The 144,179-nt window shown below is 43.6% G+C and overlaps 2 protein-coding genes across 2 annotated transcripts in view; both read right to left on the reverse strand.

The window, feature by feature from the left end:
* The window catches only part of mtnr1aa (melatonin receptor 1A a), a 61,945-nt gene extending 51,952 nt beyond the window's left edge, over positions 1-9,993 (reverse strand). The window contains exon 1 of the mRNA XM_054780160.1: positions 9,504-9,993. Within this exon, the coding sequence (XP_054636135.1) occupies positions 9,504-9,705 (202 nt within the window). The 5' untranslated portion in view covers positions 9,706-9,993. The remainder of the gene's footprint in view (positions 1-9,503) is intronic.
* Positions 9,994-17,481: 7,488 nt separating this feature from the next.
* fat1a (FAT atypical cadherin 1a) lies at positions 17,482-112,057 on the reverse strand. The gene is given in 32 exon segments (XM_054780127.1): positions 17,482-18,728; positions 20,170-20,205; positions 20,460-20,486; positions 20,489-20,518; positions 22,943-23,077; positions 23,877-24,523; positions 24,688-24,798; positions 26,802-26,955; positions 27,182-27,650; positions 28,294-28,451; positions 29,805-29,939; positions 30,226-30,448; positions 31,413-31,997; positions 32,612-32,809; positions 34,208-34,351; positions 34,426-34,563; positions 35,261-35,475; positions 37,161-37,547; positions 42,251-42,484; positions 45,195-45,348; positions 45,418-45,614; positions 47,683-51,756; positions 53,345-53,555; positions 54,417-54,692; positions 66,018-66,157; positions 68,834-68,902; positions 69,159-69,375; positions 72,076-72,405; positions 77,341-77,402; positions 93,865-94,179; positions 107,381-110,665; positions 111,887-112,057. Coding segments are annotated over 31 exon segments (13,950 nt in total). The 5' UTR covers positions 110,637-110,665; positions 111,887-112,057; the 3' UTR covers positions 17,482-18,105.
* Between the last annotated feature and the right edge of the window lie 32,122 nt (positions 112,058-144,179).

Consider the following 144,179-nt stretch of genomic DNA (forward strand, 5'->3'; position numbering starts at 1 on the left):
AGGAGACAGGAGCGAAGGGTACGTGGTATAAAGCCTTTAGCAAGCAACAACTGCTAACGACAATCACAAGACCCGGAAACGAAAGTGAAACTCGGTAACGCAAGCAAATGAATAGAAACTCAGCAAATACACAATCCAACAATTCAGGAGATACATGAAGTGCATAAAACCCTTACGCACCTATTGGGGAATGTCGGAGAATAAAAGACTTGTGGTCTAAAATAACGAGAGGCATTCTCACATACTGTATGGAAGTTCCAGCGACACCACAAAACTGTATTCTTGGAGATCTGCATCAATTTCACAATGTGTCATCAAAGAAAAAGAATGCATTTTTGTCAATGTGCATTATAACAAAAAACATCAAATTGAAAACATGAATAGAAGCTGATCCAACTCACAACTGGTATCCACATGCGATGGAGGTGATATCATTAGAAAGGTGATATCATTAGAAAGAACTGCATTTAGATGAGATAATAGTGAGTATTTACAGCTATAGGATACATTATATTCATTTATTTTAACTATTAAATGGACGTAAAATGTAAGGGTTTTTTTCTCCAGATGTAAATGGAATCGTATGATTTTAAAGTATAAATTAACAAATGCTGGCTGCAGTGTGGTGCTTGTGAGATGCAAGGCAAGTATAAGCATGGTGGTTGTCGTCATTACTGATGGTGTGCTAATGTCTGTGGGAGGGGGTAGTAATGATGAGGATGGTACGATTGTTGTCATTTATTCTGATGTACTTTTGTTCTCCAATCTTTCTTTTTTGGGCTTATTATGGTTGGTTTGATGCTTTTGAAAAAAAAGCTAATGTTATTGTTATTCTAGTTTATTATTAATTATTATTTGTATTGTTGTTGCGATGTTTGTCATTATCATTATTATTATCACTGTTGTTGTTTTGGTGGTGTGTTTGTGCGTCTTCTGTTTTCCATTGTTTTGTGTGTATTTTTGTCTCTTCGGGTGTTGTGGGGGTTTACTGTGGTGGCGTTTTATGTCACCATAACTCTGCTGAATAACAAACGTCTCTGGGATAATAAATGAATGAATTGATCCTATGTTAATCATGAATTAACAAATGCAAACAAAGTTGCCCGTTCACAGAAATACTGTTGAAAAGCCAGCATTTCAAAAAATGCTGCAAATGTTAGACAGTACAAATTGCATGGGACAAAATACACGTCACAACCTTCCAACAGTGAAAATGACATATTAAAGAAACAATTGCATTATTATGATATATTAGTATTATTTATCGACTTTATACTTCTACATTTTCTTTACTTCATTTCCATAATATTTTGACTTTACTGTTGTAACATTCAAACTTTTTTGGCAACCTAATTTTCCAAAAATGACAACTTTATTCGTTGTTCATAATATAAAACTAAAAAAAAATAAAAAATCATTAATATTTCAGCTTATGCTACTAAAATAGCGCTATTTTTCTACTTAATATTTCGATGTTATTCTTGTAAAATTATGACTTTTTCTACACATTTTTTTTTACTTTATTCCTGTAAAATTACTGCTAATTTTTCAATTTTTGCTGCTGTTGTTTTGTCTTGTTAAATTCTATTTTTACAATGTGCTGCGGGCCACTATAAAATGAGCGAGGACCCTCGAGCCACAGTTTGGACACCCCTGGTGACTAACCGATGACTTGACTAATCGAAAAACAATCTTTAGATTAATCAATGAAGAAAATAATCGTTGGCTGCAGCCCGAATCAGGAGCATGCAGATCTCCAAAGAGGACAAATCCAAATTTAGATTTTGCAGCAAAAATGCACACTTTTATACCCACTTCTGGTTAGAATTCACTGATTATTCACTAAAATGTCACTCAACTTGCAGAGTAAAACAAAAAACCCAAGTGTTCTCTCTTGGCCCATGCCTCACCCCTCGACAATGTTCCGTGAAAATGAGCTAAGTACAGTAGTTTTTGTATCATCCAAACACACAAAAACAAAACCATGACATGACCTCTTTGGTGGGGGTATTCAGGCAGCTACCCGCCCCAAGTCTTTTTAATTAAACACTAGCGTCGCTCCCCCAGCAAAGGCGCCGCTGGTTCTGCAGTTCGAAATCACACGCGTGCAAAATGGATTCATGTGCGAGACGCAGATAGAATCAGGTGTAATGGATGACTGTTCCTCACAAAAGCCGCCTTTTAAATGGCTTTCCTCGCGCGGCAAATCAAGCAGGAACCCCCCACGTTCGCCGTGGAACATCAGCAGGGGGATTTGTTTTCTTTTCACTCATCCATTTATGGGGCTTGATGCCGCTGATCCCATTTCCATCGAGAGTCTTCCCAAACAAAGCCAGTGGATGTTTAGAAAGGTTCGTTTTAATAGGGACGTCAGCAAATACCACTTGATTCTGCATTAATGCTTTTGAAATATTCATTACGCAGAGAGCAATACTAATGTCAAAGGTTTTAATGAACGGGGGGGCCGGAAATCACATTCCATCGGCACGCTGCCAAGTCACGCAATGGCTGAACCCCAAACAGGAGACAACCCTGCAAAGACAACATTGATCAACTCCAGCTAAGCCTGCCACGATAATCAATTAACCACAGCACAAATAAAAACAAAGTGGATCATTTTGCCAGCCTCCATATATTGACGTGCACATGCATGTTTGTTTTCCTCCTCTCCCTCCACCAGACAGGCTGGATTTCACTCTGTGCATTGGTTCTATAGCGGAATGAACGGAGTGAGTGAACCCCCCTGTCAGTCATTCAGTCTCTTTGTCCCAGCGGGTGGAGGCGGGGCCGCTTGCGAGTGCTGCAAGTGAGGAGTAAAGGGACGTCTACACTTGCACGCATTTCGCCTCCGCATTGTCATGAAATTTGCAGTGCGTGTCACAAAAAGCGTGAAGACTAGTTTGCGTGCCGTTTGCGTTATGTTTACGCATAAATTATGCACTAGGCACGCAATTCGTGACCGAAAATGGTGCGCATTGGACACGCTCCAGCGCGACTTACTTTCTCATGTCTAGCGCACGTCAATAGTACAGTATGTGCGACGCGCATTGTTCCCGCGTGTGTATGTATTGCCACCATCACTTCCAGCATTCGTGAAGCGGTCCTGGCATGATGTGGCCCTGCTGTGCCCCACGTGACACCACGCAACAGCAGGCATCACCCCATAGCTTCATTAACTCACGTTCCTGTTAAGAAAAAAATACCCAATGTTCATTATTTATTGATGTGCAATTTTGTTTTTCAGAGGTTTGATGCTCCATTTGATTTATTTATTGTTTTTATTGCTGTGTGTGGTTCTTCGCAGAGGTCTCTTTTTTCTTGTTTTTGGTTGTGATACGGTAATAACTTACGGTAATTCCTGTTCGTACAGTACTTCCTGCGGTGGCTATTGTCTCATCAATGTAACATTACTGACACCTAGTGACCGCTGTAGAATACTACATATCATCACAACCTCTCTGAATGCTGTACATTTGACCTGTATTATCACATATTTATAGTAGGGGGTTGATTTTGGGACTGGGTCATTTTTAAAAGAAGCTCGCAGGCTGAAAAAGTGTGAGTTTCCCCCTTTTCTCTTAGATGTGTGACAGATTACGATCTGATGCATTTTGGAACTTCTGACAGTTGTTTTATAGACGCTACCAAGGTCTGCCAAGGAAAATAAAGGTGTCATTTACGATCATGCACATTCATATCCTGTCAATCAAAACTTAATAGTAGCGCAAATCATAGCTGGGAAGAGAGGCTGTTATTTCCTAAATGTGAAAACTCATTATATGTAACTTTCTTTTTTTGCATGAATCATGATGTGGAGTGCATGAGAACATGGAAATTAAAATGTAGCTCTCTTTGACAACATGGTCACTTATGAACAAGTACCGTGTTGCACAACGCAGGAGCAACACAACCAATGCCGTGATAGCAGAAAGGCGCAAACTGCCGAGTCAGCATTCACAGCGCTGATGATTTGGCTGTAAACAGTACGACAAGTGCAACATGCATGACTTTCACACCAACCGCTGCGTAGCGCATAACAAAACTTTCAAGCGCATGCAGAGGCTGCATGATACTTCAAATTCAGTCTGAGGGTCGTCTGCAGCGGTGAATGCCAGTGCTTTTTGACGTGGTGCTGATTAGAAACCGATTAGGCTATTATTTGCTTTCGTAGACTCTGCGACACGGCGGTTAATTGAATGAATGAATTGTGTTTTTTCCTGGTATCATTTTGAAACCGCTTGTGCACAGGACTGTATAGCACGATGCCGTGTTCCTAATGAAGTGGCCAGCGAGGGCCTGAGGCTGACAGTTATTGGGTTTTCTTTGACATTTGAGATGCAAACAGTGAAATCACAGAGGAAAAGCTTTCACAAAAACAGCAGCAGAGCTCCACACTATCAGATATCCTTTCTGTGCAGTCGCCAGGCACAGATAGCATCTAAATGACAGATACCAGAGTTAATGTCACACCCCGGGCACAACATTACCAGAAATTGGCAGGTGTGACGACTCAATGTTGGCTTCTTTTGGAGGTTTTTTTTTCTCTCCACACACACACACACACACACACACACACAAACACACACGCTCCCTTTTACGCTTGAATGGGAGGAATCCTTATCTGCAGCATAACAGGTACATTGAAGTTGATTTTCTGCTGTGGAAAAGGCAGCTGAAGGCTCCGAGACGACGGCGCTGCACCGAGTGAGCACAATGCAAACGCTGTCACGTCCTGCTAATTTGCTGTTCAACCCAAATATTCTGGGACATCACACCTCCAGTGTTGCACAACAACCCAGAATTGAAACTTCCACCAAGCATGACATGGCGCAAAGCGCACTGGATCAGCTCCAGTGGGCTTTGCTTTTTCTTTGGCTTTTATCTGATGCCGTCTCAAAAGGGTGCCAGCGCTGGCAAAGAGGGGGAAAAAGTGACGAACCGGATAGAACTGGAAATGGAAGTTATTTTGAGGCAGCATATGCGGTACAGGAGCAAATCTGAGAGTAATACATAAAACTGATCAGGAGTGATATTTAAAAATCCTCCAAAGCCTCCTGCTTGCTTGACCTTTACGCTCTGTTCTGGTTTCTGATCAACATTCGCAATAAAAGTCAGCGTCGGAATTATTCGATTTGATTCAGCTCCAGAACCCTAACACTAATCAACGATTACGTAAGACGAGCCATCCACACATGGAATGGGAACGCTGATGTACAACTTATTTAAACGTCTCACAGCAACTATTTGCGTTCAAGGACCACCAAACCAAGTGGGAAATCTCCACACTCCATATGGCAGACAAAAAAACATTATCAGTGAAGCATAAAGATATAAACATGTAGAAATCGTGTGTTTTTTTGTAGACAGTGGTACATGTATGCTGTACATCCGAGGTTCCCAAAGTGGGGTACGCAAATTGCCATGGGGGTACGTGAATAAAAATTGTAAACAGTTAGCGCCTAAAACTCTCAATTCCAAGTGTGCCTGAACGCCTCACGGCGCAATGAGAACGGAGCAGCAAGGAGACGGAGCGTGAAGCTGTCCATTGCTCTTTGTGCATCACGTTTGATGATTATTTTGTGTATAAAGAGTGTTTCGCTATATTCGGTTTTCCCAAAAAATAATGAATAAACGATGGCTGTTTCGTGCTTGACGATGGCCTGTTATTATTCCAGAAATAGTGAAGTATTGTGGTGACTAGGCATCAGTCATGTTATGAGACTTTCACACTGCATGGAGACTGGCTACCGAGCCAGCTTAACCGAGCCAACGTGCCATGGCGGAGACGTACACGTCTCATTCCGTGTGGAAGTGGTACGTTTTTGGCTCGTTTGTCCTCCCTCACCACTCCGTTTGAAATACTTTCTTAAGTTTAGAATAAGTAAATTGGAGAGGCTAACTAGCTAGCTCGCTAGCATGCTATGCTAGCGGCGGCTGTCTGTTATGTGCCTGTCAGTGTGACGTAAACAAAGAATAATAGGAATGTAACAGTGACTATAGGGGTGTTATTTCATGTCTACAGGGCACTAATAATCTTAAAAAAAACGCATTTAGAAAGTCATAAACAGGTTTTCTGTGGTCTAACTGTAAAAATATTCCATTTACTTATTGCAGAAATTCACTTATCGCGGTCAGGTCTGGCACCAATTAACCGCCATAAACAGGGACGACTGCACGGCCAAAAAGCTCCCCTGTCATCACTGCTTTTTAGATTTGACGTGGCAGCTTTACAGATGCCACTTGTGCATTCGGGGGGGTTTATTCATACTTTCCTATTATTTAGGTTTTTCCACCAAAAAAATAAATACGGTCTGTAAGCGCTGTATTTAGCAGAAATGGAATCATTCGTTGGAAGGCCATACAGCACATTAGAGATACTTAATAGACGTAAAGACCAGCACAGGCAGGCCGTCATCACCAAACAGTGATGCAAGTTCTTCCACGTCAATGAAGCGGTCTGCCAATTAGCATACAATCTGACATTTCCAAACACACAAATGTGCTAGCTGCCAGTTAGGCACGCACACGTTCCCGTCCTGAATTGTAAAGCGGCACCTCGGAGACACGGAGTCCAGGGACCACGACCCCACTAAACACATTTACACAATTATTTCATCACACACCCTTAAAATGGTCAGAACTTTTCCTCTTGGGCTATTTCATGATTGGACATGCAAGTTAACCACATGCTCCAATGAATGCTGGCTGCTGCTGCGGCATTATGACCCCCTTGCATGTAATTAGCCCTAATTAATGGCACGACTTCAAAGTTGCCTAAATGCACCTCCTGTCCCTCCTGTCGCATCACACTTTGTTCTAACGACACGCCGCGCACTTCCACGCCTATGTTCTAGTTCTGGACTGCTCGGAAAGGGGATCTGTGCCCATGATGAAGATCTCTCAGGATGCCAGCAACGCTGCAGAAATGGATAGAGTCAGCAAAAATGACCGGAGCGGCGGCCTCTAAATGAGGTCAGCCATGATATTGCATCACTGCCGGGCCCGCGTGACAATCACAACCAAACAAACCCAGACCCAAGTGAACCCATATTATGATTTAAGGCACACTCGCACTGCTCTACAGCACGTTTGATTACTCAACGTTGTACTGCTACTGCAATTTTCCTGACTTTGAGCCCTTCTGTTCAATTTCTAACATGCGAGACCATCGCTTGTATGTTCGGTTCTGCATGTGCCCGTTTGTGGCTTTGATGCTGTGGACCGTTTCAAGCAAAGTGGCACCTCAGTTTTCATCATGAATTCATTCCAGAAGGTCAAGCAAAAACCGAAACGTACAAAAACCAAAGCGACTTTTCCCTTTGGAAATAATGTGAATCCGAGTTGCCTGATCCAGACACCCAAAAATATTAACAAAAAAATAAATATTTGACCTAATTTTTACCTTTATAGAACACTTCTTGGCAAAGATGGCGAGTAGCACAGCGGGAGGAGAAGAGGGGACGACGTTTTCATACTTTGCGATGATGTAATTGCTGGCACTCGCAACTTTCTTGACGGGTTGTTTAGCGGTCGCACTAAATAAACAAAATGAACAGCGAGACAGAAACGCATTGGTCGCTTTGTTCGGGAACGCCATTCCGTGGAATGATACAGCTCGGGGCAAATAATCTGTGTTAAGCGCAAAATACGAAAACCAGGGAAAAAATATTGGCAAACCGAATCATGCGAAAACTGACTGCGCTTCTGCTTATTTCTGTTATGCCAGGTGGCTGTTATCACTAATAACCTGTGGGAGGACCCGGTTGAGTCAATCAGCCATTAGATTAGACCCCCACCGAGCTCCGAGTAGCATTGATAGTGTGGCGAGGGGGAAGGGGGCGGGAAAGGCAGCATTAATGCCGGCGTGCGGCAGCAGTGGTGGTGGGCTTCCCCCCTTCGGCTTCCAACTGTCACGACTGTCAATAATTGCTTCAGTTGTTGCTCTTTGCCCGCCTCTCCTCCAAGCACGCTCACTTGCTTTGGGTCACTGAAATTACATCCGCTTGAAAAAGTAGGCTGCGGCCAGTCCGTGTGAGCCTCACTGCCACAAATATAATTCTCTTATCCACAAAATGTGACGGTGGTAGCAAAGTAAAGAGTCACTGCATCGCATGCACATTGGAGCTACGTGACAAGGCAAACACTGTGCAGCTGGCTTGGGTTACTTGCTAAAGCCATGCATTCACCAACAAAAACTTGTTTGGACGCCAACCTGACAAAAGTCACCCGAAATCACAGCAAGGTCCAGTAAGGAGTTAACGAAAAGGTTTCTACATAATTACATAAAACAATGACATCGCCAAATGAGAGCTAGAAAATGCTCATTTTATGGGACTCGCTTCGATTCCGTGCCAAATCTGCACATTTGCAGTAAAAGCATGACAACTACCACACAAACTTGACCGAATTCAACCCACAAATCCTTTAGGCAAAGCATCAACCGGGGGTGGGGGGGTCTTGATGATAAAATAACAAATAAACCAATAACATAGCCAAATGGGAACTTGAAAACACTAATATTACACAGCCAGCTTCAATGTTTTGCATTTATCGGCAAAAACGTGACAATTATAACACAAATTTGACCTAGTCCAACCTGAAGTTTAAAAAAACCCAACACACACACACAAAAACAGTCAAAAACAGGTGCTTTTGTTTCTGTTTGGCAAAGCTAACATTGTGTGACTAGCATCCATTACTTGCACTTATCAGCAAAAACATACCAATTTGAAGACTGCCTTGACCCAATTCAACGAATCAGCACTTGTTCGGTTTAGAAAGAACCCAAATACTCTATAGTGAAGCTTTGCCCCGATTCCTTGCATTTATCAGCAAAAACATGAGAATTTGTCGATCAATTTGACCTAATTTTACCCAAATCACAACAATATTGAGTAAAGCACACAGACGCCTACATACAGTAAATAACAAATATAGATCCGATATAACAATGTTACCCTTTTTCTTGTTTTTACATTGTTCCACGAACAGTAGTTAACTTCTTTTTACACTTGTGTGGGACCAAGCAGCATTATTTTATTATTATATTTGCATCATTTCTTATTGGCGAAATTGGTCAAACTGCAATAAAATTTAAAAGTATGACCAGCAAAAAGCTTGCCTCGATTACGATTACAAAAACATGACAAATTGTAGAAAAATGTGACCTAATTTTACCCAAATAACAACACTATTGTGTAAAGCACACAAAGAAATGACTACATACATTTTAACAAATAAAACAACACGTTGTTCATTTCCGCCATTTTGTTTCCCTTTAACAAGTTAGCTTCTCTAACTTGCTCCAGTTGCCGTCCAAAATCATCCAGTGAAGACTCTGAATTGACATAATTTAACCCTACATCGCAAAAACGCAGACAAAAAAAATAGTTCCCGATAAAAAGGAAAAATGTGTTATTTCTCTTGGTTCACCGTCGTAATAAAAGTTAGTAATTTAGCTGACTAATTGCACGCGCAACTCCTCTTCCGGATTTGGCACCCACCTGCGTTGCGGAGCTTCTTGTTGCGGTAGACGGAGAAGATGACCAGCAGGTTGCCCAGGATATCAACCACGATGGTGAAGATGAGGAAGCAGCCCAAAGTTGTGGTGACCCACGCTGGGCGGCTCAGAGCGGCGGCGGCGGCGGTGTCAGTGTCGTCGGGGTCCGGCGCGGTGCTGTTCAGCTCAGACCCATTTGTGACCATTGTACAGGAATGGCACCGCGCGCCCGCCGAACTTTTCTCTCAAAGTGTGGCCGGGCAGGGTGCGCTAGAGGCGGGATCCCGCGAGCGCCGGGGGTTGGTAGCCTGGCGCGGCTCCCCTCCTCATCCTCCAGCTTTTTTGGCTGCGTGGACTTTTTCTTCTGGGCGCCACCATCACCTCCCCCTCTCCTCCTCCGTCACTCTCTCTTCCCCACGCTGCGTGTCTCTCTTCCACGGCGTCCACGCATGTTGTTGTGTGACAACTTCCAAGCGGTGGCAACGGGCGGTGGCGCGCTTTCAAGCCGGGAGCACGCTGCGCTCTTTGAGGAGCGACGAGCACTGACACCTGGAGGCCGGGTGGAGTAATTGCAAGCCCCCCCCACACACACACATACACGCGCACGCACACACATTCGTTGTACTTTTTTCATTCATTCATTCATATGTGTTCATTCATGCGGCTTTATGTCAGGCAGCCATTCATCCTTACATAGCGCCGTCATTCATGTTTTTGTCTCTTTCATGAAAATGCTGGCAGCCATTAAACAGCAAGCGCGTCTCTCTGTGTCCTACATGAATACAACCTCTTCATGTTCTCGTTCTCTTTAACACTTGTTTGTTTAACCCGCAGGAAGCACTGCGGAACATCAAGTCTGATTGATAAACAGTTTTCTCATTTGGAAATTCTGGAAATAATCTGTTGCAGGGTCAAGCTGAGGCCATCATTAAAAATAATTTTAAAAACAGCGACCACAGACCAAAGTGCTTAACAGGAGTAAAATAAGTAAACAATAAAAGATGGAAAACAGACATAAAAATAACGAAAGGAAGAGCAAGGGATTCAAAATAAATAATTCATCCATCCATTTTCTTGGGGTTCCGGGTCATGGGGGCAGCAGTCTCAGGCTAGACTTCCCTGTATCCTGTGAACCCTGCTGAAGGGGGGCCCCTCTTCAGCAGGGAACACAGAAGTGAACACAGGAGCATTCCCGGGCCAGCTGTGAAACATCTCTCCAGCGTGTCCTAGGTCTACCCCTGGGGTCTGCTACCGGCGGGGAGGAGGAGCCAGGAGGCATCTGGGCATGATATTCGAGCCACCTGATCTGGTTCCTTCTGATGCGAATGGCCAGTGGCTGTACTCTGAGCTCTTCCTGGATGACCAAGCTCCTCACCCTATCTCTGTGGGTGAGTCCAGCCACACTACGGAGGAAACACATTTTGGCTGCTTGTATCTGCGATCTTGTTCTTTTGATCATGACCGTAAATGAAGTCAGGAAAGTAGATCGACCAGTAAATTGATAGCTTTGCCTTCCGGCTCAGCTCTCTCTTCACCACGACGGCCCAGTACAGACACAGCTGTACTCCTGTCGACCTCACGACCTCACGACACTCCAGCCTTCCCTCACTCGTGAACAAGACCCTGAGATACTTGAACTCCTTTGCCGGGCTCTGCCTCACTCCCAACCCAAACGGTGCAATCCACCTTTTTCCTGCTGAGAACCATGGACTCAGATTTGGAGGTACTGAGCCTCATCCCAGAAGTTTCACACTCAGCTGTGAATATCTGCAAATAGCAGATATGAAATCCTGAGGCCCCAAACTGGAATGCTTTGCCTGCGCCTAGAAATTTTGTCCTGAAAAAATACAAACAGCAACAAAGGGCAGCCTTGGCAGAGGTCTACGTTCAATGGGAACAGGCTTGACTTACTGCTGGCAATGCGAACCGGGCTCCTCGTTTCCCAGACTTTCCCAGAAAGGCTGAGGAGTGTCATCCGGTCACCCTTCTTGAAAAGGGGAACAACCACCGTGGTCTGGAAATCGGGTCGCTATCCGGAGGTACTGTTCCCGACTTCCACGCAATGTTGAAGAGACAGTCCCCCAGCATCTGGAGCCTTGAGGAATTCAGGCAAAACTTGTTCACCCTGGAAGCCTTCCCACTGAGGAGTTTTTGACTGCCTCAGACACCTGAGCCACGGTTAATGGCATGTCCTCGTTTGTGTCCTCAGACTCTGCTTCCTCTACAGAAGATATGTCAGTGGGATTGAGGAGGGCCTCGAAGTATTCCTTCTACCGCCTGTCCTCAGTTGAGGTGAGCAGGCCTACGTCCCCACGGTAAACAGTGTGGGCTGGGCACTGCTTGGCACTGCTTCCCCTTTCTGAGGTGACTGATGATTCGCCAGAACCACTTCGAAGTTGACTGAAAATTGTGCTCCATGGCCTCACTGAAATCCCACACCTGAGTTTTTTCCAAGGCCACCTCCGAACCCTCGTGCCGCTTGGCCTGCCGGTACCAGCCAGCTGCTTCAGGAGTTCCACAAGCCATCCATGCTCGGTAAGATAAGAAGCCCCCCCTTTCTCGCCTGCGGCAACTCCAGAGTAGAACAAGGTCCTCCTCTCTCAAATGTTTTGCTCCAGAACCTGAGCTGTGGGTTGAGGTGGGTCCGACGATGTCTGGGGGTGGGATACCGTGTGACTTTTTCGGGCTTATAGTAAAAAACATAAATAAATAAAAAGTACAACCGGTACAGGCAATGTTTTTAAGTCCAGCAAGTGTAAAAAGAGGAAAGGGATGAACCGTTGTCAAGAGACTTCCTGGATGTTTGCACCAGGCTGTGATGGCGTCAATAACCCCTGATCGCCTCAAAGTCCCTTTGCAATAATCAATATCTTTTCACCAGTGGTCTCTTTAACAAATAAGGTCGTCAATATGTTGGCTTTTGTTCAATGACTAATCAAAGGCAGCGCTTCATTGGGCTGGTCATGAATGAGTACATGACATCACACATGACACTTGCTAGATGACAGGGGTGGCCCAAGTGTGCCCCAAGTGTGCCCCAAGTGTGCCCCAAGTGTGCCCCAAGTGTGGCCCAAGTGTTCCCCAAGTGTGGCCCAAGTGTGGCCCAAGTGTGGCCCAAGTGTGCCCCAAGTGTGCCCCAAGTGTTCCCCAAGTGTGGCCCAAGTGTGGCCCGGGGGGCATTTTTGGCCAACAGATTTTTTATTTTTTTTTTTTTACTGGCCCTCGACATATTGTAAAAATAAATAAAAAAAAATCTGAAACTGCCAAAAAACAATGCAGGAAAATGTATTTCATTATTAATTTTATAATAAGCCAGATCTTTTTTTTTCATCCCCCGCCTTTTAACATTTTTTACATTGAAAATAACTAATTTGATGTGAATTTTACGAAATAAAAGAGTAATATCTTTTTATCAAGTGGGCTTTTAAAGGGATTAAATACGAGGACTGAAGTTGACTGAAAGATCTGAGCAAAAAGAGTAGAACAAATATTCGTCTGTTATGTTTTCATAGCAGTTTTTGGGACTTGTTTTTCCCCGAACACCCTCAACGGTTAGAAAGGCACCCCTGAGTAAAATGTGCAGTGTTCCCTCGTTTATCGCGGGGGATAGGTTCCCAAAATAGGCTGCAATCAGTGAAATCCGTGAAGTAGTCAACTTGATGATTATATGTTTTAAGCTGTAAAAGCCCTCACCGTACACTTTATGCACTTTCTCACACATTTTCTCTTTGTTTGAATTTGAATGATCAACCTTAATGATCAACGCAAGAAATTATTACGTCACTCGTGCATATTTCACTCCTGTGACCGTGCCTTTTCGTTCACTGTAGCCTTTTTGTATCCTTGTTGAAACACGTTGCTGCAGACGAACAGGAGATTCATTGACAAGCTAGCAAGCAAGCAAGCTAGCGATGACTCAGGAGACACGGCAGGATGGCACGAAGGAGGTTGATTGACAGTGGTCTACAGCCAATTAGGACGCAGAAAACAATGGGCAGTGCAGACAGACGAGAGAGGGAAGAGATAGACACTCAACTTCCCACAATGCAGTTCTTCTTAAAGAGCCAGGCTCGGGCTGTAACAGCGTTCATAAAAAAAAGAAGCACTAACAAAATCAGCGAAACAGCAAATCAGTGAAAGGTGAACCGTGATAGCGCAAGGGAACAAATAAACAAATATATAAATAAATAATACATTTGACACCAAATATTATACAAGATAATAACAATAATAATCATAATAAATACAATTTCTTCACGAGAGTTAGCTTCTGCCAGCATCCCCGCTTTTGGCTGCTGCCCAACTCACTCTGCAACTAACCCTTTGGCCCCTCCCTTGAGTGGTGAGTGCCCCCCCTCCAATGAGAATGGGCCCATTGGGCCTTTTGTTGTCCGGTAAAGGGAGGAGTGCCATCTCTGGGTTGGGGATGAGCGCTTTTTTTTTTTTTATTTTGCCCATCATCAACAATCTTTACACGAGACATGTAAGAAAACACACGTCTTCCTCTTTTCTGTGCGTTGTAAACATATAAAAACAGCTAAACAGAGGCAGCTACTTCATGCGTGTAATGGGACACACCTATTCCGCCCAGAAGGGCCGCTAGTAAAACACCTCCAACAAGGTTTTCTGGTTTGCTATCCATGCTGAGTCTGCAGGAACGGTACGTTCATGACAACATGGAATACGTACAGAAGCAGAAGCAGTGAAGCTCTCTGCTTCCGTCCGTTGTGGTGAAGAGGGAGCTGGTTGGTCTACGCTGCTACCCCACCTTTGGTCATGAGCTTTGGGTAGTGACCCGCATGGGGGGTATCATCATTCTCAAATCATTCTTCTTCTTTCTGAGCAGTACATTGTTCCTCATGTGTGCGCATGTGCGTTCAAATGTGTCCTCGGAGTATTCCATAATAAATGTATGAAGACTTCTTATGCTGGTAAGGAGAAGAAGCGGCGTAAAAGGACATTGTGCTGGTGTTCAATCATTGCTATTTTTAGGAAAAGACAAAAAGAGGCTTTAGCAGCATCAGCGGGACGTGCTGAGTGACGCCACTGGAAGCTAAATGGACTTTGGTGAAGATTGAACTCCAAGCAGACGCACGATGGCCTCGCATTAGGAAGATGGTGACGTCGTTATCAAAATAAAAGCACTTTTGAAGGGGCAGTAAGTTGTCTGCGTTTCACATTCCAATAAGTCAGGGTAGTCCGCATCGCCACTTTACGCCGTCGTTAAATCACTTCTACGCTTTCTAAAAGCATTCATTTGCACAGGAAGTGTGTGTGTGTGTTTAAGGGTGAAAGGTCAGTGTGACGAGTGTAGGAGGCAGGCGTGCGTGGAGGAGGCCACAAGGACGGTCCTCCATCCTCGCTCGCTCACTTGTCTCCTCCTAACTCCGCCCCCTCAGCTCAGAATCAGTCACCATGACAACAGCAGAGCTCCGCCCCAGCAATGAGATGGCGAGCCAGGATTATTGAGGTCACTGATCATTGTGTGTGTGTGTGTGTGTGTGTGTGTGTGTGTGTGATGCATTGCTACACACCAACATGGGTGAGGACACCTTTTGCCTTTTTTTTTTTTTTTTTTTTTTTTTTACAATCATTGGAATTATGGAAAGATTTTTTTTTTTTTTTTTTTTTTTTTTTACAAAATTCCAACATAGTTGTTTGTTTTAGATTGACTTTATTGACTTATTTTTGCAGGTTTTTTTTTTTTACATAACTCACATAAAACCAAGCAATTAGATAAGTTCAATTATGATATAATAACAAATATTGAAATTAAACATCAGTATAATCATTCCAATTTTATATTAGCATTATAATTATATACAATATCAGTCATTATTTTTAGATTGTATTATTATATATATATACAATATATATAAAATCTAATTTTGTCTGAATATGAATCAAATTTCAGATTTGCAGTTTTTCTTGGGGACAACAGTCATAATTGTTGATATTATTTATGATGATTTCTAATTAGTAGCAGCATTGTTATGTTCATGTATATACAGTATATTTTTATTTCCATTATTTTGTCAAATTGATGTCAATTTCAGCTCATTTGATTAAATACTAATATCGGTTGTATTGTCGCAAGTCTTTGTTGCTTTCACAGCATTTTATTTTGGAGAACTGCTGTGAGTATTAACAACACGTACCCCCATTATTGTACGCCAACATTACCATGTTCGTTGGCTTGTCTTGTACTGCCATCTAATGGCTAAACGCCCCTACTACACCTTAGCCGCCACTTGATTGGCTTCCTCAAGCGTGATTGATTCGTTTGCTAAAGTGGCGAACATAATAAAGTTCATGAATTCATTACCTTAAAAGCCTAATTGTGTACAACTACAATGTATTCACTCACACGATAAATGAGCGGGAATATAGCGTTGGTGACCTACCTGAGGGCTTTGCTCCAGCACAACTTGCTCCCAATGATTAACTTTTAAACAAATGCACAGCTTCATTACCGCCTTTATAAATAATTCATCTAAGCCTCATGTAAGCGGAAGAAGCCATTAGTGAAGATGTACGCACGCCACCAAATACAGTCTAGTTGTACCTGTATGTGCTGTACACAGTGTTCCCTTATCGAGGTGGACGAAGCAGATTGATTGACAATGGACTGTTGTGGCTAGATTTAGCCGGCTGTTGTCTACTGGGCGTTCCTAATGTGCTCGTGCATGCACGTAAACACACGTCTTCAACATGAGTATACAACACCCTCTACTGGTAGCAGTAGAGAATACAATAACATGAGAAAACAACACCCTCTACTGGTAGCAGTAGAGAATACAATAACATGAGAAAACAACACCCTCTACTGGTAGCAGTAGAGAATACAATAACATGAGAAAACAACACCCTCTACTGGTAGAGGTAGAGAATACAATAACATGAGAAAACAACACCCTCTACTGGTAGCAGTAGAGAATACAATAACATGAGTATACAACACCCTCTACTGGTAGCAGTAGAGAATACAATAACAGACACACACCAGAGCACTGACGCATCAGGGACGCAGAACAAAATGTGCCTTCAAACGCAGTTAAAAAAAAAAAAAAAAAAAAAAAAAAAAAACTTAAAATAATCAGTGAAAGGTGAACCGCGATGAAGCGAGGGAACACTGTACATATTAAATTAAGAAAAAACGTGAAAATGACCACAAAAAAACAAAAATATATAATAGAACTGGAGAAATTGACTCAACCCCTCTCAAAAAGGACTAATAAAAAGAAAAACAAAAGAAATTCCCGTTTGTTTCGCAAAATATGATTAAAACAAAAAAGCCCTAAAGAAAGTGTGTCTGCACTGTTATCACCAAAGAAATGTCAACTATAGTGGCTAAGCAACGGGTGGCACTACCAGCTGTAACTGAATGTCTGTTTTAGTCATTTCGGGAAAAATGGCCGTCCAATGGCACTTGAAAATGACAACAAAATAGTAAGAAAAAAAAACTCCTATTAGTGCATTCATGAAAACATATTTGAACTGTACAAATATCGCAATTTCATTCACAATCTATTAATCTTTGTAATAAATATAAATTAAAATATTCTTGTAATATGAAAAATAGTAAAAACAAATTGGAAAAAAAACCTATAATTATGTTATATATATTTAAGAAATAACGTTTACGTAAAAAGCACAAAAAACATATTCAAGAAAATCATTCAAATGTTGAGTGAGAAGGAATTCAGACTTACTTTCAGAAACGATCATTTGTGTCGTTCAAAATTCAAATACTTTGAAATCATAATTGTTTTTATTTTATTGATAGAAAATGCGGAAAACGTCTTTGGGTCGGATTCAGGAAGACAAGCGATGCATCGAAGTGAAGTGACTTCCACAAATAATTAGGATAGTAATTAGTTGTGATATTTCATAAAAGTATAAATGATATATATATATATATATATATATATATATATATATATATCATCCATGAATAAATCCAAATCCCAAAAGAAAGACGTACACAGAGAATCTGTCATTTTTTTAGGAATAATTTATTGCCAGTAGGAAAGCGTGAGCTTGCGGCAGTATTCAATAAAAACCTCAACAAGACACAAACGAACAAACACGGACACATGAGAACATCTCCGTATCCATGACGACTATAAATATCATCATCATCATCATCATCATCATCATCATCATCATCGGGTCCCATTTTCTTGGTGGAAAAACAAAGAAGCCAAAATGTACAAACAATTGAAAGAAAACAAGAATGCAGTCGTTCACTGAAGACCCTTTTTTTTGTTAAATGCGCAAGAGACCAAAGAGTCTTTTATTGATTTTTTTCAACATTTTCTCTGTTTTTTTGTGTTTTTCATGTATTTGCACAGTAAGGCGGGTGATGTCACACAAAATAAAAGAATATCTACAAAAGCTAACTTCCAAATCAAAACTGTACATTGACATTTACACTGAAAATGTAGAAAAAGGTGTCGTCCACTTCCTGTGTGGTGACCGCCGGCTCCTTCCCCTCCCAGTCGGCGTTGGACTCCCGTGCGTGTGTGTGGGATGGTGTGGGCGGGGCTAAGACGAAAGGAGGATGCGTTCAGGCGGCTTCAGGCACTTTGCGTTTGGATCCAGTGTCAGACTTCAGTGTGCTGCTGGGAGCCCAGCGCCGGGATGGACAGCCGCTCAAAATGGCCGTCGTCGCCGCTCTCGTAGTCGCTGATGATGGCCTCCGACTCCTCGCAGCACGCCGACATGTCCGAGCAGGAGGCGGTGGACGCGTACAGCGACACCGACAGCTCGTCCAGGGCGCAGGACTCAAAGTCCCGGCCGCAACCCAACGGGAAGCCTCCCCGGTAGCCGGCGGTGGCCATGGTGGACGAGGCGGGGCCGGAGGCGGCGCTCTGAGCCTCGGCGTTGGCTGCGTCGCTCGGGTACGAGTGCTGCGGCAGGTACTGGTTGAGGGTGTACAGCTGAGGCAGGGCGGGGCGCGGGCGGACCCCTTCGGCGGACGGCCGCAGCGTGTCGCCGTACTCGGGCGGAGGGGGCGGCGGCAGGTCGTCGCCGGAAGGGAAGTCCTCCGGTGGCGGCGGGAAGTCGCTCTCGATGTCGTAGCCGCCCGGGTAGTAGTCGGTGTCGATGGCGCTGGGGTCGCTGTACAAAGTGGCGGGCGGCGACTCCACCACCTCGTACTGCGGGAACTCCTTGATGCCGGGCAGCTGGACACTTGGCATCCAATCAGACGTGTCCCAGTGGTAGCCTGGTCCCGAAAGGGGAGGAGCATAAGTGTTAGCCTCTTCAAGCCACCGCAAAGTGTCTTTGACGTTAACGTTAACAAGCATGCAACACAACTTCTTTGTGAATAAACGACAAAAAACACTCGATGTCTGGCGACGTCTACTAAATAACAAACAACAAAAAAAACACGTTTCCACCTAGCGTTACCTTTTTTTTTGCGTTTCTAATCGCCAAAAGTTTCAAAATATAACCGAAATAATCGGATACGCACCGACACGGCCTTTAGTTTACCCACCGGCGGGATCTTAAGGATAAATTTGTCGTTTACGTTATGAGACACTGCGATGTTGCTAGCTAGGTAGCTAGAAATAACAATAACAATAAATATTCTTCGGAAAGATGACAATTCTGTTTGTTGGGGTTTTTTCCATCAACTCTTGCAAAAATAGGCGGCACCCTGACAGTTACGCAGGCGACACATAACTATAAACTAGGTGGGAAGGATTCCTTTTTTCCCCCGATTTCATCAGCAAAAGTTTAAAAACATAACCTACATAATTGATTCACACTCTTCCGCTAACAGGTGCAACTTCAAATGTGTTGTTTATGCATGCAAGTATCGCTATAAATGATAATATAAAAGATATTCTTCCGCTAATCCCGAGCTCAAACCCTAAACCTCGAACCCGAACCCCAAACCCAACCCTGACCCTAACTCCTAACCCTAACGCCTACCCCCCAAGCCCCAACCCAAACTAAATAACCCATATGTCGCAACTAAGGACACTTTGGTTAAGTCATGGTAGCTAATGAGTGGCCTTTTCGATATTAAAGATAACATTGCGTTCTTCTACTTTCTTTGTCATTACTTTCTCTGTCGTTAGAAATAATCGTGATAAATCTTGGATAAGATGATTTCAATCAGTTGGCGGGTTTTGTTTTTTTTCCGTTTTTTACGCTTTGTCAAAACACGCAACGCTTAAGAGAAAACCAACATCGTTGTAGTCGTACTGACGCCTTTCTCGTCGGCGTAAAAGCTGCAGTGTTCTGATGGCTAAAGGGCGCCGCTAGCCACATTGCTATACGTTCATTCGTCTGGACAGAACTGAAAGCGGATTACAACACCGATTTTTTTCTTTGCTTACAAATTATGTGTTCTAATTCCTGGACGAATAATTTGCCAGCTAATGCGGCCAGAGGGGGTATGGGGGGGTCAACCGTTCCAGCATACGAACCGTAGCGCTCGGTGGAAACATGGCGGAACAACAGAACAACCTCCAGTTAGTCAGCCAACAAAGTACAACATCAAACCATGCGTGGGGGATGTAGCCAATCATCTTCACCGCACGTTGGCGGGGAGTTCTCAGCTGGGTCAGCGTTAGCTTGGAGCTTTGGGGTTAGTTAGCGGCTAAGGGGGAGGGTGGGGCGGCACACCAGGCAAAGGAAGACCAGAGAAAAGTCACCTCTTGGGTTCTTGAGATCATGAGCCAAAAAAGACTCTTGAAATGAGGCGGGCGAGGAGCAAGACAAGGAGAAAGAGAGAAAACACGTTAAAAACCCAGAGAGGAGAGAATGATGCTAACAAGGTAAGAACGGGCCGGAAGGCGACGCAAACAAAAACATGGAAAAGCGTTCTACAGGTTTGGTGCCATTTTCTTACACACGGTCCGCTTGTTTGCTAGCGAGCTAACAGTGTAAGACAATGGCACCTCGACGAGACGCACAACAACAGCAACAACAACAACAAAAGTACCTTCTCCTTCCACCGTGCCAACTATGGGTTGGCAAAGTGGACGACAGTCACTATGGAGGCTTGCCAGGGATGAGAGTGGATGGAAAAGACGCAGCATTAGCATAAACGCTTCCAAAACGGGTGAAAAGAACAGACGCTGACGACAACACGCTAATGCTAACAAAGAATACTCGAGCTGCTGAAGACAAATGCTACAAGACGACAGGGCATGAAGACTTCAGGGGGGCATAAAAATGGATAGTTGGTGTTTTTTGGTGAATTCTGCCAATGGTGATCGTGTGGATGGCAGTGGCGGAGCGCAGTACACGGCAGCAACCAACAGAGGGCGTGCTGATTTGCTTGCAAGCAGCTTGCTGGCTAAAGAAGTGTAGTTCTGCAACGTGTTTGCATTGGAATTCATCATCTTTAAAATAATAGTAACAAAGAACGAATGAATAATAATTAGACGATATTACATTCAAAATGTACGTTTTGGGGTTTTGGTCAACAGAGCGTGGAGACGATATGCCATATTTGAAAATAATGCCTAATTCATCTATTATTTTATACGCTTCAATAAAAGAATAACTTTACCGAGGACAGTAAAACAATTTGACTCATTTGAATGAAAAAAGATGCATTGATTAAACCATCATTTGCTGACACATTTTGCAGAGTTAGACTTTTATTTTTTAAAATCAGATTTTGTTGAAATTGTGTGTTCATATTTGCTTGAACGTTTGTTTCAATCATTACGTATTATTTTCATGATTATTTCTGTCACGTCTGTTATCTGCAGCTCCTTTCACCGCTGATAACGCTGATGACGCTGATAATAATAAACTAATAAGGGTAGTTCATGTCCCCTGCAGTCCAAAGCCCGTCCATCACGAGCCCAATAAGGCACACCAGGAGACACCAGGACAGGACAGGTGTGGGAATACATCAGCATCCAGGACGTTCCCTGGAACCAGGCGGGGTGAGGGAGGGAAGGAGGCGTGGCCACTGATAACGAATGATGCGATGGATGACGTGGAAGTGCACAGCTTGATGACATCAATACAAGAGCTGGATCAAAACCACGCAGCTTTTAATGGAGGGGGCAGTGCTCGCTCGGAGAGTTTGTTGGCTTCTTCATGGCAAAATAAACATCAAAACATCAGAACGGTCGCCCTGGTATCAGCCCTGGTATCAGCCCTGGTATCAGCATGCAACCAACCAACGCTGGTCCCCTGATAGCTAAAAAGTGAGTTTTGTCGTCTTTCTAAAAAGGCTGACTTTGAAATGGAGCTCTTGTATTGGCTGTCATTAGCTTGCGCGTGGTCGTCCCGTGACACGGCTGGGAGGACAGAACCAGAACATGTGCTGGTACCATTGTGACACCTTCCTCGGGGTTGGCTTTCAAAGAAAGACAAAGGGCATGCTTCAATAAGACAACCCCCCCGCATGCAAGAACAAACACGGCCAAAGTCCAGCAAAAACTGGATGGGGTGGGGGTGGGGGTGGGGGGTTGTCATCATCATCATCATCATCATGCTTTTGTTTTGTCTTCCAAACATCCCAGGACGATTCCGTCTGAAGCCACGCGGGACTTACACGGCTGGAGCCCATTTGTGTTTAAAAGCGAGTTCTGGACCTGTGGACCGATTTGATCCATATGGGAGCTGAGCCCCGCCCCCGCAGCCACATTGGGGGGTTGGGGGGAAAGGGAGAAAACAGAGAAAAAGAGCATGTGACCCAGAGAGACGCCACTGTCGGGCTGTGGCCGTCGTGAGCGTGCAGAGGCAGCAGGTTAGCAACACAAAGTAACACGAAAGACAAGCTGGGCTGTCATTTATCTTCTTAGCTGGGGGGGCACTTTTCCACTAAGGGACGCATACTGACATCAGAAGATGTGGGAGCCGTGTTCCTTTTTTAATTTTTTTTTTTAAAACCAACCCAAACAAAATATTTCATATAATATTTACACATAGAAAATCTCATATATAAAATATATAAAATATAAATATATAAAATATATATATATATATATATAAATATATATAAAATATAAATATATAAAATATATAGTATATAAAATATGAATATATAAAATATATAAATATATAAAATATTATATATATATATATATATATATATATATATATATATATATATATAAAATATATAAAATATAAATATATAAAATATATAGTATATAAAATATGAATATATAAAATATATAAATATATAAAATATAAATATATAATATATAAATATATAAAATGTATAAATATATAAAATATATTTATTCTTCCTATCAGTGACAAAGTGTATGATTATTATTACGATTATGATTATTATTACGATTATTATTTGTTATTTATAGTTTGATCATTTTGTCTTCAAATGTACTGTTAGCACTTTAGCTCACATAGCTATGCTAGCGTTGCTAACATTTGCGTCCCACCATGTGACTGTATCGGACCTTCAGTAGAAGTACTGCTAAGGTAGTACTGATGTACCGTTGTCGTCGCAGGACTCGGACTGGAAGGAGCTGAGCGACTGGACCTCGGACATGCTGCCCCGGGTGTTGTACGGGTGACTCGCCATCTCCTCCACCGGCTTCTTCGTCACGCAGTCCAGGTCCACCACCTTAGCTGTGACAGCAACGCAACACATCGTTGTGCTTGACAGAAATACCACACGCATTTCAACAAAAGTCATCCGTTCCATCGTCGCGGCTGCTTATGAAGTAACTACGATCACAAAGTGACTTGTTTGAGGCTTTGCTTCGCGTCCTGAACTCCACTACAGAATGCGTTGTTTTCAACCATCACTTCATGATGAATTGGAACGCTGAAAGCTTTTGAACGTGTTGCCTTGACTGTGGCTGCATTGTATGTTGCCCGATACAGCAGACATAATCACAGAATGTAAGACATATAAGACACAAGTCAGACTCATGCTCATGGAAGTGACGTCAGGGATTCAGAGATCAGTTTTAGCTGCAGTCCGTCTTTCTATGATGATGATGACTGATATTATGATGCTGTTAGTGTGCCTGCTGTGAGATGAATACTAATCAAAGCCTGTTGATCGTCTGGCGTGTGTTACTAGCGACACCTAGTGGCCAGCGTAAACTACAGTTCATCAATGTCTTGCACTGCATTAAACTCTAGTTGTGTTTTAGTTCATTCAGAACATGTTGATGCTTGGAAATGCATTTTCTTCATGTATTAATGAATTCATTGTTGAAAAACCACGATGGCGCAAGGGACGACTAAGTGACATTAAATGAAGTGAGGATTCCAGCGGGTTTTGCAGAGCGCAGTGAGCTTTCACGTCATTCCCACGTACGGGGTTGAAAAACAGCGCCACCGTGTGGTGTGTTTGTCGGACAAATCTAAGACAGAATCAGAGCTAAAAAGTGACATAATCAGCGTAATCCCGCCTCACCGTCATAGTCGTAATCCCAGTTGGGTTTCTGGATGGAATCGCTGTCGGACACGGAGTTGGACGGCGGCGGAGGCGGCAGGTTGGGCGCCACGCTGCACACCGCCACGGTCTTGCGGTGTCCGTGCACCGAGTCCGGGTTGAAGGTGGTGAACTCCGGGTGCTCCGGTATGGCCGAGCCCTCGAAGGAGTTCCGGTCCAAGTTGTTGCGGGAGTCGCTGGGAATGCTGGGCGTGTACGAGATGGGCCGCACGGGCACCTGAGGCGGGATGTCCGAGTAGACGTTCTTGTTGAACTTGGCGTCAAAGTACGGTCTCTGCAGGAAGGAGTGAGGCAAGTTGGAGCTCCCGGGCCGCTTGTCGTCGTCGTCGTCCGCCTTGGACTTGCCCCGGCACGCCCTCTTGCGGATGATGATGAAGAAGAGCACCAGGATGAAGATGCTGGACACGAAGATGACGATGCCGACCACCTCCTCCAGGCCGATGTTCCAGGAAGTGGAGACCAACTCGTTGCGGATCTCGGCGCGCAGCTCGCACGCTGGGCCGCTGAAGCCCAGCGAGCAGTTGCACTTGAACGAGCCGTACGTGTTCTGGCAACGGCCTCCGTTGGCGCACGGGTTCTTCACGCACTCGTCCACATCGCTCAGGCACCTGGGAAACATCCAACACACGACCCACGAAAGGTTTGGGCTGGTACCACAAAAGATGCTACGTCCTTGCTCGGACTCTTCCTTCGTATGCGGGCATGCGTGCCTTTCACCGCCAAACAGGACGTATTCAACAGTTAATATCACAAGAACCTCAAGGTGACTTACCTGTCTCCTTGGAAACCAGCTTCACATTCGCACACCGGACCATCCAGACTGTCGATACACTTGCCGCTGTTTTTGCACGGGTTGTCTGTGCAATACGGCCCCAGCTGGCACCTGCAGTCCCAATGCAACACTTACGGTTACAGATGCTCGATATCGACTTTTTTACCAGTAGCTCATACACCAATATCCGACAGCACTTCATTACCGATACCGATATCAACCAACAACAATTTTGGACAGCGCTTCATTACAGATACCGATATCAACCAACAACAATACCCAACAGCACTTCATTACCGATACCGATATCAACCAACAACAATTTTGGACAGCGCTTCATTACAGATACCGATATCAACCAACAACAATACCCAACAGCACTTCATTACCGATACCGATATCAACCAACAACAATTTCGGACAGCACTTCATTACTGATACCAATATGAGTCAACAACAATATCAGACCGCTTCAGGACAGATACCGATATCAACCTACAACAATACCCAACAGCACTTCATTACCGATACCGATATCAACCAACAACAATATCCGACAGCACTTCATTACTGATACCGATATCAACCAACAACAATACCGGACAGCGCTTCATTACAGATACCAATATCAGCCAACAACAATTTCGGACAGCGCAAATATCACCCAACATCGATATTAACTGATACTGATAGACCATTATTGTACAGCACTTCAGTACCAATACCAATATCAACCAATACCAATTTAGATATCAAACAGGACTTTATTACTGATAGGGAAATCAGCTGATACCAATATAGTGACATTACAGAGCACTTCATTACCGATGCCGTTATCAACCAATAGATATCAACAACATCGTCCAGCACATTATTACTGACGCCGTTACAGACATAGCGATATCCTCCAGCACTTCATTACCGATACATATATCAACAAATACTAATATGCAGATATCGACCAGCACATCATTACCCATATTGCTCACCAATACAGACATGCAGATATCATCAAGCACTTCACTGCCTATACAAAAAGAGCACATCCATACCAATATCAACCGATACTGATATCAACTCATACCAATTTCCAGTACCAATATTGTACAACACTTCAATACCAATACCAATATTAAAAGATACTGATAAAAACTTATTTACAGATAACGATACAATACGAACAATACCAATTTCGTAGAGCGCTTCACCACCAATACCGATAGTGAAGTGCTGTATGATATCGGTATTGATAACCAATACTGGCATACTAATACTAATATCGGACAGGACTTTATTACCAATATCGATATCAACCAACATTGATATCAACTGATACTGATATACCAATATTGTATAACTGTTCATTAGCTATACCAATATCAAACGATGCAGATTTAGGTATCGAACAGGACTTCATTACTGATATTGACAACAACTGATACTGAACAGCACTTCAATACCGATATCAACTGATACCACTTGAGTGACGTTGCTAAGCACTTCAATACCAATACCAATATCAATATCAACATTATCATCCAGAACTTTGTTATTGATGCAGTTAACAATATCAACCGATACGATATACAGATATCAAATAGGACTTCATCACCGATACCAACCGATCTTGAAAAGCACTGCATTACTGATACCAATATCAACTGATAGCAATACATCAATATTGCATAGCTTGATTACCGATGCAGATATCAAATGATACTGACAAAACATTATCGTTCAGCACGTCATTACCAATCCCTTTAACAACTGATGCCGATGTCGCGATATCCTCCAGCACGTCTTCAACGATACCAATATCAACAGGCACCAACTATCAACCAATGCTGATATGCGGGTATCATCCAGCACCTCACTGCCGATACCAATATTGCACAGCACTTCATTAAGAATAACGATATCAACCAATACTGATATACCAATATCATCTAGCGTTTCATTACTGATACTAGTATTAACCAATACAGCTATACCGATATCATCCAGCACTTCATGACTGATGCCGATACCAACCAATATAGTGATATCTTCCAGCACTTCACTACCAATATCGATGCAAACTTGTTGCCCAGCGCCGTGTGACGGCCCTGCGTTACCTTTGTCCCGAGTACTGTCCTCTGCACTGGCAGTAGAAGTCGTCGCCCCGAGGGACGCAGGTTCCGCCGTACAGGCAAGGGTTGGAGGTGCAGGGACTGATGGCCACCTCGCAGTGGGCGCCCATGAAGGAGGCGGGACATTTGCAGAAGTAGCCTGTGGAGTAGAAAGTACTTATGTACACTCAGCAAGTTTGTTTTTCTAATGTGCTGACCTCCCTCGGCTGAGCTCGCTTGGTCAGTTTTTTTCATGAAAGCCCATCGACACTCCTGCTGACGTGGCGCTTTTGTGTCATTACACTGACGTGCCAATACATTAGGCTCTGCCAGTCAGGATTACGAGCCGTTAAATGTGATGGAGATTGGCAAAGGATGTCGGGTACCTCCATTAGGTCTGCGGGTGCACAACCCCCCATTGGTGCACGGGCTGCTGGAGCAGCTCTCAGCAGGGGCCAGCGCGCATCCCGGCGCCACATCCTCGATGTCCTCCATCACGGCGTGGGCCCGCCGTGCCTTGGTGTTGAGGGGCAGCTCCTGGCCGTTGAGGGCGATGGCCTCCATGCAGCCGCGGAAACCGTTGGTGACGGGCAGGTTGCGTCCGTGGCGGGCGGCAGCGTGCTGGCGGATGTGGCCCCCGAAGTAGACACTGTTGTCCAGGTTGAGCGTGCGCAGGGTACCCGGCGCCGTGCCCGAGGCTGCGTGCACGCGGTCCAGCACCAGCTTGGCGTAGTTACCGTCCACCTCCAGGGAGACCGTGTGCCACTCGCCGTCGTTCACCTGAGCGCTGTGGACCGACACCAGGCCGGGCCCGCTGCCGCAGTCAAACTTGTACTGCAGGCGGCCATTGACGATCTGGTTTAGAGACGGAGAGGACGGTAAATGGCATGTGTGGCACCCCCTATTGGTTGTGCTCAAAATGCTCTGTTAGACGTGCTAGCATACATGTAATACACACATCCTCAAAATTGTATCATCATTACACAAATGCTCAACAACGTCTGGACAACTGTACAGCAAGACACCCACGAAATACCGTTGGGAAGACTGGGGAGCCAGCGGGCCCTCACTCAGGTCTACAGTAGTTCGAGTGACCTCAGACCTCTAAAATGAACAACTTCCCCCATAGAGGGTGCAACTCCTGTTGGTGCAATGCCCAGACGTCCCAATAATTTTGCCTAAACAGTGTGAATAAACCACCTGTCACGACTATTGACTTGATTGGCAGCATGCGTGTTTCATTTACGATATCCTCGCAAGGTTTCCCTAAACTGGACACTTTTCCTATGGAGATTTGCATGTGGGAGCTGATGGACTGGAGTGGAATGTGTGGAAAGCTGCTCTGACTTTCCCTCCCAGCCTGAAAATAACTCATGACTGCTTTTATTTTCAGCTCACCATGTGAACACACTGTGTTTTTCTTAAACGCCATTATGAACCCTGCTAGCACACGCTCCATGTTGTGCTGTGAATCCATGCAAAGGCAGCGTGAACGCACCTCCAGGATGCTGTAGTCGGTGCCCTTGGCGAACATGACGGTGGCGTGGCTGGAGAAGGTGCGCAGCCTCAGCGACAGCTTCATCAGCTCCTTGTTGTCGTTCTCCATCAGGTGGTACTTCACGTAGCCGCTGCCGCTGAACGTCAGCGAGTGGCCATCTGGGACAAAGCACGGCGCACATTCAGAGGCAGTATGATTCGGAATTCAAACTACATTGCCCAAAAAATACAGCAGATCCCCGCTTTGCACGGGCCACCACCAGCAAAGGGCGAAAAAGCAAAGACAACTGATACACCCCTAGCTTGATATTGGCGTCGTCCTCCGATTTCAGATCAACATTTGCAATAAATGGGAGGGTTGCAATCATTAGGTTAGATTGAGCTCCAGAACCCTCCCCCCTTCTCTCCTCAATTGCCATCGCAACACAATCCACGTTTGGGCTCTAAATACGCTTCACACACTTCTTTAACACATTTCAAGTATAAAATGTGCAACTATTCACCGCTAATCCATGATAATGGAAGACACGCACAACTACGGTGCGTTCAAGAACCACCAAACAAAGTGCAAAATCTCATTTTCAATTATTAACGACTTAGCGTGAATGAAATGTGTTTTTTGCAAAAAACACCAGCCCATTTGCGGGGAAAAAAAATGATACAGACGCTTTATCCTGTTATTGTATGAGAATGTGCCTCCATACATTTGACTGGTAGTGAATATATATCATACAAATATAGAAATACAAATATAGAAATATATTTATATATTCAAAACCAAATTAAATGTTGATATATATGCATGGGTTTTTTTTTAATTAAAATATATATATATATATATATATATATATATACATTTTCACCAAAAATCTGCTACTTTGCTGTGCTGTGAATGTTAAATCGCAAATGTGTGGGGATCCATCCAATGTCCGAGCCTCGGTTCCGCGTGATGTTAGCATAAGCAGCGTTTATACTTTTGCGTTTTGCTTACGCATTGTCCCGCAATTTGCCGTGGCAATACGTGATATTTATTTATGGCACGCCTGAAAAGCGTGAAGACTAGTTTGCACGTTGTTTGCGTTCTCTTTACGTATAAATTACACACTCGTCAATAATTGGTGTGCAATAGCATGAAACGACCACTCTCCCCCACGACTTATTTACACCTTGTCAAGTACTGTTTACGTCTAGTGCTACCTACAAGATGTTGAACTCCAGAGAAGAAGTTCAAGCGCTAAAGAAAGGTAAGTCTATATTTTCCTGCAGCTGCAGGTAGAGAATGTGCAAAGAGCAGGAAGGAGGCAATAAGCTAGAAAAAAAAAAAAGAGACACGGGCAAGTGTGGGAGAGGGAATTGCTGACTAGAAGGCTTCGCTTTGGGCATTATGATTAGTTATTAAGAGAAATCACAAAGAAGATCCAAGAGGCTACAAAAATCCCCCCCGACTTGCTCCAAGGGTTGGGTGGAAAAGTTAACCCATTCATGTGAATGAGACAAAAAGGAAGAAATTACCAGAACATTTGGTCTTTTTGCCATCAGGACACACACACGTGTGGACGGCGTCTCTGTGAGGGCCCACCAGACAGTCCATCCCCTCTGGACAGGGGTTGTTGTCACACACGTTGTTCAGGACAGGACACCTGCCACCTGTCGGGAGTCAAGACAGACGGTTTTAGGGACAAGTGTGAAGACTGGAGGATGTTTTGAGACGTCTCGACAGGACAAGGAACAGCAGCGTTGTATTTGTGTGTTTGTCAGCCCGTTTGCTAGTGAGCAGGCTACTTCCTGGTTCATGCAGGCTGCGTAAGACATCTGGATCGTACCATTTTTGATTCATTCCAACAAAAGTTTCCTTTTCCCGCATTTTTATTTGGATTTGCACTGAAATGTCCAAACTGTAAGATGATGTGTGCGTGATGTGGCAGTGCGTGACCTTCACACTGGCAGCTGGCGTCCCTGTGGTGCCGCGGCGTGACGAAGCTGAGGCGAGCCGTGCTGTAGGTGGACATCAACGTCTTGTCCAGCGAGACCACCTCGTCGCAGAAGCGCAGCGGGCAGTCCAAGCCGGCGCACAGCTTCTGGACCACACGCACTATGCGGACCCCCGTCATCTCCTCGATGACAGCCGCCGAGGAGTTCAGCTTACGGAAGACCACCTGAAGACGGACGGACAGATGGAAGACCTTTTAGTTATGTGGAATTTTCATTTTTGGAGAGTTGTAGTTGTATCGCCACTATATTTCACACTGGCAGTATTTTAAAATACATAAACAGCAACATCAAAATATATCTAAATATCTGAAAATGAATCAATTATAGGAATATACTGTATAAAAAAAACATTGAAATATTACTATATCCTATATAAAATATGAAAACAACAATATATACATAAACTTCTTACATACAAACATAAAAATGTACTGAAGAAAAAAAAAGTGTAAAAAACAAATATTTCCCAGTTTAAAATGAGAACATAAAGATTCAAACCGTAATCCAACATGAAAATTATTCAGTTATTTAATGTCATATGTTAATGTCAAACCACAATGTTATCATCGCTATGACTGCTGGTAAAAATAACAACAATAAACACATCAAATACTGTAAATACATAATCCCAACCACATACTAAAGGTACAACTCAAAATAATAATAATGATACAAATGCTGAGAAATAATAAATAATAGAACATATTTATGTATTTATATGTTTCATTATTTATTTTCTATTATTTATTCACAATTTTCAGGTGTGCAAATGTTTCCATTGAACAAAAAGCATCAAAGGTCTAAAAATGGTTTGCTATTGCTTGTTACTTACTGTATTGTTACTCATTTATATCATATACGACCATTACTACAAAAAATTGCAATGTTTTCGAATGCAACCTTTTCCTTTTGCTACTGTTTCTGGGATACAAATAAACAAAGAAATAAATAAAGACAGTCCAAAAACCTGTTGAATTTTGTCCTCTTGGCTTTAAAAAAGGGATTTCTGTGACCTGAGTGAAGTGGAGTTCATCAACAATGCAGCGGGCCTCCACGTGTCAAGAAGGTTACGACAGCGTTTTGTCACGGAAACAGCAAAGTATAAGCACTGATGTTGAAGATTCTCACCTCCTGAGACTGATAAGGACTTCCGGATCTTTCCAGAGCCAGCAGGACGTCCAGATCTCCTTGCTCGGACGGTTGAAGGCTCACCAACTGGACCTCGCTCCTCCTCACCCCGGCGATGTTCCTCAGCGCCCTCTGGAAGTTGCGCCAGTAGTCGCCGATGAACTCCTCGGGGGCGATGCTGGCGAAACGCACGGCGATGGAGTTGTCCAGCGCCTGGCGGACCACCTGGCGGACGTGCACGTTGACGTCGGCGGCGGCGGTGAAGCGGCTATCGGTCACCGTCACGTTGAGCGGGTAGTGGCCCACGTCCAGGGGCCGCAGGGCGATGATTTTGCCGTCGGAGGCGGAAATGGAGAACAAAGCCTCGCCGGAGGAGGACGTGGGAGCCAGGCTGTAGGTCAGCGTGTCGTACACGTCCTGGTCGGTGGCGTGGATCTTACCCAGCACGCCGCCTGCGTACTCGTCTCCCGCTGTGGAGACGAAGACATCCAGGGGGAGGATAGCGGGAGGGTAGACGCTCTCCTCGATGATGCGGACGCTGATGAAAGCGGTGGAAAAGAGTGGAGGCTTGCCGCTGTCTGACACCTGCAAGGAGCAAAGATAAACACTCAGTCTGCACTAACGCACTTGCACACTAGAGGGCACTGCTGCTATTCTACCAGCACAGCAGCAGGAGAAAACCACTGAACCGCTCACACAGATGGTCAGCAGCTCTACTGGGGGGGGGGGAAATGCTGACTCTAACAAGGAGACATCACACCTACGGTATGTCCCGCGTCCAATCTGTCCACTCATTCCGTCCTCCATGATACCACCCACTCAACATTGGAACACAATCACTGGACAACATGTCAACACATCCCAGAAGAAAACAACACATCATTTTAGGCTTTTTAAGGGACCAACTTTCACCCCCAGACAATATTTCAACAGTTAACAAAGCATATTCAGCCGATGCTTGTTATAAATAGAAAAAGACACGAAAATGTAACACAAAAAAGGGGAAAAAAAGTCAGCTTTTGAGAAAAAATGTTTTGGTCCTTTTAGAAATCATGTGACTTCTCAGGTCTCACTGCGGAAGAGAAGCTCGAAATGATGAATAAAAGAGAGTCAAAGCGAGCCATGACGGATTGAGGCTGAGACAAAGAAGACAAACAGGCGAGACACTGACAGTGGGATCAATCGAAGGTGGAACTCACCAGCGCTCTCAGCAGGTAGTGTTCTTTCACTTTCTTACTCAGCGCCCCCACCGACAGCAGAGCCCCCTGCTGGTCGATGCGGAAAGCCTCGCCCGCGTTGCCATCCGCAATGGAGAAGGTGAACGGCGGCCCGTTGTGGGATGCGTCCCGGTCGGAGACGAGGAGCCGGAGGACGCTGGTGCCTTTGGCCTGGTTCTCCTACGGGACGACGACAGACGATTGGAAACAGTCAACAGGCATGATGATGCTTTTGAGGACACTGGGAACCAGGACACACTCTCTCTACTTTAGCATGCTGATGCAACCTTGCCAATGCACACTTCCAGTACATCATGATGCATCACACACAAACTGTCTTACTTCCTGCAATACCGTGAACTACTTACAATTTTCACATACGGAACTAAACTGTGTGTGCATGTGTGTGCATGCGTTACAATTTTCCTACAATGCGTAACCTTCTGCACACTGCACTCCTTCACGCTCTCTCACTTCCTCCTTGCTGTGGAGTGTGTTTTTACATGCAAATGATCCATGCAGAGCTCTTATCAAATGCACGTCTGCCACCTTGTGGCCGTTTTTATGGCTTACAACTGCTCTAAAAGTGACATGTTAGTGCAGTCAGGTCTTCTCTTCATGTCTTTCTCTTTTTGGCTGACGCAAAAAAGGCAGTAAAATGGGGTTACTTTTTGTTCGAATAAAAAAAATAATAAAAAAGGTCATACTTTTTCGAGAAAAAAAGTCATCAAAAAAGCCGAACTTGATATATTTTTTAAAAATGACTTTAGTTGACTTTATTCTTGTAAGATTACAATATTTCACTTGACAAAATAACATTTTATTCCTGTAAGATTAAGAAAAAAAATCTGAAAAAACAACTTCATTCCCATAAGACTTTTTTTTTTTTTACATGACAAAAACACATTAATCATTTTTCTAGAAAAATATTACTTTATTTTTCATAGACTCAATCTTTTTTCTAAAAAAAACAAAGCCACATACAAAAAAAATGTATTCTCATAGGATTAGGACCACCTTTTTCCTTCAAGAAAAAAGATTATTAGGTAAGATTACATTTTTTTTCCTGATTAAAAAAACTACTCACAGAATAGTTAATTAATTGTCGGATGTTTATGACCTTTTTTCTAAAAAATTATTTCAAATACTGTTAAAATTGCAACAATTGTAAGAGTGGTTGGCTTCTTTTTACACGTGAGCCATGAACAAAGAACATGAAGGTTTTAGGATGGCCACAGTTTGACCCTGGAACAGACGATTTCTATTCGCAATATTTAGTTTGTGTGATGGCTGCCTTGGGGCCTTGAATGTCAACCATTGATTTGTTCTACTTAAGATTCAGTCTTTGTCTTCCCGTTACCCCTCCCCCACTTTCTCCCCTTTCCTTCCTTCCTTCCTTGCCCCTACGTTCCCACTCGCTGTCTTGTTGGCATTCCACTCACATGTTCTAGTGTTCTGCCGCTAATCCCTCCTTTCCCGATCCACTGCAACAACCCCCGCCCCCAACTCTTATTTCCTTTCCTGGCCACTTTTAATCAGTGGCTAGCCCCCCCCACCCCGGACACCCATCTGTCTCACCTGGATGATGATGCTGTAGTTGGCCTGGGAGAAGAGGGGCGGGTTGTCGTTGACGTCAGAGATGTCGACGTTGACGATGGCGCTGCTGGAGAGAGGCGGCGTCCCGTTGTCGGAGGCCAGCACCGTCAGCGTGTACCCCGAGGTCTGAGGATGAAAGAGGCGGGATCGTTACGCCGAACTATGGACCCGACAGCGCCCAGCCGGGCCAGGGTCCTCACCTGCTCTCTGTCCAACTGCCGGCCCACTTTCAACTCGCCCCGCAGCGGGTCCATGATGAAGGTGCTGCCGCTGTTGCCGTCCACGATGGTGTAGCGCACGTGGGCGTACGACGGCCCGTCAGCGTCCTCCGCCAACACCTTCAGTCACAATCAATCACATCAGTAAGGACAGATTACAAAACTTTTTTTTTTTTTTTTTTTTACAAATAATAAGAATTACTTCATCTTCATCATATACTTTTCTAAAAATGTAAGTAACACTTCTATTTAAATATAATGAATGAACTTAAATACAACTAAAGAATATTGATACTGTATATGATTATATCATTCAAATATTAGACGGCTATATCGCCATCATAATAAATGATAATAAATAATAATGACTTACGATTTATTTTGAAAAACATCAAAAAACAAGTTGTAATGTACTTTTCTTCGGTTAAAACAAATACTTATTCGCAGTTGACTGACACTTCTAATACATTCTTTAAATACTTCTCAAAATTATTAGCTTCAAATCGACAGTATTCGAATTAGATTATCTGACATACTTTAATTGTTCTTTCTTGTCAGACTGACTAACATTTGTGCACGCCTTGGCGCTGCTGGTGCATGACGACGGGCTTTCACGAGTCAAGCGCCATCTTTAACCAAGCCGTGTGAGGATGAGTGTCAGACAACAAAAGGTGCAGCGAGCGTGAAAAAGCTTTGCTTCTCAATGAGCTTCACCAGCATGAGGATGAGGATTAGCTGCAGGTGCTGCTATGCGATAGCTAACAAAAAGACACAGAGGACGTAAACAACGTCACGCGTCAGACCCCGCACGCCTCACCGTCAACACAGTCCTGCCCGGCTCGGCGTCCTCGCCGACGACGGCCGTGTAGACGTCCTGGCTAAAGACGGGTCTGTTGTCGTTGACGTCCGTCAGGTTGACGTTGACGGTGGCCATGTCGCTGAGAGGCGGGGAGCCGCCGTCCGTGGCCTCGATGGTGATGTAGTACTCGTGGGAGACCTCGTAGTCCAGCCGCTCGATCACGAAGACGTCGCCTGAGGACAACCGATCCAGCGTTGTGTTTTTGTTATCAACAAAGGCCATTTTGCATCTTTTACAGTCAAATATACCGCATGGGTTTCAGTAAAGATGGAAAAAGTTCAATTTTGTAAAAAACTCAAGACTATTTAGATCAGGGGTGTCCAATGTGCGGCCCATGGATGTGTTTTTATTGACCCGCGGCACAAGAACCCCGTTTGACAAGGAAAAAAAAACACCTGCAAAAAGAACCAGCACAAAATCAGCAGTAATTGTAGAAGAATAAAGGCAAAATATCTATTTTCAAAAAAAGTTGTAATCTAATGAGAACAAGTTGTAATTTTACTAAAATAATGCCAAAATATCATGACGAAAAATATCGTAATTTTAGTAGCATAAAGGTGAAATATTAAAGAAAAATGACATGTTTTTAACGTCATAACGTTATGACAAACAAACAAAACAACGAATAAAGTGGTCATTTTTGGAAAATTTGGTTGTGGACAAAGTAATAATGTTCCAAGAATAAAATCTAAATATTATGACAATAAAGTCAAAATCACCAGAAGAAAATTTACAAGAAGAAAGTTGAAAAACAAACAAACAGTCGAAACGGTAAAAACAGCTGTAATTTTATGAGAATAAAGTCAAACTATTATCGGAAAAGAAAATTTACAAATACTTTTTTAAGAAGAAAGTTGAAATATTTCGACTTTTTTTTATGGAAAAATGGGGACAATTCAGTCTTCAATCATCGTAATGGACGAATTTTCGGAATTTCCGTAAACTTGTCTTTAGATACAACACGTATGAGTTTTCGTACAAACGAACGCACGTGTATATTAACCTAACATAAATTTCAAACATACTTTTTTCGCAAACATGAAACGCAATTTAGTGTCAACGAACCCGACCACTTGTTTTCGCCAACACCAAAGACAACTCAAACTTCTTTTTTGCCAACATCTTGAATTCTCAACCAAGACAAGCCACATATTCTTGGAAACGAGAACATGCTGACAGAAAAGCCTAACCAACATGCTTTTGTAAACAATGAACAAAGATTAGCCTTTTTAAACCCGACCTGCGTGTTTTCGTCTAAACTATGACAAGTTAAGTCTTTCATGAAACTACTCTGCATTTTTCTTGTAAGCGTCAAGCAATTCTACCAGCAAATGTCAGATTTCCACAAACTCTTCGTATTAGACAAAACTAGCGTATACAATCCAAGACAAATTGGAGTCTTCGGTAAATCAAACATTCCTTGTTTTTGTAATGTTGGACACAATTCAGTCGTTTTTGTAAAAAAAAGGAAAAAAAAAAAGAAGAAAAACCTCAACAATTGTGAGTCTTTGACAAATCCAATATCCAAAAAACTCAACAATTTTAGGTCTTCAGTGAAACTGTTGCACATTTTTTCCTAAACACCGACGATGATTAAGTCCTCAACACATCTAATGGAGGTTTTTGTAAAAAACAAAGACAATTTCGAGTCTTTGAAGAATCCAACGTCCAAAAAACCCAACAGTTTTATGTCTTCAGTCAAACTACAGTACTGCACATTTTTCCAGAAGTATTTTCGCAAACACCAAAGATGCTTCAGCGTCTTCAATGAACGTTGCATAAATGATTCTAAAGCGACCACTTTTCCACCCACTTCCCGTTACTAACGGATGAGGGGCAACTGGACGGGTAAGCTTACCCGTTCGCGGATCCACACTGAACATGCCGTGCTCGTTGCCGCTGATGATGCTGTAGGTGATCTCCCCGTTAGCCTCGATGTCACGGCTGGCCGCCTGCACCCTGAGGACTTGGGCGCCCACAGCCACGTCCTCGGACACGGTGGCCGTGTACTCCCGATGTTCGAAGACGGGCGGGTTGTCGTTGATGTCCAGGACGGAGATGACCACGTGGCACAGCGAGGAGAGGCGGGGCGAGCCCTGGTCGCTGGCGCGGGCCTTCAGCTGGTACACGGACTGCACCTCGCGGTCCAGAGGGCGCTCCAGGCTTATGATCCCCGTCAGCTCGTCCATGGAGAAGAAGCCATCGGCGGAATCGACCAATGAGTAGACAATGTCGCTGTTGACGCCTGAAAGGGGGAAAAAAAGGACATGACGCTGAAGACTGACCACAGAACGTGCTCATGCACATCGATCGGTTGATTCCTGAACGATTCCGCCTCCACGCTTACACCGAAACATCAATCATGAACAAATCATCAATCTTCTAAACAGCAGCTGTGATGCCCAACAATGATATCGCCATCCGTCACGTCCTCCCACTGGCAACGAGGCAGAGACGGATGGCGACAATAATCATAATGCATCTCTGCAGGTGCATTTGGGATACACCATTACGCCGTCCTTTATTAGCCTCGCGCCGCATCCTGCGACCTCATCATCACAGACACGTGATGTGCGTTCTGTCCTACTGATGCATTCAAGAACACTTGGGACGGAGCAGCTATCCCGCCTTTTTAATCAATCCTAGCATGTCTGTATCGCTTCAAAAGCCTAATGAAAAGCTAACATGCTAAAAGTGGTTCTGTTAGCAGTAACGCGTTTGGATACGTCACAACGTTCGCCTCCATACATCTAACGTACATTTTTGGAAAAAACGGAGACAATTTTGTGGCTTTGACGAATCCGAACATACATTTTAGGGAGATTGTGGTTATCTGATGAAAATGTATCACCAAATGTTTTTTCCCTCTTCGCCAAAAACCGATGAATAAAATCCAATCCATGACATGTTACGAAAAAAATTACTGGAATAAAAATGTGTTAATGAAATAAATGTAAAAAATAAAAACAATTTATTTTTTTAAAAATCATTAAAAACAATTTATTTAAACTATTTTTAAAAATACTTAGCAAAACTTATTACTAAAAATAATTAAATTGTGCCGAATAAATAATAATCTGATAAAATAAAAAATATGCATTAATACACAAAATACTGAAATTATTAACACTAACAATATTTAAATATTAATAACTAATAACATAAATGCTCAAATATTTTGTTCCTAATAATTAATCTGATAGAACAAATATAAAAAATATAAAATACAATTACTCAAATTATTCAAAGTGCCTAATAAATAAAAAATGTATACATAAAACGTTTTTAAAGTTTTTAAAATAATGAATAATAATACCATCCATCCATCGTCTATGCTGCTTATTCTAATTGGGGTCGTGGGAATGCTGGAGCCTATCCCAGCTGACTTGGGGCAAGAGGCGGGGTGCAACCTGGACCGGTCGCCAGCCAATGGCAGGGCACGTATAGATCTTCCCGATCTCCTGACTGTGTGGCCAGCATGCTAACCACTCGGCCACCTAATAACAACACAAATATTCTAATTTAGAATAAAAAGCATTGAAATCCTGACTGGCTTTAGAGCCTCATAAGTACAATTCCAAAATAAAATAATACAGAAAGTTCTCCAGCACTGCCAGACTACAAAGTGATATTTAGAGAAATATTTGCATGTTTTGCTGGTCCCCAGATGCACTGCACATATTTCTAAGGCGAGATGGTAGACACAGCAATGTGATATCAGCAGCAGAAGTGCCAGACGATGCCGAGGGCGAGCTCAGATCCTTGGATACAAGCGAGGAGCGATAAAGGACGAACCCAGAGACGTGGAATGTGGACTGGCTGAACTTTATCGGAGATCAAGGCCAACCATGCCGTCTGTCTGTCTGTCTTGTTGACGGGCCGACCTCAGAGGCGCTAACAGCACCCGCGAAGCTAACACGCTAGCAGCCCGAGCCAAGGAGTCGCCGCCCACGCTGAGACGACGTGTCAAACACTGAAGGAGGATCAAGAAGCAAGCGCTGGGAAAACTGACAAGAACTAAGAAAGCAGCGAACATGGAGGCACAATAGAGTGCACTACCGGGCGGCAGCCAGCGGGGGCGCAGCCGATTCAGCCTCAATGTGGAGAACTTAATGTCAGCAATGTCGTAACTCTGCATTATTCTGTGATACCAAGCTGGCATGGAAACACCTACGCTAGCATCCATTTTTACCAGGGGTGCCCAATTATTAGTGGAGCGATATGAGGGAATTATGACATCATACTGATGAATCCGATGGCTCAGATAACCGATAATTTCACAAAACGCTCCAATGAGGCAAGATTACCCCTATTGTGCGCTCCTTTTTTCTCCTGCCTGTGACGTTAAAGGCCTGTCATAATTTTCCCTGCGCTCACTTGTAAACAAACACTCAGAGGAAGACATGTGGCATGCTAGGTGCTAAATGCTAAATGCTCCGCTATGAGGGAAAAACAAAACCATCGAGCACACAAAAAACCTTATCAGCCACCTGAAACGCCAGCGCCGTTTGAAAAGTGCAAAAGGTTTGCCAGAGACCGCTGTGGTGTCACACCGGCTGCTCGGAGCGTGTGCCCGAACACAGTGCACCTTGCTGGGCCACGCCAGGTGGCTCCTCCCCCTCTATACTCTGGTTCTCCTGATAGTAGTGATGTGCTGGTAGGAATGTCATTATATTTGATTAGGACTAATCAACACGTACTGTTGGTCAAATCCTAATTTGTTCCAGTCCTTCTTACCTCCAGGTGTGCACAAGGTCCAGTTAAATCTAAATCTAAAATGTATTGGTTATCGGTGCCATATTGGTCTTGAGAAGTTTGAAAAAAATAAAAAATTATCTCTGGTTTTTACCGTTACTAAGCAAAAAAACGAAGTCAAACTACAGTCGTACAATTCGGAATTCTAACAAAAATAACAAGAAAAATATAAGCCTTATGTGTCAGCCAAGGTTTTACGCAACACGTAACGAGAGAAGAGAAGGAACATACGCAGGAAGTATAAAACTCCAGCATCACTGTCTACGTGTTAGCAAAGTTAACGTGGTCGCTTTTGTTGTTTTACAGCGATGAACTTCTTTTTTTATCAAGAATGCGACAAAAACGAGACGACGGACGTTTATGCCTTCATTTTTCTCGTCCTAGCTAAAGCTAGCTAGCAAAGGTAGCCCACTTTTTCTGTGTTTGTATGTTTCATGCAAGTTGAAAAGTTACGGGAAAAACTTCTGTGGAGGGGGAAAAAAATTTAAAAAAGTCGCCATAAATGTTTTTTTTAAGCCATACAAGTTTTTCACTTCCGATCCGATTCCGATATTGCAGCCTTGAATGTCAGCCGATACCGATATGGCTCCAATATCAGCACAGTGGTGTGGAATGATAGAAAAGGCTCGGTCAAGTGATGCAGTCGTCCCTCGTTTATAGTGGTTAATTGGCTCCACACCCGACTGTGATAAATGAATTTCCGCGATATAAGATTCAATGTTAATAAATTGAATATTTCCGTAGTTTGAGCACAGAAAAAGTTTTGACTTTCTAAATAGGGTTTTTAACATTATTAGAGTCCTGTGGACATGAAATAACACCCCTATAGTCACTTTTACACTCCTTTTATTCTTTGTTTACAACACACTGCGCAACACTTATGCTGCAGGGACTCGAGACGGCCGCTAGCTAGCAAGCTAGTCAACTACCAAGCTAGCCAGTTGGCCTCCAATTTATTTTTTCTGAACTTAAGAAGCCAAAAACGTACCACTTCCACACAGAATGAGAGGAGAACTTTTGTTTCCACTCTGTCGGACATGCCATGGCTGACTTCATGCAGTGTTAAGGTAATGTAATGTTATGTAAGCTAATGTCTCAATGTGACCAGAATACTACATCACTTGTGTTTCAATGTGTTTGGACTCATAATAGACCAAACAGCCATCATTCATTCATTCACCACTGTATCAGATATTTGACATACACTCAGAAATAACCCAATTTTTTTTTTGGGCTGATATTGGGCCGATCGGGACACCCTTATTTTTTCCCCATCAAAAAAAGCAGAAATGTATTTGTTAAAATTGATTTCATAAGACTCAAACATTTTTTCTGGGAAAAAGTGGTTAAGTTCTTTTGACACTGAAACATTGCTTGTGCAGTTCATAAAACCATAAAAAAAAAAAATAAATAAAAATGTTATTATTTTATTATTTTCCATCCATCCATCCATCCGTTTTCTATGCCGCTTGTCCTCATTCGGGTTGCGGGGGTATGCTGGAGCCTATCCCAGCTGACTGGGCATGACTTATGGTTTATTTGATCGATTGCAGGAGCTGGCAGTGAAGATGAGAGATAAATAAACGACGATGGTCATGCTCCAGACACACTAATTAAAAGCTGTTTTTCTAATTCAGCGTGAAGAGGGGGAAGAATTCCATTAGTGTGTAATGAGCGTTTTCATTTTGGCGGGGGGTCGCTCATTCATGAAATTCCTCCTGCTGCTTATTGCCATGGTGACGCATACTGGAAAGATAAGGACCTTTGCAGTGATAGAGTGTGCAGATTCTCCTGTTTGCATGTGGAATTGTGGCTTTTTCTTCATCCCACATTGAAATGTCAGAAGGGCTGTCTTCCCAAATTAAAGTGATCCATTTTTAAACTTTGAGTGAGTCCAAAAGTTATTAAAAACAAAGTTCTGAGATGCAATTAAACATTCACAGTAGAAGCCCCGACACAGACTCCTCATGCAGTCATTAAAAGAGAACCACTAAAAGGGAATGTATGCAAGGAGATAAAACATTTAAAAAATGTAGTTTTGGCCTTCCTACAAACATCTGGACACAACAGACGGTCATAAAAACAGTCATAAAAAAAGAGCCGACATTTTTTACAGGCATATTTCATCAAATGTAAAATGAAGGCGTTTCTCCGCCCTCTGCTGCTCCCTTCCTGTAACAACACGATCCTTACCGCTGTCTGCGTCGCTGGCCTGCAGTCTGGCCACCAGCGTCCCCGGCTCCGTGTTCTCAAAGACGCTGAAGGCGTGCGGGTCGGTCGAGAACTCCGGAGCGTTGTCGTTGACGTCCCGCACGGCGATGTGGACGTCGGCCTCGCAGTAGCGCCCGCCGCCGTCCACCGCCCGCACTTTGAACCTGTGCTCCTCCTGCTCCTCGCGGTCCAGCGGCTTCAAGGTCTTCAACTCGCCTGCGATGGGAGACATCGGAAAAACGTTCATCACACACATTTACACAGGTGTCACGTGTCCTTTCAGCTCAGTCCTTCACCAAAAGGGACAATGTCCTCTACACACCCTCCCGATTATTAATAAACACACGAACAATTCATATAAAGTCAAACAATTTATGCTCTAAAGTCAAACATAAAGACAAAAAAGGTAACTTATAAGGACAAGTGGTTTAGAAAATGAATGAATGAATAATAACGTAAGTATAAAATAATTTAAAATAATAAAAATAATTTAAAACGAACAGGTGAGAATGTGAATGGCAATATATTGAGGCCGCCAAAATGATCAAGTTAATTTTCATGTATTGTGTGATTAATTACCTAATTCACTATCGTCCCAGGCCTAGTATCCACGAGACATTTTCTTTCTGAACGAGAAATCTTGTCACGTTTTCATCTCGCAAGATCTTGCGACACCCTCGGTGCAAAGTATAATGAGAGTATATTTGGACCATATTTCCATTCAAATTTGACGTCAAATCCACGTAGTATGTTCATGATGCTTGCTGTAAGCGTAATACAAGACGTATTCTATGCAGTGTGGAGGAGAATGAGAGCCTCCTTTAATGGTAAGAAGAAATTTTATCCAAGAGGAGACTGAGGGCACGCTGCAGCAAAGCGGAGACTGTGGCGTACAATACGATGAGACGCAACAGGGAAAAACAGGAAAGACATCAGCCAATGGGTCCCAACATATGGCTTGTGCTTAAATCTGCATTTATTTTTTTTTTTTAAACAAAACCCAAACAGGTGGAAGGAGATGAGCTGCTATTGTTTTTCTTTCACCCCCCCCCCCTTTCTTTCCAAGTAGCCAGATGGAACGTGCGATTTAGGGACTCTCCCAGAAGGCATTATTTGCAGGCAACAAGTACTAACGTGGTCATAAATTCAACCTAAGTGTGCAACTCTGTATTTTAGTGCCGCCTTGGTCCCTTTTTTTTTTTCTTCCTTAGTGGCCCTGCAGGGAAATAGTCTTGCTCGATGCAGAAAAGAAATAAATAAATCAAAAGAATGTACTAGTAAATAAACAACTGGGCACCAGGGTGCTGTGCTTGGCTCCACGGCAGCTGATGCTAATTTGGCCTCATGTGGAAGATCTCGAAGACAAACAAAGAAAAAGAAAAAAAAAAAAGAAAAAAAGGTCGACAGTGCTCACAGAAAAGGGAAGGCGGGGCTAGTGTTGGAGGTTTTTAAAAGAAACAAGACTACGTCTAGCTCACGGCTGTCCACATTTGCGGCCCGGATGGCCCAGCATGAAGCTGTTTTTTTATTGGTCCCTGGCACATTCTAATTTAACAAGAAAACAAAAAAAAAATAAATAAATATAAATAAAAATATTTTAAAAAATCATAGTATTCTACAAGAATAAAGTTAAATATATATATATATATATATATATATATATATATATATATATATATATATATATATATATATATATATATACACACTGTATATATATATATATATATATATAAAGTAATAAGGATACATTGGTAATATTCTGAAAAAAAATTGTCATTTAGGAGCGTAAGATTGAAATATTATCGAAAAAGGTCGTAATACTACGAGAAACAAAACAAAATAAAGTTGAATTTTTCAGTAAGTTAGGTTGGGAAAAAAGTTACAATATTATGGAAATAAAGTCCTAATTACAAGAAGAATATTTACAAGGCGAAAGTTTCAATTGTTGGAAAATAGCTGTAATTTGATGACAATAAAGTGCAAATATTAACTGTTAGTTGTAACTAATATGAGAAGAATAATATGAAGAAAAATAATGTCATTTTAGTAGCTTAGAGTCAAAATATTAAAGAAAATATTAGGTTGGAGAAAAAGTTACACGATTACGGGAATAAAGTCATAATTACAAGCAGAACATTTACAAGAAGAAAGTGGAAATAGCTGGAAAATGTTTAAAAAAAGCTGAAATTTGACAAGAATAACCTTAAAATATTACAAGAAAAAAGTTGTGCTATAAAGAGAAAAACATTGCAATGTTACGAGAATAAACTGATCTGAGGAGAATGATAAAAGAGCAAAGAGTGAAGTTGAGATGCAGTCTTTGGAAACACCAGATTTTTCAATTACCAGTCGAAAAACATGACGACGACTATTTCAAGATAAGCACACCGAGTCTTTTTTAGCGGAACCGGAGGTACGCGGTCTGACCCATGCTCCCATCGACCGAAGGTGGCACTAGCTAAAATCACCATTATGACAACACGTGTTTTCGACTGAGGAGAACGAGGGTCCCCTTTTTTTTGTAGTAGTTAACGTCTGTCCCGGTTAGTACGTTTTTAGTTAACATAAAAAAATGTTGCTAAAGTTTTGCCCTGGCATGCGTTCGCCCCTTATTTAACATCCAAAATACCGTCCGGTTTGTTTACACCCCCACCTTGGATCACGCAATACTTGCATGTAAAACTATAATTATTGTCTACAAAATTTGTTTTTTGGGCGTCTGGAACGGATTACATTATTAACGGATTTACATTATTTTCTAGGTGAAATTTGCTTTGGTTAGAGTCCGTTTTGGTTTGAGTCGGACCTTGTGGAACGGATTAATGACGTTAACCAAGGCAACACTGTATGTATGTATGTATGTATATTTTCCTCACAGCTGATGTAGGAAATGTGGTCCATCCGTATATTTACAAATCCTAACCTGTGTCGGAGTCGATGAAGAAGAGTTCGGATCCCGCTCCCTGCAGCTCGTAGAATATTTGAGCGTTTGAGCGGATGTCGGCGTCTGTGGCCGAGACTTGCAAGATGAGTCGGCTGGCTGGGGAGTCCTCGGGGACGCTCTCGCTGTACAGGGGCTTGGGGTGGAGAGACGGTGGAATGAGAAAGAGAACACGACGGGATTTGGTGCTAAAGCCGCCTTTTACCTTGTCGCACACGGGACTGTTGTCGTTGGCGTCCAGCACCTTCACCTCCACCACCGCCTTGGCAGTGAAGATGCCGTCGCTGGCGGTGATGTTCAGGAGGTAATTGTCCTTGGTCTCCCGGTCCAAGGGCTTTCTGACAGACACCTTCCATTCATTCTGGACGTGCTCGATGGCAAACTGTCCAAGCGGGTCCCCTGCTGTTTAGATGAGATGAAAAGAAATGTCAAACTTAAGGAGGATGGAGAGACATGGAGAGCCATCTTTTGCTTTTAAGCAGCAAAAAAATCTAAAATCTAAAAGAAGGTAGCGGGGAGCTGAGGGGAGATGTCATCAGCTAATTTGCATCATTGGCCATGACGACATTATCGGGCTCACGTGTGCAAAAACTGACAAATGTGCAGTCATTTTACAAGAATGAAGTCAAAATGTTAACAGAAAAAAGTTGGACTCCAACGAGAAAAAGTCGTAATTTTACGAGAATAACGTAGTAAGATTATGAGAAAAATAATAGTAATTTTAGAAGCATAGAGTTGAACTATTAAAGCCATAATATTATGAACAAACAAACAACAAATTAAGATGTAAGCTTCGGAAAATTAAGTTGCAGAAAACAAGAATAAAGTCAAAAATATTATGTGATTAATTACAAGAAGAAAATGTACAAGAACAGCTGTAATTTTACAAGATTAAAGTCAAAATATTAAAACAAAAAAGTCGCATTCTAATAAGAAAAAAAGAATAAACTCATAATAGTGTGAGGAAAAATAATGTCAATTTAGTAGCATAGAGTTGAGATATTAAAGAACAAAATATGTTATTTTTCAAAGTTATGATAAAAAAAAATATTTTTAGAAAATGAGGTTGGGGAAAAAGTGCTGATATTATGGGCATAAAGTAGGGCTGGGCGATATGACCTCAAACCAATATCACGATAAATTGTTGTTACCCCGACACCACTATATATCTTTGCCGTCTGAAAATAATTGCAGGAAATGCAAATTAACTGCTTTTTGTTGATTTATTGACCAACTGGCACACATTACTTTCAATGAAATATAATGCACGTAATGGGCCGCACCTATTCCGCCTATAAAGTCTTCTGAAAAAACCTGCAAAAAGCGCCAACAACCCTCCATTTCCATAATGTGCTTTGGGTGGTTACGACAGCTTTCATACTGACTTTGCATTTGGTGTTCTTTTGCTCAACATCATCTTTGTGGAACCCAAAATAAATCTCCCTGGGACTGCGGTCCACAAATATGAATGTATGGTACACACCCTGGCATACTACATCCTGCACACACGTGTACTAAGCTACACGTGCAGCCGCATAACATGACTGGCGATTACATTACTACTGGCCAGGTTGATATCAACCCAACCTACCACAACAATGTCAGGTAATATATTCCAATAATAACGATACCATTTGTAAATATAGTGACTTTGTCATTTTTCTAACAATTCAAACTATTCAATTCCAGACATTCCAATGTCATGTTATTTGCCTATACTGTGTGTGTTTGCCATGCTGGCTTTAGAAGCTGGATAGACAGACAAACATCATCAAAATGATCACAATGAAAACAGGAATTCCACATGTTCTTGTAGCCATGTGACCATCTATTAGTGACATCAAATAAAGGATGGAATCCTTAAAAACCGCCACAAACAGCAAACTAATCATAGTTTCCTGTAGATGCACTTTTATAATGTTTTTATTATCTTGTTCTTTATTTGTGAATTGTCAATTTTGCATAATTGGTCATTATGTACATGTTTTTTTTTTTTTTAAAGGCTTTAAAAATCCATATATTTCAAGTCAAGTATTTGTGTATCATTTGGAGCGGCGTTACAATGAATACAAACAGGAAAAGCAGGGAAAGGGAAAGCAGTATAGTACGTCACAGAGAGCAGTCATCTTTCCCGCAGTGCTCCAGTATCCAACTGATAACATAGCTAGCTAGCTACGTCAGCAAGTGCAGCTTGTATGGCTGAGATGTCATGGCGCGTCAACGCGAGTTGCTGACGTGAGCCAAGAAAACACAACACTGCGGCCCCAACATTGCACAACACGCTTTCACGCGAACACCGACGCGCCTCTGTTCCAACTATAACACTAATTCCGGTAACAAAAAGTTCCCAGGTCAACTTTGCCCGCCATTCCGTGTTGGTGCTTTTCACACAGAATAGCAACATAACAAAGAGTCGGTCTTTTCAGGGCTGTGTGAAGGGAGCATTAGCGTGTAACTAATAAAAACTCACCTGTAATGAAGTAGCTGACTTGTTTGTTGATGTCCTCGGAGTCATCATCAGTGGTGCTGAGGATCGCGATCACCCCGCTGGGAGGAGGGTCGTCCTCGCTGACCGTGCCCTTGTAGACCTCCGCAGTGAAACGAGGCGGGTTGTCGTTGACGTCGTCAACCGTTACTTCCACTCTGGTGTCGGTCACATGCTGGACTTTATCGCCTTGGTCTGTGGCGAGGACGACTACGGTGTACTTGCTGAGCGTTTCACGGTCCAGCTCTTTCAAGGTGGTCAACCAGCCGGTTTCGCTGTTGACGGCAAAAAGCTCAGAGATGTCCTGGGAGTCCTGGTTGGGGTCTAGGCTGTAGAGCACGTGGCCGTTGGTGCCGGAGTCCAGGTCGGTGGCTTTGACTTGGATAACCTGCGCCCCACCCGGGAGGTTTTCCACCACGACTGCCTCATAAGGGTCGGACTCAAAGACAGGCTTGTTGTCGTTAAGATCTTTCACTTGGATGTTTACGTTGACAGATGCGGCAATTTCGTAGCTCTCGTGTTTGGTTTGCGCTCGCAAGGTGAGCTGGTACCATTTAGTCGTCTCATGGTCGAGGCTTTTCTGAAGCTTCAAGGCCCCGGTGTCTCGATCAACAACAAACACCTCATTCTCGTTGCTCTCTGGTGTGTTGCCGTTCACGAGGCTGTACAAAAGCAGCTGCTCGCTCTCCGCCTGCAGCACATCAATCTCTGTGCCGATGGGAAGGTCTTCAGCGATGGTGTAGCGGTAATGAGGTTCGGCAAACTTGGGAATTGGCGTCTCGGGCGTTATAATACGTATGTAAACCTGGACAACTGAATGCTTGGGTGGATTCCCTGTGTCCTTGGCCCTGACAAAGAATGCATAGAGCTCACCTTCAAGTCCAATGAGACTCTCTTTTGTCACTATCACCCCTGAGGTTTGATGGATTTCAAAGTTTTCCGCCACGTTTTCCACATCTGCTTCAATGGAGTACTCTATGTCAGCGTTGCTTCCCTCGTCCATGTCCGAGGCAGCGATCTGAACCACCGATGTTCCCCTTGGGACATCTGACGCGATGGTGACTTTGTACTCTGCGGCCCTAAACTGCGGGGTGTTGTCATTAACGTCCGTCAGAACGACATTGACAGTGCAAAAGCCCAGTTTTCCGCCGCCGTCTTTAGCCATGAGAGATATGGGAATGACTTTCTCTATGGAGTTCTCACGGTCGAGGCTCTCCAAGGTGAACACCTCTCCGTTTTCACTAACAGAAAACTTGTCCTTGGCTACGTCATTGACAATGTGATACGTTATTTGCCCGTAAATGCCTTCGTCGTCATCTGTCGCTTTAGCCTCCGCCACCAAGGTGCCCGCAGGTGAGTTTTCCACAAGCTCCACTGCATATTCCACCTGAGAGAAGGTGGGGTTGTGGAAGTTGGCACCAGTGACGGTGACCACAACAAGGGCAGAGCTTCTAAAAACGCCATCCGACACAGACACGTTGAGATTGTACAGCGGCTGCATGTGCGGCCTGCGGTGGTTGGAAATGATGATGGCGCCCGTCTGCTTCTCAATGACAAAATTCTGATCGTCGTTCCCGGAGATGATGGCGAACTCCAGCTTATTAGCGTCAGAGCTGTCAGCATCTGAGGCCTGGACTTGGGTAATGAAGTGTCCACGTGAGGCTAACTCGCTGATGGTGGCCTTGTACGTGGGCTCTGTGAACATCGGCGCGTTGTCGTTTAGGTCTGTGACATCGACTGTTACGATAACATCACTAGAGAGGGCGGGAACTCCTCCGTCTGTGGCACGGACCCTAAAACGGTGTTGTTGGAACTCCTCGTGATCGAGTACTAGGGCTGTGGAGATGACTCCAGTTTGACGGTCAATAGTGAAATAATCCGAGCTCTTTCCGTTTTCTTCTACCAACTGAAAGAATATTTCTCGATTATTTCCAGTGTCTATGTCTTTGGCATCCACTCGCAGGACTGATGTACCGATGACAGAAGCCTCGGAAATGTTTGCGTAATAGGACTTTGACAAAAACACTGGGGCGTTATCGTTTATGTCCTCCAGTATGACGTCTACAAAAACCTCTGCGTGTGCCCCGGTCAGCGAGTCAGTGGCTCTAACATTTAATTTGTAGGCGGGATGCGTCTCAAAGTCCAACGGTTGGCCAATGTGGAGAACGCCTGTGTTGAAATCAATAGAGAACTGTTTGAAGGGATCTCCCTCGGAGATTGTGTAAACGATGCGAGGTCCTTCAGAATCACTGGCCTGCACATGGAGGACAGGAGTGTGCACCTGAATGTTTTCGGGGATTTCAATGTTGTAAAAAGGTTTCTCAAATACAGGCATGGCTTTGTTCACCACTCTTATCGGGATTTCCACTTCTGCAGACAGCGCCGGATCGCCGCTGTCCCTCGCCACGACGATGACGACAAAGTCTGTGTCAAGTGATTCTTTCTCAAACGTCCTTTTGATGGAGATTTCCCCAGAGGGATTGATGTGGAAGTGTTCCTCTTGACCCTTTAGCTCATAGTGGATTTCCGCATTGCGACCCTGATCCTTGTCCACTGCTGTAACCTGCCGGATGACCTGGCCTTCCTCTGCATCCATCTGGACCAGACCGTGGTAGGGAAGGTTGACAAAAACAGGCTTGTTGTCATTGACATCGTCCACTGTCACAGTTAGCAGAACGTGGGCAGCCTCTTCAGACACATCCTCTTTTGTGACCTCAACAACAATGTCAAACATGTCCTGCGTTTCACGATCAAACGCTATCCCAGTGGTTGAAACGACGCCGGATGTTCGGCCAATTTCAAATCGCCTGTCGGGATTCAAAATTTTGTAGAACAAGGGCTCGTTCACCTGGTTCCCGACGGCAGCGATGACTTCCAGGGTTTTCTTGTCTGATGAGTTCTCCAGGACTGAGGCTTTGTAGGACTCTCTGGTGAACTTCAGTTTGCTCTCCTTGTTCTCCTTTAAGGTGATCTTGACTGTGGCGACGCTGGCAAATCTACCATCTGAAACCCTTACTTTGAGTTCGTATCTGCTCCTCAGCTGGGTGACGTTCTGAATGGAGATTACGCCCGTGTTTGCATCAATTTTGAACTTTTCGCCAATGTTACCCTCGGAGATGGAGAACAGAAGTTTGGAGTTGGGTCCGGAGTCCAAGTCTGTGGCGTTCACTTTGATAACTTCCACGCCTTTGTACGTCGGCACCACGATGCTTGCCTCGTACAGGTCTTGGCTGAACACCGGCGGACAGTCGTTAACGTCGACGACTTCAATCGTCACGTTAGCCGCCGTCTCCGCGAACAGGCGTGGCATCCCCAGATCGTGGACCTGGACGGTGAAGCGGTAAACACTCCTTTGCTCGTAATCCAAAGCGGTTGTGATTCTGACTGCACCGGTACTCGAGTCGATGGCGAAATAGTTGAGAGCGAAAGGCTCGACGATTTGATAGATGAGCATGGCGTTGTGGTCGTGATCAGCATCAGAGGCACGGATGACAAAAGGGGTGTTTTCTTGCGTCAGGACGACGCTGTTGACGGGGGCGGACTCGCTGATGACTCCTTTGAACTCCTTTTGGAGGAAAGCTGGAGCGTTGTCATTTTCATCCTTCAGGTGAACGACAAGCGTGGCGTTGCTGGCAAGCCCGGCCATGTTGGTGCCTTGAACGATGAGCTTGTATTGAGCCATGGTCTCATAGTCCAGCTCCTTCTGGGTCACGACCACACCAGAGTTTGGGTTTATGTCGAACACGTTGTTGAGGTTGCCGCTTTTGATCTGGTAGAAAACGGATGACTGGCTCACAGCTGTGACCAAGCTGACAAAACTTCCCGGAATAGCCGACTCGCTGATGTCAGCGGAGAAGTCCTTTTCGGTGAACCTGGGGGCTGCGTTGTCGGAAACGGTCACCAGGATGTGAACGGTGGCGGTGGTCGACAGCGGGGACGCTCCTTTATCTGTCGCCTTGATGGCGAGTTCAAACTGGGTCTTGCTACCACGGTTGAGCTCCTTGGCAACGGAGATGGTCCCGAGGACGGGGTCGATGGCGAAGGAGTTTGCGGTATTTCCTGCAAGAAGAACAGAGTTTCAGTGGCAGCTCTAGGGGAAAAAAATGTGCTTTCAACTCTTATCTGCCTGACTAGCAACAACACAGCTGAGATTGACAATGAAAAATATCATGTTCACTCAAGGTTTTGCAGCAAGGCTTAAGCTATATAGGTCATGCTGTCTTCAGGGCATCATCACATGTCAATTACATGAGTCCATTGACAGCACAGTAATACCTCATTTATTTGAAGTTCTACGCCCGACCGTTACAATTGAATTTCCGCAAAGTAGGATTCCTTATTTATGATTGGAATATTTTCATAGTTAGAGCATAGAAAACCTGTTTAAGACCTTCGAAATATGCTTTTGAACATTATCAGAGCCCTCTATACATGAAATAACACCCCTAAAGTCACCTTTACCCTCCTCAATATCATAGACATAATAAGAATAAGACATAACTAAGACATAATAGAGAATCTCATGTTAGCATTGGGAGAGTTCCTTGTCGTTGCTCTTTTTTTTTTTTACTGGACAATACTTCTTGCCGTGGCTATCGTCTCATCAATGTAACATCACTGACACCTAGTGACCAGTGTGGAATACTACATATCCTCACAACATCTTTGAATGCATCTTCTGAATGCCTGATATTTGCATTTTACTTCATTTAGACAATTTTAATTTAGGCAAAATTTGCTTCGATATGCATATTTCTTGACTAATCGGTTGCATTCGACCACAAAACGGATGATTTATTAGTGAAGTGAAGCCGCAAAATTCGAAGTGCGAGGTGACAAGGGATTATTGTTACTGACGAAAGTGAGTACACCCGTCACATTTCAGCAAGTATTTTTTAAAATATCATCTCAAGGGACAATGCTATAGAAGTAGAGACGTTCGATACTGGCTTTCTTATCGATCTTGTCCAGCACTTCCTTACCGATACCCGTATCGACTGATCACAATATTGGCCACAGCGCTTCCCTCAGACTAATGTCAGACCATCTTGTGTGGAAAATAAGACAAATAAAATGCAAGGCAAGTTAGAGGAAAATCATTATACCCTCCGTAGAAGATAATCTTGAGAGTAGTCAGTGTACAGCTTGTAAAGCAGGATAGATTTGCTATCCAAAACATGACATGGAATCCAGGAAGTGAACTACATGTACTGTACTAGATGTAGAATGGATGGGGGGTAGGATTAAATAAGCTTTGCTTCTTCCTACTCCTTTTGGACATGTGGAACTGTCAAAAAATGATTCACGAGATGTATTCCATTGTAACCTTCATGTTCAAATAAACTAAACCAAACCAAACCAAACCAAACCAATAAATACGAGTCATACAGCCATTACATCCAAACAATGGATGCATGTGTTTCATTGTTAAAAGGTTACTCGAGGAGAACCACTGAGGGTGGATCAAATGGTTGACATATTTGGAAAGTCCAGACAAAGCCCTGCTTGGACTCAACTATTCCATTCATGAAAAAGATCCAGTAGGCTGCAGAAGTCAACGTGACTCATACATTTTAGCAAGCTGACTTCATGAGCGGTCCTCCACAGTGAAAGCCGATCAGTAAAGGCAACATCGGGACTCAAATACCTGACTCGATGCTGTAGCGGACCTCAGCATTCTGACCCTTGTCTTTGTCCAGGGCGCTGACCTGCAGCACAGCTGAGCCCACGGCCGCAGATTCGAATACACGGCCCGAGTAGGGCGTGCCAATGAACCAGGGCGCGTTGTCGTTGGCGTCCTCCACGGTGACAATGACGCGGACCAGGTTCCGCTTCACGGGGATGTCCTGGTCTCGTACCTGGAAATTAGAGAAGACGTTGTAAACCCACTTTAGGATGAAGATGGTGACAACCAATGAAAAAATGCGTTATCAGGGTGTGATTTTAACGAGTATCCCCATTGGCTGTCCCCCTTATGTAATACAGTGGAACCCATTTATGTTGGCGCCCCTCCGACTGACATAAACGCTCGTCAACATTACCGAAATTGAAACGAGCCACTGCTCTTTTTCTCCAGAGACATTAGAAATATGGGTGATAATAAAGGATTTTTCAACAAACATGTTGATATGGTTGACGGTCTACTGCGTTCATCTACTGCTGTGATGTGTTACATCAAGGTTGCCAGGTATATTCGTGTCTTTATTAATGTTTGAACGACGCTGGTGCCAGCAACTCATACAGTGGTTTGTGCACGTAAATGCATTAATTACAGGTTCTCAATAGTGCAGTAATCCCTCGTTTATCACGAGTAACTGGTTCCAAACCCGACCGTGTTAAGTGAAAAATTTGTCCCATAGTGGGGGGCACAGCAGAAAACTATTGAGAAGCACTCATCTTCTGTAATTACAAAGGGTATGAATGATAATGGAACGGTTGTCAAACGCAAAAATACATGCCGTAAAATAGCATTTTTGACACTTTCATGTGTCATTTCAAGCTAAAAAAAAAAAAATGCGTAGAAATGAATTACTCAAAAATTAGCCAGGGTTTGAATGATTTTGAACTTTTCAAGCACTGAAGCTGCCTTATAAAAGTAATTTACGGTGTGTCTTTATGACAGTTTTTTTTTTATTGCTCTGAAAAAAAATGGCAATGATATACTGGAGAAGGTTCATGCTACGATAACAAAATGTGATTGGACGCGGGTCCTTCCTTACCATGACAGTGAGGATATGGCGATGCATGGTCTCGTGGTCCAGTCGCTCGGCGGTGTACAGCGTCCCAGTCCCTGGGTCTAATTTAAACTTCTTCAGGCTGAAGGGATCGGTGCTGCTCAGTAGCGTGAAGGTCAGCTTGTTCTTCTCGTCTTGGTCGGCGGCGTCAATGTGGAGCACCTCGGTGCCCACGGGGGTGTCCTCGGGGACGCTGACGTCGTACCGGTCCCGAGAGAACTGCGGCCGGTGGTTGTTGGTGTCGATGACACGGATGAGCACCTGTGGGGACAACGAGGTGGGACATGTTCATAGACATCGCTTCACTCAGGTTCGGCATTAATCTCTGACCTCATTCATTATGTGCCACATCTTCAGTGCGGAAGTGGATGGTACCATCATTGAAATATGATTTCACATGAACAATTGTAATAATTTCAGCCCTCACATCTCAGGAGCTATTTAGTTATTATATGAGCTATATTAGTATACTCTCTCAAGGGACAATACTATATAATTGAAACTTGGATATGCTGTAGAGTAGTCAGTGTACAGCTTGTATAGCAGTACTATCAACACACACAGCCGACATTGTGGAACTCTCTGACAACACAAGTGAGTAGCAAGGTAACTGTGTCTTGCCCACAGTCAAGCATGGTGGTGGTAGACTGCTGACAAAAGGAAGCTGTGGTTCAGTGAGGGGAAAGATGGATACCAACATGTACGGTGACATTGTGAATTAGAAACTGGGTTGCCCGCAAGACACTTTCCCCCTCTGCGCCCATTTCCTCAGGATGAACATGCATCGTGAGCCCCATAAACTCAATATGTCGATTGACGAAACAACCAAGTTGGACTGATAGAGGGTCACAGGGATACAAACAAAGGACATTTTCATTTGTTTTGGGGGTTTAGGGACCCCCAAAAGCAGGAAATTATATTGTAGAATGAATCATTTTGTGAACTCCACTTGCACTTAAGAAGAAGTCAGCTTGACCTGGACAGTTGCTCTTTCATAACATGTGTCGCTAAATTGAAGTGTGAAGTGCACCCCATTGTTGGCATCACTCGTGCACGCTACCACCACCATGCTTGACTCTAGGCAAGACACAGTTATCATGCTACTCATCATTACATATCATTGCCTTGCCAGATATTTAGACAATAACGGCTGTGTGTTGACTCTGTACAAGCTGTACACTGACTAATCCAAGGTAGAATAAAATGCTGGCTGGTCTGTGATGGCTGTGCACACTGTTGAACGGATGAATAATTACTTGGACAAAGTCAAACCTGTGTTCCAAATGTCTTTCCACTCACTTTGATCAGCAGAAAATTGCAGCTGACCCCCAGCAACCCCCCCAGCCCACTTCCCCTTCAACCACAAACACTCCAACATCATCACCAAGCGGGAGAATGTTTTATCAACACCAGCCACTCGTCTACTGGACTTCCGTCAGAGGATTATGGAGAGCTGCTGGAATGCCATCTCTCGCTTCCCAGAGCAGGGAGGGTTGGAGGGTTTCGAGCGTCGCCAAATACGGGGAACAAAGGGATCAGGCCCGATTAGACACCTGCATACCAGACACCAGGGGGTGATATCCCTTCTGGGGCGGAAAAAAGATGACAAACACTCCAGAGCTGACCAAATTTGGGTGTAATGTTTGCCGACGACACACACACCTGACAAGAGTGATAACGCACCGCTGAATCACCAGGCGTGTAGTTGTGGAGTGCTAATCGGGCAGCAAAATACGTTTCCGTCGAGACATTTAGCCCCAGAAGAAGCAAGCAGCATTGGGCCTCTGTTGCCGGGTTGCTTCCCCCGAGCAGACTGACAGCATATGCCATTCCAGGCATGTCTTCTCATGTCTTGCCAGACATCAGAAAGCATCCCTCATGCCTCAATGCAACACACACACACACACACACACACACACACACACACACACACACACACACACACACACACACACACACACACACACACACACGTGAACAACCACTCACTCCACTTATCAAGATACATGCTTCCACTGACCCACTTGCCATTTTTGCTTCATTCCATACCAAAGTAAACATTCTATCATTTTGGTTATGCTCTAATTATAGCGGGGGCTGCTTATTTAGCTAAAGCACAAAGCGAGAGGGACGATAATTGGAAGCATGCAATTAGAGGTGCCTGATAATTATTGGAGGTCTGATATGAGGGAATTATGACATCACACCGATAAATCCGATAACATTAAAAACAGCGCCGATAGCCAATAATTTTAAGAAAACCTCCAATGAGGTGAAATTACCAGTAATTTGCAGGTGAGCAAATCACAGGCTGGCTTGTTTGTCCTGCCTGTAGTAGCTTTCCCTGAGCTCACTCGTAAACAAACATTCACCTTCAGAGGAAGGCATTTCGCGTGATAGTTGTACCAAATGCTCTATGATGAGGGGGGAAAAAAACACCATCAAGCACACAAACGGTCTAATCAGCCACCTGAAACGCTAGCACCGCCGCGTTTGAAAAGCGCAAAAGGTTTGCCAGAGACCACCGTGGCGTCACACCAGCTGCTCAGAGTGTGTGCCTGAATACAGTGCACCTTGCTGGGTCGCGCCAGATGGCTCCTCCCCCTCTATACTCTGCTTCTCCTGACCTCCGGCTGCTTGGAGCATGTGTCCGAATATAGTGCACTTTGCTGTGCCACAGCAGGTGGCGCCCTTCACTCTATACTCCTGATAGTATTGTCCTGATAGTAGTGATGTGGTAGCAGTCATGTCATGATGTTTGATTAGGACAAATCAACAGGCACACTCGGCCAAATCCTAATTTGTTTGAGCCCTGCTTACTTCTAGGTGTGCACAACTTACGGTTAAATCTAAATTTAAAAAGTAGGTACAAAATAAGTTATCAGTTGTCAGTTATTGGAGCCATATGGATCTTGAGAAGCAGAGAGTTATCAGTATCGGTTTGAGAAAAAAAGAGAGGCTGTTACTTCCGATGTGGCAAATCCTTATATGCAGTAATCCCTCAGTTATGGCGTCTTATTGGTTCCAGACCCGACCGTGATAACTGAATTTCCGTTAAGTAAGATTCCTTATTAACAAATGGATTATTTTTGGGAGCATAGAATACCTGATTACCACCTTCTAAATAGAGTCCTCTAGACATGAAATAACACCCCTATAGTCACCTCTACACTCCGAATACCCAATATGCAGTCATCCCTCACCACCTGCCATTCAAACATTACGCCCTCACTCTACCGCGTTTAAAAAAAAATATTAATAAGTGGTCACTGGTTCATGGCTGACTAAGGCCATTAATACTCAAAAATGTATATTTGAACAAATTTGACATATTCTTGGTTTAAATAAGCATTTTCAAGCATTAAAATGGTTAAATATACTAATATAAAATAGAGCTTATGGCAATAAAAGGTGTTGATGAACTGTAGCCTACACTGGCCACTAGGTGTCAGCAGTAACACGCACCAGACATGATTGCCATAACAGGCTTTAATTGCATGTTTGAATTATCTCATGACAGGCATATAATAACATACTACTACAACTACTACTACTACTACTACTACTAGTACCACTAACAACAACAATAGTAAAATAATCATCAAAATCATCATCAACTTAATAATAACACAGGCTACTGCTGTGGCTGCACTCCAACTAAAACGCAACAAAATTCCACAAGCACAAGTCTCCTTTATGTCTTTAATGGTTTATTTTCTCTGATGATACTGTGTCCACTACACTGGGTAATCGGAGTGTAAAGGTGACAATAGGGGTGTTATAGAAGGCTCTAATAATGTTAAAAAGTGTATTTAGTAGATTGGAAACCGGTCTTTTATGCTCCAACTATATAAAGCAAAAATATTAGCTTATATATATATATATATATATATATATATATATATATATATATATATATATATATATATGTAATCCTACTTCGCGGAAATTCACTTCACGCTGTCGGGTCTGGAACCAATTAGCTGCCATAAACAAGGGGTTACTGTAGTTAAAACAGGAATGAGAGGAATAAAGCCAGTTAGGACATAAATAAGACTTGGGCTCGTGTGTGCTGCTGTGAATGTGTTCCAGTGTTAGGGGAGATGATTGGTGGGGCGGACAGGAAGTGATTACGGCGTGGATTACGGTCGCAACGGAAGCCCTGTTATTGTGCCTGTCGGGAGATCATTCAAAGCTGCAATACAAGTTTTCCCGGCCATCAAGTCTGGTTCTTATGTGTCTCTCCCAACATTACATTAACATTACTGACACCTAGTGACCAGCGTACAATACTACATACCATCACGTCTTTGAATGTGTCTTCTGAATGCCTTACATTTGTATTTTACTCCATTTTTAATGCTTGAAAATATTTCATTTAGGCAAAAAATTTGTAAAAATTAGGTGAACTATGCATATTCTTAAAAATAATAATAATCTGTATTCAACCACAAAACAGAGCTGATTTATTAAGAAAGTTTTTTTTTTTAATGCAAGAGTGACGCTACAAAATGCCAGCATCCGCTGCCATTATGGAGCCTCAAGAGCCGATGCTTTCCATTTTTCACCATTCTTAACGGCTGCACAAGTATAAAAAGTCACACAAATGTTGGCAAATGTTTGGAGTCTTGCAGTGTTGTTCTCAGTGTTGATTGCAACTTTCACATCAACATGTGTCGTCTTATTTTGACGCTTCTTTTACCCACCCTGCATGTCTGTCGTACGCTCACGGCTTTTTTTCCCTTTTCTTCAGTTGCTCCATCTGCCATGCAGTCACCATTCTTTCTCACCAGCATTACTCGCTTCCTACATTGCTTCTCAGCACTATTACAGCATTGGTTCTGTTCATGTACTTGTTAATACATGTGGTGAAGGAGAGCTACGTTTTCCTTTCCACTTTCTCATGATTCAGCTTTTTAAAAACTTAACTTGTTACAGAGCCTACATTCCCAAAGTGGGGTACACGTACCCTCAGTGGTACGCCAATTGTCACAGGGGATAAAAATGAAAACCAATCAGCGCCTAACACTCACAATTACGAGTGCACCAGAACGCCTCACGGTGCAAGGAGAACAGAGCAGAAGGGAGACAGAGCATGAAGTTGTTCTTTGCTGTGTGCGCATCATATGAACAAATACGTTTATTATTGATTTGTTTTTCATTATTACCATTTATTATTTTAGCTTGAAGATATTTCATTTCTGTTGGTGTTCCAATCACCGCACGGCGCAGCGGTAAAAACCTGCAGCTGTATCGTTGGTGGTATGTATTTTTGTACGTTGGATACTGCTTAATCACCTTTGTTAAACTCTCCCCTTTAATTTGGTATTAAATTAAAATGCAGACTTAAACCAGAGCCTTGGTGAGTGGACAAAAAAAGTGAAGCTCAAATTCAACCCACTCAAACGGACGGATGCCTGTTGTGTGGAAGAGCTGTCAGCTGCGCTGTGGCTATGCTAGAAACAAGATGTTGCAGCCCACTCGGAAATAAAGCTACCCAGTAAGTTTCTCTCTTTTTAGTCCATATATGAAGATATCACAGCTAGCATCTGCTACTCCTACACGGGTGAAACCACAAGGATGACGTCACAGACCCACCATGGCATCGTCGCCATCGTGTGACCAGAAGTGAGCTTTGGTGACAAGCCAACATGATATCGGAATATTTTGACGGACGTGACTCACCTCAGTCGACAATCTCCAGATATTTTGTTGTCTTATACTCCGTAACGAAGTCATTCCAGAAGTGTTTTCGTAAGCGGAAGACAATGGACTTACGCACATCCATTCTTTCTTCTTCTATGGTTTGGAGTGTCACGTGGTTCCGTCTGCGCCTGTTCACAGCGCCACATGTAGGCATAGAAAGACGGAACACAAATGCCCTCAAAAGGAAAATCGCAGTCTGCCGATTACAAGCTGCAAGTAGTGAAATATGCAGCCGAAAACAGTAATCGAGCAGCAGAAAGAAAGTTTGGATTGGATGAGAAATTTGTAAGGGACTGGCGAAAAGCGGAGGATACTCCAACTGCAGTGAAGACAACCAAAAAAGCTAAACATGGGCTAAAAGCTAGACGGCCACAGCTGGAGGAACAACGTCCTGCCAGGTGAGGCTTGTCGCCAGTGCAGTTACGTCTCCACGTCCAGGCAGGTGCTAGCCTTGCGTCAGCTGCGGCAGCAGTGGATGACGGACGGAGAACACATCTTCACGGCAACCGGGAGGATGCGCCATGCAGCTTTCCTGGAAGTCATTGGCTGGATGGACAAGGCATGGGCTTCAGTGACTACCTAAACCAAAATGTTGGCATTCAGAAAGGCTTGTTGTTCCGGGGGAGTTGTTCCGAAGTGACACAGACGATGAAGACTACAATGGATTTGGTTGTGATCTGGGATCTGGGATGAGTGAAGCAAACTAGTTACAGTGTGTTATGTTGTTTGGGTTATGTGAATAACTGTTAATATGTTACGTTAGCATACCACCTACTCACGTTACCTTTAGCCTGTTGTTCTCCAGTTTATTGTTTTTACTATACCTCGCCTTTCAAGAGGAAATGTCTGTTCTTGGTTCTCTGATTTCATCAAATACATTTAAAAAATGTGACGTATGTACGTTTTTTTGGTTGGTGCGACTTATAAACAATTACTTATGTTCAATTTTTCAAGTTAATGAAGACAAAAAAAGTTTTTTTTTTTAAGTGTGCAGACGTAGGGGGTCCGAAGGGGCACGCTACGCTACAAAAGTTTGGGAACCGCTGTTAGACAGTATATAATGACTTTCCACATTTGACGCCTCATCCTTTGTTAGCTGTACAATAAATGCTCCTGCTAAAATGAGAGCTTTCATGGCCTTTCCTTCGGTACCATAGAAAACAAGCAGGCAAAAGCAAAGCAAAATACCGCCTGATAGCTGAGCTCCACTGAGTGCCATTCAGTCTAACAGCAATTTCATTACACGGTAAAAAAGAAAAACGGAATGGATGCTTTGGGAGGTGGAAATACCACAAAAGAAAACAACTGTGGCGCCTTCGGCGTGATGAGGTAGTTTTCACAGAGAAGAAGGACATGTGGGAGCGTTCTTCGTCTTCCCCCTGGTGCCGTGCTTTGGAGAGGAAGCCCCCCTATCGGGGAGCAGCTTGTGGCCCGATGGCGGCGAGCATGCACACGTGTCCCCAAAACAGGATTAGCACGGCCCCCACCACAAACACAGGTTCCCCCGTCGGAAGAAATCATCTCTGCAAACACTGAGATATTTTGTCTTTAAAAGCCAACGGGGAGAGAATGTCAAACATTCCAAAAGAGAGAGAGAGAGCGAAAATAGGCCATCTCGTCTGGCGGCACAGCTTCCACATGGCTGTGATTTGAGGAAAGTTTCACGAGGTGCGCCGCGTGTTCTTGTGCGAGATGGACCGGCTCTCGTTTGAAGGTAAACGCCAACACCGTGCCCCCCTCCCAGAAACAACAACAACACGCTGACAACTGATGATTTTGCGGTCGGCTTCAACGCTCCTCCTCGTCTCTGGATTAGCAAACTTCTTCCCATCGCCTCTGAGGAACGTGCTTCCCTCCAGTCATTTCAGGAAAAGAGCAGATTGGAACGTCTAAACGGGTTTAACAGTCAACTTGGCACTCGGGACTGATTTTACCCGTTGATGAAAGATGAACTCTTGCATTTGTAGAAGAATTTTGGCATTTTTTTATACTAATTTTCAGGTTATTCAGTCAGAATAACGATAAGAAATAAGGCTGCCCTTGTTTGGTGTAGATTTTGCTGTGCAGCAGGTTTGTATTGCATGCCCAGATTACCACTACTATTACTATTACTACCATTACTACTACTACTACCACTACTATTACCATTACTACCATTACCACTACTATTACCATTACTACTACTACTACCACTACTATTACCATTACTACCATTACCACTACTATTACCATTACTACTACTACTACTACTATTACCATTACCACCATTACTACTACTACTACTACTACTACTATTACCATTACTACTACTACCAATACTATTACCATTACCACCATTACTACTACTACTACTACTACTACTACTACTATTACCATTACTATCATTACCACTACTATTACCATTACTACCATTACTACTACTACCAATACTATTACCATTACTACCATTACTACTACTACTACTACTACTATTACCATTACTACCATTACCACTACTATTACCATTACCACCATTACTACTACTATTACCATTACTACAATTACTACCATTACTACTACTACCACTACTATTACCATTACTACCATTACTACTACTACCACTGCACTTACCATTACTACCATTACTACTACCACTACTATTACCATTACTACTACTACTACCACTACTATTACCATTACTACCATTACTACTACTACGACCACTACTATTACCATTACTACTACTACTACTACTACTACTACCACTACTATTACCATTACTACTACTATTACCATTACTACCATTACTACTACTACTACCACTACTATTACCATTACTACCATTACTACTACTACTACTACTACTACCACTACTATTACCATTACTACTACTACGACCACTACTATTACATTACTACTACTACTACCACTACTATTACCACTACTATTACTACTACTACCACCATTACTACTACCACCATTACTACTACTACTACTACCACCACTACTACTACTACTACTACTACTACCACCATTACTACTACTACATTACTACTACTACTACATTACTACTACTACTACTACTACCACCACTACTACTACTACCACTACTACTACTACTACTACTACCATTACTACTACTACTACTACCACCACTACTACTACTACCACTACTACTACTACTACTACTACCACCATTACTACTACTGCTACTGCTACTAAATTACGGTTTTTGCTCAAAAGTTGGGTGTCCAAAGTGTGGCCAGTGCTGTTTTTTATTGGCCTGCAGCACATTCTGAAAATATAATTTAAAAATAAAACTTAAAAAAAACAGAAAAAACAGCAAAAATGGAAAAATCAGCAGTAATTTTACAAGAATGAATTCAAAATAATATTAAAGAGAAAAAAAGTTGTCATATAACGAGAAAAATTCTGAATTTAGCGAAAATGTAGTACGAGGGAAAATGTCATTTTAAGAGTGTAAAGTTGAAAGATTAAAGCAAAAGGGTGGGATTTTTTTAAAGTGGTAATGTTATGAAAAACAAACAATACAAGAAAGTTGTTATTTTTTGAAAATGAAGTTGCCGAAAAAGTTATGTTATGAGAATAAAGTCTAAATTAGAGGAGAAAATTTGCAAAAAGAAAGTGTGTGTGTGTGTGTGTGGGGGGGGGGGGGGGGGGGGGACGATAAAATACATTATTATATATATTTATCCTTATTCCATTTCCTTCTATTTCTTATCTCTCCTATCTTGCCTAGTTTGCTTTGTTTTTACGGGATTATGTTTAATACGACTTTGCAGAGCTGCTGGAGATGTGAGTTTCTCCTGGAGATTAAGTACGAGATTATGAGATGAAGTATCTCTCTCGATATCTCTAATTTGCAAAAATAAAGTCAAAACATTACGAGAAAAAAGTTGTGTTCTAACGAGAAAAAAGTCCCAATTTTAGGAGAGCATCCTCACAGCATCTATGAGGGAAAAGCGAAAGCAAAAATGGGGGGAAAAAACGCTTGGACACCCCCTGTTTACGGTTCCAGTTCACTGCTACTTTATTGTTGGTCGTTTCCGTTCACACCGGTCAAAAGTTTGGAGACATGCTTCCATCCTGCTGAATGAGAAGGTGTTTTTAAACTTTTGACTGGTACTGTACGTAGCGGGCAAAGTCGGATGAACTAAAAAGGGCGTAAGCCTCACGTAAGATAGTTTATTTATTTATTTGAGTTGATTTATATCTTCAATACCAATGATGCATTGCAGACATAGCAGACAATCGGATCACTGGGTCAGTCAGCTTTAAAGTGCGGAACATTAAGGTTCTGCTTTATAATAGCAGGTTTTTTGCTGCCGGCTCAGGGGAGCTCCAGTTCCTTCGTCAAAAGTCAAACCAAACGCCACAGAAAAACTGCAGCATGCCTGGAAATGACTCAGAAAGCGAAGTGCAGAAGCCACGTGAGCGTAAGTGTCGCGTGAAAGTTCGGACTTCAAAAGATAGGAGCATATAAGTTCACGCCGCACGCTGCCAGGGTGAAAAAAACCATCATGGCTGTGAAAATAGCTTAAAAGTCGAAATGAAAGGACACGCTGTTGCTACTGCTGCCGCTTCTTCTTCTTCTTCTTCTTCTTCCGCGGCTCGGGCGGCTCTCCGCGCTTCATCTGAGGCGGCTGGAGCGGCGCATACAAGCCGCATGATGAAAGGCTGCATTCATAGCCGGCGACAACAAATGGGATTCTTTTGCAGCCTCACTCCGACGAAGCTGCCTCCTCCTCCGCCGCCCCTTTGAGGACAAAAGGACGGCAGACCTTTGGAGCTGCAGCAGCGTCGTATAGACCCGAACGACGCCGCCATGGAGAAACACGCCAAAATCTCATGGACAAGGCGTGACCGCGGGAACGGAAACAAAAGCTAAATTCAACGCTTAATTCCATCTTCACCACAAGTAGAGTGGTAGAGAAACGTTTACATACTAATACCATGTACACTACACAATGTACCGTGTACACCATGTACACTACACCATGTACATTACACCATGTACCATGTACACTACACCGTGTACCATGTACACCATGTACCATGTACACTACACCGTGTACCATGTACACTACACCATGTACATTACACCATGTACACTACACCATGTACATTACACCATGTACCATGTACACTACACCGTGTACCATGTACACCATGTACATTACACCATGTACCATGTACACTACACCGTGTACACTACACCGTGTACCATGTACACCATGTACATTACACCATGTACCATGTACACCATGTACATTACACCATGTACCATGTACACTACACCATGTACACTACACCGTGTACCATGTACACCATGTACATTACACCATGTACCATGTACACTACACCGTGTACCATGTACACTACCACTACCATGTTTAGGATTAAACCAGCTTTGCTTCTTCCTACTGCTTTTGGACACGTGGAGCTGTGACTCGTATCACGTGATGCAGTCCATTGCAACCTGTATGCATGTTCAAATCAAATGAAAGCATTAGCATTAGCATTACCGATACAGCACGGAAGTTGGATGATGGCGAGCAAATAGGTCAGACATCCTCCTGCACTGTGATGTTTTCTTGGTGCTAATCAGAGCAGGTGAAAAGTGTCAGCGAGTCTCATTTCATCAAATTGATTCGAGCCATAATCAACGAAGCGCTGATTGACTGCTGTCATCTGTACGCCAGACGAAGCAAATGACCTGAGATGACGCCACTAAATACGCTCCTCCTCATCAGCACGCCGACTGACGGCGTGTTGCTCAAAAGGCGGCATCACTCATTGCTCGCCCATTTCCCCTCCCGCCGCCGCAACACAACAACAGTCGTAATCAGCCTCCCGTGGCGTCGTTAGCGTGTCAATTACCTGAGTGCTGACAGTCCGCGTCCCATCCGTGGCTTCCACCGTCAGGTTGTAATTTGATTTCTGCTCGGCGTCCAGAGGCCGCGCCACGATCAGGGTCCCGCTGGCCTTGCCCACGTCAAAGCGGCTGTCGTAATTTCCACCTGCAGGTTTTTTTTTTTTGAAGCAAATAGCAAAGGATGAGTGACGGAGTCGTGGCTCAGTGGAGCAGTTGAAACACGCACACAAACAAACACGTTACGGCTCTTCTTGATGGAACTATCATGAAAGATGCGTGCTTTACAGTCAACAGGGGTGTCCAAACACTGGCCTGGGGGCCATTCGCAGCCCGCAGCTTGTTTTTTGATTGGCTTGCTGCACATTGTAAATGAGAAAAAACATCCTAATAATAGAATGCTAATTACAAGAACGTACGTTGTCAAAACAAAGCTAGATGGTTTTAACACAGAAACCATCCAATGGGAAAACGCTGCAAATTCAAAAGTCAACGATCACAAACATGCGCAAAAGAAAAATTCCGCAAATGCCAAAAATACACGCAAACCCTAAAGACAAGCGCATTAAATGCTGCAAGTTGATGGAACAAAACGAAAGTGAGCCAGGCTATCAGGTTGTTAGCCAAGCTACCAGATTTTTAGGCGGGTTATCAAAATGTTAGCTATGCTACCAGACAGGTGACCAAGATACAAGACTAACAGGTAGTCTTGTACCCAAGCTACCAGGAAGTTAGGCAGGTTATCGAAATGTTAGCCAGACTACCAGGCAGGTGACCAAGATACAAGACTAACAGTTAGTTAGCCAAGCTTCCAGGCTACCAGGTGGTTAGCCAGGCTACCAGGTAGTTAGGCAAGATACCAGTTAGTTACAAAAGCCACCAGGTGGTGAGCTAGGCTACCAGTTAGTTAAACAAGCTACCAGGTGGTTAGCCAGGCTACCATTTAATTACCCAAGCTACCAGGTGGTTAGCCAAGCTACCAAGTGTTTTGCTTTTTTTTGTATTTGGCTTTGATCTTGCAGGATTTCTGTTTTTTTAATTTGCTGCCTTGTCCCGTTGCATGTGTTTCGCTGTATTTGTGTGTTTTTGGTTTTGAGTCATTTCTGCGTTTGGAGCGTATGGACGTTACCGTACTGGCGTGTTTGTACCAGTCGCCTACCAGAGGTTTGGTTCTCAAAATACGCGTAACTGCTTAGCATGTCTCCACATGCACCCGGTTGGAGTTAGAGCATTTGACAAAAAGGTGAAAAATATGCAAATAAAAAGTTGGGCCACCCCTGCTTTCCACACAACAACAACAACAACAACAACAACAACAACAAACACGATAAAGCAGCGGGAAGCTTAAACGACGTTTTCCACTGACAACAGCTTGAAAAAAAAGTTGTTTTGCACGTTTCTTTACATGACAATCACGCTCCGGAGCCAAAAAACATTTAAAGATGACAATGCGACTCTTTCCGTCTTAACACAAAAAAAACACCCAGTTGCCCGCAAAAATGTTCTGTCTGTTTTGGTTTGGAAACGGAAGTGGTGGCCGAGTGGTTAGCATGTTGGCCACACAGTCATGAGATCGGGAAGGTGTGGGTTTGAATCCCTGTTGGGCATCTCTCCCCGCGCTTGGGTGGGTTTTCTACGGGATGTTTGTTTCCACTTTATGCTACTAAAATGACATTATTTTCCTCACAATATTCCAAGTTTATGATCGTAAAATTGTGGCTTTTTTCTCATTACGACACAATTTCAGATTTTTTAAAAACGATCTTGATATTTTGACTTTCTTCTTGTAATGTTCCAGGGTTTTCAACTTTCTTCTTGGGAATGTTCTTCTTCTAATTGTGATTTCATTCCCATCATATTTAGACTTTGTTCTTCTCACACAACCTTTTGGCAAACTGATTTTGCAAAAGTGGCAAGTGAATTTGTTGTTTTGTTTCTCATAATACTATGACTTCAGAAATATTTAACAACTAAGAGCTTATTTTAGCAGCATGGACGACTCAAATGACACGGTTTTCCTCATAATATTACAAGTTTATTTGCATAAAACTTCATATATTGACTTTATTTTCATAATATTACAACTGGTTTTTCTGTTGTTGTTTTTTTATTTTTCCCAACTATTTCAGCTTTCTTCTTTTAAACTTTCTTCTTGTAATTCTGACTTTATTCCCATCATGTTTCCACCTCATTATGACTTTTTAAAAAAAAAATAACATCTTCTTTCTTTTTTTATACCTCTACGCTACCAAAATGACGTTATTTTTCCTCATCATATTACACTATTCTCATTAAATTACAACTTTTCTTTGTTTTCTTGACTTTTTTCTCTTAATATTTGAACTTTATTCTTGTAAAATTACTGCTGATTTTTCCACTTTTGCTGTTTTTTTTAATTGAGTTTTCTTGTTAAGCGATATTTTTCGAGGCCAACAAGAAAACAGCACTTCGGACACCCCTGATCCATGCCTTCACTTCTAAACCACAGACATGCCCACAAAATGTATGTCACATCTTTCGGGAATGACTTGAGATGAGATCCACGTCGCCAACTACCGGCCTGGCATGCAAATGACACCATTTTCGTTCTATTTATTTTGGTCGCTCGGGTAATGAAATTTCCCGTTTCTACTGCGGTCGCTGTCGTGCAAACGCACCGAAGCTGACGGCGACACGAAACATGACAGAAAAGAGTATTGGGACATCACGCTTATGACATAAACATAAAACGTGTCCCGATACGAGCGCCACTGACACGATGCGGGATGATACCGTCACACAGCAAGCCCTCTATTGATTTTAGGGGGTGGTTGACAGCAGCTACCTTCTGCTGTACAGTTGTGGTCGCAAGCCATCTGAAGGATGTAAAACATCTCAGCATCCTCTGTGCCGCCTTGCGCAAATCCAAGCAAACACAACGTGCCAGGAAGGGAAAGGGGGGGAAAGCGCAAAGAGAAAGAGAGAGAAGAAAAAGAGACGTGTCAGTCATTGATCAAGAGGGAGGGAGGGAGGGAGGGAGGAAAAGAGCCAGACAAGGATTTTCAAGGTCAGATCAATAGAAGCAGAAAACACTCCAGAAGGTGATGTTAGCGCTAAGCAGTTTCCTACTCCTACGGAGCAACACAGTTTGGGGATGCGGGGGGGCGTACCTGTGATCTCGAACCACGCGGGGACGTCGCTCGACTCGGTGGCCACCACTCCCACCATATGCGCCACGGGGTCGCTCTCCATCACCGAGAAGGAGAACGGTGTCTCCTCGAAGAGCAGCGGGGACGCGTCGGCCGGCACTTCGGGCTTGGGGATCCACTCGATGTGAAGGCGACACGTGGACGACTTCTGGGGGCGCCCGTTGTCCACGGCTTTGATCTTTGGAGAGAGAACACGCTAACGTGAGAGGAGACGCTAACAATGGTGCTAGATGTCAGTGGCTGCATTTGAAGCATCACGAGTGGTCAGTTTTATCTAGCTCTGCATGCGCTTTAGAATGTTGCCACTGTTGCAGTGAAAGTCATGCATGTTACACGTGTAGTGTTGATTACACTTTGGACGCCCCTGCTGTAGGGCAGCTGTGGAACAAATCTTCCATTCGCAGCGTGTGTTGCAATAAAGAATGTCATGTATGTTCTAGTAAGCTTGGGTGCTGCTGACCAGATCTATACTTTCCATTTAGAATAATAGAGTAGATGACTGCTAAGTGTGTTCATGAATGCCAAGGCTAGTTCAAGCCACAACAAGACAAACTAACAACAGCTACAGTGGCACAGTATCTTACCACAGGCTTCAAAATACATAAAGGTATTATTGAAAGAATGCTTTGTGTTTCTGTTGTACAAGAAAAAACAAAACTGAAAGACACTAACCTCTAACCTGACAAAAAAAACATTGTGTGGCACCCCCTCCCCTTCCCTCCCCTTTGTGATTTAACCCCTCAATTACTGTTGCCCCGTCTGAAAGAGGTCGCGCTACGACATTGTTACAAAAAACCCTCGTTATGCCGCCCCTCCTGGCAACAAACAAAGGCTGTGCCGCACTGCTGGGGTCCCCTTTCATACAGAGTCCAGTCCGGTCTAGTTGGGCTTTAAGAGCCAACTCGCACTAGGCCAACAGTACCGTGCCCAGGTCTGGGTCTGGTCTGGGTCTGGGTGTGGGACCCGGCACCATTCCATGCACGATCACAACATAGTGGAGGCTGTAATTCAAGATTCAAGATTCAAGAGAGTTTTATTGTCATGTGCATGGTAAAACAGCAGTTATACCATGCAATGAAAATCTTATTCTGTTCATTCTCCCAAGGAAAAGAAAGAAAAACACAAGAAAGAATAAGAACATAAGAAACATAAACACATATACATAAATACCAAGAAATTAAGCAACAACAGAAGAGACATTAATGCAAGTAAATAATACAAATAAATAAATAAATAAATAAAGTGCTATGAGTGTGTGTTGCGTGTGGCGTGTCTGAGTGCTTCATTGAGAAGCCTGATGGCCTGTGGGTAAAAGCTGTTTGCCAGCCTTGTGGTCCTGGACTTCAAACTCCTGTAGCGTCTGCCTGACGGTAGGAGTGTGAATAATGAGTGTTGTGGATGTGTGCTGTCCTTGATGAGGTTGTGTGTTCTGCGTAGGACTCTAGTTTTATAAATGTCTTGCAGTGAGGGGAGGGCTGCCCCAACAATGTTCTGTGAGGTCTTGATCACCCGCTGGAGTGCCTTCCTATCACGTGTTGTACAGTTACCGTACCAAACAGTGATGGAGGCGGTAAGGACACTTTCGATGGTGCATCTGTAGAAGCAACTCAGGAACAGCCCAGTAATGAGGAGGATGCCACCACTCCTGGCAGATTCTTAGCCATAATCCACACGAGACACCAAAGAATGACTCAAAATGATCCACCAGTCAAACCCAAGCACACGTGACATTTCATCAACACCATCGCACTGCTTGCAAAACACCAGAGTCACCAGAATGACTCCACATAAGACTGGAAATAGTCCGCCAAGTCATAGAACTTAACAGTAACACAGCAGAATAGAACTTGTTGTTTAAGGTGTGCGATTGCTCCTCTTGTAAGTAATTAATGCAGCGGCAACCTTGTAGAAAAGACGTAGAACAAATCCAAAAAAATAGTCTACCAAGACATGCAAATTGCAGCGACAGCACAATACAACCCTGTCATTTAATGATGCGATTGCTCCTCTTGCATGGAATTAATGACAGTGGCAACCTTGCACAAAATAATCACAATGACCCCAAATAAGACCATAAATATTCCACAAAGTCATAGAGGTTGCAGCAAAAGCAGAATAGAACGTGTCATTTAATGATGCGATTGCTCCTCACTCATGAAATTAATGACAGCGGCAAACTTGCACAAAATGATCAGCAGGACCCCAAATAAGACTAGAAATATTTCACAAAGTCAGAGAAATTGCAGTGATACAGGAGAATACAGTGTGCCATCTAAAGTATGCAATTGCTCCTCCTTTAAGTCATGAATGCAGCAAAAATCTTGTAAAAAAAGGCATAGAAGAAATTCAAAAAGGTCTGCAAATAGTCCACAAAGTCATAGAAGTTGCAGCAGTAGCAGAATAAAACATGTCATTTAAGGCATACGATTGCTCTTCTTCCAAGTCATTAATCTTGTAAGGAAGCCATTTTAGAAATAAAAAAAGCCTGGAAATAGTCCAAAGTTATAGAAGTTGCAGCAATAGCAGAATAGTCATTTCATGATGAAAAAACTAGACTAATCATGCAATGACCCCAAATAACACTAGAAATATTCCACAAAGTCTAAGAAATTGCAGTAATACAGTAGAATAAAGTGTGTCATTTCAAGTATGCAATTGCTCCTCTTGCAAGTAATTAATGCAGCAAAAAACTTGTAGAAAAAGCCTGGAAATAATCCACAAAGTCATAGAAATTGCAGCAGTAGCAGAATAGAGCGGGCCATTCAATGGTGCGATCGCTCCTCTCGCATGGAATTAATGACAAGGGCAACCTTGCACAGAATAATCAGAATGACCCCAAATAAACAAAAACAAATTTAAAACAACAAAAACAACTTACCGTGAGAATGTCGTACTCCCCCGCTGATGAGAACTTCTTAGACGACACCAGGCCCGTCTTGGGCTCGATGAAGAACTTCCCGTGCTCATCTCCCTCCTCGATGCTGTACGAGATCTCGGCGTTGGCGCCCTCGTCGCGGTCGGACGCGATGACCCGGTACACGGGGTCCCGCCTGGCGGAGCGCTCCTTCTCTGGACGCTCGCGCTCGGGCAGCTTGATTTTGTAGATCTTCTCCAGGAAGAGCGGACGGTTGTCGTTCTCGTCCAGGACGCGCACGATGACGCGGACGGTGGTGGATTTGGCGGGGACGCCGTGGTCACTGATGGTGATCTAAAGATGAGCACAAAGAGACTCCTCAGGAAAACTTTGCAGCTGGGGTGTCCAAAGTGTGGCGCAGAGGCCACTTATAACCCGCACTTCCTTAATTTTCAGGTTTGTATGTTTTTTTTTTGTTTGTTTTTTTTAATGATCCACAGCACATTCTAAAAATAGAATTAGACAAAAAAAGTGGGAAAAAACCCAACAAAAAGGAAAAAAAAAACAGTGAATACAGTCAATATATTACAGAAAATAATAGTCATAATGTGAGGAAAAATGTATTCATTAAAATAAATATTAAATAATAGATTAAATTACAAATAAAATTAAAGTTGAAATATCAAAGAAAAAATAGTTTCTTATTCAATTTTGATTTTGATGCCATTTATATTTTTATATTATTATTATTATTATCATTATTATTATATGTTTATTATTTTTATTTTCTATTTTATGATTCTAAAGTCGGCATATTATGAAAAACAAAACAAGAGAAAAAATGAAAAATTAGGTTGGGAAAAAGTCATAATATTACGAGAATAAAGTCAAAGTATGATGAGATAACGTCATAACATAAGAAAAAGACAACGGAAATGTGTCAAATATTTGGAAAATGTTTACAAAATGTCAACTAGTGACAGTGGCCTTTCCATTCTTTCATTTTTCAGTACGCAGCTCTGTCGGGACACCCCTGATTTAGTCATTCAAAAATTCCCAGCCTTTTTCGACATTTGAGCGCGCAGTGAGCAAAAATTGCTGGCGTGATCTCATGGAAGAGCGTCCACAAACTTGATATGTTTTGGAGCTTCCTGTGTCGCAAGGGCAGGACAAACGTCAGCGTCGTTAAAAACCATCTGCTGAGTGTCTCCCATAAAGACAGCGAAGAGTCACGCGCCATTTGCTAGCGTCATTTCACTTACGCTCCTAATGTGTTTTTAGGGTTTTTTTCATTCTATCGCCATGTCTGCAGATGTCTGCCACAATGCGCACCAGCGCCATTAAGTAGATTGCGGGAAGGAAAATGTCTCTCTGAAGGAGGCTTGGCTCTTTCCAACAGCTCTTAGCTCTCAACACAACATTCACTGTGCCACTGAGTCCAAATATAAAGGCTAGAATGTCCAAAAGGTACTACGAGCACACAAATACCGTAAATTCCGCTCTATGAGCTCACCAACTAAATTTAGAGTGAAAAACATATATAAGCCACAGCATCATAAAATGGCACATTGTGGCGCGCACAAATCCGTGACGACCAGGCAACTCAGACAGGAGCCAATCATGAGCTATGAAAAAACTCACGACCTTGACGACCTTGTCAACCCAATGGAAATTGCAGGAGGTCATTACTTGATAAAACAGTCTGACTTACTGCGTCATCTTCCAAAGAACACTAAGCTCATCACACAGCAACTTAACACTCTAAATGTATACCTAATATATAAACATGTACCAATGTGTCCACCAGAGGGAAGCCAGAGAAGCCCAGAGCCCAGAGGGGAGCTGACGTCATTGCAGCACCCCAATGAATGCGTTGCTAAAAAAAAAAAAACTTTAAAAGAGTTGTTTTTCCCCATTTTAAACACGTATTAGTACATGTTTGTATATTTATCGGGTATACCTTTTGAGTGTTAAGTTGCTGTGTGATGAACTTAGTGTTATTTGTAAGGTGACACTGTGAGTCAGACTGTTATATTGAGTAATGACCTCCTGCAACTGATAGCTTGTGATTGGCTCCTGCAAAGAAAGAGCTACCATTTCCTCACTGACTCGCAAGTGGCACAGTATTAAACAATTAGTAGGAGTTCTGAAGTAAAGGAGATGTTACGAGATTAGAATGTAGCCATAAGCTGCACTATATTCAGAGCAGCCGGTGTGCCGCTACGGAGGTCAGGAGAAGCGGAGTACAGAGCGGGAGGAGCCATCTGGCGTGGCCCAGCAAGGTGCACTGTATTCGGGCACACGCGCCGAGCAGCTGGTGTGACACCAGGGAGGTCTCTGGCAAACCTTTTGCACTTTCCAAACGCCACGGCGCTGGTGTTTTGGGTGGATGACAACGTTTTTGTGTGATTGACGTCCACTCCCCCACCCTCGCAGAGCATTTGGGACAATGAGCACACAGAATGTCTTGCTTTTTAAGTTACGGACATTAACGCCGTTAACGTCACAAGCAGGAGAAAAAAGGAGCGCTGAAATTGCTCATCTGCACAGTATGGGTAATCTTGCCTTATTGGAGCGCTTTTTTTAAAGGATTGCTGATTGGAGCTATTTTTAATGCCATTAGATTTATCAGTATGACGTCATAATTCCCCCATTTTGGTCTGATAATGACGGTACACCCTAACATAAACAATCATTCCTAAATAGCTTAACTATCATTATCTTGAGCTGTATGTGGTGAAAGTCAGTTATATTTTCCTTCTTGGCTTTCTCATGCACTTCACATCATTTGAATTTGTTAACACATAAATAACGTAGTTAATAAATGAAGTTGTTATATCTAATGACTTTTCACATGTAGGAACTGTATGTAAATATTTTCAATATAATAATATAATAAAGTATCAGCACACATTTCAAATGTGGACTTGCCCCCCTCCTGCCTCCACCACCCCAATCCTACACTCTGTCTCTTCCAGATTCCTCTGCATGTCCCAGCATGTCCCACGTTGCTATTTCACCCCCCACTCCAACTCGGACCATCAAGCGGCACTTTGGCCTTTCTGCTATGCATCTCTTACACCCTCCCACCCCCTACCCCCCTCCACAGACGTCTGTCTCGTCGTAAAAGCTGAAGGCCCCCTGGGTCCCGGTTACCCACAACCATTAACGCGCCCCCCACCAACACCCCCTGATGGCATTTGGTGCAAACAATGCTGAGAAAGCCCACCCCCCCCGATTGCTCCACATGTTCCCAAAGGCTGCACATCTTCTACAGTACTAGCTAGCGTAGTGCAAAAACTTCTGTGTTACTTTGCTGTGATTGCACCCCATTCGTGCACATGCACGTGAAAGCATTCTTCTTCTGCAGCCAGCTGCCCTCAGGACACCGCTAGCTAGGGGGTGTGCGCTTTGTGCTTTATGAGTGTGCTCCCCCCATGGAAAGTGCAGACTGTAATAATAGTTTCCGGATTCCACATAATCAACACGTGCAAAAAAAAAAAAAAAAAAAACCACACACCTTACATCGCCATGGCAACACCACTTTGCAACATGCCGTTCCCTAACGTTATGTGACCGCAATTTTGTAAAGTCGCACAAAACTGTAAAGAGTTTAGGGACTAAGAACCTGCATTGTGTTTCTTTTTAAACGTCTATCACAATAATATCCTAAAACGTGTGTTCATTAACTTTGCCTTTTGTCTTTGCCAGCAAAGCCAAGACTTCTGTTGTCCTGGTGTTCAACAGTTTGTCTTCCAAACACTTTCATGCATTAGTACTGTATATTGGTATGGAGCGTGGGGGTGTTTACATGCAGTTATGAACGGCTTAGGTCAGGTGCAATCTGGAGGCAATTTGCGGCCTGCGGCTGATTTGTTTAATGGCCCACGCACCTTCTACAAATATTATTTAGCAAGAAAACTAAAAAGGAAAATACAAGAGCAGCTAAAATGGAAAAAATCTGCAGTAATTTTACAGGAATAAAGTCAAAATATTAAGAAAAAAAATTGTAATCTAACCAGAGAAAGTCGCAATTTTAGGAGAATAACATAATCAGTTTAGTTTAGTTTAGTTTAGTTTAGTTTAGTTTAGTTTAGTTTAGCAATTAAAGAAAAATGACAAATTTTAAAATGGCAATTTTTTTTAAAGTCATAATATTACAAAAAACAAAACAAATAAAGTTGTTATTGTTGGAAAATTAGGCTGTGGAAAAAGTTGCAATAGGCGAATAAAGTCAAAATATTATGGGAATAAAGTCATATTTACAACAGGAAAATTGACAAGAAGAAAGTTTGGAGGGGGAAAAAACAGAAAACGAAAGAACAGCTGCAATTTTACCAGAATAAAGTCAAAACATCAAGAGGAAAAAGTCTGATTCAAGCGAGAAAAAAAAGTTTCCATTTTCCGAGAATAAACTGGTGATATTGTGAGGGAAAAATATTAGAAGCATAGAGTTCAAACATGAAAGAAAAATACCTATTTTTTCAAAGTAACAAAACCCAATAAGAACATGAGGTTGGGGAAAATGTTATAATAAGAGCATAAAGTCCAAATATTATGGGAATAAAGTCATAATACATACTATGGAATGAAAATTCACAAAGATTACTTGTTATGAAAGTTGAAATATCTGGAAAATAAAAAGAATAAAGAAGTATAACTTCTTAGCATATTGCTTTACAAAATGGGCACCCCTGGTTTATTTCCAAAATGAGACTACGTGCAATGCTGCAATGCATGATGGTGCAAAATGGCTCACACTGACTGACTCATGATTTAAAAAATGCATATTTCCTTCCTTAAAGGAGTCCGTTTTCCTCACTGACATCTTTGTCGGAAAGCCTGATGACCACAATGCAATCTGCTCCGGTGATGAAAAGTAACACCGCTCTGGCACCAGATGTACTGGGATTAACTGGCGAGTGCTCAATGACTGTCATTAAAAGACCGGGAAAGGCAATTTAAAAAAAAAGAAAAAAGAAAAAAGAAAAAAGGCCCCATTACCAACCCCGGCTTGTGCGGCGAGAGGGCGGGTGCGGGGGGTGGGTATGGGGAACGTAAGTCGAGGTCAATTAAAAGCCACAAGTTTAAACCATCGGCAGCTTCCTGTTGCTGCTCGCCAGAGGATGGGAATAAACAGAGAGTTCCCGCTCCCCACGCAGAAACACGACACCCATCCAAAATGAGCTTTTTACGCATTCACAGCATCTTTTTTTCTGCTGGCTTGTTGCACACAACATCGGGTTTGTTCCGTTGGTGTTTTTATTTCAAAATAAAGTGGGTGCTTACCTCGAGAATGTGCTCGTCTTGCTGCTCCCTGTCCAACTTCCTGGATGTGGTGGTCACCAGACCTGCAGGACACGAGCAACGTTAAAAACCGTTGATGTTGAAATAAATCCTAAATCAAGAGGAATCGCTCCAAGCAATGGAGGACAAACTGAGTGCGCCACTTGGCCGCAACCAGCAGAGGCGCTCTGGATGTAGTCTCAACGGGTCAGCTGTCTGGAGAAGAACATTTGTCAAGTTGAGCGTACGGCTGAACGAAATTCTTCCATCGTGTAGGAAATATTGGCATCTTTTTAACGTTGATATTGCCTGAAGAAGAACATGACATCGCCCTCTGGCAACCACTATGGCTTGTAAACAGGAGTTCAGGACATTCAGGGAAACATTCAGTTACTGGATGCCAATATCTGCCGGGCCAGTCATCGGCCTGACAATAACACATTTTGCTGGACGATAACTGTCCTACAAATTATTGCTGATAAACGATATCATTGTCAACATGATTTACTTTTGTTTCTCATAATATTACGACTTCAGTTGTAAAAAACAACATTTTTCCTTTACGATTTCAACTTTATGCTACTAAAAGGACATTAGTTTTCCTCATAATATTACAATGTTATCATAAAATCACAGCTTTTTTCCTCTTAACTCATTCAATACCAAAAATGTATTTCTACCTTTTTATAAACACGAACACCCAATCCATGCATCCATTTTCTATTTTTGCTGTTGCTTTTTTTTAGTTTTCTTGTTAGGCTATATTTTTAAAACATGCTGCAGGCCAATAAAAATAAAGAAACAGCTGTGGGCTGCAAATGGCCCCCAGGCTGTACTTTGGACACCCCCTGGCTTAAAGCAGTTATTCGTTGAGGAAAAGTTAAGCATTTTTCATTGGTCATCATCTCCTCTACTACCCCTGCTAGGAGCCAACTGTGGAAATAACTCCCGGCGAGTTCTCGCCATTCTTCGGGGCACCGAGCCAACTGCCAGAAGGGTCGCTGGCGCTCGCTCGCACACGTGAAATGTCGCAAAGTCCCGCAAAGACGAGGCCCAAATAGCATCCAGCCAGCGCTGCCTGGCTTGGCTTGCCTAGCTTTCCATTCCTGTTATGCAAGCCGAACCAACAGACTAACAGTGTAAAACCACACCATGCTTGTTGCAAGGAACAAGGAACATCCTGTGGTTTGTTTCTTTTATTGTTTGGAAGCTAGCTAGTTAGCTCCCCACATAGCTAGAAAGCAACGTTAGCCTGCTAACTAAGAGGTTCAATGATGGTTTCTGTTTGGAGTGGAACTGCTAATCCCCTCCCACCTAACGACGCCAACGGTTCGTGCCATCTGTCAAACGCCGACATCTTCACGGTCCATCCACTCCGCTTGGACACTGTGACCACATGATGTTACCACATCAGGAGCCACAGCGGGTTCGGTATCTTGCCCATGGACAGTTTCGCATGGCCATGGGAGGATGGAGCATCCAACCAGCAACCTTCAGGTTGGGAGTCAACCACTCTACCACCTGAGCCATGCCGCCCAAAGAGAGACCCGTTGTCTGTTCATGCGTGAGTCACAATCTACTGCCGAATTACTGTCAGAGCGCAGGCTGGCCATTGCAGAAATGACACTTGCAACAAAGTGTTGGCGCAAGCAAACTAATTTGGCGCTGCAGGAATTTATTGGGGTGGTGTTGAAGTCAACAATAGGGTTAGGGGTTAGGGTCGGGGTAAGGGTTAGAGGTGAGGGGTGAGGGTATCACTGCAGCTTCTGAACGCATCTCACTATTCCATGAAGTCATGTTAAAGGAAAATTGCAAAAATCTGCAGTAATTTTACAGGAATAAAGTCAAAATATTATGGGAATAAAGTCATATTTATGACAGGAACATTTACAAGAAGAAGGTTGGAAGTTTGGAGGGGTACAAAAACAGAAATGGAAAGAACAGCGAATTAAGTCAAAACATTAAGAGGAAAACGTCCTACTCAAACGAGAAAAACAGTTTCAATTTTACGAGAATAAACTGATGATATTGTGAGGGAAAAATAATGTCATTTTGAAAAAGTCACAAAACCCAAAAAGAAAATTAGGTTGGGGAAAATATTATGTTAACAGTCTAAAACCACACCATGTTGTTTGTTTAACTTTTTTATTTTTATTTTGCCCATCATACACAATCCTTATGTAAGACATAAAAATATGTCTCTCTTTTCTGTGCCTTCTAAAGATACAAAAACAGCTAAAAAAACAGGCAGGTAATAAATTCACATAATGGGACACACCTAGTCCGCCAAGAGAGCCCGCTATTAAAACACCTCCAAAATCCTCCAACACCAAAGATATATTTATACGTTTTTATAAACCCGAACGCCCTATCCCAAAGACGTAGAGGGCAAAACGAGGTGATTATGCAACCGCACACTAAAAGATGTCACTTTCAGAGCAGTTTTAAGCCATAAAAACAGCCACAAGGTGGCAGAAGTGCATTTGATAAGAACTCTGCATGGATCATTTGCATGTAAAAACACACTCGACAGCAAGGAGGAAGCGGAAGAGCACATGGAGGAGTGTAGCCTGCAGAAGGTTATGCACTGTAGGGAAATTATAACGCAGACACACAGATTAGTTCCAAATGTGACAATTTTAAGTAGGCCTAGTTCATGTTGATATATGTAAATACATTTGAGCTGTCACAAAAGCAAAAAAAAATTGTGTCAAAGCGAAAGTTGTATCTTTTCACAAAAAGCTGTTTTTCTCCCTTTTCCTGTTGGGAACTGATATTGTCTCGATACTTTTCCATATGCTCCTAAAGATTACCAAAGAATGGTAATGGTAGGTTATATACAGTATATATATATACATATATACATATATATATATACATACATATACATATACATATATATATACATACATATACATATATATATATATATATATATATATATATATACATACATATACATACATATACATATATATATATATATACATACATATACATACATATACATATATATATATATATATATACATACATATACATATATATATATATATATATACATACATATACATATATATATATATATATATATATATATATACATACATATACATATATATATATATATATATATATATATACATACACATATATATATATATATATATACATATACATATATATATATACATACATATACATATATATATATATATATATATATACACACACACATATACACACACACACATATATATACTATATATAGCCATAGAACACAATATTTTGTGTGCTTTGAATGCGTTAATATGCAGGTCACGTTATGTAAACGGAACGCTGTTGGCACTTTTTGGAGGTTTTTCAGAAGGCTTTATAAGGCGGAATAGGCGAGTCCCACTACGTGCATTCTTAGCTGCCTTTTTTAGCCGTTTTTGTATTTTTAGAACACTCAGACAAGAGAAAGACGCGTGTTCAGGATTGTGGATGATGGGAAACATTCAACAAAAAAAGTGCGTTTCTCCTTTAAGTAGCAACGGGCTCATCTGAGAAAACAACTCGGGTCGGATGAGTGCTGAGAAAATGTACAAAAACCGGGGCAAACATTGGGCTAAAATATTCGTCTGAAACTGGGGTGTTCCAAAACTGAGGTTTGTCTGTATTTCAATTCTTGCCCTGGTGGGGGAGATAAGAGAAAATAACGACAACCACAGGGTCATCCAACGCTAAATAAAACAAGCAGTCCTTGCTGGCGTAGACCATTCATAAACACGGGATGGGGTTAGAGAATACGGCAGCGTGTCCGTGTTATAAGCAGCTTCCCGTCCCGCCTGCCAGCGTATAATTGCATGCCTCGCAGAGACACCGAGTACGGAGTGGAGCGGCCAGCTCGGACCGCACCAGAGCTGCCTCGTCGCCACGCGGCTGCCCGATTAGCATAAAAAGCAAAGGATTTCCGAAACCCCAAAGCCACCGGTGGCGCACATGCCGGCAGCGAGGAGACTGGGGCCACAACTTACAGAGGCCCGAAATAGTCCTGCTCAGCAGCACTGCAATTAGGAAATAGAAGACAGCCACTTTAGCTGCGTACACTTGCATGCTTTCCTCTCGTCTTCTTCTGGCCCTTTTTCATCTCACACACACACGCACACGCACACGCACACGCACACGCACAACCACTGATTTATATTCAAGGGAAAAAAAGCTTTCCTCCAGGAGGAACTTTTGTGAATCTCTTGCAGTGGAAGTTGAAAGTGTGATGACTACCATAGAACAGGAAATTGAACTTACTGTGACAGAAGTGCAGGAGTAACACAATTAAATACACTCATTATAATGTAAATACACAAACATACGCTATACAATGCACAACAAAAATAAACCAAAATTCCCCGACAAATGGCACCTGCGAACCATCAGGGCTGACCACCTGTGCTTTGTGTAGCAAAGGTCCTTTGTGCGTCCTGCCATAATGAACATGTGCACTGGATCTCCTGTCCGGCTGGGGGCTAGGGGGCGCTAATGAGCAGGTTGAGCAGGTTTTGATAAGTTTTAAGGCCTCAAAAACTGTTAAGTTGCTGAAGAATAGGAATAATTAATGATAATAATTAATGAGCGGGCCCTCGCCCCTCCACTCAGGGTTCACACAAGTAAGTCAACTTTTTTTGTCCTCAGACTGACCATCAGAGTGGCCCACATCCTACGGCTTAGTGCAGTTTTCCTTTATGGCACCCAAAAAACTACTATCTCAGCTCAGGCTGCGGCTTTGATGCTGTTTTTTGTACTACAAACTATGAAAAACATATGAAACCCAAGTTTTTTGGCTAAGCTCAAATATAGAACCAGTGCAAAAAAACACTGTATGGACTGAGTAGTTATTTTAGTGCGTAATTTACTGCCTTCACTTGCTTTTGTTTGTTCCATTTCTGGCCGCATCGCATGGGGCTGTCCTGAAACTGCGGTTGTTGCCTGTGAGGAATGACACGGTTACAAAGTTACAAATGCTTTAGAAGAGCAGCAAGTACTGCATTTTGAGCACATCTCAGCATGAGATCACCACATACTTAAACAATGCAGTGGGATCCCCGCATATTCGCCATCCTGCATTCGCAACATGACGTCAGCGCGAGACGGCAGCGCCCCGTGTGGCTGCGGCACGTTAGCACTAGCGCCTCCCGTCAATCAGGTCTCAAAACTTGCAGCGAGGTGGATACAAGTTAATGTATGATGGGAAGTCAATCCTGAAACGATGACTGTAGAAACATTCTCCGCCAGCTAACCCAGAGGGCCTTGAGAGGGAGAAGGAAGCAACCCCGCAACAGACGGAAGCACGGCTGTAGCGTTAACCTTTAACCTGGTCACCAGGCTAAGACTGTCGGGCTTAAACCTGGATTTTAGGGGTGTCAAACGACCGGGCGTCACAAGATTTCGTGAGATCGAAACGTGACAAGATTTGTCAATCGGGGGAAAAAACGGTCACATGGGCAATCACACAATAAACGAAAATGAACTGGATATTACCATGTGCATGCGTCTGGACAAATGATGTCATTTTCACACCCACGCCCCCTCGAGCGGCCATTTTCATGCGGAAAATTCCCGCTCCGTGCAACTCCCGTACGCGGATGGAGACACATGGAAAAGAAAGTCGGACGAGCAGGAGATCCGCGCAGCTAAAGTAGCGAAATACCAGCATTTACATGAGGCAGCCTACGCTGAAGCACAGTCGTTTAAGCATAAAGGAACAAGCTGTGTTCTAAGCCAACTTGTTTTTTGTTTTTTATTCTTTTGACAAAAAAAAGCAAAAAACAGTATGATGCCAACATTGTACTCACGTTTTAACAGCAACATCATGCTATGTTCGCCTTTTCGCTGAAGAACAACGAAAGGGTCAGACTGACAGCTCCCACATCTGTAGATGACTGACAGACAGGTGGCAGAGCTTTATTTTAGGAGGTGTAGCGAAGCCTGCCTTTTTATAAAGTGGCGGGCGTACAGACATCATCTAGCTGGGGGGGGGGGGGGGGGGTCCAGTGTCATAAAAAGCCACGACTGCATCAGCGAACATTTGAGCGCCTCTTCTCTGAAAAGAGAAGCAAACAAATGAGGGAGATGATATATTTTTAATGTTTGGTGTTAATCAACAGGCTCTAGGGACACATATTACTCTTAGAAAACCATCAAAAAGTCCCTTTTGCATAATGGTGGAGCTCAGGGGTGTCCAAGCGTGTTTTAGCGAGGGCCACATCGTGAAAAATCACATGATGCCACTTACGTAGATATTTCGTAAAGCAACCCATCTACTGTAGATATGCTAAAACTTATACATTTTTCAAGAAAAAATTGCATGTCGGCTTTGTGACATAGGTTAAAAAACCTTGTCAACTTCACTCTCTGCTCTTTTTACCCCGTGTTTGCTGTTTTTTCCCATAATTACATTTTGTTTTCTTGTACTCTTATGACAATGATGACATGATATTTTTGACTTCATTCCCACAATGTTGTAACTTCCCCCCCATCCTAATTGTTTTTGTTTTGTTTGTTTCTTGTAATATTATGACTTAAAAAAAAGGCTTTAAAATTTATTGTATGCAAATAAAATAAAATTACTTTTCCCCATAATATTACAACTTTATTCTGGTAAAATTGCCACTTTTCTCTTTAGAATGCAACTTTTTTCTCTTGACATTTCTACTTTCTTCTTGTTGATTTACTTTGTTTTCGCTTGCGGAGACATTGCAGGGACATCCCTCAGACTGCGGTGCTTGCTGGTGACGAGTCATAGCGTTACGCCAACAATTCCTACAGTGGGGCAATGGAAATGTCGTTAAACATACGATTGGCTAGTATGTTTTACCCAGAAACAACCTTATCGATGCTAGCACTAAGTGAAGTGTGTAAACAGCATCGTGTCCTCGCTTTGTCCAACATGTCCACCATAAGATCCGCTGCCACAGGATGTGCGGCCAACCCCAACATCTAAGCACCCGTTTTACTTTAAGGCCATACTTTCATCTATTTAAACGCATCCTCCTCAAAACCTTTGAGTTCTATATTGCTTTATTTGTCCGAAAATGACTACTTGCAAGACACAGGAATAGTCTTTCGCATGTCAGCGCGGCCGATAGTCCATTGCTCCCTGAAAAGTTAAGACACTGTAAAATGATTGGTTGGGAAGCCAAAGACGTCTGCGCTTCCAACACGCCAGGCCTTTGTCCCCGACGCACAGATGCGCGCTCGCACAAAAGCCATCCAGAGACGTGGGCTGAGCCGGGTTGACAGTAATTACAGCCGTGGCATTCAGATCGAGAAGGCGGGGGGAGAAGCATGGGACAAGCTCTGAAGCATGTCCTTCGATGCTTGGTCTACTGGCTCCAAAATGGAGGCCTGCAGGGGAGTTAAAGAGTTCAGGACGTGGTTGAGTTGCTGCTCCGGAGACGGGCATGCGTATTTATCTTCTAGGCCAGTGAGAATGTGCTGGAGAGCTCGAGTCACCAGACGTGTTCAAGACCGTGACTTGTTGAAGATCATTTCTATCATCTCACCTTGATGCTGGACAGTTGGAAAGGGCTTTTATAAGACGCTGTTTTGTATGTCTGTAGCTTTAATGCTAATGAGCTGGTTTTGGACACTCCTGTCTCCAACTTCACTATTTAGCACTTTAGCATTTGATTTACTGGTGGACTTGCTCCACTTTTGACACATACACTGCAGTTCTGCACTTGTACAAAATAATAAATGCCATATATATCACATACAACAACGTAGCGTTAAGGACTGGGACAGGAGGAGACAGGTTAGCAACACTAGTATAGCTTATGTGGGCTAAATTGCTAACATTCCACTTTAACATCATGCTAGGCTAGCCTGCTCGCTGAAGAAAAAAACTGGTGAAACTTACAGCTCCACATCTGTAGAGGACTAACAGCTTGCAGAGCTTATTTTAAAATGTGTAGCAAAATCCTGAAGAAATTTTCCGTCCATCCATCTTCTTCCGCTTATCCGAGGTCAGGTCACGGGGCAGCAGCTTAAAAGCAGGGAAGCGCAGACTTCCCTCTCCCCGGCTACTTCATCCAGCTCCTCCTGGCGGACCCCGAGGCGTTCCCAGGCCAGTTGAGAGACAGTCCCTCCAACGTATCCTGGGTCTTCCCCGAGGCCTCCTACCGATCGGACGTGCCCTGAACACCTCCCTAGGGTGCGGCCGGGAGACATCCTGACCAGACGCCCAGCCACCTCATCTGGCTCCTCTCAATGCGGAGGAGCAGCGCTTCTACTCCGAGTTTCTCCCGGACGACTCGTGGACAAGACCCCAAGGTACTTAAACTGCTCCACAGTTCCGCAGGTTCTCATCCCCGACTGGGAGACGGCACTCCACTCCTCTCTGGGCGAGAAAACCCATGGGGCCCTGCCAGGCCCAGCCTGAAGAGGCAGCATGGGTCTCCCTTCCAATGAGCTCATGGGAGGGGCCAAGGGGGTCGTGTGCAGAGTGAGTTGGGTTGCAGCTGAAAGTGGAGACCTTGGCAGAAGCTAGCTCTCGAGAAGAAACATTAGGAGTTGAAATTTGGTACACGACTGACAAGCACACGTGTGTAAAATCGAAAAACATGGCGGCCATCAAGCAAAAACCTACTCAGCAACTACACGTACGCTAGCGTGTCTTTCAAAGCACTTTCACCACAGCCGACAGGGGGTGCCACGAGCCTCATGTACAGTCCTGCAAGAATGAATGAATATTCCATTGTCTGAGTGCTGTTTGACCTCCGGAAGACAGCCAGGAAGTCATTGGAAGTATCCCTTTCCTGTCTCGCCTCCCGTGATAATGGACGGGGTCTTTGGTGTTCAAGGTAGCACTGATAACGTCCGCCTGAAGCAGACGATTCCCAACGACTGATCCAGATGGCTTTGAGTTGCTCCTGTTTTAAATCGCTGCCTTTTTATTCTACAGCCCAGGGTGACTGGCGAGCAAACAGCCTTAAAACTAACCGTGCTTACCAAAGCATTACTTGCTAATTTCTTTTCCGTTGCTGACAAAGAGCTTCTGGCTCCAAATGTGTGACTGTAAAAAAAAAAAAAACTGTCATGAAATCCCCTCTGTTGTGTCTTTATTTGCTCTGCTTTAAACAACTGCAAGCAGCCCTTACTGATTTCAGTGGATTGGTTGGAGATTACCGTGGGCGCAGTAGCGGGTAATAAATCAGTGTAGCTTGTCAGTCATCCAGGTCATACTAATCCGCAAAGGTTGAATGGAGGCAACTGGACTCCTCTTGTTTGTTGGGGACGTTTCACCTTTAATCCAAAAGGCTTCTTCAGTTGAAAGATTGAAGTGTGGCTCCTCCCCATTTATGTCCCTGGTGTTTTGGCGTGGCTGGTGAATGACTGCCCTGCATAACAGTACACGTCTGTCCTCCTGGTTGCAAAATAAGGTCACAAACGGACCTACAATTTTGTGGCTTTTTTTGCTGGTGGAGAAGGTAGTTGCGCTGACCGTGAAGGAGTAAGCTCACCGCGCACCCAACGTACAACCTGTAAGTGGAACGTGCGTACCACACATTCATTCATTCATTTCATTCATTCGTACAGCCAACGCACGACTGGCCTGAGGGCTTCGTATGAAGGTTGCAAGAGCTACGCGCGAGCTGCACGTTGGGCATACCAACGATGTAAGATCCCTACAGGAAACATGATTGGTTCTGCACATGCATGAGACCTACGTCACTCGCCTCTACTTGCATTGTTTTTTTTTACGACAGAGCTTCTATGACTTCACGTGCCGTGATATTTATTTAAAAGACTGCCAACAAGCAGTCCTGCAGAAATGGAAGTTGATCAAGCCAGTTGGTGCTACTAATTCCCACAGGTGTTCCAAGTTTAAGTGGAATACTTACTACCTCCTCTGTCTGCATAAAATCAGGGTTCGGAACACATCCTCGTGAACATCAGCTGAATGGACAAAAGCCAGACCATCTAAACACTTGAAAATTGGTTTAAAAATAGTTTTTTCCTCCAGAGAAATTGGAGTGTTCTAAAACTTTTGACCGCTAGTGTATGTGGGGCGCACGTGCGACGCACGACAGACATAAAGAGGCCGCAAGTGCAACGTATGGAAAAATAGACGTTTTGTCCCAACCCGACACCAGCAAAACGTACAAAAGACACACGCTGACCTTACGGACGACGCACAAAGATGCACAAAGTGCGTGAGTTTGTCTTGCAACCTAATAAAACGTAAGCCCCCATAGAGTTTGTTTGACATGACAAAGACCCTTTGGGCGGCGGCCAGTCTACAAAATCAGCACACGACACGTGCGCCCTCTGTACGTTTCTTGTGTTTTTTGTACGTAGAACAGCCACAGCAGCCCGTACGACAGGCTGTGACTCAGCCTTTTGGGGTTCTACATCCAACCAGAAAAGCCTCCAGGTTTGCACCATCCCCCCCCCAAAGATTGTCTCATTCCATGGGAAGAGTGGCCGCTAACGAGCTGTTTTGCCAGCAGCCAGGCGAACAACCTTATGTTATGCAGGACGTCCAATAACACCAACCCCGGGGGACACGTCCACCATGGACATCGATTGGTTTAGAACTGAAGAAGCCTTTTGTCTGAAAGGTGAAACGTCTTCAACAAGAGTCCAGCTGCCTCCATTCCACCGTTGCAGATTATTCGGTAATGCATATGATAATCTGTCTTCCCATTTTTTGACCCAGATTGAGAAAGTGAAACATGTCCCGTTGTGACGTCTACGTCGTGCTTGGTCTCCATTTAAAAAGGTGCAAGGTTCAAAGTCCGACCACGTCTTATCACTCGGCAAAGTACACGACCGAGTTTCCCACAGTAGGTGGGCGGGCGCAACCTTTAAAAAGAGCTTTGACAAATCCTTGATGAAAGCGGGGGGGGGGGAGTCGACAGCGAGGGGGCTGCATGTCTTTAAGTGTCAGTAAGTGTGCGTGGGATTAAATATGGCACGGTGCATCCACTCTATCATAAACAAACAAACTAACCCCCACTGCTGGCAGGCTTTTGATCGTTTACGGAGATTCAAGGATCAGATCTCAGGTAACCACAAGTAGACAGGAAGGGAAGGAAAGAAGAACCTTCCTTCATGACAAAACTAAACGAAACAAAATGAAGAGCAGCTCATTTTAGTGGCATAAAGCTGACAGAAAAAAAGACACTTTTAAAAGTAATAATATTATGAGAAACCAACAAAACAATAAGGTTCTAATTGTCAGAAAGTGAAGGTTGCAGAAAAGGGTATTATGTTATATGAAGGTTGAAATAGTTGGGAAAAACAGCTGTAATTTTACACAAATAAAGCCAAAATATTAAGAGACAAAAGTAATGTTCTAAGAGAAAAAAATGCAATTTTACAAAAATAAACTTGTCATATCATTCGGTAAAATAATGCCATTTTCGGAGCATAGAGTTGAAATATTAAAGAAGAAATGTAAAAGTAGGAATATTATGAGAAACAAACAAAGCGAAATAAAGTTCAATTTTGAGGAACATTAGGTCGGAGAAGAAGTTCTAATAAAATGAAAATATTATGGGAATAAAGTCATAAGATTGCAAAAAGAAAATGTACAAAGATTTAGGAAGAAAGTTGGAATATTTGGAGAATAAAAAACACTAAAAAGGGGAAAAAGAGCAAAGAGTGAATGTGATAATAATAATAAGCTTTTTCACCAACTGTATATCACAAAGCTGAGATGCTTGAAATGTATACAACTAGAAAATATCAACGTGTCCCTTGCATCCTTTCATTTTTGACTATGTGGCCCTCGCTGGAAAAAGATGGGACACCCTCGGCATAGCATGTACAAAACCGAGCCAGCGGAAGAACGACATTTGACTGTGACGGAAATCTCAATAATTCATGAATAGATTATTACCTCCATCCCGACTTATAAGGCCAGGCGACACGCTCATCGATGTCGTCTGCCATGTTTTTTGTTGACTTTGGACCTCTTGAGGTGGGATATACTTCCCATTTTAGTCCAGTGCAGTTTATATGCTCATAAAATGCCCAACCCCAGCCTATTTATTATGAGGCACTGTCCACATACTGCTGTAAATACAAACAAATAAATCAAATTCCCCCTCATACCACCTTCTCCCGCCCCCGCTTTCAAAGCGAGCAGTTATGTTGTAAGCTCTCAGGTGTTGATTTTACAAAAGAGCCTGCTCAGCAGAAGAGCTGCTCTTGCAATTTAATGCTAAACTTATGTCAGAGGAGGTAGGCTTGCCTTGTTTACTCTGCAGAAATAAAGTAGCCTGAGGCCAGTGGAAAAAAAAAAAAAAAAAAGAAGCGCGGCGCAAAAACCAAAACCACCATCCAAGGCGTCAAGCAAAGCCTTCACGTCTTTGAAGCCTGACGGGCTACATTTTGGAGAGCATCGCAGGGCAGCAGCCGACATTAGAAGGCTAGCTTGTTAGCTTGCAACACATGCCTTACGGAGCTTAAAAAAAACAACCCGCATACACTCACACAAAACATAGGCTTTCATTTCTTTTCCTTTTTCCCACCCTTTGGTGAAGCTTTGTAGACACGCCAAGACGGGGGCCCGATGCGTCCGACGCCGTTTTAGAAGGTGTAATTACAGAGGCTGGCGTGTAGTAAATTTAAACATTCTGCAAAGCCTGCAATATGCGGTCACTGTGTGTCATGTTGACCTGATAACATGGAGACACATTAGGCCTTTTTCATCTCGTTAATCTTCAAGTAATAGAAACGTCATTCCAGTGGCACCTCGGCTGAAACCTAGGTCACAACCGGGCGTACGATTTTTTTTCACGGTACAAAATCTGAGGGTGTCACTTCATTCGTTCAGCCAATGCGGGTCAGTTGGAAGACCAACGTCCGTCAAACTTGCAATAAAAGTAGTCACCTTGCGTTCTATGCAGGCTTCGTATGACAAGAACTACATGTGAGATGTACAACGTAAGATTCATTCAATCAAGTGTTTAAAAAATCTTTCAGTGGAAGAAGTTTCTGTACTAAATATCCCACGTTAGGACGTGGACCCCTGTGGCTTGTAGTATGTATAGCAGTTATATTTCAGGAAGAGAATGACTCGTTTTAAGTGGGGGAAAGATGATATCATATTTGTACAGCCTATTCTGGGTGGACCGAGGACAACTAGACAAAAATCACATTGAAATGATCAATGATAAAAAAAAAAAACATCACCACACATTTTGAAAGGCCTCCTCCTCCTTTGCCACACGCCAAACATCCACTTATTGTGGTCGTATATAATATATCATCTGCTATAATAATATTTAGTTGGTCTTTAGTCACATGCACACATTCATGTGTGCTGAACCGCACCGTAAGCAAGCTTGCAGATGAAGGAAAAAGATAAAAAAAGGTCATTAATAAGGTAATAAGACAATTAAAGAAAAGATTCAAGTCTTGCATTGGCTACATTTCCCTCTCTTTGGGAAGCCCTGCTAGGCCATGTGAGGCTGGTTTTGGGGGATGCCTGCTACAACGCTGAATCCTTATTTGGTCAGAAAGTTCACTTCGCCAGTTCTAAACGAAAATAACTCCAGCTTGTTGATGCTGACTACCTTGGGGAGGGAAGAAAGGACCACACACACGAGTGCAGGGCAAATTGGAGCAACTGCTTGCTCGCTTGCTTCACTTACCATTCCTCATTTCGCATTAATGAGCGCTCGCATGCAAAGCCGGAAGAGACTGCTCCAAGATAAGTCAGAGGGAACAGCGTGTTTAGTTTCGGGTCCTTGGAGTCCGCTTGAAGCATTTTCCAACATGATTTTATGGCCTACGTTGGCAAACTGACAAATGTCAACATGAAGCATACCCACGAGTGCAAAGTACGTGCCACAATGCACGTGTGGAAAAAGAACAACCAAAACCTGCTTCACTTTGCACCTCTTGTCCCGGACCCCACCAAACATGGACAACTTCATAAGAAGCCCATGAAATATGAATCATCAACATGTCCAAGTGCCACACGGAAACACAGCTTATGGAGCGCAGCAGGGAAGAAACCTCCAGGATCAGCCCGCTGCTATTAAAATGGCTGCTTTCCCAGCTTCACAACAATTCAGCGTAAGGTGAAATTAATAACAAATCATTCTTTAGCCTCTACTGCACAAAACGTTTGAAGTGCTTGCTAGTTTTGTTTTTTTTTTACGAACATGATTTCCGCTAATTTTCTTTTAAAGGAAAAATGCACTTTTTTTGGAAATTTGCTCATCATCCGCAATCCTTATGTGAAACATGAGCACACGTCCTGCCCTTTCTGTGCCTTCTAAAGAGAGAAAAACAGCTAGCATGAGGAAGCTAGCAATGCACGTCATGGGACACCTCCTAAAACCTCCAACAACGTTTTATAGTTTTATGTACAAGCTGTGACCTTGCGGTAACAGGTGCATTCATAATAACACGTAATAGAGTATTTTGCCGTACTTTGATCGTTTTAAACATTATCGGAACTTCTTTCCTTGGCGCATCGACTTCACCGAGCCCATCGATACGAACTAACGCAACTCGTGCAAACAATAGCGGCAGAGAAAGCATGTCTGTTTGCAACTACTTATGGCAGAAGTTGCGAGAGCTGCCGCCGCCGACTACTTTTGGGCAAATGAGGATCCAGAACCTTATCTATATGAGCCTGAATATACGTACTGTATACTGATTGTGATACATGGAGCACATAGCACATGATATCACAACACAGCCCATCCAGCCGTGTAGAAACAAAACATGGGATGTGGGCTAATACTTCACAGATCATTTGGTTGTCTATTCGTAGTTGTTCATATGCTTGTTCTCGTTTCCTCATCAGTACACATTGGTGTCCCATTGCATTGTTTTGGAGTGGGCCCCTTATCACTCCGTCGTGGCGTCAGGCGCCGTGTTACTACACCAGAAGTTCTTCGAAGTTCTTCTAGCTGCTACAATAACAACGTCTCTGTAGCTTGGTTTATATACAGGTCAGTCATGTAAATACAACGTTGGGAGGGATTTTGTTAGGGCTTTAGTGTCCCATTATGCTAGCACATGCTAGCTGTGTTTCTCACTTTAGAACGCGCAGAAAAGACAAAAGGTGCCTATATCTATAACAAAGGTTATCTGTTCATTTGTAGCAGCTAGTTATGTAGAAGAAGAGGGAACTGTTTGATTGCTATGCTTCTCGTCCTGAACTCCACTGTAGAAAAGGGTGTTTTCTACACTTCTGTCAAAATTATTTCATGATGAACTGGAAAATGTGCCAATTTCAGAAAGCTTTTTAATGTGTTGCCTTGACCTTTTGCATAATCATTTTCATTTGTAGTACGCTGATGATGTTTGATAGCAAATGCTACCTGGACGTAATACATGAAGTGTGTGTCTAATGAACGCTACGTAGCTACAGTATTTTGACTGACATACTGTATGAGTGGTACTCAGGTCATGTACACAACTATTATTACACAATTATGTGTCATCTTTATTGTCAAGTTGAATTGAATTGTGAATTATTTGTGAATGATAGCACACACCTTGCTAGCCTGTAAACGTGGAAACTGTGAATGTGAAATACTAAACATTAGTATTTAGTAAAGCAGATTCAAAGTTTACCGGTTAGATTTCACATAATTTTTATGTGTTTTATAGTATGAGAAATCATGTCGACTTAAAATTGGCCTGCTAAAAAGGTGTGAGCACCCCTGTGCTAGACAATATCGCTGCAGTATGGATATCGATGTCTGCAAAAAGAAGTGCTGGAAGACATCGGTATACCCAAGTTGCTTGATATCGGTCTCGAAAAGGTGTTGGACAATATCACTATCTTGGATATTTTTAAGAAGGTCAAAATCGATCATCTCTCTCGACTACGCCTCTACAGTTTGCATACAACTTTGGAATTTGAATCATGTGACAAATGAGGCCTTTCCAGTGTTGCCACTTGTTATCAAAGTTCAGTGAGACTATTATTAACAATGGGTAATAATATTTTTATACTTGTATGACAGTCAAGAACTTTCAAATGTTACCCAAAACATTGCAATGTTCCCAAAAATACCATGCCAAATGTATATATTTTTTTCTTAAAACCGTATACTTTTTGACCCAGCGCTTGTCCAGTCTGCATTTTGGGTTCCAACACTTGGCTTACAGCCTATCGTGACAGTAATGTTACGTTGATGACGTTAGTTATTACCTTTACGCTGCATGTAGTCAGCCATGGCATGTCCAACACGATCGTGTGGAAAACAAAAAGGGTCTCCTCTCATTCCATGTGGAAGTGGTACGTTTTTGGCTTCTTACTTTGTCCTTCTTCCCCTCTCCGTTTGAAACACTGTCTTAAGATTTTTAGGAATTTTCTTATGAGATGGTACAAGTAGCATGCCTTGTTGTTATTTGGCGTTATCTTAAATCTTCATTTGTAAGTTTTTATACAGTGGGCACTTCCAAGTCAAACGCCCCCAAGTCATTTAAATCGCACTTTGACCAAAATTTTCAAGACATTTTCACCTCTTAAGTGAGCACAAAACACGAACGAAACAGCAGTCTTACCTGTCCTGGCGTTGATGGCAAAGAACCCCTGGGGATTCCCGCTGGTGATCCTGTAGGAGAGTTTATCGCTGGCCTTGGCATCCGGGTCCACCGCCTCTATCTGGATGATGGACACATCCTTGGGGGAGTTCTCCATCACGGAGGGGTAGTAGACGGGCTGGGAGGCTTGTGGCGCGTTGTCGTTGACATCCTGCACCTCAATGTAAACCTCCACGAAGGCCGACAGCGGCACCACGCCGCGGTCCATGGCGTAGACGGTCAGCCAGTAGTGAGGTGTGGTTTCGTGGTCCAGCAGCTCTTGAGTTCGGATGACGCCTGAAGGAACAAGAGTGTGCCATCAGGGGACGTTTTTATTAACCCCAGTTTTTAATGGGTTACAGTCGAGGTTGGGGAAAGAAAGAACATCCTAAAACACCGCCTGAGGCTCTGTCAACTATCGATCAGCTACAGATGCAAGTTTGATCCTGCTGCTTTTCTTCAGCGGATATGCTAACCAAGCACGGTTTTAATGTTAGCACTTCTAGCCAGTGCTGAGAACGCTTGTGTCGTCTCCTACTCCATTTCAGTTAACAATCTGTGAAATCGACAACGGGAGGAGCTTACAGCCGAAGGCGGCTCGATTGAAAGACGTCAAAGTGCGATAGGGTCAACAGGCGGCCAGTTGCGCCGTGTTTGCATTAGCTAGGAGGGAAGGTCGTTTTACTGCCAGGTGGGGGATACAACCTTCAGCTGAGCAAACTAAAGAGCTTTCAGGGATATGTGAATTGTACAAGTCCACAAATAACAAATATATACATAGAAAGGAGCGTGGATGAGGAGCAGAGGCAAGGAGCAAAGAAAATAAATGGGACTGTCTTGGTATTGGAGAGAAGTATAATAAGACCACAGGAGGGGGAAATGTAAAGACTCCTGAGCTAAACAATGAAGGGATTCTAAATACTTTTAGACCGATTAAAATACTAAATGCACGCAGGAAGCACAGAGACTTATATCCAACATGTGCATATTATAATTAGGGCTGTCAAAAATAGCGCGTTAACGGCGGTAACTAATTTATTCAATTAACTATGTCAAATGTTTTAGCGTAATGAGCACATGCGCACCATGTCAGGCCACGCTTCTCTGTTACGGCACAACAGCGTCCCCACACAGAGTCTGCCGCTCTCATACAACCTGATTCTGACCTGAACACATCAACAGCAGTGCAGTTCCAACACCATATGTGTGTCTTCAACCCACAAACACGTCTCTAGTCCTCCCCGGAATGACACTTTCTCTCTCAGGGGCGCCGGAGCACCCAAAGAAAACCCACGGACACGCGGGGAGAACATGAAAACTCCACACAGAGATGCCCAACGGAGATTCCAACCCAGATCTTCCCCATCTCCTGAGTGTGTGGCCACCATGCTAACACTCGCCCAATGTCAAAAACACTGAATTCAACTAAAAAAATGTGTGATGTCTTTGAACGCAACCCGCCATGGCTCATAATAAGCGTGATTCAAATGTTCAAAGACTGGTGTTTTTCATTTCCAGACATGTGTAGTATCTTTGAGCATGATTTAAATGTTCGCTTCATTTGGAGCTGTTGATAGATGCAAATGTATAAAATTGTGTCCTGTCATTTATCTTTTTGTTCAAAAAATACAGCAAAAAGGGCACTTTCACACATACAAATACAAAACGTGACCTGCGTTCTCCTTGGAAGGACGTCTAAAAATCCCAATATTCCCAGCCCGGAGTTCCCCTTGGTGGGATACAGTTACAACATAAAGCCACTTCCTGTCTGTGGACACTTGGACAACCTTCCTTTTTTTTTAAAACAACAGTCATTCACAGGACGGTGATAGCAACAAAAAAAACTGGATGACTTGAAGCAAACGTCATTTGTCTGATTGGCCAATAAAAAGGAGGTGGACCCGTATCATATCATGGCGTCATCCATATCAGCCACATATGAGAGTACAGATGTTGATTTTACACTAACAGCAAAATACATTGCAGTTGTAAGATGGCGTCATTTGGGTTAGTAGACCGAGGAGTGCCAGCGTATGGAGCTCAAACGACACTGTATACCCAAGGTCACGCTCTAATGGGAACAAATAGTTTACAGAGACGGGCTCTTTGTTGACACAGCCTTTTGTTGGCTGATGCTAAGTGGATAAACAGCAGGGGAAGACTGCTAACTGATAAGTAGACCGACCACCAAAGGAAAGAAGGCGGGGGAAGGTTAGCATATTACATTATCGTTAACATCAAATAACGGATGAATGAAGCAGACACGTGCACTGTTAGCACGGTAGCGTGCATGCAAAGTTCATAGCAGGGCACGCGCTGTCATTAAAAAGTTTATTTGATTTGCTGCTCTTAAAGCTCCCCTATTATGCCAAATTGACGTTTTAATGATGCACCATCAGTAACGCGTCCCCACAGCCTGTTTATGGCCACCAAACGTGATAAACATCCATCATCTCCCTCCCTTGTCCGCCTTACTTTTGAGAGAAGAGGCGCTAGCTGGATGTGGCCACCGTGTATATACACCTCTGCTACTTCACAGGAGGACAGAGCGCTACACAAAGGCTTCGCTACGCATCTTAAAATAAAGCTCTGCCGACCATCTGTCAGGCGTGGGAGCTGTAAGCTTGATTGTTTTGTTTTCTTCAGCAGCTACTCTGACCAGGCATGATGTTGCTGTTCAAATGTACTGTTAGCACTTTAGCTCACATACCTATGCTGAAGTTGCTAACGTTCAACTCCTTCAAAACGTCTCCATAGCCTCAGCTCTGACAGCTTGGTGGAAAGCACTTGGTATCCAGACGTCACAATAAATAGGAAACCTTGAGCCTTCATAGCATGGAAACACAAAAGACTCTAAAATCATCCCTTTTCAAGAACTAACCCAGAAGTTCCACATTTGTGACAGTCAATATCTCCAGCATTTACAGCTGAAATCAACCATCCACCCCGAATTAACAACAAGCCCAACTCACAAACCAAACTATGATCATAGAGGAGTTTTTAGGATCCCAACATAGATAAGTTACTTTCAAGGTTATACACATTTCTCAACACTAACTGACATCGCAATATCCCTCCCAACTTCAAAGTCAGAACAGGACCTTTCCAGATTTCTGGCCTCAAATATGTAAAAACTATTTTTCACTGCAAAAACACACATTTAGAACTCATCCAGATTATTCACAGAATACACAACATGGGTGGAAGATGATACAAAATGGGTTTCACAACATCACATCAATGCACTTATTGCTCGCTGCGCACCACTGACAGTTACATGCATGCTGTCTGCCACTCTACACCTATTAGACCCTTTTGGACACAAGTCACAGATCCAGTACAGTATTAGGCTGCCGCATCCCTCCAGGTCCTCAAGTCTGCATTTTAGGAGATATGACATAGGTACAACTACACAATCACACTACAACTACGCTGTTCACAGCCCGAGCTGTCGCCAAGAAAACCGTCCTCCTAAACTGGAAAACAAGAAATCAACTGACCACAACACACTGGAAGAATTTCTTAACAGTTCAACTTTCAATGGAAAAAAATGTCAGCTTCAATCAATCAGAGCACAAAATACAGTCTACATTTATTCAACAACTGGCATCTACAAATGCCTGATCTTAATTCCACTGAATCTGCAGATGTTTTTTAATGATTATTTTCTTCTTCTCTTTTTAATTCATTTTGTTTAGTAATTTATTCCTCAAAATCCATTTTCCCCTTCCTCTTCAATATTACTATTATCACTATTATCAGTGTTGTAATATTTACACAAATATACAAGTACCTGTCAACACTGCGCACACACACACACACACACACACACACACACACACAAGCACGCACACCCTTTTGGACTGGATTGGACTCTTAAACTGCCTTCTTAATCACAGTACTCTCCAGAGTTTGACCACACAAACTAAACATATTCCTGTGTTAGGATACAAACTATTTCAAAGGATCGCCCCAAGATACCTCGGGCAATAACAATGTCTTTTTTTGTTTTTTACTTCACATCTCATGAATTACAGGCATTAATCCCAACAGGCTTAATATCTTTGAAGCATGGATCCTGGCTGCAGAAAGTCTGGGAACTTTGGGCCGCTGTTATGTCAAGTTGCCGAGTAACGCAAGAGATTTGGTTCTGGACTTTTTTTTTTTTTTTACATAAGCACACATGAGGACCCTCTCCTCTTGCCCACTGTGGAATTTGAAGCATTTCATCAGGTCTGCGGAATAGAGAGGAAAGAGAATCGCTGTGAAAGTTTATGGAGGCATGTGAGCGAGAGGCCTGAGAAGTCTGGGGAATGTGGGCTAGCGGGGAATGGAATTAGCACAGTGGGTAGTTCAGAGACAACCCGAACAAGGGAGCACTTTTATTTTCCATGACACACTTTTTGGAGGTCAGTTACTCGTCCATCCTTAGTGAAAAAAAAAAAAAAGAATTCTGGTGCTACCTTGACCTTACAGCTGCGTACACACCTGTGGTTCGCTATAAACTATCAAATATGAACCGAATACGGTGGTCTGCTTCGCGGTCGCATTGGTATTTTTGTCTGACAAGATCAAGAGTGTCGAAAGCACGGACCTGGGGAAATTTGGAGGCCGCAGCTGAGAACAGCATACAAGAATGCAGTCAAACAATTGAGAAAAAAAGTTGTAATCATTGAAGTTGTCATTTTAACACGGGGCTGTGCGACGCACACATTTTAATCACAAGTAGGCATGGGCCCGTTACCGATGCCAAGGCACCACGGCATGAAAAGCCACTGTTTCAAAACCACTAAAAGTTAGCGTCGTACCGAGAAAGTGGCCGTCAAGCACGGCCACGACGTAGAAATACGTGGAGTCACGTCCTGTTTGAATGCTCGCAGTCGGAAGTGGGCTGCCGTGTGCTGTGTTGCCATACGTCAGGCGTACATAGCACGGGTGTGGTTAGCTGCCTCATTAGCATTGAGCCGTTGTGGGTGGACTTATTACTCACGTGGACGGTCACCAAATGCAGAGATGTGATTGAGAAGGAGATGGCAGTGGAGAATAAGCGGTATAAAGCATTTACTCTCCACGGACCATCTCAGTTGCTATCAACAATCGCATGACTCGGAAACGCACGTTTGTGGAAGAGCCTGACCTGCCACTATCTAACACAACCTAAGAGTATGAGGTTTTTAAAAATATTTCCGTTTTGACCTTCTCGGACTACTTGATCTCTCAGGCTGCTTGTTTGGCGCACACCAGGGTTGGCATGCGACATTTGCCCAAACGAACCATACTAGCTCCTTTTAACCCAAGCAAACATAACAAGTGTGTGGGTTGTTTGAAAGGCCCAATGTGTGAGTGTGTGTGTGAGCGCACAAAAAAAATACATCTGGAGGCCGTGACAGTTCACATCTCTTGGCTGCTCTCAGGTAACTTTGAATAACAAAGTCTTAAGGTTGGAAAAAAGCGGAAAGCAAACCTGGTTGTTCCATTCTTGTGGCCTAAAGGTAGGGTTTTTTTTACAGCCCCTACAGGACAGAATAGGCACACGGACTGGGTGCGGCAACAGAATTCCTCAGATTCATCTTACATGTGCTTTGTTAATAAACTATTCAGCCAGAGGACACGGCAAGATTGGTTTCCATTTGTTTTGTGTAGTTTAATACTTTTAAAAGGAATGTTTTTTGAACGGGTGCAGCAATTACTATTTTCTGGCCAATCACCGATTTCACCGACATGAACACACATGCCTCTCTTTTCTGTGCGTTCTAAAGATATAAAAACAGCTAAAAAGAGGCTGGTAATTAAAGCACGTAATGGGACACACCTATCCACCCAGAAGGCCTTCTACTAAAACACCTGCAACAAGGTTTCATGGTTTTCTATCCATGCTGTGAGCGAGTACTGTAGTAGCAGGTGCATTCATGACAGCATGGAATACTTACAGTATGTTGCCCTATTTTGGTCATTTTAAAAGCATTGATTTCACAGAGCAACATAGAAAGGAACGCCACAACTAGCGTTCACTTTTCTGCAGCAGCTCCAATATGCAGCGTTACCTTTCGGTGGTGGCCTGAGTCGTTGTGAGCGAGTGTGTGGTGAAGCAAGTCGCTAGCCGGCTAGTAGCTAGCTGGTGTGGGGTGGCGAGGTGTCACTACGCCAGCAACGCAGTTCTTGGGCGTAACAACGTTGGCAACAATAATAACAATGCCGCTGTAGCTTGGTTAATGCGCAGGTCACGTTATGTAAATGAACGTTGCTGGTGGCTTTTGGAGATTTTTTCAGAAGGCCTGATAGGCGGAACAGGTGCGTCCCATTACATACATCCTTAGCTTCCTCTTTTTAGCACAGAAAAGAGAAAGAGTCTCACATAAGGATTATGGATGATCGGCAAAATAAAAAAATAAAAAACACTTTTCCTTTAACAAGCCTGCCCTGCTGATTGCAATTTTGGGCGATTTCTTTTTTAAAAATAACTCTTTCAATGTTGCATTGATGACATGAGGTAGGTCACAGAAATGAAGCTTCAAAAATTGCTGTCCAAACTACTAAATAATATCAGTTCCCTTCGCCTTTTGTTTTTCACATTTAAAAAAAAGAAACCGACTCTTCACAACACTGCAGACCTGATTTGAGCCTCTTGCCAAAAATAAAGTGCACAGCTAGCGAAAAAGGCTGGCTGTTCAATGCCATGAACGCCATCGTTTTCCTTGTAGCAGGTTGCTCTTTTCGCTGCTCATAAGTGCTAACAGCGGGCCGACGCCTGGCTCTTTGTTCCGGCAAGCTTTCGCGTTAGCCATTCACTGGCAGAGCAAAAGAGGACAGTGGCTGACTTTCAGAACTTTGCATAAGTAAATAAGACCGGTGGACAAGATCCGTTTAATGTGCAAGGATCGGCCAATCCCCCAAAATAAGGAACTTGGCGCCTAGGCCTGTCACAATAATAAATACATCCATTACCTGCACGATAAACAAAAACTAAATAGTGTTTGTTTTCCACCTCTCTAAGAGTGTTCACTCTGTGCATGTGTCTCACTATACAGTGGAATGAACAGAGTGAACCCTCCTGTCAGTCATTCAGTCTTTGTCCCAGTGGGTGGAGGTGGGGCCCCAGCAAGTGCGCACACAGAGTGCTGCAGCCTGCGTGTGATCAAAGGCAAATGAGAATGGAGGCACGAAAGCGATGGTTTCTAAGGTGAATGCCACAGCCTCAGTGTGGGAATATTTCCGTTTTAGACAGAATTCCCGAGGTGGGCTCATGAACACCGACGAGCCGATACGTCGCATTTGTTGGAAAATAATGGCGACGAAGGGGAATGCGACCAGCTTGCATGCACACCTCAAACACGACCATCCTGTCCAGATTTCCCAACTGCCAAAAAACTGCTGCTCGAGGAGCAGCGAAGCCTTTGTTCAGGCAGTCAAGGCTTACTGGGGTGTTTGGTTGGAAAAGTAAATATAAACAAAACAGACGCTCACAGACAGTATCGTTCACTACTGTACATGTGAAGCCTTCCTGCTAAAGGACTAATCCCCAATGTTCATTATTTCTTTATTGAAGTGCAATTTTGTTTCCAGAGACTTAATACTCCAGTTTATTTTATTGTTGGATGTGCTTTTCATTGGAGTGTTTTTTTCTTAACAGAGAGAGGGCCATTTTTTTTTGTTTTGTTTTCAGTTATGATTTTTATTTAAGTGTAATTTCTGCTAAAAGACACACAGTCCATTTTCTTTCCACTGGCTTTTTATGTCTTTTTTGTTTACTATGTTGTTGAACTGATTTTCTTTAAAAAGCTCTTGACATTCCAATTGCAATGCTAAATACTCTTGAGAAATTAAAGCTCATTGCTTTTGAAACGCTGCGCTCGCATTATTACGCCATATATGATCATTAATTGAATACAAAATTATCTCAAAATAATGTTGATCATGATGTCATTTATCGCCAATAATTTGTCCGGCAAAATTTGGTATCGGCGCTGCATGCTTAGTTTTTGTGTTTGTTTTTTTTCCGAGATGAATTACAGCGATCGACCTTGCATTGCTCCTCACGAGGCTACAACCTTCTGTATTCTGTGTGTATGCTAGCGGCCTCCCCTTCACTCACAGACTGTACGACTGACAAAAGGGCTCACTCCGTTCATGCAATTGCTCTATGGAACAAATGCACCAAGGTGCTGAAACCAATGCACAGATTGAACTCCCTTCCTGCCTGTTTGGAGGCGGGAGGCAATGAAAACAGACACACATGCACATGGCAATATATTGAGGCCAGAAAAATGATCTTTTTTTTATTTTTTTATCATCCCAGGTTTAGGCTTAGTGTCCACGAGACTGAACAAGAAATCTTTCATCATGTTTTAATCTGGCGACAGGAGATCTTGTGACACCCCTAGTAGTTCCTGTATTGTGTGTGTTTCTTATTTATTCACGTGTGAAGTACATTGCCGTCTCTGTAAGATGCATCACATATTCCGATCAACATTTACCGAGTCACGCAACAGGTAAATGAACAAACCCTTCCGGTGCACGAAGCAGCTCTTAAGTTTCTTAGGCGGCTTTAATGAGAGCCCGAAGCACATCATCCTCACTTTAATGGCCAAAGTGTGGTTTTCGTTTAGCGACAGACAATCAACTTTGTCCCGTTGCACATTCCTGCGTCCGTCTCCACAGTAACGGCGCTCAAGCGTGAGGACTGTTTGGATTGGATTCAGGTGCCACTTTGCCGTTCTTGCTTTTATCTCAACGCAAACTCAGAAAGAGGGCAAAGTTTTCTGTGTTTTAAGCTCGGGTCTTTCCATTATGGTGAAGAATAAGTTTCACAGCCACATATGAGGAGGGAGGGGGTAAAAAAAAAAAAAGGCACAAATGGGAAATACAATAGCCTGATTTTCTATCAAAGTGTTACATTCACAGAGAACGTCTTCTCTGCACGGCGTGGAGTGAAAGGCCAATGCATATATTATCTGACAAGAAAGGGCAATGCATACATTATACAGTCAGCATCTGTTTTTTTCCCCACTCAGAAAGAACATTCCGCTGTAGTCACCTTTTACACTAGATAAATCCACATGTCCTGAACATGTTTTCACGAGTGAGTTCTCACCGCCAGGCGCAGCAATCTAATCCAGCCATCTAAACTACACATTCTTGGTTATTAAAGATGCACAACTCAATTTTCCCCTGACCTTTTGTGTGCTCATTGTGAATACGAGGGAAAAAGCTTTCCACTGTTTCCTGCTTTGGAAATGAAAAAGGTTTTCTTTAGTAGAGACACCAGTCAGACACAACAGAAAGTCAAATGTGAGTCATTGGAAGTAAATATAAAATATTGCCTCATGGAAGACTGAGTGACTCAAATATAATTTGTGTGAAAAATGGGGTCAAAACCTTACACTCGTGACTCAGCAGTCGCCATCCATCCATCCATCCATCCATCCATCCATCCATCCATCCTAAGCAGGGAAGCCCAGACTTCCCTCTTCCCGGCTACTACGTCCAGCTCCTCCCGGGGTTCCCAGGCCAGTTCACAGACCCTGAGGCCTCCTAACAGTAGGCGTGCCTTGCCCTGAACACCATCCTGACCAGATGCCTGAGCCACAAGCAGTCGCATCACCAGAAATTCATTGATTTTTGGTTGAAAAAAAAAATGCAGTGATGCCGCATTTATAGAGGTTAACTGGTTGCAGATCTGACTGTGATAAGTGAATTTCCGCAAAGTATCCATTGATCTTCTATGCCGCTTATCCTCACAAGGGTCCCAGGTATGTTGAAGCCTATCCCGAGAGGTGGGGTACACCTGTGGACTGGTTGCCAGCCAATCACAGGGCACATATAGACAAACAGCCATTCACATTCACACCTATGGACAATGTAGAGGCCCCAATTAACCTAACATGCATTTTTCATAATGTGGGAGGAAACCCACGCAGAGAACATGCACACTCCACGGAGAGATGCCCAATGGAGATTCCAACCCGGATCTTCCAGATCTCCCGTCTGTGTGGCCAACATGCTAACTACTAGGCCAGCGGCCGGTAAGATTCAATATTAATAAATGGAACATTGTTATAGTTAGAGCCTAGAAAACCATAGAAAACGCAAATGGTTTTCAGTTTATAAAAAAAACACAAACTTTTTTTTTTTTTACCAAAAAGTGAATTATCTTTGGTATCGTCTTTTTCTGGTTATTCCCTTAATGAGCAACCTGTATTAACATAAAAAACAAAACAACTTCAGGAGAGTGAGTGCCTCACCAGCCCGGAACCTCACCGTCACTGGTTTGAATTCCACTATGACTCTTCCATGAACAACTCAACACGGTTTTCGACAGCCAGGCTCCGCTGACCATAAATCAGTAAATCATTTACACTTGTGGAGCTTTTAAAAGGGTGTGAAACAAGACAAGGCAAATGCAGTCATGTCATCCGGCCTTGACGAGAAACCCTGCAGGGGTTTTACATTACCAGAGCCAAGTAAAACAGGAAACAGTCTTCCCTCACTTCTTGTCCAAAAAATAAATAACTAACAGAAGGTGTGTCATGTTTCCACCTCTATGTCTTTTTTTTGGTTTTCTAATTTTGAACCATTTTAAAACATTCTGGTCAACATTCACGAGATGCAGCTGCAGCCCCGCATATAGAACGGTGCACACCACTTGTTTTATTTTCCTCGCTAAGGCCGTAATAATGCAAATGCCAAACAAACCACACCCATCATTTAGTGAAACCCTAGGAGGGGCATTACCACCTTGGCTGCATTTAGTCCTTGCATATAATCCATGACGACCAGGCTCAATCCTATCAATGTACCTCCTGATAATCACTTAATATAAGCATTGGGGATTACCAGGAAGATCAAACCAGGCTGCATGGATCTGGATTTAGAGTTGAGCAGGAATGCCGGCCATCCAGATAAAGGACATCACGGTGTAATACAGTCCACCTCACGGGTCCACAACGGTCCTGTCAAGTCAGTAATGAATATGCAAGAGATGCAGCTGTAAAAGCCATATAACTTTACTAAATTGCAAATCAGTAATCAGCCCATCACCACAGAAACAAACACCACAGCCGACAAGCGCGGGGGGGGGGGGGTCATCATCCGATGCTAAATATACCGCCTGAGAGCCAGCCCTTCCCCAAAGGTTCATGGAGGAAAGCACGTTGAGAAAAATGTACTGGGTTCTTAATTCCTCTTCAACAGAAATGAAAAAGAATCACCACGGCACGGCACATGTAAATACCTGCAACACAAGTGAGCAGCAGTTTGGTTTTGTCTTGCCCACAGTCAAGCACGGTGGTGGTAATCTGGGTTTACACAAGTGCTGCCAATACTGGGCAGCTGCGGTTCATTGTCTCTTAAACTTAGGTCACCAACGGTCGTACAGGCTCCCTCGGCTGGTCTACATGCAAAAAACCCAGCAAGAAACACATGGATGGTGCACGTGACATGCTGATTTTTGAACCGTAGAACGGCTGCAGAGGTTCTTTGTCATGTCTAGGCCTGTCACAATAAAAAAACATTTCTGGATGATAATTGTCCTACAGATTATGGCAGATAAATATTATTGTTAACAATATTTTATATATGGCATAATAATGCAAGTGCACTGTACAAAAAGCACTGATCTTTAATTTCTCAAGAGAATTTAACATTGTAATGGGAATGCCAAGAGCTTTTAAATCAAATTAATCAAACAATAAAATTAAACAAACAAACACAAAAAGACAAAAAAAAACTCCAATGAAAATAAAATGGCCTGTCTCTTTTAGCAAAAGTTGCACTTAAAAATCACAATCACAACCAAAAACAAGAAATAAAGCAAACACAGCGGGATGCAGCGGCACCAAATAATGCCAGGACTGCTCCATGGATGCAGGAGGTGGTGGTGACAATGCACACCCACGTGGGAACAATGCGCATCGCACTTGCTTGCTGCGCACTAGACGTAAAAGTCGTGCGTGAGCACGTCAATGCACAGCATTTTCAGTCACGAAAGGCATGCTCTGTGCGTAATTTATGTGTAAACAGAACGCAAACAGCGCACAAACCAGTCTTCACGCTTTTCAGGCATGCCATAAATACATAAATAAATGACACCCATTGCCATGGTAAATTGCAGGACACTGCGGAGGCAAAATGTGTGCAAGTGTAAACGTCGCTTTACTTCTCACTTGCGCTAGCGGCCCCGCCTCCACCCACTGGGACAAAGAGACTGAATGACTGACAGCAGGGTTCACTCACTCTGTTCATTCCACTATAGAACCAACACGCTCTCCTCTTGCCATCCAGCCTGTTTGGTACAGAAAGAGGAGGAAAACAACCATGCGTGCGCATGGCAAAATTATCCAGTTTGTTTTTACTTATGGTGTGGTGAATCGATTTATTGATTATCACGACAGTCCTAGTCATGTCAAACAAACTCTATGGGTGCTTACGTTTTTTTCAGGTTGCAAGACAACCTTACACATTACGTACGCCTTTGTGCATCGTCCGTACGGCCAACGCGTGTCTTTCGTAGGTTTTGCTGGTGTCAGGTTTGGGCAAAATGTAAATTTTTCCATACATCACACTTGCGGACTCCTACGCGTTTTTGTGCACCACACATGCACCCCACGTATGTAATTAATGCAGCCAACGCCCGTTCAGATATTCCGTACGTCCTCCATGCGTGTCGAGATCTTCCGTTCTCCACGGCCCAAAAAAAAAAAAAATCATACGTCAAGTTGTGACCTAGGCTTTCGCTGGCAAGCGATAGTGACTCAAATGACCAAGGAACAAACATTAGCTCATTAGCATAAAAGCTACAGACACACAATACAGCATGTTTCGAGTAGGGCTCACTAAAAGCACTTTTAAAATGTCTAAATTCAAGGACAACACACTACAGCAGAACCTCTAACTTTTTAAAAAAAATTGTTAACCACTAGAATATTGGACCTTTAAGACATTTGCACAGTACTGTATCGAGCCACACAGGAAGTGATGATGAATTAAAACCAAAAAGCTAGCCGGGCCAAGTCCAAAACAAGCCATCAGGTGATTGCTAGTTTGCGGTAGGAACTCTTGGAATTCCAGGCTGCTTATTTTTTTTTAGCTAATTTGAGTCAGCTGTTAAAATGATTTCTGGGCAGCTAAGAAAGCTTTAATAACATTTTCATCAAAGAAACGCCTGCAGTACAATATTTGAACCCTTCTTAAAAAAAGACTAAGAGCACAGAGGAGGAGAAACTAAAAGAGGTCAAGCCAGTGAGAGGCATCCTTCCACAGTGCCTGCTAAGAATGTCCACTCAGGTCTGAGAAACAGCTGCTCTCTCTGTCCCTAGTGCGCCCCCAGGAAGCCTGGAATCAAGTTTACAGGAATACTCCCTTACCTCATTGTTCCACACGACTGAATTAACTAAGTCTGTTTCTACACTTCATTAAACTTTTCTAATGCAAATCATTTTAATCGGATGCAAAGGCAGGCTTCACACAGGGGACAAACTGGAGGAAAAGCAAAGTAACTTACCAGTTTCTTCATCAATGGTGAATATCCCCAGGCCGGATCCGTCCCGTATGGAGTATCGGATCTCTCCATCTCTGCCTTTGTCCTCGTCTTCAGCTGCAACAGTCATTACCGAAGTCCCCACAACGGCGTCCTCCTTAATAAATCCCTTTTCCACAAACCACCGGAACGACGGCCTGTAGAGGTTCTCGTTCACATCCACCACGTCCACCTCAATGAAGCAAGTGGATGACAAGGACATGGGCTTTCCTTTGTCCTTGGCTTTGGCCGTCAGATTGTACACCTGTTTGGTCTCGTAGTCCAGGTTCTGCACGATCCGCACGGCGCCACTCAGTTTGTCTACTTCAAAACTCCCGTCCCCGGTATCAATCAGGCTGTATCGTATCTGACTGGATGATCCGATGTCGGGGTCGTGGGCCTCTAGCCACATTATAACAGTACCAATAGGAAGGTCTTCCCTCACTTTAATGCGGTAATTAGGAGGGACAAATTTAGGGGGATTATCATTTACGTCTTCCAGCATGATCTTGAGCGGCACAGTGGACACAAGCTGGGGCTCGTTCACCGCCTGATCACGTGCTGCAATCTTCAAGACATAGACCGGATGGAGCTCGCGATCCAATGGCTTGGTCACAGTCACAACCCCAGACTCTTCATTGATTGCAAAATGATCCGTGCCTCCCAAGATCGAGTACCTCACAACACCGTTCTCCCCCAGATCCTTATCTGTGGAATCCACCTGGATAATTTCCGTGCCAACAGGCGTGTTCTCGGTTATTTCCACAGAGTAGGACTCTTGCAAAAACTGAGGGCTATTATCGTTAGCATCCAGGATCTTGACATCGAGGAGGCGTGAGGAGGACTTCTGCGGAATGCCAAGGTCATAGACCGTGACATTGAGCGTGTAATGGTCTTTTGTTTCCCTATCGAGGGGAGAATAAACCAAAAGCCAGCCCGTTTCCATTTCCACTAAGAAGCGGCTCTCTGTGTCCCCTCCAGAAATGACGTACACAAGCTTCCCATTGAAGCCGCTGTCTGCGTCTGCGGCGGCTAAATGAACCACCCGACCCCCGACAGGAAGGTCCTCTCTGACTTCAACAATACTGGGGAAGGATTCTGCAAATTGGGGAGCATACCGGTTGATTGAGTGGATATCCATGAAGTTATCATCAGGCTCCGTTTGTGTGTGGATCTTGCTGCCCTGCAGCAGCTTTTCGGCCAACATGGTGGCCACGCCAGTTTCCACGCATTTCACCTGCACAGGCTTGCGTGCCGTGATGACTGTCAAGTTCATGTACATGGGTCGAGTCTCGTGTTCGCCGTCGGTTGCAACGATTCGTAAACTATGAAAGGACATTTTAGCTGCCTCGCCTTCACTCAGCGTGTGCTTGAGTGAAAGCACACCAGAGCTTGGATTCAAATCAAAGAGATCCAGATCATTGCCGGCTTTAATATAGTACCGCACGAGCTGCAGCTCATCTGCATCAATGGCAGACACCGTCGTGATCTGCTCACCCACACCATGGTCCCTTGGCACAGTCACTTCACAGTCCACATTCTCAAACAAAGGTTTATTGTCATTCAGGTTATTTAACGTAACGGTGACCGATGCTTCCACTTCTCTCCTGAAGGGGGTTCCCCAATCAGAGGCTCTGACTTTGAGGCTGTAAATTCTTGGCATGAGCTCATAATCTAGGAACTCTGAGGTACTGACAACACCAGAAAAGTAGTCAATGACAAACGGCTGCGAGTTAATGTTGGTAATGCTGTAGGTGACGTAGCCATTCTCGCCTCTGTCTAGATCGGTGGCTTTGACAGTCACCACACTGGCCCCTATGGGCGAGTTCTCATCAACAGTGGCCTTGTAGGAGGTCTGCTGGAATTCTGGCGCGTTGTTGTTCACGTCAATCACGTCGACGATCACTTTTGTCGCCGCTTGTCTGTCACTGGTGATGACGTCCAGCTCAGACCGGGTGGCGTAGTCCGCATTGATCGGCGCCGCCGTGCTGATTAAGCCCGTATTGGGATTGATGACAAATCTGTCTGATTTGTGTCTAAATGCATATCTGAGCTGGGGGTACTTTGGTAGCGCTGTTACCATGGCGACAGGTGTATGAAGGGGTGCAAATTCACTCAGGTTGACTCTGTAAACATCTATTTCAAACACGGGCGGCCCCACTTTAAACTGAGGAGAAGTGACATGCACTAATTTAGCGGATGAAAATTGAGGTGGGCTGCCTTTGTCTTTTGCCTGCAAAGTGAGATTGTATCCAAAAGGCTGGCTTTCCCAGTCGACGTCTTTAACTGCTTTAATTTTATACTCTTTGCTCCCGGGGCTGGTTCTCACAGCCCTGAACTGTTGCAGCGGGTCACCAGCGACTATACTGAGGGACGCTATCTCTCCATTTGGTCCCAGGTCGTTGTCCTCCACCATCACAATGGCGTAAGTGGGGTCAAGATCCACGTCGGACGGCGCCAAAGTGACTGCCGTGATTACAGGTGCGTTCTCATTGGCCTGCTCCACTCGCACCGTGAGTTTGGCCATGCTGCTGAAGCCGCTGCTGCCGTACAGTTTCATGCCCCGGTCCACCGCCAGGATCTCCAGCTCATACAGCTTGGTCTCGGAGTAGTCCAGCTTGCCGGTCAGCGTGACCACGCCGCTGGTCGGATGGACGGCAAACATGTCCGTCCACTCCCGGAAACTGTAGTAGTACTCCCCGTTCGTACCGATGTCAGCGTCCGTCGCGGTGACCTTGGCCACGCTGGTACGTATGGCCGTGTTCTCTGGCAGAGAAATGCTGTACGATGTCGGCGAGAAGAGGGGCCTCAGGTCATTGGTGTCGAGCACCTGCACCTTCACTCTGGTGCGGCATTCCATGTTGGTGCCCCTCTCCGACGCTTTCACCATCAGCACGTAGTGGTCTCGAACCTCGCGGTTGAGAATGGCAGTGCTGCCTCCTTTGGTCCGTATCCGCAAAAAGCTAAAATCTCCCAACTGGTAGTCCTCCGCTTTGAATAAGTTCTCGTTATCTCCGGAGATGATCTTGTACCGTATCTCCCAGGCGGGGTCCGTGATGTAGATCCCCATCTTTGTGTGACTCTCCAAGTAAGTCTTAGCAGCCGAGTTCTCGGATATGGTGGTGTTGTAAACAGGGTGGGTGAACTGCAGGGGTGCAGCCCTCGCTGTCCTTTGGTTGCCAGCATAGCCGCAGAGAAGCTGCAGGAGGAGCACAGCAAGCGAAAGCACACGGCGCCCCATCGTCGTACCTTGATCTTCACCGGAACCTCCTGCAAATGAACATTTGATTAGGTAGGTGGCTTTTACATCTGTGCATTATATCAGAGAAGCCCTAATGCTGTTAAAACCATCTTTCCTGTGCCATGTGCACTTTTGAACGTGACATTTGCTGCGCTAAGCGATCAAATAAGTTCCGTGTGTGTGGGTGTGTGAACAGAGCAGGAAGTCTGGTGACCAGATCTAAGTCTGCTCCGCTCCACTGTCTCCATAATGCCGCATGCCAACAGAGACGGACTCATTTACTCGTTTATGCAAACACTCACTTAATGAGCGCAGACAACAAATCGGCCCATAAACCACCGTGCGTACACTTTCCCGTCACCGTTATGCAAATATAAGCAGCACGAACGCATGTTAAATTATTCAGCAGGAATGATCCACATCCATTCCTATCCGGCTTGCATCAATAATGTCATGCACATGCAGGATTCTTCCCCGCGCTGCCATAAAAGTGTTTCCCCCCAACATAAAGACATAACTCCCGGGTGGTGAGCCAAACACAAACGAGCTCAGCCAGCAACAATTACAGTTACAACCGTAGAGTCGTCATAAAATTTGCAGATTCATCCGTTTTCAATCGATTTACAGCATGTGTGCCCAACCAATGGCCAATTAAAAACACAACAATGAAACACACACAATATTTCTCTTACTCTGAAAATTATGTTAGGTTACCACATCTTCAATCAGTGCCAGCGAGTGGATCACCTTAAATCTCAAAACTGCATAGCCTGCAGGTACAAAAGAACCATCTGCTGCTCGTGGGCGACCATTGTTGAGCCGGGGAAAAACTATCACTTTAAGAATCTTTGCAAGGGGAAAACAGCTTGACTTGTATTTAAATACAGCACACTTCCAAAATAGCGGATTGTTCGATTTGAATAAGATTATTAAGGACATGAGCAAAAGTTTGAAGAATAGAAGTTAGGTGATTGCAGGCTGAATCCCCATCCCCCACAACTCGAGCACAGAATTCGCTTCAAAACGCACCAAAAGAGGCTTTGCGAAAACGTGAGTCCTTCAATAGATTTATAGAATAGAGTCTTTCAATAGATTAAAAAAACTATTATTTTCGGGTTAGACTCAACTCAAAAGTGGGGGGAGCTGATTTCTTTTCTCCGAGCTCACAAAAAGCACAACTTTTTGTCCACTCCGGCAAAGGTCAAAACCGCACGAAATACGTCCCCTTTGCAACAATCCGTGTCACGTACCTTCTTTTTTTGTTGTAATGATGATTAATCTCGAAGCTTGGGAGGTTTAGTGTGTACTTCATGGAGTCCAAATGTCGGCATGGTGGTACGTAAGGCTCTCAGCTCGCCGCTCCTCCTTCTGAATCCTCCAGGCGGTCACCCTCTTCTCGCTTTGCCGTCTCTCTCCCACTTCGCTTCCGCTCTCCCTTCCGCCGAGCGCACTACTCTCTCACTCTCTCTCTCTCTCTCTCTCTCTCCCACACACGCACACTTTCTGTGTATCACTCCGCGCTACGCCGGAACCACTTTCCTGCTGGCAGGCACATTAACAAATAAAAGTTTTATTCTCGATTCGAAGGACATAAAAAACTATAATATACATCGTGTTATGTTTATGTCAGCTATTGTACATACAAGGAAACATAATCTTTCAGTGTTTATTGTGAAATATAGGCTGTATTTACTTTAAAAAATGCAAATGATCATGCATGCTTGAGGATTTTTAATACAATAATGTCAAGACAGCAGCATAAAACCAGTATTATATTTCATATTATAAAAAGAGTCAAACCTGCACCTTCTACTGTCAAGATTTGTTTTGTTTACTAGTGTCAAACTTGTTATCAATACATACAATGTGTAAATGATCCATTATTATATTATTATTAGCATTTTTTGCAAACAAATTCATGGATAATTACTTTTAAAATGAGGGGTCAAAGGGAAAAAGTGATCTGCAGGTATAGTTGTCAATTTTAAAAGGTTTTGGTGACAAAAACATTTGCTTGTTGCAAAGAAAAATTGCAGTTGCTGCCAAAGTGTCTGTGCAAAATGAAACATTTACACATTTACAAAGAAAGAGAAATAAACAAAGCCATTGTTACTGCATTTATTCGGGCTATCTAAGAGCCCAGAGATTCACTTTCAGCCATATTTTTGCTGCGTTTATTTGTAAATTCACTGCACTGACTTCATTATTATGCATGCATGAGGAATTCCTATAAGTCAGTAACAAGCAGCAGCTTAAAACCACAATTTTGCTACATGCTGGGTGAAGAAAAAGGACGAAATTGCACTTTTTAGATGTTCATTTTCTTAGTTCAGTCATAGATTTTAATGCAGGGGAGTGTGTATGAGTGTGTTTATAAACAAACTAGAAGTTAGTTAGTTCATTTAAAAAATATGATTTTGTTTGTTATATAATATGATTTAAATGTTATTTACATTTTGGTGACTGAAGCAGTTAGTGTTTGTGGGGTATTTTAGTTGAGAAATGATGACGTCACTTCCGGTACGACTTTCCCAAACTGAGGCAGTTAATCGATTAATCGAAGCTAACTAGCTAAAATATCTAAACTAACAGGTGGGTGCAGCAAACCGAGCTGAAGTTTTGTTTCAAGAGAGTAAAGACTCTAAAATGTGGTAAATTAAAATGTTCTTGATGCTAGGAAGTATGAAAGAAGCATTTAAATGAAAGCAGTCATACTTTAATAACAGGTGTGCGTCTGTGTTAGGTGTCCGCCGTGCAAGCTAGGCCACCGTGATGCCTTCAAATGAATCCAGCATGGCGGCCAACATCGAGATGCTGGTTTATGGTGAGTTGCGTTAATGATACACTTTGTTCACATTTAAAATGTACGTATTCATTCCACCAGCTTTATTCTGGCCATCCTGCTCGTGTCTTCAAAGACGGATAGACCTCAGGTCTGGCGCACCTGCTAGCCTCATGGCTAACTTCTTTCAGTGTTCCCTAGACATTCATTTATTTGTGGTGGCCTGCCACTGATACATTTGAGCCACCACAAATGGATTTGGCGCTACCTGTTAGGTGGTGATATGCATCGTGACTCCGCTCTAAATTTCCACGCATTACGCGTTAAAAATGGGGGACAGGAAGTGTTTCTTGCGTCATGCATTTACTCGGTAATTAAATACAAGCGGTCCCGAAAGGTGTAGTATTAGGTGACTATAGGGGTGTTCTTTCATATATAGAGGGCTCTAATAATGGTAAAAAGCATATTTAGACATTAACGGGTTTTCTATGCTCCAACTATGAAAATATTCCCTTTATTTATATGGAACCCTACTTGGCGGAAATTCACTTATTCATAGTATTCATTTTGAATGAATTTTATTCCCATACAGAATATTTCTTCTTACACCTCCCTGAAACTATCCTGCTTCCACCGGAACGAATGCACTGTGCTGCATCAGCGGGGCTCCGATGTCTTCGCTGAGATTCTCTCACGCTCACGCTCACACTCACACACACACACATACACACACACACACACGCACACACACATGCAGACATGTTTTGACGCCACGCTGTGAAGTGGCTGGCAAAAAAAGCCAGAGCTGGTCTGTTTAAGCCGGCGGTCCACCGTGAGAATCTCTTGCCTCATGTCCGTTCAGCCCCAGCTCATTAAAATCACATTTGCCTACAGGCTGAGCAAACGAACAAGACCTGTGGGCTTTGTGTGTGTGTGTGTGTGTGTGTGTGCGTGCACGTGTGTGTGAGACTTATTGAGCTAGCGCTGCAGAGGAGAGGGGCGGTGGGTCATGCAGTGTTTCATCTTTCATTCGGTCTCTCCTCCTCAGCTTTGTCGGAGACAATGTCGAGTAGCGAGGCCAGCTTTCCTCTCCCTGAGCACCAGCAATACCACCACACCCCCACCCCACCCCCACCCCCTTCCCTTCTGATCCGCCTGTAAAGCTTTAATTGAATTCACGTCAGGTGATGCCCGCGGCTGCCTCCGCCACTTTGATCCCAGCGAGTGTTTGCACTCCTGGCTGCTGGGGGTCATGTCCTGCTGCCTTCTGGACCTTGTGGATGGAAGTGCAGGCTTTGCACTAGAGAGCTAACCCCCACCAGAGCAGCGGGAGTTCTTTTATTAACTTGAAGCTAGGAAGACGGTCAGCGGCAACATTTGCATCCAGGGTGTCACTTGACAACTCACTCCTCAGTTCCCCGTTTGCCCTCGAAAAACACACCAGTCGTGGATCGCGGCCAGCGATTTGTGCTTTTTCACATAATATGCTCCATATTTTGAAATACGTGAACGTTAACATGCTTTATTACCTCTGCTTCACACTGAGCCGTCCAAAGTCACACAACACAGTAGAGATGTGCGAGTCATGAACGACTTCTTGGGATTGAAGGGACACTCGTCTCCACAAACACGTTTACTTCCTCACTCCTGCTACGGCTAGCCAAATTCTAAAAGGAAACCAGTTAACATGTCATTAGTTGTGCAAATGTAACTGTAACTGCATTTGTGTGAATGCATTAGTCCTGCGGGAAAAGCAGCAGATCTGATCCTTGCCTCAAATCAACTCTCCTTTCCCCCTCATGCCTGGGCTGCCACAGCTTCAACAAAACAAATGATTCACTCGCTCAGTCCGCAAGTTTCACGGCAAAGACTCTAGTTTCACTGGCTCACGGGTTGATGAAGACTCGCGTTTCACTGACTCACGGGTACTCGATGAACACTTGTTCTACTGACTCAAGGGTACTTGACGAACACTCGAGTTCTACTGACTCATGGATTCCAGACGAAGACTCGAGTTTCACTGACTCCACAGAGACACGAGATTCACTGACTCACTGTACAGTAGCCAATAAAGACTTGAGTTTCACTGACTCACCAGTGCGACTCAAGTTTCAACGTTCACCTTGTTGGCAAAGATTAGAGTTTCACTGAATCATGGGTACTCGACGAAGACTCGACTTTCCCAGACTCATGGGTTGAAAAAGTCTCGAGTTTCATTGACTCACTTGTACGAGACAAATGATTCATGGGTACCGATAAAGAATTGAATTTCACTGACTCATGGATCGATGATGACTGGAGTTTGATTGACTCAGTAAGACTCAAGTTTTACTGACTCAATGTACGTGACGAAGACTCAAGTTTTACTTACTCATGGGTACTTGACAAAGACTCGAGGTTCATTGACTCATAGATTAAAGACTCAAGTTTCACTGACTCGCGGATACTCAACAAAGATTCAGGTTTGACTGACTCACGGTACTTGACGAAGGCTTGAGTTTCACGGACTTGCGGGTGCTTGACGAAGACTCAAGTTTCAACTTTCAACTTGTTAAAGTTAAAATAACTCGCGTGAATCCAGTACCCAGTTCTCTTCAGTGAGTGACTCATAAGAACTCGTCAGTAAGAGGACGTCTGCCGTTGCTACGACACAGTGAATGATAGACGACTGAGTTTGGGGCAGATGGTTGTCAATAAAGGTTTGTTTTACATGAGTTGTAGGTGCTGCATGAGGATTCAAATCAGGTGCCTAAACTGGCCATGAAATGTTATACAGCGATGGGGTTCTTTAATCACATCATTAGCTTAGTGGTTGTTACAAGCTGAGAGGGAAATGGAACAGGCAGTTTGCAGTTTACCTTTGAGTAGCATGATTACACAGACACTCAAATTAAACTTAAATTAAACCATAATTAAATCACAATATTTCAGATTTTGAGTCAGTGCCACTTTTGTTATTTTCTGAATATCTGGAAAAAAACAGAAATAACCTGGAAATACTCTGAAGTTCACATTGTGTGTCAACGCAGACATCAGCTCATTTGCATATTCGGTTCTGTGCGGAATACCCTGTTTACGTTGAATGAGGTGTAACATTTTGTCGGAGTTTGGTCAAAGTACATGTTTTGGATGCGTTTGGTGCACATTTATACTTCGGGAATCACGGCAGCTGAAACGCAAGTTCTACCGTTTTGTATAATTTATTTCATTGTCTTTGTCACAAAGTTTTTCATGTCACAAAATGACGATGCGCAAACGAGCTGAAATTGACATCAGACGGTGTTTCATACACAACAGGCACCGAGAAAGTATTCCACACCGTTTATTCAGTATGTTTGTCAGTATGTCATTCGCTGATGCTGATGCTGTTATCGTTCGTCGTAGCCATGCCATACTTCACAGTCTGATTGGCTTCAGGTTATCCTGTCTTCGCGATACAGCTTTTCTCCAAATGGGAACGCTCCTCACTTTTTAGCCTCTCCAAGTCATTTGCAGGGATGTCCTGATCCCCGATGCAATCTTCAGGATCGGTATCGGCTGCCGAGCTACTGTATTTTAAGATCGGATAGAATTGGCTTCCGCCACGAGATCGGGCCTGTCTGGTTGCCGTATAACGTTCGTAACTCTGGGCCATCCTCCAACATGGTAGGTGCGGTAATGCTCTTCTAAGCTGGTTGCCACTCGACTCCCGCCACCCGCAAGCAAAAGAAAACGTAACACCGCCATGCAGACATGTCTGCGGCGTACCGTGGTGAAGTTAGTTTCACGATGGATAGCCCGCTGCGGGGCTACAGCGGTAGTTTCCCCTCACTGTGCCCGGACTGCTGTGTCATGGTGCGGGGAGCTTGCATGGAAAGTGCGGCTCTCACCGCTGGTTGTTTATACTAGGGACTGTCAATAAATTACTATTGCGTTGAAGAAAGTTTGTTAAAAAAAAGTCACATATTCTACATCACACCACAAATTGATGGACAACCTTATCAAATGATTAGTCCTACACTAAAAGTATTTTGCACACCAATTTGATCTTTTATTGGATGGACTTTTATTGGATAGGGACCCGAATCACAGAGGTTTGTTACAAAAGCCAAACAATATTGTTGGTCTTGCTGTGTAATCAAAAAGTACATTCAGCAATACTTTGCTGGCATTATTTTTAATGCTTTGAAGAGCTATTTTCATAAGCATATTCAATTCCACACATTCATGTTCGTGTCAAAAGCTTACAATAAAAAAGGATCAGTATCGGATTGGTAAGACTATTAAAATAAATAAAATAAAAAATATCACATTGGATCAGAAGCCAAACAATGTGGATTTGTCGTGCTTTTGGTCGCCTTCCCACTTTAAACCCAAACCAGATCAGGATTGAACCAAACCCTAACCATGACGATGCTTGACCAACGGAACAGGACAGCTCGGTAGAAACGCGGCAATAAATGCACAAGTTTAAGGGCAGTTCTGTGCATATTCTTTCATACACAAATTTGGTGACTTTTGTTCTAGAAAATCTACTTTGTGTTCTTTCCTGTCCGTTTGTTGTCGCATGTGAGTGAGCATTGCTTGTTGACCAATCAGTGCACTGCTAGCTACTCACTTAAGAGTTCCACAATAAGCAACCTTATTTCTGAGCAGAGAGAAACAAAAGCCATCAATTGGAACTGCTGTTAGGTGGGAACTGGGCTTTATGGAGACATCCTGGGACCTGCCATCATCTGGCATGCTGAGTGAGTTATCCCGCCTTTTCACGGTGACTAATGTCTTCACCTCCAGGTTCCCCCTGCAACTTGAAACTGGAGCTCGGGAAAAAGATGGATGACTTGTCGTGCGCCTGCAGCTCTACTGCATCAAGGTAGTTCTCTTGTTTCCTCCCCGCACAGACTCCCACTCTGCAGGCAGCTTTTAACTGTAAAAAGGGATTGGATTAGAATAATTTAATATCCCCTCCCTGAGGGGCAGACACTGACCCCACCAGAGTCGCCTGCGGAAAAGCCTGTTCAAGACCCTCACTGACAGAAACAAGAAAAAGAACAAGTACATTTTGTCAGATAATTCGGCGTGACACTTGAGCACTGAGGGTGGTTTAAGGCAAACAACACAAGTCATTTATAGGAAATAATAAAGAATTGAAATCTCCCCTGTAGCGCGAGACAATCAGCTGTGCACTGAAAGTAAAGTCTTCTGCTGCCTGCAGCAAAGCAGGAGATTACAATAGCAAAGCCCCTCGCTGGCGGAAGCTCCCCTAATTACCAAAGGAATGACAAATAGATACACGGTGCCAACCTGTTTGGAGAGTTCACATAATTGCATTTTTCATTGCTCGCGTGCTGCAGCATTGCAAGTGCAAAATAAACTGCCGCACGTAGACAAACTCACTTATCTTTGCATGCAAAGCAGGCCTGAACCTTGGGAGCTGAAGCAACCCCTCCCCTTTCTTGTTTGAAAACCAACTACACACGGATACTACGCACCATTTCTTTTCATCTAAAAGCCAAACGGGATCAAATGTACATTAATAGAACTAAATGTTTTTTGCTAGGAAGTATCATGCTCTAACCTGCTTTCTGCTTGCTTCCTCACGTCCGACAAATCACCAAAACCAGAGAATCGTCTCCCGCTTTTTCACTTCGCTGTACCGGCTAGACTCGGCTCCTCTTTTGCCCACAAACGGGCAAGAAGAGGGTTCACTCTGTGCACTGGTTTCAGCACCTTAACGCGTTTGTTCCACAGAACAACGTCATGAACGGAGTGAGCCCTTTTGACAGTCATACAGTCTTTGTCTCGGTGGGTGGAGGCGGGGCCGCTAGCATACATACTGTACATCGTGCATAAGGGTGTAGCCTGGTGAGGAGCAATGCTCACTAGCGATGGTACCTGGAAAGCATCAATAGCAACATTGTGCAGCCAAATAGATATAACACAACATAAGTCCTCAAACTACAAAATGTCAGCTTGGCATCTGCTAAACAAACACCTCCGCCCCTCTCGATGGGGCATCCCTGCAATGCATATTAAAACTACTGTTCAGTTTATAACTAGGCACCCCTACCCATGTTTTTATTGACTTTCATACCTTTTATTAGCATTTGTTTTTTCCTATTTAAGCATCTCTGAGTGCCCAGAAAAGTGGCATATAAATGTGATGTATTAGCATTATTATTGTGTTTGACTTGGCACCCTAATGCCATCACCAACACTCATGCCAGAGCTCATCTGGAAGTAAATTGCACCGTCGTTATAAAGCATCCAAGCAAGCCACACAGATGGCACTGAAATTGATGGCAGAATGCCGTGAATACATTTTTTTTTTTTTAAACCCATCTTTTTATTCCTCAGTGCGGAGGATGAAAGAAGTACGGTGGATTACTTCAGTATTGTTTCGAGTCTCTGCGACACTTTGAAAGTCACTCGTGTTTGCTTCGTGGCTGGAAGTCAGATGAGAAGATCAATGCAGCGCTCAAATTCATAAATTAAACACTGACGGCGAGGAGCCTGTTAGCTTAGCACGAACAGGGAGATGCTGTCAAAGTAATCCCGTATGCTTATCTTTCACATTTTTTCTCTCTGTCTTTTTTAAACTTGCTTCCAATCGTTTCAACCTCGTTGCCTCCTGAGAGGGCCGACTAGTTGGTGCTGATTGTCTGGCTGCTGGAGAGGCTGCCTCGGGTGGATATATCTTTGAAAGGAGGATGCTGGACGTACACGGACTGCCGACCATATGCAATGCAGCCCACTATCCAATTCGTCAGTTGTAGTAAGAGTCAGGTAATTAAGCAGCTAACATTGATTTCTAAAGTAAAAACATTGCAGTGGCAATTTCTTTTCTTGACAATAGTGTTTCTGGAGCTTGAAAATGACCCAGTTATGGTTTCTGTCAAATAATCATGCAAGCATGTTAGCACTAAAACAACAACGGCCGACCACGGTCACAGACCTGCCAACATATACGCATCTCAACCCTTGACAACACGTCTCTGCTCTCCAGTATGCATTTTCTTGCAGTTCATTAGTTTCAGTTTCCTTGGTCAGTCTCTGTGCGTAGCGTGACGTTCAAGCTGCAGCGACGCTGGTCATCCTGCAGTGCATTATTTCCTGTCTGTGTGCTGCTAATTCACAGGGAAGGCCTTCTCCTTCAATCTTGGGTCTACGGGCTCCCGTGAACAGCGATGTAGCAAGGGAACACTGTATTCTGAACTTAGTGTTTCAAACGGAGTGGGAAGGAAGGACAAAGAAGCCCGAAACTTACCGCTCCCACACGAAATGAGAGGAGAACTTTTTTTAATCTTTTCCCCACTCGATCTCAGCCATGGCATGTCAGCTCGGCTCTGCCGGCTCAGTAGCCAGTCTCGTGAAAGGTAATGTCATGTCTCATAAGATTACTGATACTACATATACAGTAACTTGTCTTTCAGTACTTTTGGACTATTAATAGATCATAGCGATCATTTCTTCATTCGTTATTTTTTTAAAAGCACGAAAGAGTGAGGGGCTGATATTCGAACCGCGATATAGTGAGGGATGACTGAATGTTAGATCTGCGCACACTTGCACATTACTTCAAGGAAACAGTACGAATATTATTACTAGATTAGCTTGTGTGTTTTTTTATTGTCATGTGAACAGTGTACCTGCTCAGCACGTTTGGGAGCCCGACACCAGGTACTACAAATGGTATCTCATAGTAACTGCTTTTGTCTTTGGAAAGAAAAATGCCGTCCGCTCGCCGCTCACTGTTTTTAAAAATCAGTCCAACATAGGGCAGCTAGCCAGTGGCTAATGTTAGCAACTGGTTACATGTATTTGATGAATGTTTATGAAGTATGTTGTAAGGATGCTGGGGCTTCAACTTCAAATTGAGCACCACATGCACAACGTTTTACCTCCCGTTTTTGATGTAGTATGCATTTATCCAGTATTTTTTTCCTCCTCTTGCTCTCAACCCTAATCCCTCATAAATTGTGTCGGGATTATACACAAAAGGCACATTTTGGACATGGATTTTCATGGCTGGATTAGCAAAGCCTTGTAATAGAGGCTGACGATTGTCGTCGTCGTTGTCATGCTGTTACACATTAGCATGATACCGTGCTCCACTTCATGCCAATGCACATCACTCATCTCCCACCCGGGGAGTCCAGATAATTTGGTGTTGTGATTAAAAGTTGTGCGTTTTGATATATCAGCCAGAAACAGATGCCTCTGTCTTTGCCATGTTTTGCAGCGTTTTTCCATTGACACGCCTTGAAGACAGTGATACAGAGGATGTGGAGTGCTTTGAACCCCCACGAGAACGATGCTGCCTTTCAATCTCATCCAGGCCACATTTTTATTAAGCAAAAAAACTGCTGCTCAGAAAAGATTAAATTGCAAATAACTAGACACCATTTAGTACTTCAGAGCGCAGATTTATTCAGCCTCTACAAGACAACCCGCCTCACTCTTCAGTGGCAGTGCTTTGCGATGAAACAAGCCAATCCTGGTCTTCTGGCAGGCATGTATTATGTATGTACATTTGCTTATCTAATAGCAGCCATATCGCCTCTCAGATTGAGACAGCTTAGGGAATGCCCAGCGGGCCTCATGCTGCTTCCTAACACTCAGATCTGGGGAAGGCAAATCACTCGTGGGATTGAATAAAAGAACCTGAAAGGACCAAAGTTTCACTCGGAATATTTGTGTGACAAATGTAAGCCTGATGCTGTACATCCTCGTTACCAGCACCAAACAGGACATGTGCTTCGTGCAGCGTTTTGCATAATAACCTCCTCTGGCAAAGAGACGCCACCAACCACCATGTTCATGCACCGCAGGTGCTATTTAACACGCGTAATTGTAGCTATCCTTGTGCTTGGTCACTTTGTGAATGACTGGTTTGCTGCGTGATTGTGCCCAAAAAGCCAGCCTCCAAAGCATTTTATTATTTATTTCTATTTTCTAAACTAACCAGCCTTGCAAGGCGTCTATTGACAGATGTGCCCCTAAAGCTGTCGGCGTGGGTAAGAAGAGCGTTATCCATCTGAATTATCAGGGAAATATCTGGAGCAGACTGAGTGATATAATAAGCAGATAGAGGGACAGATAGATTGGGGAGAGTGTGAGCACAATCAATGTGTCTCGATGCTGAGGCACCCTCCTCAGCGAGCGCCCACTGAGTTTTCCGCAGCAACATCAGTGATTCCGTCTCATCCAGGTCGTCCACGGGCTACCTTTGAGTCGAATCATTCTCCAGAAAGTGTGCCATGTGATACAAGTTGCATGTCTCATTTGGGTCACCTCCAGAAGCCGATTACCAAAGCCGTCTGAGGTCAATGGCTAATGTCGCCCACATAAAGCGAGACCCAGAGCGCCGGGTATTTAAATGCATGGCCCTTCGTCCTTGACTGTAAATATTTGGAATTCCAAACATTCTGCTTCAGAGACTCAATGAGTCCCATGCTTGACCCTTCTGGAGTCACCATAAGGTCCAGGATAGGTAATGTAAGGCGAGAACGATTATGTTGGATGCTCGTTTAAGTTTGCATTAAAAATCAGGGGTGGATTTAAAGGAAAACTGCACTGTTTTTAAATTGATTTAGCCCATCACTCCTAATCCTTATGTGAGAGATGAACATACATCTTTTCTGTGTGGTATTGCGCGTAATGGGACACCTGGTAGCCTTACCTTTGGGTAGTGGTCTGAGGCATTGCGAGCGCAGTGCTGACGCGTTGCGGGCGACTGTCGGGTGAAGCTAGTCACTAGCCAGCTAGTAGCTAGCCGGTGTGGTGTGCCAGTAACATAGTTCGATCGGCATAACGATGTTATAATAACAACGTTGCTGTAGCTTGGTTAATGTGCACGTCACATTATATGTAAATGGGGCGTTGTTGGTGCTTTTGGGAGTTTTTTCAGAAGGCTTTATAGGCAGAATAGTGTTTCCCATTACGTGCATTTGAACTGTTTCTATCTATCTTTAACTATGCTTAGAACACACCGAAAAGAGAAAGATTGAAGGTCGTAGGAGTTTCAGGACTTCTCCCAGTTGGGATTGTTTTTGTCAGATGCTGATGTTGACCTTTGTGCTGCCTGAAATATTCTGATATAGGTCACGTTTGCTTCGGTATTATCAAGGAAAGGTTTCTTCTTCAGGGCAGGCCCAGGCAGGCAACACTGTGCAGCGGCTGCCACTCTGGTGGACTCCAGTGCTGCACTTTACTCCTCATTAGCCACCCCAAAAGTAACATTTACAAGTCAAACATTTTGAGTCAGAGCTTTTCAGTCGCCATCCGTAGCTAGCTCCCAAGTAGCCACTCTCAACACTTACCCAATTGTCTTCCAAAACATGGTTGCACGGGCTAAGCAACAATCTGTGAAAGGTGCAGATCAAAGAATGTATTTTCACTTATTGTGATTTCAGCCACTGTGGCATAAATGGTATAGTCCGTCCACAAGTGGCACTGCCCATCCATTCATACAATCTCAACATTAGCCTGCTCTCTAAAAACAGCTGGAATTTAGAATGATGTTTACCAGCCTTGCCTTGCACTGAGTGACATTTAACCTTCTTTGGGAATCATCATCATAACACAACAAAGGTCGTTGCTGTCCAGTGAACAGTCAATTTGCGAGTTCTTTCTTTCTGTCTGAAGAACAGCTAACAGGAAATTTCTGATTAAAAACAAAAACCCTGACCACTCCTGGACAAATGGGTGGAAAAAAATCCCACAGACGCACTCCAAATCTTGTTGAACGTCTTCCCAGGAGAGCAGAAACTGAAGGAATTGAATATCCCCTCTTTTTCACCCCAAAAAAGTGTACTTCCACCAACCCACTGACCTGATAATGAGCAGTAACCTGCTGGCTGGGGTCAAATCTGCAAGTGGCAGATGTCTTTTTGCATCGGCAGTAACCAGCTCCAACTGTGCAAAATCAGTGATCCGTTGTTTACGTAATTGCCTATCGATTGGGAGATGAATAAAGTGCCGTGCTAAATCGTCCTTCCCGCAGCCGTAAACTGAGCTGCTGTCAATGAAAGCTAAAGACGTTTTTGAATCAGCGCCTCGTCAGTTACTTTAATCAATGTTTACTCCAAACCGACGTGTGTCGGGAAGCGACTTTTGTTGGCGGAGCATCGACTCGCCTCTTTTACTGAGTCTCTGGAGGGAAATAAAGTGCATCAGCAGCAAATAACCTGCCCTCGGGATATGATCCGTGAGGGGCTGTGCTGGTGGCGCTAACAGCTTTGTCATTGGAATAAGCCACTAAGTCTCTTGCTGCGTCGTGCTTTAAAAAATGCCCAGCGCTTCATGCAAACCATCTGGCTTTAAGATAGAGAATTTACCGGCAATGTTTGCTCGTCTCTCTGGGGAAACCAAAAATCAGGACAGAGATGAGGAGCAGCGGGTGAAGACTGGCATTCATCAATGTTTGATTGGCTTCTCCCCCCCCAGCATGAGGACATGCGGAGCCAAGAGACAAACACGCTAACACAGAAATGTCAACATTTCCACACAATCTGCTGACAGCAGCATTTTGGGAACTGAACACAGACATACCTCTCCATTTTGCTGCCCCTTAATCAAAGTGCAAACCGTTCCGAATTGGTGGCTTGTGCTGTTTCTAGGACCGGCATAAAAGTTTTATAGTCTGCTTTGCCAAGGTTGTCAGGCCTGGATTGTAATAATTATCCATTTAGCAAACATCACAGGCCCTCGTTAGCTAATGACCCGAGCTCACTGCTGATTCAGCGCGGGTGTCCAAGCTGAGCTACTGCACACACCAAAACGTGCTGCAGTCCGTTAATACAATTAAATGTCATGTCGCCAAACTGTTCACTGTTTGTCCATCTGACGGCAATCGCCCTCGCAGGTGCGTGACCTTCTCCGAGGAGAGCGATCAATACGGCTTGCCTTAACGCGGCAAACACGGCGCGGTTTACTTTACTTTAGCGTATCTTTCACCCGTTTAAAAAGGTCAGCAGACTCTGTTATACTGATAAGGTGGAAAGTCAGCCTCGTCCTTTCGGGATTGATTGTAAGGTCTCCGCAAAATGGACTGAGCTCACTCATGCAATCCGTCTTTGCGGCTGATTTTACACATGTCCCAGCATGCCGATTCAAACAGTGAGCCCAGTGTGCTCAAGCTTTCCGGTGCTTTGTGTGTCTTTTTTTCTTTTTTTTATCATCAAGCGGGTCCGGCTGCCTTTGAAGGTCTGACGAGTTGCTTCTCGCTGCCGGAGTCCTCTTTAGGTTTGTGTGCAAAACATTTCAGAGGTGCTTGTTGAAGCGGCCGGCGTTTGAAGTGCGGGTAAAATGAAGGTTGAGGATTAGGGTGTTCAAACATTGCTGTCCTGTGCGAGCCTTGATATGAGCGTCACGTGGGAACAGGCTGTTCTGTGCTGACACTGGGAGCGCCACTATCAGGGTGACAAAGCTCTACGCTGTGATGGATGGCGTTCCTTTGCAATAGACTACTGTATTTAAAGCCAGAGCAACTTTTCTCCCAGACATCCATTGTCACATTTCTGTCCATTTTTTTACTCAATCTTTGCTTTTGTGCAACACATCTTGGGAATACGATGCTGAAAAGCTGAAAAGTATTTTAATCAGTTTGTGAACGACAAACCGATGCGACGGGAGTTCCGGTTTGACAAGCGAGAGATGCAGTTTCATCGGTAGCAGCCTCTTGGATGGATAAGACTCAGCCATTAATCCTTCGATGAATGGACCGTAGAGACATGCACCGGTCTCACAAGACTAGCAGCCAGCTGACAGTCCAGCTCTTAAACAACACGAGAGCCTGGACTGCCGGCGAAAGGGAACCATGTAAACGAGAATTGATGTACAGTAAATAGCATTAGCAGCACACTAGCTCGTCACCAAGAAAGATTTTCAACACACCAGCAAAACATACGTACATTATAGTGATCCAATTGATCTTATTTATTATGTATTGTGCAAAGCTAAGACAGGAACAACTTCAAATTAAAAGCACTACGTGAACACAGAGCCACCATCCACCAGTACGAACCTGGACTTTGTTTTTCAGAGAGGTGCCCCCAACAAATATGCACATGAGCACTCAGTAAGGTCATCAAATCTTACCTTCATGCATTCCCACATAGGATCAGCACTTGGGACCAAGTATGAGGTGAAAGAAAAAGGGAAACAAAATACAGTCTAGTAGTCCAGTAGCAGCGTGGGAGAAAGGTAGATGGTGCGTTCAAGGACCGTTGAACAAAGTGAGACAAGTCTCCGCTCGCATTAAACATGCAAAAACTGTTGGCTTTCTAAGGGTATTTTTATTTTTGGAATAAAACAATGGCCCATATTTCCAAAATGATATCCCTTTACATAAAATGTGATGTATTTAATTACTAATTATTTTATTTTTATTTTTTTTTTTAATTTTGTGTAAGTCATTGCGCCTGATCGTTCCCACCACCCGATGATGCTTGGGAAAGCATGTGCTCTTTTACACATTTGAAAATACCGTAAGAATGCCACTTTTATCCTGTTGGCGTCTTTATTTCATAATGTATGATTGATGTTCACAGCAGGGGTCACCAACGTTTCTTTCCTTGTGAGAGCTACTTTTCCAAAATGAAAATGGCCAAGAGCTACTCATTTTTGTAACATTTCTTTTCAGAGCTTATTTTAAACCCAAACAAAGCGAATATGCTTGTTTTACCAGAACATGAACAAAATGCTGGTGTCCACAACTCACATGTTGTATTTCACAATGCATTTCTTTCTACTCTTCTTTCATGATTAACTGGAAACCTGAATGAAAAGCAGGCTTGCAGGCACCTCATGTGGTCGTCTCATGTGGTCTTCATCAACAAATGTAACTACTGAATCGTATCAAATTGTATCAGATCGGCCTGTTTTTGAACTGTATCGTAACCTGTGTATTTAGATGCGTATCAGATCGGGTACGCAGTACGCAGGGGGTACGTGAATAACAATTAAAAACGGCTTGACTACATTAGCAACGAACATTTACGTAATGCGCTCGAACGCCTCATGTGAACAGCCACAGGCGGTTTGATGATGACCATGTGCATTAAAAGATGTTTCAAGATCGCTGATACCGGTTGCTAAACGAGAGCTGGTCTTCCATGGTGCTGTGACTAATTAGCGTGTTTTCTGAGCTGTATGAGTCATGTTTGTTGGCTCATGCACTCACTACGTTAGAAAGCCCCCAATTTTGAACATGTAAGTATGCTTTCACGAATAATTCAAGATTCAAGAGAGTTTTATTGTCATGTGCATAGTAAAACAGCAGTTATACTATGCAATGAAAATCTTATTCTGTTCATTCTCCCAAGAAAAGAAAGAAAACAAATGAAAGAATAAGAACATAAGAAACATAAACACATAAACATATATACCAATAAATTAAGCAACAACAACAGAAGAGACATTAATACAAGCAAATAATACAAATAAATAAATAAATAAATAAAGTGCTATGAGTGTGTGCGTGTGTTGCGTGCGGCGTGTGCGAGTGCTTCGTTGAGAAGCCTGATGGCCTGTGGGTAAAAGCTGTTTGCCAGCCTTGTGGTCCTGGACTTCAAACTCCTGTAGCGTCTGCCTGACGGTAGGAGTGTGAATAATGAGTGTTGTGGATGTGTGCTGTCCTTGATGAGGTTGTGTGTTCTTCGTAGGACTCTAGTTTTATAAATGTCTTGCAGGGAGGGGAGGGCTGCCCCAACAATGTTCTGTGAGGTCTTGATCACCCGCTGGAGTGCCTTCCTATCACGTGTTGTACAGTTACCGTACCAAACAGTGATGGAGGCGGTAAGGACACTTTCCATAGTGCATCTGTAGAAGCAACTCAGGATTGTGGTGGACATGCCAAATTTCCTCAGTCTTCTCAGGAAGTACAGTCTCCTTTGGGACTTCTTCAGAATTTGTTGGGTGTTGTGAGACCAGGTGAGGTCCTCGCTGATGTGTGTGCCAAGGAACTTGAAGGTTTTCACCCTCTCCACCTCAGTCTCACCAATAAACAGGGGTCTATGCGGCTCCTTTTCCCTTGTTCTTGGGTCGATGATCATCTCTTTAGTCTTATCTTTATTGAGAAGGAGATTGTTATCACGACACCAAGCTATGAGGTCCGCCACCTCTCTTTTGTATGATGTTTCAACACCACCAGTGATCAGTCCGATGACTGTAGTGTCATCCGCAAATTTAATGATGCTGGTGTTGTTCTGGGAGGCCACGCAATCGTAGGTGAAGAGCGTGTAGAGGAGTGGACTCAGCACACACCCCTGTGGGGTCCCAGTGCTCACAATTCTTGAGCTGGATGTGCGATTGTGGACTCTGACTGACTGGGGTCTGCCTGTGAGAAAGTTAAACACCCAGTTACAGAGGGAGGGTGACAGGCCAAGTGTGAGGAGCTTATTTGTGAGTTTGTGGGGGCTGACTGTATTAAAAGCAGAGCTATAGTCTATAAATAGCATTCTGACGTATGTGTCCTGGCCCTGTAGGTGAGAAAGGGCTGTGTGGATGGCAGTGTTGACTGCATCATCCGTGGACCGGTTCTGGCGATATGCAAACTGTAGAGGGTCCACGGTTGCCGCCGGGATGCTCTTTTTGATGTGGGTCATGACTATTCTTTCAAAGCACTTCATAACAATAGGAGTGAGTGCTATAGGGCGATAGTCATTCAAGCAGGTCACGTTGCTCTTCTTGGGTACGGGCACTATGGTGGTGGACTTAAAGCAGGTCGGTACAGATGCTTGTGCAAGCGACAGGTTAAATATGTCAGCAAGCACATCAGCTAGCTCTGATGAGCAAACCCGAAGTGCACGTCCTGGGATGTTGTCTGGCCCTGCTGCTTTTCGTGGGTTTGTTTTGTTTAGAACCCTGTGCACATCAGCTGATGTCACCATGAGAGGTGAGTCCTGTGTGCTCCCCAGGTTCAGCCACCCTCTCTGCTCATCAGGAGTTTGGGTGTCAACAGCGGTGCCCATGACAAATGCAGTCGAACGAGCACGTAGCTTAGCCCTTACATCACAGTTCATCAACTGTTTTTGGTTAGGGTATTTTCTGTAATACTTGGTGGTGGTAACAGTCTCTATGCATGTGCTAATGTAGCCAGTAACAGCAGAAGCGTATTCATCCAAATCAACAGTACAATCTTCCCTCCCCGCTGCAGTTTTAAACACATCCCAGTTTGTGCAGCCAAAGCAGTCCTGAAGTACTTGATCAGTTTCTTCATTCCACACTTTAACTGCTGTACTTACAGGGGGAGCTTGTTTAAGAAGTTGTCTGTATGTTGGATAAAGGAATATGGAGATGTGGTCGGCCTTTCCAAAGTGGGGTCTTGGAACAGCCTTCAAAGCACCTTTCATGTTGCAGTAGACTTGGTCCAGGATGTTATTTTCCCTTGTGGGAAAGCTCACATGCTGGTAATATTTGGGGAGGACAGTCCTGAGGTTACAGTGGTTGAAATCGCCAGATATAATGAATACAGCGTCTGGGTGTTTGGTCTCGTGTTTATCAATGATGTCATGCAGGAGGCCTAGTGCATTAGCAGTGTTAGCTCGTGGTGGGATGTAAACAGCAGTTAAATACACAGCGCTAAACTCACGAGGCAAATAAAAAGGTCTGCATTTCACCATCAGCAGCTCAATGTCCTGCGAGCAGTGCTTTTCCATCGTCTGTACGTCTGTGCACCACCGTTTGTTTACGTAAACACAGACACCGCCACCTCTGTGTTTACCAGACGCTAAAGTCCGATCTCCCCGGTAAGCAGCAAATGATTCCAACTGGATCGCCGAGTCCGGTATATCCTCCATCAGCCAGGTTTCTGTGAAGGTGAGGACACAGCATTCCCTGATCTCACGTTGAGCTGTAATCCTTGCTCGTAGTTCGTCCATCTTGTTTTCAAGAGAGCGGACGTTGGCTAGCAGCAGGCTTGGTAGCGGTGGCCTCGTCGCTCTAGCTTTTAGCCTAGCATGCAGGCCGGCTCGCTTGCCTCGTTTACGCCTCGGATGCTTTGCTCGCCGGGTATTCAGCTCACCAGGCCCGCAGGCTGCTGCGTTCTCCCGGCGCAGAAGAAAGGCAAAGTCTGAGAGGCTAAATGAAAGTTCATGGTGAACCCTGCCGATGTTCAAAAGTGTCTCTCTGTTGTAATGTACTGCGTGAGTGTGTTGAATGTCCAAAATGAACAATAAAATAGCAAAAAATAGAAAAACACGGGAGAGTGTCTCCTTGGGGCGCTGCGGCCACCTTCTTCGGCGGTCCTTGAGCAAACCATGTGTGACGCTGCACAGACAGACTTGGCTTTTCTTCTCTTGCTTTCACCTTGTCCTTGTTCACAAATGTTAAAGCTGAGCGTAAGCGCAGAGAGGTGAGCTTTCATAATGGTAGCTCTGTGCTGCCGTGCATTTGCTTGGTGCACACAGCACGGCAAACGAGCATAAAGACCGCAGTTACCATTCTTATCACAGCTTGTCAGTCAGATGTCTGAAGGGGGACGCGACTGAAACGTTTGGGAAGCACTGATCTACCGCAAAGTGATTTATTTCCCTAATTTTAACACCTTCACTTTGTGGAAGGATTCAATGATCAGTCTCAATAAGTACTGGGACTTTTATACCTTACGTAACAGATGAAATGAGGGCTCGTGATTAGGTTAGGAAATGATGGCATCAGGAGCAGCAAAAACATGATCACAGCTAAAGCAAGTATGGTGGAACCTCCGTTAGCATCATTAATCCGTTCCAGAAGGTCCAGCTCAAACTGAAACGAAAAACTCAGTTACACGCAAAAATGTTAACACAAAATGCTAGTTTTCCATGCAGAAAACAATTGGACATGCATGTAAGTGCACGTAAATGGGGAATGAAAGGGATCAATTCTAAATAATGAAATGCTTATTGTCACGCTTACCTTGATTGACTGAATACTTGATTGTTGACAAAGACAGTGGGGACAGTGACCTCCATCACTTTTCGTACTAAAACGCTAACGTTTTAACGTTTTAATTCACGCAATGAATTAATAACACATCGAGGCGTGCAACATTGTACGCTAACTGGCAAATATGCACGAATCGAGGCACAAGTTTTGCCGCAAAACGGAAAACACACTAACTGAGGTTCCACTGTACAGTGGGTAGTGGTAAGTAGTACTTTGTCAATGGCCCTTGACGGAACTGAATGAGCATTCTGGTTAAGAGACTTTTGGCTGACGGGCCAACTGGCCTACCGGCGTCAGGGAGAGCAGAGCAAGTAGTAGTTTCAAACTTCTGATACCTCACCGTGACAGTTAAATTGCTACTGGGTTCCACTAATGCTGAAAGGGACCAAAATATGGCAAAATACCGCAAGTGTTACATGTTGTCATGAATGTACCTGTTCCTCCATGCTCACGGCATGGATAGAAAACCATAAAACCTTTTAAAAAAGTTTGAATAGCGAGCTTTCTATGCAGAATAGGTGTGTGCCCTTTTACATCTTCAGAACGCAGAGAAAAGACAAAGATGTGTGTTCACGTCTCACATTAGGATTGTTTATGATGGGCACAATTAAAAAAAACCAGCACTTTTCCTTTAAATGGGACTGCTTGGCTGTCTGGTCTTTAGATCAGGCATCTTTGCTGTAGTATTGACTAAGTATTGATTAAGTCTTGTATTGCGCCAATCATTTCTTTGCCTTAACAACTGCATTCATTCACTCAACTTTCATCTTTTTCTCCTGACATTATTATGATTCTGACCTCAAACTTTATAACAATATTCTCTTCATGATAGGGAAAATCCATCATATCCAAGTACGTTCACCTGGGAAATGGAGAACAGGCAGCATCTCAACATATCGGTGCATCCAGGCTGCAGTTGATGATTAACATTTGCCCTCGGAGACGGCAGAATCCAAGGTTGTCATTGCGACAAATCAAATACCCGTGACGCAGAAAGAGAGAGAATTCCCAAATGACGACGAATGCAATGAGAGTAGCATGAGAAAAATGTAAAGGATGGAATCTTTAGCGACTGTTTAATCTTACGATCCTGCAGCTGGCATATTTCAGGTGGATACGGAACATGCAAGAAGGCAGGACTATTTTTATGCAGTCTAAAGGTGATGTATTTAAGAGGAACAGCATTACATCTCTTCAGTAGGGGGTTCCGAGGGAATTGTAGAGTCAATATGAAGGCGCATGTGCGCCGTTTATCTGTAGAATTTATGAGCCTTCAAAGAAACACAGAGGCTATCAATCAGTAAGTCAATATACAGTCTGTGCCAGTATCAGATATTCAGGTTGTTATCGCTCCAGAAACCTACTTATCATGATGGTTCTCATCATATCAGTGCAAATTCTAGAAAATACTGGACTGCTTGACTTCACAATGTTCACATACTAATTTAGCATGACTCCGACGTCAACGTTGTAGCTTTTATGCTAATTTCAATTGCAGGAACTTTCCTCACAACTCGCAGCTTTTTTAAGTACGAAAGTCTGTTTGGACCACAGGACCTATCGTCGAAATTTAGTTTGATGTATTGATGAGGGATGTCCGATTTAATATCGGCCAACCAATATTATCAGTCGATGCGGGAGGAAAAATTAGATATCGGTTCATTTTTCTGCTGATATTGGATATCTTGTGCCACACGACACCAAGCTTGCTCGCTCAGTGTGTCCACAGTGTGGAATTACAGTAATCCCTCATTTATTGTTGTTACTTGGTTACAGACCCAGGCGTGATGAGTGAATTTCAGCAAAATAGGAGTCCCGATTTACAAATTGAATGCTTTTGTCGCTAGAGCATAGAAAACATGTTCATGATCTTTTAAATATGCTTTCTAACATTATTCGAGCCCTCGAGACATGAAATAACACCCCATGCTCACCTTTACACTCTTATTACCCAATGTAGTATATAGAATCAGATGACAGACAGTTTACCTTGTAGGAGCACAAGGGGGGGCAGACAGGAAGTGACCTCAGGGGTTCAGAGTTGAGTTTAGGCCCTGTCCGCACAGATACGTTCCTGGTATTTTTATTTTGGTGGTTTGAAAAAAAATTGCGTCCACACTGTGCCGGATTAGTAAATAGTTGCATCCAGACGCAAACGGATCACTGGCTAAAAAGGATGTAATACACAGGGAACACCTATGTGTGGCGCTGTGAACACACACACAGATGGAACCACACGACACGCCAAACCATAGAAGAAGAAAGTCTTCCTCTAGACTTACGATGAAGTGGAATGACTTCTGCAAGTCATTTTGGAGTTTGAGACAAGAACACATCAGGAGAATGTCGACTGGGGTGAGTCATGCCAGTCGAAATGTCGGGATGTTATGTTGGCTTGTCGTCAAAGCTCACTTCTGCTCACGTGACGGCGATGTCATCGTTTTCCGAAAGAAGCGAGTTACTTTGTTACACAGAAACCACAACGTTTTCAGATTCCTCCACTCTGGAAGCCGATTCAGGCCACCTAGAAGGCCTGGATGAAATGTCTGGAAGGATAACGTACTTTAGCGTTTTGACCTGAGAACAGGATGACCCCTTAGCTTGTTGTGGGCTGTGGCCGCAACAGTAACCCATGTTGTTATTGTTATGATTCTTATTATTATGTTATTGTTATTGTGCCTGTTGTGAGATCATTTAAACCTGGAAAAAAAGCCTTTTGTTGGTGCTTGTCTCACCAAACAACGACTGACACCTATGGACCAGTGTAGACGACTACATTCTCAAGTTGAATGGAGGTCTTAATGGCTTGTACTGTATGTTCATTTAGCCATGTTTGTGCTTGAAAATGATTCATTTGGGCAAAAAATACATACAGTTTGCTTAAATATGCTTATTTTTGGACTAAAAATAGACCATAGTCAACCACAAAACAGTGATCATTCGTTCATGAATTTTTAAAAACAGTGGTAAGAGCGAGGGAGCGATAATCCAATCACGATTTAGCGAGGGCCAATTCTCCCGCTTAATTGGCTGCAGAGCCGACAGCGCTAGATGAATTTCCGTGAAGTAGCATTCAATATTGATAAATGGAGTGTGTTCATATTTAAAGCATAGAAAACCCTCTAAAAACATGTTTTAACATTATTAGAGCCCTGTAGACTTGATATAACACCCCTACAGTTACAGTTACGGTTATTGACACCTAAAAGAGTCGCTGTTCAAGTCTGTTCGTTTTGTTGAGTGCAGGAGCTTCTGGAGCTGGGCATGTAGCACTGCCTATGTGACTACTCCCATGCATTACGTTGCGTATGAAGAATGCACTAAAATTATATACTCACCCCTTTTTTTGATTTAAAACATTTGCTTCATGCCAAGAATGGAAAATTCTTGGAACTTTCGGGTCGCTTTAGTCTCATATTACTGCGACAACAACCGTTTGCAACCGGACAGATCACCGCACCTTTTGGTTTTAGGGACTGATCCATGTTGGTCCTTGTCCATCCCCCCCGAAATTGTAAATCATGCAGCTGCATAGCAAAAGGCGGTGTTGCATAAAGGTCGTAAAACGGCCAACCTGACTTTCCGGTCCGTGGATTACAGTTTGACAAAGCGTGGCCTACGTGGATGAAGCAAAATTGTGCTGTTTCAAATGGATGCCCCGTGACGCCACCCGTGTCCAAATGGTGTTAAAATCAATCACACCTTCAGCAAGAGACCACTTGCTGTCATCGTAGCGCCACACACAATCTCCCCTCCCTTTTAATCTGAGCTGGACGTGAGAACTCCCTCTCTGGGTCAGGGAAATGCCACTGTGGGAACACTGAACCAGATAACCGACTATGACAGACTTGCTTTGGAGACGCGTCACTGACATGACAGAGGATCCTTCCTCAGAGTGGAAAATCCAATCAGGATGTGTCCGCCCACTTACCCCTGACCAGCGTCAAAGGCCCACAGATTCAAATTCTTTGATCGGAGCCACTTATCTGAGAAGTCCTCCAGGACTGAAGACAAACCGAGGGGACCCGGATCTTAAGTGGGCTGACAAGAAGCTGCCTTTGTAGAGGGATCATGTAGAAGGAACGTGAGGTTGCGTGTCACTTGTCCTCATGGTCAGTATTGCGAAAGAAAGCAGCATCTCGATCCCGCCCATGAAGCACGGGGTGTAATCAGTGTGGAAGTTGAAATATTAATAAGGCATAATGTTTATTTCAGCACACCAAGAAGTCATGAAACTTGCAGCGCCTTAGTGAAAATGAAGTGAATATTTCATGACCTTGCAGGCGGCCAACGCGCGACTGACAGGGGAAGCCGTCGGTCATGGCTGATATTGGAGAATCAAAAATACATCAGATAAGGTGCAAATATCCGGCAGAACCGGCGGGAGGGGGTGAAGGGTGACCTGCGATGTTATTAGCGTCATCATTCATTTGGTTCCACCTTTAGACCGCCCTTGGCCACACGTACGCACACACACACACACACACACACACACACACATGCACACACACACGCACTCACACATTCCAGCCCCACATCAAACGCCTTTTAGGGTATTTAGAGCCATATAAATGTTCATGATTATGAAAGCGCTGCATAATTCAGAAGCTAACTTATGCATTTCAGCTCTGTTGCAGATGTCACGCAGGAATCTCAGAAAGAGTAGCGTAGAAATGGAAATGATCAATTTGTCAGTTACATTTTTAATGCTTGACATGCTTCCAAGTGCCAGACATCCATCAATCATCCATCAATCACCCATCAATCCATCGTATTGATCCATGTATGCCACACTCTTGCATCTAACATCTGCCAATCCACAAGCCATCCAAGTCATTTCATCCATCATCATGAATCTTCAATATCAATCTTTGCTTAAAAAAATCTTTTAGCCATCCATTCAATCATCCATCCATCCATCTCTGCAGCCCTCACGTCATCCATTCATCCGTCCATCCAGCTAACCATTCATACAGCCAACGGCCCAGTCATCCATCTGTGTATCTACAATCCATCAGCCATTTGTTTCATCTCCATCCATCTGTACATCTTGTAGCCCTGACTTCCATCCATCCATCCATCCATCCATCCATCCTTGGCCCAGCATAATCTGTTCTTGACTAACCCATTAGCCAAACATAATCTATTAACCACGTCCCTGCCACCATCCTTTCAGCCATTCAGTCATCCATCCAGCTTTCCATTCGTCCAACAATCCATCCAACAAGCATCCATTCCCTGCCCTGTCTTGAATAATCCACCAATCAACCATAATCTATCCATCCTTGCTGTCCATACACTGCTCCCAACATACTTTCACCCATTCATCCATCCTCCATCCGTCCATCAATCACTCAACTATTTATTCGTCATCAGCAATCATCCATCCTGTTAATGTTAGCATCTCAGGCGTCATGTCACCGTGCTTCACGATGTTGAAAAACAGATCTGTTTCAAAGCCAGAAGCATCTACTCCATCCTTTTGTGTGAAAGCAAGACGAGGTGAAGATCAATGAGATTCTGTTTTAGCATTATAGATGTTGACTCGCCACCACCTCACACCGCCGACATGATGAGAGACCGTTTAGAGGGCCAATTAAGAGAATACAAATAGCCTAAAGAGCGGCCATACGGAAACATAATCATCTCTTACTCCAGTGAAGGATTGTACGAATTGACTTCCTTTAATTCTCAGTCAGTCTGACTGCTAAATTGCAAAGATTTCAGATGTTCCTTGTCAAAAAGAGATTCTGTCAACACTCAGACAAATGCACGCCTCTAGCGGGTTGTCTATACAGTGTTCCCTCGTTTATCGCGGGGATAGGTTCCCAAAATATCCCGCAATAAGTGAAATCTGCAAAGTAGCGAACTTCATTTGTTTTTATTACAATGATTCTATATGTTTTAAAGCTGTAAAACCCCTCACCATACCTTTTATCAGACAGACAATAACATTTTCTCACATTTCTCTCTTGTTTAAACACTCTCAAAGTTCAAACCTTCGTTTGATTTTTAATGATCAACACAAGAAATGATTAAGTCACTCGCACATATTTCACTCGTGTGACCGTGCCTTTTCGTCCTGCTGCCGTTCCACTGTACTGTAGCCTTTTTGTATCCGTGTTGAAACATATTGCTGCAGACGACACAGGAGACATGGCAGGACGGCACAAAGGAGATTGATTGACAGTGGTCTACAGCCAATAGGGACGCAGAAAACAATGGGCAGTGCAGACAGACGAGAGAGGGAAGAGATAGACACTCAACTTTTTACAATGTAATTCTTCTTAAAGGGCCAGGCTCGGCCTGTAACAACATTCATACGCTGTAATAAAAAAAAAATAAAAATAAAGCAGCACTAAAAAAAATCCGCGAAACAGCGAATCCGCAAAAGGTGAAGCGCGATAGAGCGAGAGGCCGCTGTATTGCTATGATATGCTGTACATATTAACCATCACATACATACATTGGGACCTCGTTTTTCGTTATTAATTCATTCCAAAAGGTCAGACAAAAACACAAGCAAGTAATCCCAGAAATACATTTTCTAGAGAATAATTGTAGTTTGACATGCAGAAAAGGATATGAGATAATGATAAATGAGGAATGAAACGCTTCAAGGAACATTTCTCAACTGTTTGTGATTTCGCAACATTAGCTTCTTTGATTTGTTCTTCCTGTTTTGGAACGTATTCTTGATGCGGCCAACAGAATGGGCACTAAGTGTGGCCAGAGTTGGTGTGTGAGCCAAGATGGCTGAAGAACCAAGCAATGCTGGGGGCGTTTATTCATACCACAACGAGGCCTGTCACAGTAACACATTTTGCTGGACGATAATTGTCCTACAAATGATTGCCGATAAATGATAATATTGTCAACATTATTGAGAGACCATTTTTTCCTACATGTAATGACGATATGTGGCATAATAACACGAGCACACCATAGCAAGCAGATTCTACATTGTAAGTAGAATGTCAAGCAAATAAATTAAACAACATAATAAAGTAATTATTGAAAGAGATGGAAAAAAACCCAATGAAAATCAAATTGACGTTGTCTCTTTTTAAAAATTAGAACATGCACTTAAATAAGAATCACAATCAACCAAAAACAAGAAAAAGTAGACCCTGCATTTGTGAATAAAAAATAAACACTCCAATAAAAACCACACACAAAAAGAAGAACAATAAATGAAACGTCTCTGTAACCAAAATTGCACTTCAGTAGTGAACACTGGGTTTTATTGCTGAACAGGAACAGGAATTAATGAAGCTATAGAGGGGGGGCCCTGCAGGACCAAGTAATGCCAGGACTCCTTCACGGATGGGGGGTGGTGGTGACAATGCATGCCCATGCAGGAACAATGCACATCACATGTACTCTTGTCACGCACTAGACTCAAACACTACTCGGCAAGTCGTGCGGGAGCTTGGTCTGTTCGTGCCAATGCCCACTGTTTTCGGTCACAAAGTGTGTGCCAAGTGTGTAATTTATGCGTAAACAGAACAAAAACAGTGCGCAAACTAGTCTTCATGCCTTTCAGTGCCATAAATACATAAATGAATGACGTGCATTGCCATGGTGAATTGTGCGACAATGCGGAGGCAAAATGCATGCAAGTGTAAACGCCGCTTTACTCCTCACTTTGCAGCACTTTGTTTGTGCACTCACCAGCGGCCCCGCCTCCACCCACTGGGACAAAGAGACTGAATGACTGACAGGAGCGTTCACTCACTCCGTTCATTCCGCTAGAGAACCAACATGTCCAGGTTTTGAAATAGATGCACAGAGTGAACCCTCCTGTCATCCAGTTTGGTAGAGTGAGAGGAGGAAAACAAACACGGATGCACATGTCAATATATCGAGGGCTACAAAATTATCGAGTTTGTTTTTATTTGTTGTGCGGTTAATTGATTAATTGATTATCGCGACAGGCCTAACCACAACAACGGGCAAAACACAACACTTTGTTACGCACAACATTGTACAATAACTGAGACGGTGTACGAGAGACAAGGCACCATTTGGGTGAAAACTAAATATTGCGCTGAAAAATCAAGCTTTGACTGTGTAGCATTCTTTCTTTGGAATTGCAATTTCTAGTTTGATGCATTCTCCTGCCCAGCAGTATTTATTAGATTCTGCAGATTATAGCAATTTGATCGAACAAAATGCCGCTTATCGGTATTTATGTGCCTTCTTCTCTTTGCTCTCATCCATTTAGCTTCCAGCCGAGCTCCTATTACGTGGAATAGCGGCCGCCTGTAAAAAAAGAGTTCATCTGCCGCCGTTATGTCCATCGTATAACAGCTCGCTGGCCACCGCACTAAATCTTGATTTACCTTTTAACACTGATGAAAATTGTGGCTCAATGGAGTTTTATCTAAAGACGGAAAGCCATCAAAGTCTCCGTTTTAAAAAACGACAACGTATGAATGAAGTATAACGCCCATTTGTAGCCAAGGAGAGAGAAACGGCCGTGGTACAATCAAAATGTCACCATCAATTTTCTCTCTTGTTCATCCAACACGCCAGGCCCTTTTGTTGGTGGCATCAAAGGAAAACTAAACTGTCCTCTATTCTTTGACTTCACAGGCATTTTTGGTGCATTTTTTTTTTTTTTTTTACTTTTCATTTCCACCCCCAGAAAGCTACCTGGTGCTTAACGTGTTTAGCAACAAACGATCCTATGAAAAAATGCACGCAATTCCGCTTCGGGCAGTATTCCCTTTTTTGTTTGAGTCTTGCAGTATTGTGACTTGGAGGAAAACTGCACTTTTTTGGGAATTTTGCCCATCACCCATCACCCTTGCCGTATTTGATGATTGCAAACATGACAGAAACTTCTTTCCTTGCACCTTGATTTCACACAGCCCATTTAGCTGACACTGCTTCCGTCAACAGCAGTGACACTGACAATGTCTGCTCTTCTTGGCTTGGCTGTCTTCCGGCAAAAAGCCTGTGCTCCAGTCCTCAGGTAAAAAAGGCTGACAGCAAATGAGCATCTCGTTGAGTCTTCGTAGCGAAATTGAGAGCCAGTAGTATCCACTCTTCCGTCTGTCCCGTTGCAGTGGCTTGAGGCGTTGTGAGTGATGCTGAGACTAGCGGCTAGCAAGGCCAGATAAATGTAGTTTTTCGTGTTAGCTGCTGCAATAACAATATCGCTGCAGCTTGGTTGATGTACAGGTCAGGTCAAAAATACCTGGCGGGGGTAGAACGTTAAAAAGCTTTAATTTAATACAGCATTTGAAGAAAAAACACTTGTATGGTATGGAGTATGGTATGAGTTTTCGAGGCTCACGGTGTGATCATCAGTCAAACAGAAGCTAACGTAGCCAAAATGCTGGACAACACTCGCCCGTATGTGCGTGACGGTCAGAAGGCTAAGCAAATAACCCGAAAAATAATTGAATTCATCGGATGAGAGGACCAGTCTTTGTCAGCGGTTGAAGACACCAGGTACGCAGACTGCTGTCTCGCTTGGAGCTCGCCTACGTTCTACCTGGACGTCCCGCTGCAGCGCCACTAATATACTCACTTATCTGACATCCAAAGTCCCCTTAAAGAAGGCGTCACATCCTTTGTTAGTTTCACTCGTGATGTATGTTCTCCTGAAAAAGTTAGTCAAATATGTTTTGCCTAAATAAATTTCATATCATATACAGTAGCCAGTAGGGGCCCCATGAAAAATCCCCTTTTTAAGAGTTAATTACAGTGTTTATTGCAGGAGATAGTATCCGCAAATATTTATATATTATATGTTTTAAAGCTGTAAAACCCCTCACCATACACTTTATACACTTTTCTCAGACAGGAAATAACATTTTCTTACGTTTTTCTCTTGTTTGAACACTCTCAAAAAAGTTAAAACCTTTGTCTGAATTTTAATGATCAAACTACAGGTCGGACACAAGAAATCATTCAGTCACTCGTGTATTTCACTCCTGTGACCGTGCCTCTTCATCCTTGCATCCTTGTTAAAACGTATTGCTACAGTCCTCCTCCTTCTAACCAAAGATTCATTTACAAGCTAGCAAGCAAGCTAGCTAGCGATGACACAGGAGACACGGCAGGGCGGCACGAAGGAGACTGATTGACAATGGTCTACAGCCAATCAGGACGCAGAAGACAATGGGTGGTGCAGACAGACGAGAGAGGGAAGTGAGAGAGCGGGACTGTCAACTTCCCAAAATGTAATTCTTCTTAAAGGGCCAGGCTCAGCCTGTAACAGACGCTGTAATAATAATTACAAAAAAAGAAGCACAAAAAAAAGCGGCGAAGCTGCGAAAGGTGACCCGTGATAGAGCGAGGGAACGCTGTATTCATTTAAGGCAGCATAGAACCCTGATTGGAGCATGCCTACTCATTTTAGTCCATAGTTTGAGCACATGCGGCAGATGAATACTCGCAAGGATGCATGTTCTGATGCTGCGGGTGAAGACAGGATGTTCCTTATTGGCAACTCACATCGCTGATCAACGAACCTTCTGCACTTCATTATGTCTTCCAAGCATAATCCTTCAGCATGTTAAAGGATCGACACATGGACACATATGAAAGTGACAGTAATAACTAAACAACACAGTGGGTCTTACTATTGGCTGGAAGCCCAAAGTCAGTAACCCTGTCATCCTTATTTTTTTAAAGCATATTAAGCTCATAATGCAATTTGACCCAAGTGTTTTGTTTAGTTTTTCATGAGGACGAAAGCTGTTTGTTTTGCCTTCCTTGTTACTAGAAGCTGTCGCTTTGCTAATAAGTGAGGAAACATTGACTCTTTTCCAGCCATTACACTTGCTTAATTGCGCTCCTGTGAACAGCGGCCAAATGGAAATTCCCTTCACTTGTGGCAGCGGACCACCCGTGGTGAATTTATGAGCCCCCCCAATTCCTTCTACCCCCTCTCCATGCAAATAAACTTCGGCAGCCAGGTGACAGCCACATCGCCATCATTTACCCCCAGGCTGCCACCCATCCCAACAGCTCAAAGGTCAGCCGCCAGACGTGCGCTCTTTTCCCGGGTACTCCTCGGCACTCGAGGGGAAAGCCGACACCGTCACAGCTGCGACGGCCCCACTCAACTCCCGCGCTTCCTGCCGTGTCTCGTGGCGCCTTACGCTGCAGTGACAAATGGACCTCATTAATTAACAGTCTCACGCCCTGCCCCAGTCCCCCATCGCAACGTTCTGAGCTCACTTACAGTAGCTTGTTAGTCACAACTCACGACAAAACCATCAGATGAGCGTCCATTCATTGTAAAAGATATTCATATTTGTGTCATGTTCCTCGTTATATCGTGGTTACGAGTAAAAGTATTAGTTATATGTAGTGTTGTGGTCACGAGGCATTACTAATGTACATTACTTTCACACCGCATGGAGACTGGCTGTTGAGCCAGCGAGCTCAACAGCCATGCCATGGCTGGGATCGAGTGGGGAAAAAAAGGTTCTCTCTCATTCAGTCTGGAAGTGGTACGTTTTTGTTTCCTTTGCCCTCCTTCCCCACCCCGTTTGAAACACTCTGCTAGAATCAGTACATTGGAGAGGCTCACCAGTTAGCTTGGTAGCTTGCAATGCTCGCGGTGGTCGTCTCTTATGTCCCTGCAGTGAGTGAGCAATGTGATGCAAACAAAGAAGAGTGTTGAGGTGCTGTTTCATGTCTACAGGGCTCTAATAATGTTAAAACCCATATTTAGAAAGTCATAAACAGGCTTTTGTATGCTCTAACTATGAAACTATTTGACTCATCTATAGAGGAAATTCATTTAACGCAATCGAGTCTGGAACCAATTAACCGCCACAAACGAGGGATTATTGTATCTCTGTTTCTGCCAATACTTCTGGTTTGGTGCTTTTCCATCCGTCCATTTTCTGTGCCGCTTCTCCTCATTAGGGTGGCGGGGGCATGCTGGAGCCTATCCCAGCTGACTTCGGGCGACAGGCGGGGTCCACCCTGGCCTGGTCGTTTTTGGGAGAAAAGCCACGCACGCACGGGGAGAACATGTTAACTCCACACAGAAATGCCCAACAGAGATTCAAACCCAGATCTTCCCCATCTCCTGACTGTGACTGCGTGGCCAACATGCTAACCACTAGACCACCGTGCAGCCCGTGTTTTGTTATATTTGTTATATGTGTTTCCTTTTTGGTGCAGTATTACCCCTAACTAGACGTAGCAGCGGGGCACACCTGCCGCCTATAAATAATTGTTACTATTTGATGGGGTGTCACGAGATCTTGCAAGATTAAAACGTGAAGAGATTTCTCGTTTGGAGAAAAGCTGCCTCGCGAGAACAGGGCAGCCAGAAGCCAATCAGACGATGAACTATGGCCTTGCTGCTATGAATGATAATACACGTAATATGGAAGTGGCAGTGTGCAAGGCATTGTTGCAAGTGCACATTAAGTGCTTAACGCACACTTTAAACCTTGCAATCCAACCTAGCTGGTGTTCCCAGCGTCAGTGAGTGTGGTTCTTTTCTCCATCTGAGTTAAACAGCTGCTGTCTTCATGTCCAAGTGGAAGCTGTTGTAATTCTACAATCTATCAGCTACTTAGTATTTGTTAGATCCAAAAACATAGATGTTGTACTTGTCTGCACCCTTAACGTCGAGTGGTTCTATTTACACTCGTTACATTTGGCTGAGCGGCAACTTCACAACACACCTCTTAGCGGCATGGGCCGGGTTGTTCAAAACTTGCTCATTTTTTTTAACTGCTGGTTAAGTAGACTTAACCGACCGTTACCTGTAACGGCACCCTTATCTTGTCCAAAAGTCGGTTAGCTTCAACCGGCTGTTAACTTGACGTTAAAGTTAACGACCCAAGGACAGCCACTAACATTTTAACGGG

Source organism: Dunckerocampus dactyliophorus, chromosome 6 (genome assembly GCF_027744805.1).
Source record: "Dunckerocampus dactyliophorus isolate RoL2022-P2 chromosome 6, RoL_Ddac_1.1, whole genome shotgun sequence".
Taxonomy (NCBI): domain Eukaryota; kingdom Metazoa; phylum Chordata; class Actinopteri; order Syngnathiformes; family Syngnathidae; genus Dunckerocampus; species Dunckerocampus dactyliophorus.